The sequence below is a fragment of the Bactrocera tryoni genome, chromosome 2, assembly GCF_016617805.1.
Source record: "Bactrocera tryoni isolate S06 chromosome 2, CSIRO_BtryS06_freeze2, whole genome shotgun sequence".
Classification (NCBI taxonomy): domain Eukaryota; kingdom Metazoa; phylum Arthropoda; class Insecta; order Diptera; family Tephritidae; genus Bactrocera; species Bactrocera tryoni.
This window is the reverse complement of record NC_052500.1, coordinates 59,398,428-59,499,938: the sequence shown is the minus strand read 5'-3', so window position 1 is coordinate 59,499,938 and position 101,511 is coordinate 59,398,428. Positions and strand designations below refer to the sequence as shown.

The 101,511-nt window shown below is 34.2% G+C and overlaps 8 protein-coding genes across 23 annotated transcripts; 3 read left to right on the top strand and 5 right to left on the bottom strand.

The window, feature by feature from the left end:
• Nucleotides 1-553: 553 nt before the first annotated feature.
• On the bottom strand, nt 554-18,002 carry LOC120767220 (trafficking kinesin-binding protein milt). 5 transcript variants are annotated; one of them, XM_040093036.1, is made up of 6 exons: nt 17,531-18,002; nt 15,274-15,445; nt 14,830-15,039; nt 4,264-4,542; nt 2,359-4,077; nt 554-2,220 (listed from the first exon to the last, which is right to left on the bottom strand). In XM_040093036.1, exons 1-6 carry the CDS (start codon nt 17,531-17,533, stop codon nt 1,301-1,303), a joined length of 3,303 nt encoding a protein of 1,100 aa, XP_039948970.1. In that variant the 5' UTR covers nt 17,534-18,002; the 3' UTR covers nt 554-1,300. The 5 variants fall into 5 exon arrangements, with proteins under 5 accessions (XP_039948970.1, XP_039948969.1, XP_039948972.1 ...); XM_040093035.1 differs by lacking the exons at nt 14,830-15,039; nt 15,274-15,445; nt 17,531-18,002 and adding exons at nt 8,272-9,238; nt 10,285-10,460; XM_040093038.1 differs by lacking the exons at nt 14,830-15,039; nt 15,274-15,445; nt 17,531-18,002 and adding an exon at nt 6,143-6,436.
• A 1,405-nt stretch (nt 18,003-19,407) lies between these two features.
• On the bottom strand, nt 19,408-24,982 carry LOC120767962 (RNA-binding protein 39). 2 transcript variants are annotated; one of them, XM_040094355.1, is made up of 6 exons: nt 24,890-24,982; nt 24,706-24,825; nt 21,639-21,772; nt 21,133-21,573; nt 20,499-21,048; nt 19,408-20,408 (listed from the first exon to the last, which is right to left on the bottom strand). In XM_040094355.1, exons 2-6 carry the CDS (start codon nt 24,757-24,759, stop codon nt 19,773-19,775), a joined length of 1,815 nt encoding a protein of 604 aa, XP_039950289.1. In that variant the 5' UTR covers nt 24,760-24,825; nt 24,890-24,982; the 3' UTR covers nt 19,408-19,772. The 2 variants fall into 2 exon arrangements, with proteins under 2 accessions (XP_039950289.1, XP_039950287.1); XM_040094353.1 differs by having other exon boundaries at nt 24,706-24,978.
• Nucleotides 24,983-25,469: 487 nt separating this feature from the next.
• Nucleotides 25,470-30,660, top strand: LOC120767777 (ras-related protein Rab-30). Of its 3 annotated transcripts, XM_040094018.1 has the most exons (4): nt 25,470-25,561; nt 25,848-25,965; nt 27,974-28,161; nt 28,227-30,660. In XM_040094018.1, exons 3-4 carry the CDS (start codon nt 27,991-27,993, stop codon nt 28,725-28,727), a joined length of 672 nt encoding a protein of 223 aa, XP_039949952.1. In that variant the 5' UTR covers nt 25,470-25,561; nt 25,848-25,965; nt 27,974-27,990; the 3' UTR covers nt 28,728-30,660. The 3 variants fall into 3 exon arrangements, with proteins under 3 accessions (XP_039949952.1, XP_039949955.1, XP_039949954.1); XM_040094021.1 differs by lacking the exon at nt 25,848-25,965 and having other exon boundaries at nt 25,472-25,561; XM_040094020.1 differs by lacking the exon at nt 25,470-25,561 and having other exon boundaries at nt 25,570-25,965.
• A 2,957-nt stretch (nt 30,661-33,617) lies between these two features.
• On the bottom strand, nt 33,618-37,329 carry LOC120767776 (guanine nucleotide-binding protein subunit alpha homolog). 2 transcript variants are annotated; one of them, XM_040094017.1, is made up of 7 exons: nt 37,282-37,329; nt 36,630-37,218; nt 36,348-36,486; nt 36,068-36,273; nt 35,872-36,003; nt 34,243-34,382; nt 33,618-34,180 (listed from the first exon to the last, which is right to left on the bottom strand). In XM_040094017.1, the coding sequence occupies exons 2-7, from the start codon at nt 36,915-36,917 to the stop codon at nt 33,823-33,825; spliced, it is 1,263 nt and encodes a 420-aa protein (XP_039949951.1). In that variant the 5' UTR covers nt 36,918-37,218; nt 37,282-37,329; the 3' UTR covers nt 33,618-33,822. The 2 variants fall into 2 exon arrangements, with proteins under 2 accessions (XP_039949951.1, XP_039949950.1); XM_040094016.1 differs by having other exon boundaries at nt 36,630-37,328.
• A 464-nt stretch (nt 37,330-37,793) lies between these two features.
• Nucleotides 37,794-48,368, top strand: LOC120769701. Of its 2 annotated transcripts, XM_040096829.1 has the most exons (4): nt 37,795-37,975; nt 39,718-40,212; nt 40,390-40,621; nt 47,586-48,368. In XM_040096829.1, exons 1-4 carry the CDS (start codon nt 37,882-37,884, stop codon nt 47,794-47,796), a joined length of 1,032 nt encoding a protein of 343 aa, XP_039952763.1. In that variant the 5' UTR covers nt 37,795-37,881; the 3' UTR covers nt 47,797-48,368. The 2 variants fall into 2 exon arrangements, with proteins under 2 accessions (XP_039952764.1, XP_039952763.1); XM_040096830.1 differs by lacking the exon at nt 40,390-40,621 and having other exon boundaries at nt 37,794-37,975; nt 47,586-47,673.
• Nucleotides 48,369-50,807: 2,439 nt separating this feature from the next.
• LOC120769700 (monocarboxylate transporter 13) lies at nt 50,808-57,945 on the bottom strand. Of its 2 annotated transcripts, none has more exons than XM_040096828.1 (6): nt 53,650-53,672; nt 53,440-53,542; nt 52,921-53,154; nt 52,705-52,831; nt 52,467-52,646; nt 50,808-52,236 (listed from the first exon to the last, which is right to left on the bottom strand). In XM_040096828.1, the coding sequence occupies exons 2-6, from the start codon at nt 53,537-53,539 to the stop codon at nt 50,886-50,888; spliced, it is 1,992 nt and encodes a 663-aa protein (XP_039952762.1). In that variant the 5' UTR covers nt 53,540-53,542; nt 53,650-53,672; the 3' UTR covers nt 50,808-50,885. The 2 variants fall into 2 exon arrangements, with proteins under 2 accessions (XP_039952762.1, XP_039952761.1); XM_040096827.1 differs by lacking the exon at nt 53,650-53,672 and adding an exon at nt 57,729-57,945 and having other exon boundaries at nt 50,809-52,236.
• A 1,174-nt stretch (nt 57,946-59,119) lies between these two features.
• LOC120767799 (protein lev-9) lies at nt 59,120-72,694 on the bottom strand. 6 transcript variants are annotated; one of them, XR_005704718.1, is made up of 19 exons: nt 72,377-72,694; nt 71,668-71,943; nt 71,313-71,492; nt 69,901-70,092; nt 69,657-69,833; nt 66,884-67,066; nt 65,293-66,023; nt 64,936-65,224; nt 63,648-64,481; nt 63,421-63,593; nt 63,241-63,348; nt 62,857-63,182; nt 62,047-62,192; nt 61,799-61,913; nt 61,537-61,655; nt 60,464-60,623; nt 59,660-60,369; nt 59,277-59,593; nt 59,120-59,211 (listed from the first exon to the last, which is right to left on the bottom strand). XR_005704718.1 is itself a non-coding variant. In XM_040094065.1 (18 exons), the coding sequence occupies exons 1-18, from the start codon at nt 72,426-72,428 to the stop codon at nt 59,394-59,396; spliced, it is 4,971 nt and encodes a 1,656-aa protein (XP_039949999.1). In that variant the 5' UTR covers nt 72,429-72,694; the 3' UTR covers nt 59,235-59,393. The 6 variants fall into 6 exon arrangements, 5 of the variants coding, with proteins under 5 accessions (XP_039949999.1, XP_039950001.1, XP_039950000.1 ...); XM_040094065.1 differs by lacking the exon at nt 59,120-59,211 and having other exon boundaries at nt 59,235-59,593; XM_040094067.1 differs by lacking the exon at nt 59,120-59,211 and having other exon boundaries at nt 59,235-59,593; nt 63,663-64,481.
• Nucleotides 72,695-77,086: 4,392 nt separating this feature from the next.
• LOC120768095 lies at nt 77,087-99,121 on the top strand. The gene is made up of 11 exons (XM_040094635.1): nt 77,087-77,215; nt 78,312-78,464; nt 87,731-87,933; nt 89,236-90,352; nt 90,417-90,545; nt 91,389-91,494; nt 91,564-92,360; nt 92,437-93,115; nt 94,864-95,054; nt 95,129-95,601; nt 98,868-99,121. Exons 2-11 carry the CDS (start codon nt 78,400-78,402, stop codon nt 99,068-99,070), a joined length of 3,963 nt encoding a protein of 1,320 aa, XP_039950569.1. The 5' UTR covers nt 77,087-77,215; nt 78,312-78,399; the 3' UTR covers nt 99,071-99,121.
• Nucleotides 99,122-101,511: the final 2,390 nt, after the last annotated feature.

The window sequence follows — 101,511 nt, the reverse complement described above, 5'->3', positions numbered from 1 at the left end:
GCAGCACAAGGCTATATTGGCCATGCATGTAGCTACTAAAAATTTATTGAATGTTACTGTTGAAAACACACACAATAAAGAACACTTATGTTGTGTATGTGTGTGTGTATTAAGTATGCATATTCATTGCCATTTTTTAAAAATAATTTTTTTGCAAAGTATGACAAATTATTAATACATTAGCAGGCATTAAATAAATTGTTGTTTACACTAGTTTCAAAACTGTTGCCACAAAATGCGTATTTCAAAGTAAGCGTATATAGTTTGTGGATATAAAGTGAACTCATCGTGGCAGTATTAAATATTTATTTGTGTATTTATTTCTCCGCCATGTGAAAGTAAGTGTACATATGTATATGCTTGAAAACTCAATATTCGATTTCAATAAATTAATATATAAACAATAATAAATCAATATAACATAAAAACAAATTTCTTAGGTTATGTGATAAAAATAAGATAAATGATAAATATGTATGCGTGCGGTACAAATCACAAATAGTTTGCAAATGCTTGAAATTATTTAAATAGGACTTGTACAAGTTTTTTCCAGTCCTCATTTGGTTACACAGTTGTGTTAGCTACGCCTTGTGAAGGGATAAACAACGAATAGCATACAAATTAGACATATTGTTTTTTGGAATACTTAATAGGAGGATTCTTATGCTCTTGCATGATTGCATGCAATCCTACACCAAATATCCAAGCGCACGCAGCTCATTGCAGAAACAGACATATCAGCGAAACATATCTGTGAATATGTAACATTTTAGCTGGCACAGCTACGCCTAATTGCACGTAAATTAAGATGGGTAGTATATTTATTTTGCGTGTTTCGTTGATATTGCCGTGGTTATAATGCAAGAGTTTTGAAAGAGAATCCCCTAATTGTGCTACATAACTAAGTGCACCAAAAAAAACAAAAAAAATGTTATTAGCCTACTCATAGGCATGTTTACAGCTGCACTGTCGTTGCAATCAATGGTTATTTATATCTTATTTACATCTTTGCAGCCTGCTTACAACACTACAAGCAATTTGGCTTCGATGTTTGCGTATTAATGCCATTTAAGTTTGCTAATAAAAAATAACACTGTCTTCATTGCAAATTTTCTTCGTTAGTTGTTCAACTTTTTTTCAACTATGCTCCGTCATCGTTTAGAACTCACTATTCGTTATCCGTTTATAACAATTGATCTTCGCTTCAAACACTATCAAACTAAATTATGTAGTAAATATTATTATATATTATTATCATACTTAAATAAGCACATTTAGTAAAATAAGTAGTATAAGTGCTCTACAGCCAACCACCTTTACGTCCGAAGAGTAATGAACTCACAGTTCCGACAACTGTTTGTAAAACACCTTCTTGTTGTTCTCGCGGTTCGCGTTCTTTATTGTGCGCACCCTTCTTCGTCTTTGGCATATCTGTAGGGGCATTTGTCATATTGCTCTTGGCTGCCGCAGACGTTGAGGGTCCAGAAGACACTTTTCCTAGATCGGGACGTACACGTCCACTACCACCACCAGTAGCACTACCATTAATCGTACCTAAATCTGGTCGTTGACCAGCAATGCCATTTTTCAGATTGCGACGCGACTTTTGTCGTTGTAATTGCTTTATACGGGACTCGGTTGTGCTTGTACCATTTGTAGGTGCCGCTGTTGTGGCCGTTGCCGCAATCACATTTTGTGTGCTATTTATTACTGTATGCTGTTGTACATTTTTAACAGTTCTTTCGGTACTTATTACGCTTGATATCGATTCTGTTTCCACGCTTTCATCATCACTTCTTATGCTTGAGCTGGCTGTGGTGGGCGTGGTCAGTCCCTTATGTAACACGGTTTTTATTTGATCACGATCGAAGTGTATATCGTCCACTACGTTATTGGCGCAAGTGTGCAGATTCTTAAGACTAATTAATTGTGCCATTGGACTAGAGCTGCGACTCGCTATACCGCTAGCCAACTGGGACATAGTATTCGGTTGTGCAACTATAATATTTTCTAAACCAATACTTTCCACCTTCTCGACCAGTTTTAGCGAACGTAATGCACGTCTTTCCAAGCGTGATAGCATGATTTTTTGTTGTTTTTGAGCTTGATTACGATTCGGCCTCTCAATATCGCCAATTAGTTTGCGTCGAATCAAATCGGCACCAGTCGACAGTATGCCGAACAATGGTTCGGGCGATGCTGAGCGTGGCGGTGAACCCTCTGCAAGATGGAAATGAAATAATGAAATTAAAGTACGAGGTAAAATACATTCATACAACATGTCACGTGAATAGTTCTTTTTTGTAATATATCTTGTAGCGCAGACTTCTACAAATAATACGTTGTATTCTAACTTACCAGGACTATTGCAGGGCGTAACAGTTGGTGTGAAGTTCGGTCCAGCAGGTGTATTCAGCGCACTTGGCGTCACAGCCTTGATACCACGTTCGTTTAACATTGAAGCCAATCCGAGATTTACCGAAAACGTAGAGCAGGAATTTTTGCGCGAGAGTCCACCGTGTGGTGTGGGCGGGCAACTTGGTTGACGCGATGTCGATGCGGAGGCCATACGTGATGACAATTGTGATTGAGACAAGAATGACAAATCATTTAAACCGTCATCAGGATGCATTACCATACTCGTTGTATACGTAAATGTACATCCGGACGCTTCGAATTGCTTACCCGGTAAGTCATCGCTTACGTCTTCCTCCACATCGGACAAAGTATACACTTGCATGCCCAAATCGTCAAGGCCACGTCCACCGCGTATGGTGACACCGGGCCGTTCCTCAAGCAAGCCACTTAATGTAGGCGTTGCTAATCTGGACCAATGATGCAGTGTTTGTGAACCTTCTATAGGTTTCACAATTTGCAATTTTTCCGGTAGCCGCCATTGTTGCATTGATGCCGACATATTCGACGATGAAATACCTGACGAACCTGTCGACATAATACTATCTGGCGTGCGTACACCTAGTGGAAGTGTATTTGTGGTGGTTGGCTGCTCATCATATGAATATGTACCAACTGGAGCATAGGAGAGCATAGCACGTCGTGCCAATACTTCAGCTGGTGTGAGGCGTTTTAAAGCGGCTTCTAAGTCTTTAGCGCCTGGTGCACCAGGAACACCACTTGGTGCCGCTGGATAGCCGTCGTCCGATTGTGATGCCAGACTTTCGCATGACAAAGTCTTCAGACCCATTGTATTGTCATCGAAGGCGGCACCACGATACGGCATCGCCGACATCCGCGGTCCCACACTACTGCTCATTGCCATTGCGCCCAGTTGGGTCATCGACGAATTACCACTATCCATATAATTGCCAGTTTTGCTGGCACATCGCACCGTTTCGAACACCCGCTTATATGGTGGTATTGCACCAACGCCTCCAAATCCATATGCGGACCCTGCGGCACCAGCACCACCACCATATATACCGGGCATTTGCGACATTAAACGGCCCATACGATCTGCACGTTGCGTATCACCCGAAATACCGGAATCAAGACTATTTTCAGAGTACATTGATGACTCCATTAATTCGCTTTGCAACGATTCGGGCTGCAGCAAACCAGAATTCGATATAAAAGAGCTACGCGCATGCGGCATTGTTTTCTTTCTCTGATTTCGCAATTGCTCCTGGGCCTCCTGCAGTAGAGCGAGTACTTCTTGATATCGTTGCTTGAATTCAAGTAATTCCACTGCTAATGAATTTTGGTTCTCCTTGGTTATATTTAAAAGTGTAATGTGTTCGTCATTGTCGTGCGTTAATTGATGCAACCTCATTTCAGCTTCCGATAATCTCGCCGTTAAACTGATTATCTGTTCATGCTGCAAACGATTCTCCTCTCGGAGGCGCTCCAACTCCAGATTCATGCTGTCGTAGCGTCCGTTCGCTTCGTTCAATTGCGACGTTATGTCTTCCATAAGTTGACGTTCCTGCGCCTCAACATCATCGGTTTCTGAGGCAAGCTGTAAGGCTTCAAGTTTTAAACTTTTATTTTCATCCTGCAAAGTAGCAATTTTCTTTTGTAGCAAATCCAAAGTAATGGATTTGGAAAAGGTGGGAGTATCTAAAAGATAGAAGCGAATAATATTGCATTTTGATAATGAAGAGTACAAAATAAAGACATAGAAACGTGAGTGTATAGCTGGATAATACCGTTACCACACAACCAAGGACTATCAAAACGGCAGAATTCTGCCGCTTCAACATCAACAACCACGGACATACTTATATCAACATTGCATTTGCTTACCATTTTCACTCCCTTCGTCAGAGTCATTCGTCAAAACAGCGATAAGTTCGTTTTTCTTGTGTAGTTCATGCACTAGTTGAGCGCGATCTTCATTCGAGGATTTCAAATCTGCTTCGAGCTCAGTTATCCTGCTTTCAAGTGCATTGTTTTGCGTTAAAAGTTCTTTGCCAATTTGTACTGTTAATTCTAAGTCCTTTTCTTTCTCTTCCAGCAAGCGGGTCACAGCTTCTATATCATCATATGCACGCGTCATTTGGCTTACACGGTTTCCACATAGAACTGAAACAAAAATAAATAATGATATTAGCAAAATTTTATGATCAATTCTAGTACTAAAGATTGATTTGTATTAAAAAAATATTAGTTCTGTACAAAATTGTGTATCTCAAATCCGTACAGATTAACAAATGTGTTTCATAATCCGGAAAAAAAAATTTTCATAGCTATTAGATATTCCTTTTTACTTTGTTAATGGTTTTCAAAATGGTTTCCGTCGAGAATCTTAGCAATAATTACATGAATTGTAATTTCTCCTTTTTTCTATACGATTTTATTTTCTGCAATCGAAAACAAATTGGTAGAAGTCACAACAATAGATTACATCTTTTTTACACGCCGACTAATTCACTTTTCTATTAAAACCAAATAACAAATGTTAATACCGAGTGACACATGTTCCTATGTATGTACATACATACATACAATTATTCATTAAGCTTAGAACAAAACCGGTATATTTTTCACAATAAATATTTTTTATTGTACTTTCGGCATTCAACCTTCACGAAATAAAAATCTAATCATTATGAAAATTTCACATATTAGAAAACCATAAAACCTAAAGCTTATTTGTATATAAAGTACACATTTTACTACCTTCGTAAAGTAATTGTTCGTTCTCAAGTAAAGATTGGTTATTAGATTGTATTTGAGAAAAGTTAAGATCAGCTAAAGTAGCATTTTCGACTGTATTAAATACTGCATTTGTAAAAGAGGATGAAGTACACAATATTTCATCCTCATACTCCAATTGCGCAGCATCCACGAAGTCTTCATTACAATTTTCAAACCATTGCAAATTCGTTTCACTGTCAATACTGGGGTTTGCGGCAACAGCATCAATATTTCTATTCACTATCACTACATTTTCTACTTCGCTCTCCAAAGTATTATATCGATTTTCCGGAGACCACGACGCGTTGCGTCGATGCAGACGGTCAATACGTTCAACGTAACCACTGGAAGCGGCATTCTCCATTGTTTTGCATGCCAAAGCAAATTGGAAATAAACTTAAATTTGCACGTATTCAAAAAAATTATTTATATTTCAAATAGGCATACACACACATCAATTTTAATTAATTTTATGTTTTTATTCGAGGGCAAGAAATTGCTAATTATATAACAGCTCAGCGATTGCTAATTTTCTTATGTTGGCATATAGTACGTATGGAAAATTTTAAATCAAGTAAATAATATTGAAAATCAAACAGTTGAAATGTCTGTTTTGCTTCAATACATTAACTTCAATCACAGAAATTTATCGCGACGTTCTTTTCTTATTTCACATAACTTTTGAAAACGAATTTAAACATTTCACATTCTGACGCATCATATTTTCCTAAACACAACACTTGACTAGATATTGGATTCGGTTGAGGGGTGTGCAAAATTACTGGAAAATACATGATTTTTGACAAAGTGGAGAGAATTTTAATTGTTTTCCACGCCTGCGCTATCTTGCAAAACCAAGGGATGTTAATTTTTTTTTGTCTTAATATACAACATTTAAAATTCATTAGTACACAAGTAAACACATCATAAAACAAAAAACCCGTTTACCGAAAGTTATATCATATTAAACCTTTGTGATACTCACTTTATAACAAAACGAACGTCAAATGTTTCTATACATATATGTGCATGTATTCTGATATTTCTTAAATGCTAATCGCCTTTCTGAACTATGCTAATGCAAGTCGACAAAAAAAAACCTGGCATCGGTCTCGTGACGCACTTTTCTTAAAGATACAGCTTCAGCAAATACAATCCGTTTACTCCGTTTAAAAAATATATTTTTCTATCGCATACGAAATTTTCGCTTTTCTTTTCACAAAATTACTATACAGATGAGTTAATAAATTTATAATTCTAAGCTGAAATTGAGCTCACTATTATTTTACCAAACACAACTTCCTATTCGCAAATATTCATCGCTTTATTAATAGAGAATGAATATTGGAACAAATGTCAAAAATCAATTGGCAACAGTGTTGTAGAATGCCAAATACATGAAAATTAAACTGTAAACATTGAATACAATACACAAACCAAATATTGACACAATTCATTTGCAGTACAACCCAACAAGTCACGACTACCGAACTACAATACATTAAAAGAATTTGCGTGAACCCTTAATGCTTTGCGTAAGAAAGGGATGAATGATCACAGCTATATAAGAGATTCGGTTAGATTTATCAGTTTGGCCTTAACAAACTGAACAAAAATGTCTGGCCTGCTCATAAAGTGTACTATACATTCAACTTCAGTAATTATTTACCAAAGTTATTATTATACTATATTGTATACGTTAATCGAATATTTATAAAAAAAAAATTATCAAACAAATAAATAGCTTCAAAATAAAAACTTATGTAAGTGTATTATATTTGATAATTTCTTCCTCCAATGTTTCCAATATTTTAGACATGCCTGGTTTTCTCAAGTTAATCAAACTTTTCGTTATCAATTTTTAATATTAATATATGAGAAAATTTACCGGTATAATTTCAAAGAATATTTTCACACTTTTCAACACTGCAGAACACTTTAAGAAATACGTTCCAAATGGAATGGTTACCAGATGTACATAATGAAAAGTAAAATATTTGTAAATATTTGCAGCTTTAATTGTAAACCATATTCGAACGAATTTTCTATAGTATAAGTTGAGTGATTTGAAATTTCAATGTTTAAACAAATTTTTAAATTATCTCTGATATTACTAAGTTTTAATTTGATTGCAATGTGCATGTAAGGCTACATGCAATTTTTATAGCCAGAACAGGGTATAAATTTATTCCTAAATGATTAGCACGATGAGCTGAATCGATTGACCCATGCCCGTCTGTCAGTGTATACACAAACTAGTCTCTCAGTTTTTGAGATATCAAATTTGTCGGAATCGAAGATATCGGACTACTACGGCATATAACTGTTATACAGAACTTAACGACCAAATACATGTTGTATGGAAATTTTTTTATTTGACGAAATATCTTCACGAGCTGCAAACTGATCTATCAAAATCCAGTCTTTGCATGGACAACTTTTTTATTTGACGAGATATCTTCACGAGACGTTCGGCATAGACTATTGTCAAAGGTAAAAGTACAATCGTAGAAATTGTTTACATTCGGCCACTATAGTATATTATATGTATTTAAGTTAATACATACTGACCTATAAAAATTAAAAATTAGGAAAAAGATATTTTGGTTGGGATTTATAAAAGCATCCCCTGGTTTCGTTTTAAAACTTGTGATAAACCTACGCATATCGTATGTATATATCGTCAATATTTTTATTATCAGTGGAATGATCGGCTCTAAAGCTTACTTCTTAAAGCTTTATATCACCTTTCACCGCGTAAAGTAATATGAAAACACATACAACTGCAATTCCTACTGTTTTATTTTCAATTGACACTTATAAATGTCTATTTGAAAAAAATATATATTTATAAATAAATGGCTACGTGTGCATTTGCACGACCACTCGATAAAGTGTGCCTTTTATTGAAAAATACTTATCTTTGATTTTACCTATAAAGATTAGTTGCAGTAGAGTTTACAAATAACCATCGACAAATTTAGAACGGAAACCGCTATAATACTTTAAATGACAAATACGCAGTAAACTTGACTTCCCTTAAATAAATAAAACTTATATTTTTTGCAACATGATTCGGGACTATACAAATTGTAAATTCGTTATGATGCATACCTTGTTCTGAGCATAACGTCCTTATAACTCTTAGACAGTTCTTTCCGTCACAATTCTTAGCAGCATGATATCTTAAATCCTCTTCACCACCTTTTGAACAATTTCCCCGATAATCTTTCTCATCTTCTTTATGTTGACCTTTAGACACAAAATCGCATAAAAGGGCTACAAATCGCGGGGAAATATTGTAACTTGTCTTGTTTGTAACTAGCGTACGTACACGTCGCATTGCTTCTAATTCAAGCTCTAAATGTGTAGGTGGTTCTTCGGATTCACTGATTGAAGGTAATGAACAGCTGCCGCTGTTTAAAAAGGACGTATCCACATTAAAGGACTGCATAACGCTAACAGCCTTTTTTGCATTGCACTCTAATTGGGTTTGTAGCAATTTAAAGGTGTTTTCAAAACATTTACTTGTTTGTGATGGCTTTGTTGTTATCAATAGCGATTTTTCCGATTTTTGTTCAGATATTGATGAAATGGGTGATGACTGTGCTGATGATGTCGATGTAGTGGAATTAAGAAGACCTCCTTTAAAATCTGAGCTCACATCAATGGAGGAAAAATCCAAAGGAGAAATTTTTGGTGGTGTACATTCAGTAAATGCAATACTCCCATTGTCCTCGGTACCATCAGCATTGCACTTTCGGCGTTTCGAACAAATATCAGAGTCACCATATTTGAAGTCGGTTGGAGCAATTATATTGCTTTGTGGCACACTTATATTTTCATTAGACATATTTTTTTAAATATATGTGTTCATAATAGTTGGAAGTACGATTTTAACACTACCGGGCGTTCTTATTACAACAGATTTAATTTCTTCTTTTTTTTTGGCACAATCAGATTTTTTTTAATTTCATCGTGAATACCTAGTCTTATCTTATAACGATGGCCATATAACTTTAACCACAATTATCGACGCAAAAAAAATTAAGTTATAAAATTATGGATACATCAACGATACCTGTTAAATATAACGCAAGCAATTATACATATAGTATACTTCTGAGTAGAGTAAAATCTCTATTAAACTGACATCTTCATTAACTGTGTACATTTTGATGCTTATTAAAGACAGTGTAATAAGCGGACATCTCTATTAAACGGACAGAAAAACTGGCCCGCCAGTGTCCGCTTATGGGAGATTTCACGGTATTATAGCGAGTTTGTCATATGCCATAATTAACAAATTCAAAAATAAATACGGCATGATTTGAAAAACGTACACAATATTAAATCCGCTAACTAGACCGTCATTTGCAGATTGTCACTTTATTTTTTATTTATTATTTATGTTTTTTATCCCTAGCGTAGTATTTTATGAATAACGCATAGGGTGTTTGTCATACGGTAACTTTTTCTTTGCATCCATACATCTGACAGTCATATGGTATAGTTTATTTACTTATCATGACGTAATGATTATCTTTGCACTGACTTTTTCTTGGCATATGACAGCAACGGAAATTTGCTTTACAGTTTTATGGCTAAATGGAACAATATACGAAAGCACTTATGTATGTACTATATTTGTACATACATAGTTCTACAAGTTCAATGAAAATGTGCGAAGAAATTCTTCAACTGTGCGAAACGGCCAAATTAATTGGAATACAAAAATCTTATCACAACAATTAGTTTAAAACCCCTTCAATTATCTATCCAATTTAGATAAAAAAAAATATAAATAGCTATATATCAGGTTTAGTTTCTTATCATATGCAAAAAGAAAAAAAAACGAGTACATCAATGTCACTCATATACCACATACAAATACAATTATGAATAATGCTACGTTGGAATGGTTTTATGTAACTTAAAAGAATACATATAAAAAAATGCGTGCATTAATAATTATGTTCCAATTTCTTTTTAAACGCGAAAATCTAGCAAATATGCATATTAATCAGTGATGTATTGAGTAAAGTCGCTTGACCAATAACCAAACTGTATTGCATTTATTGGTTAAGTTTTACATGGCGAAAATGTTTGCTTTTTCTGGAGTTCCACCTTGTCTTTGAACTAGCCCTGCCAATAAGCACCATATATAACAATTAGTAATTGGTCAGTGTTAGGTTTTGTCATATGTTGAAGGTTATTTTCACGTGCTACACATCAATATTGTTATTTAACACATTTATAACATTTTTCATTGGAATCTTTTACACTTAAGCCAGTTGGCATTTATTTTTCATAATTTCGTTTACTTTAAGAACAACCGTAAGACATTCCAACGCACTAAACACACGGTGATAGTAATTGTCTACGCTCACAAATGAACACTGAGTGGACAGTGGAATGAAACAAATTGCCGCAACGAAATTTCTTCAACACATTCCAATTTCAAACAAAACTAAACCAACTCAGCAGAAAACACGGCGAGTAAGTAGCGTACAGGGCTGTATTTTAATTGTTATTAACCGGCGTTCATTGTATAATTTTTTAAAAAGCGTATGGTATTAAAATTTCATTTGCAAAAGCCAATAACAAATGGTGATAAAAAATCCAATTAATAACAATAGTTGACACTTATCTTGTCGAACATACAATCCACTAGACGTATGCATGCACTGCTATATCAACATTTACAGTGAGGGTAACAAATAAAAAGAAGGTATATATTTTATTAGAATAAGGAGTGACGGTTAAACCTCTTATGTGCAACTTCACTTGCTAGCAACGGTTTTGTTGAAGAAAATATTAGTCACATAAATTTTAGTTACTATTGAAAATTTACTTTTTATTTGCCTAAGTAATACGATAGTTTTTATAACTCTTTTAATCTCTTGCAATATTGCTATGTTCAAAAAAAATGTTAAATTAGTGCAACATTTTAAAATCTTACAGTTGCACGAACATGTTTCAAATATTTAATTTTTAAATTGCAACTGAAATTGTTTCTTTCTCGTAAAAAAATATTAATGGAAGGTTTAACAGCGATGCTTGATTTTTACACATTGAAATTGGTGGCATCATAAACCTCCCAGTTTCAGGATTGATTTTCTTTAGAATATCGTAATGTTTTGCAAAACATCTTAGTTTATATTCTGAAAATCCAGCCCCAGGCAACCACTACTGTACTGTTACGTTACCTCATGCACGTTCTTTGAAATTTTTTGATATTTTCTTTTTAGATAAACGCATATCGTTACATAAACAAATAGGCATAAATGAATTAGAAAAGCTTCGAAAATTTAAGTATCAGTCATTCATATTTAAAAATAAGTATCACGTACACCTACATTTAAATATACTATATATGTATGAGTTTATATGTATTTAGATAAATAAATTAGGATGTGAATATTTATTTGGCAAGCAGTATGCCAACTATTACGATTGAAATATGAATTTCGAACAAGTAAAAACTTTTTAGAAAAGAAATAACCTGAAATTGATTTTTTTTTTTGGAAATAAGGTACTTGTTTTATGTATCTTAAATCTTATATAATATAATACAAAAGTATATGATTAAACTTTTGAGCATCGACCCGATCTACTACTTTTGCAATACATTATATTAATGGTATTTTTATTGCTTATTCATTGTTATTGCGTATTGAGCCACTAATGGAAAATCGCCAAGATGTTAATATAAGTTTTTACAAAAATAATAAATAATTATAGAAGACGTAAATCACTTACTATTTCTACAATAAAAGTCGACTTGGAATAAAATATTATATGCAAGTTACGAATAATACGTGCGCTGTGTAACACATAAATCGGACTGTACGGAATATTAACCAAAAATCGTTGAAAATTCTCGGAATTATTTATAGTTATTGTTTAAATAAAAAAATATTCAAATTATTTGCAGGTGTAATCCGAAACCCAAAGGCATGTCATGTTTTGCAAATTGCTCTCAAATGAACTGCGAAACGAAAAGCGCGTTATATTTATAATTTTTTATTTAATTATTTTTCTTCTTTACTCCATATATGCAATACTCCAAAAGAGCTAAAAATTCGGGTCAATGGCCAGTTGAGTAAAATACTGCTACAAAAACGAGTTTGATTCTTACGGAAGTTGTAACGGAGCGTAAATGAAGTACAAGTATTTATTAATATGATGAAAAAAACGGGAAACTGAAAAAATATCTGAAGTTGTGCGAAATGTTATTTTATACAAATTTACATTTTTTAGGCAGCAGGGAATACGGTACATTCTTAACATTAGAGTATATAAAAAATATATTGCTAACGCGCCGTCAACTTATATGTATATGTAAGTATGATATTAAAAATTTTAGGTGTTCCTTAATTTATCTTATAAATAAAAATGAATCGGAATTTGTGTGTCGACATGTGTCAAAGGCGTTAATCAGACAAAATTGGGTTAACACCACAATCACCACCACGAGGATGATCATGGCTCTGATATCTATTTGATATACATATGTATGTATGTACATATTATATTTTCATTTTTAAATAAATATGTGAAAATTTTTTTAGTATCTGAAGGTAAAGTTATTATAATTGGGCATATGTATGTACATATATACATACATATGTACATATTTTGAAATCATAACAAAATGGTTAATATTGATTGACTGTTTTTGTTTGTGTTTCAATATTTACAAAGATTATTTGAAGGATCAGTACATTGCTTGCGGAAAATTTGTTATTAAGAAAACATTTTAAAAATACAACATTTAACGTATCTATCTATCAGTAAACAAAGCTATAGCAATATCAACTAATTTAAACCTATATAATGACCGAGCCTGTAGTTGCATTATAATCGATAATGCAGTTTATTAATATTTCAATGAGAATTTAATAATTGTTTTTTTTTTATTGTATACAAACGAATCTAATGAATAAGTTAACTAAGATAAGATAGGAAATAAAATGATAGCACTATATACATAGTATAAGCAATTATGGGAATCAATGCGTTAAAAAAAATTATATGAGTTCAATTCTATTTGGGCAACACTAAAAAGAAATGAGAAATATGTATAAGGGTATAGCCTGCGGACAATGGAAAATATTTTAAACTATTCTCTGAATCTCACATTTCAAAAATAAATAATATAAGTAAATTTAATTATAATTTTAACAGGAAAATTTTGCAAATTGTTATAGATTTTATCAGTGAAAAATATTAGATATTAGTACATTTTTGGTACCTAACATTTTATAATTTAACTTCATTTGTCATATCTAACGAAATTTTGTCAAAGGGTTTGTGAAATATTCAAACTATTTAATTATGTGTATGTATGTACATGTTTTCGTGCTATTGCTTCTAAATTGAAGACAATTACAATTATAACGAGAGAAATCCGGTCCACCCCACTGGGCCTTGCGAGAACAACAACCTGGCCGAATGCTACGTACACCCGTAAATGCAGTAAATCACAATTAAAGAATTCTTGCTTCTTTAAAAAATTAATAAAAATTAGTATTTTTGTAAGTTTTTAATAGATATGAAGAAATTAATATGATTGAAAATAATTGTAGTGATTATACAAATCAGAGCGATGTTGCATGAAACACATGAAACACTGCAACAAGTGAAAGGCAGCATCTGACAAAAAGTAACTGTTCTTATGGGAACAGTTATTTAGACGACAGCACGACTTCACGGAAGCAGGCTTGCAGTGGTCGCTGTCGCTAAATTAAAACTATTTCTAATTTTGCTCCAAATATGTAAACTAAAAGTCTAAGGCCCCCCCTTAGGGCGCCCGTAGAGTGGACACTCAAAGCCGAGCTGAGCGAATTTTCCCGTTTACGCAACACGCGAACTTACGCCGGGCTTGGCTTTAAGCCACTCTGTCTAACGTTGTTTTACAGAAGCATAAAATAGCATTTACTTATTTTTTCAGAAAAATTCACTTTGAACAAAATATTGAAATTTCATTTAAGTGAACACTTTTAGTACGGCAACAATGAAGTTGTGTACATCAGCTGTTTGATATGTCAAAATGTTCAAGAAGCTGGCTTTAAGATGCCATTTGGAGACAGTAAAATTTCGCTGTCGTGCAGTTGTGTTCGGGGTTAAAATAAGAATTTTGACTTTAAAAATGTGGTAATAACTTATTGATCAGCCTAAAAATATGCAGCATTATCAAAAAATGTTTTTCAAATGCATATAACAAGTTGGCATCTTTTAGGCGCTTTTTAATTTCAAGCTATTGTTTAGTTCTCTTTTCAGTGGTGACTCAAAATATCGAGCGCAAGAATGGATGGAAAAGAGAGAATCATCAGGTAATTCCAATAAAATATAAATAATATATTAAATAAGTTTACAGTTTCAGTAAAGCTAGATTTGATAAGCCATATCTACACTTTTTGCCAAAATATGGAAATTACTTTTGTTAAAGAATTTTTTGAAACCAGAGGTGCATTGGACAAATCTTTGCTTTTTCATATGTTTTTGTTAGAGTTTGATATTTAAACGATATTCAATTTTATATACATATTTTGATTGAAAAAGTTAACCGTAGAAAAAAATATTAAAACCAAAACATATGAATATATGTATACCAATACATACATACTTATATACATAAATACATAATTAATTATAAAATATACTTACGAAAATAGTTTAGCGTCTCACGTGTTTGCTCTTTGGTTAAACCTAAACCTTCGGTAGGTATTTCTAATGCCGGTGCAGGGACAAACCAATCCTGATTGGAATACCCAGAAAAGTCGGTTAAGAAATCCGACCTCACTTTATATTTAGGAATTTGTTCCTCCAAGAGGGAAAATATCTCGACCTCTGGTATATTTTCGCTACTACATAGATCTGAAATAAATAATGTTATTTTTATATTTTGATATACTAACATTCATATGCATATAATGTATGTATGCATACATTTAAAAAGTTTTAAAGGACCAAAATGGTAATTAACTATTGGTAACTTAGTGGTATCTTGGGGAAGCAGTGAAAATATTTTACTTCCTTTATAAAATATTGCTGCATACATCCATTGTGAATATACATATGTACATACACGTGAAATTTTGTGTTTTATACCTGTACAGCAGCCAGCATCGACCATTTGCACTGCAGCTTTGACATTCTGTTGTTGTTGTGTAAGGCGCTTCGTTGCTAGTTTGGGTAAATGTTTATTAAGAGTAGCTTGTGCGGATGGACTTAGCGGAGCGGAGGACCTCATAGGCGTTGAAAGCATAAAAATGCTTGATTCCTAGAAAAGTAAACACATATTTTTATTATATGTACATATATCATTTTTAACGAAAGAAATAGTTTTGGTTAACAGATGGCTGCTAACCAGACATTTAGAAAATGGCATTTAAAAATTTAAACATTTCCAAATAAAAAAAAAAACAAATTGATTATTTTTTTGAATCAAATAAATAAAATTCTTAAACGAGCCCATTTTGTTTTTCGTCAACCCATTCTACTTTGTAATTTTTCCTTATTTACATATTTCAATCAACATAAACAAAATACATAGTATGTCTTGCAATAAAGTACTTATTACACAAACATACATATGTACATACATATGTATGTATATCTCTACCATAGTATTGTTTATATTTGCTAAAGTGTATAGGATGCTATGTTATCATATCTTGTAGCTTAGTTAGCCGCCTATACTCCTAAAATGTCATTATGCATATAAAAAATTAATTCTTGAATTAAATGCTTATATTGATTATCTACACCTTTCAATAAACAAATTGATTAGATTAATAAAGTCTATAGATTCAATGATATAAAAGTATAAAAGCTATTGTCTATACTTAAGCACATGCATACATACATATGTATATGCACCAACACATTTGCATAAACATGTTTATATAAAAAACCCCCAAACGGTAAAATTATATATGTACTACATACTAAGTGCCTGAAGTTAAGGCAGTGGAAAAAGGTGCTAATCACAAAATAAATTTTTCATTAACTCCTTACTCGTCTTGTCACTCTGAGAAGTGTGTTTTCGGTGGCACAACAAAAGACATATGACAAATTTTACTGGCTTAGCTACTAATATATTTGCCATTATTAAGTTCAAAATCACACTTTGCTGCTAGGTAATTCTTCGTTGGAAAAGAGAGATAAGTAAGTTGCCTACGTGCAAATTTGGTGATACCCCAGCTGCTCCATCAAACAATGACGTTTGCGCGTACCTATTGATCATGAACTGACTACGTTTGTTTGTAGCTGTACTCATACCTATACATTCATAATTTAATGTTTTACTGCAACAAACTCGCACAAAATAACCAAAAATTGTGAAAATGAAGTTTACCTTACTAAGTACAGATATGTATATTAAAATAGCAGCGTAAGTATGGACCTTAGTAATATTTCACACAAATGATGTATATTCGAAATATTTTAGGATTACAAATTGTTGCCGCGCAATATTTGTATACATATAAGGTAAGCGGATCTATAGACGCCGTATATTCATAATTTTTATCGTTCTGTAATTTTAGAAGCATTCACAAAATAATCTGGGAAATATTTGCTTTGCTCCAAACCCCTCAATATTTATATCTACCAGAAATATTTAGTTTAGTATGAAAACCAATTATTTCACCTATGTCATTTAGAATTACTATTTTTGATAAGTAACAACGCAGAGCTTAAGTAAATAAGATAGAAAGGCTATATAATATATTACTCATATGTTATCATGCTTTCGATACGTTTATCGTTTCAATTCATTTCATTGTATTATATTTTAAGTGATTGGTGGCTTGTGACTATAAAGCCAGGCCATTGAGGATCTAAATTGCATAATAGGACTGAGCATTTGTTTAAATATAATAACTAGTTTCTACATTTATACCTACAGAATGCACGTGTGAATACAAACGTTTCATTAAAATCATAACATTTTCAAACAAATGCAAAACGTTTACTTTTTTAAATTTATTTCTACGACGATCATGCAGTCATCTATAAACTGTCACTTGCAATTTTTTTCAACAAATTAAAACTTTTAAAAGTTTTTAACCAAATTTTTGTGCCAAACTAATGTTTGTGACGTTCTGAAGTATTTAATGAAAACACCAATATAGAATTCAAAGCAGAGCAAAAAAAGGATCCACAGTTCTTATATAAGATAATACGTATGAAAACAACCATCACTATATTATTTAAAACTTTGGACAAGCACAAAACAATATTTGCGTGAAAATCACACTTGTGTGTAGGCGTTTGTGTCACCGAACGATTACAAAATCATTTCCTCACACCCAAAAATACGACAAAATAATTTTCTTACTCAATTTAAATGCAAATTTATTACCATTGTTTTTCTATAATCCAAAGAAAAATGTCTAGTGAAACTTCTTATCCTTGTTTAGATTGCCAAATTGTAAAAACTATTTTTTGGAATATTAAGTTAGAGGTTCATTAGAAAAATCGAATTTTCCGCTTTTCATTACGAATGACCGTCTTTTATTATTGTTGCAATTGCTTTATTCGTTTCTACTTGTACGAGGTTCGCGTTTTTCACTAAGCACACTGGATTCGATTACGCACACATTATTTTCATTTCTATTTCTCCATTTTCACTTCGTCTTGCCGACACAAAACTTATTGCATAAAAGTGTAAACTTTTTAAAATAAAAATATGTTTTCTTAATTGTAATCTGCTTGCACTAAGAAAAACTATGTCAAATATTTTCGTTTAAAGATTGATGATTTAATTGTGCGAAACTAAAAAAAAGAATGCCCGCAAATGACACTGGACAACGAAAAATTACTGAGCTATGTTTAATTGCCACTGAAATAAGTTCTGTTCAGTGAGCTCTACTTCTAAGATGTGTTCGGACGGAATATAAATTGTGTTTGACAGTGACAATAGTAGTTTGACAAAAACTTGTTTTCTTTCGGAGAAAATGCATTTGAAGAAGGGTTACCAACTCTTTTATAAAACAATATGTGAGATAAAAGGGCAGCTTTCTTTAATAAAAATATTTTAAAACCAAATTTTATATAGGACACCCATTTGCAAATATTAGAGCTTAGCGAACTGATTCCCAAGACACATATCGATTGTACGTATGTTCATTCCAAAGTAACATAAAATAGCTGCGATTTTTTGGCGGTTCATTTGAATTTAATATTAAAAGAATCATTCATTTGTTAAAAGAGGTGGATCTGAGGCTTCATGTAAACGGGTTTTGTCAGATGAGTTAATTTGATGTTGTTGTTGTTGCAGCGCCAGAAGTTAATCCTGAAATATTTTCGAAGAGTGGTATCTGTGTTAGGCCCGACTATCGTGGGACGGAGTTAATTTGATCATTGTTAGTAGTAGTTATAAACTTACAGTGTTTGATAATGACCATCAGCGCTAATGGCAAAGCTGATGAAAAATATTGATAATTAAAAATTTTATAACTTGTTTAGGAAAATATGGTAGTCAAGGCACACGCATATTTATATTAACATATACCCCTATTAGGGTTGCTCGGTTGAATTGAAATTGAAGCAATTCAACTTCAGATAAACCCAACTCTTTTCAACTATTTTGAGTCACAGTTTGATTGGTGATGCCAACATAAAAATAAAGATTTGGCAGCTGAAAATTTTTAAACGAAAAATCAAAACAACTTAATTTACTTATTGCTCACAAAAAGGTGAATAATTATTAATGACTGAAAAACAGAAAAACGCTTCAAAAATTCAAGTTTACTCAAAAAGTATATTACTGGGAATATTAGATTGTTTTAATGTGTCAAAATTCTACCTTCGCGCGCCTGATTTTTATTTTTTTATGTATTTGTATATAATAAATAATGAATTTAGTTTGAAATTATAAAAAAATAGTTTTTACCTATTTTCCATTTTCTATTAATATTTTTCCTAAATGTTAGCAGTTAATATTTTTTGATACTTTAGTCAACCGCACAAACAGAATTGAAGAACGTAATATCAAAAAAAGTTGAAGTTTGACAAAATGTCAACAAAAAGTTTTTTTTGACGGTTTGTGTTCAAAATCATAAAACCGAATTTCAAAACTTCGACCAAAATGAAGTTGGGTTGAAACCCGTAAAGGGGCTATCATTTCGTTAAGTCTTAATTATTAAAATTTTACGAGTTTACTGCATATACAAATCTATAAATTTTGTATCTCACCTTTTAAAGTTTTATAAAAATAAGTGATAACTCTTCATTCAATTAAAATAAATTTAATTAAACATCTTGTTTATTTATTGTAGTGTTCAAATATATGGTTATGTGTATTTTTACAGTATATTAAATTTCAAAGTTCTACTAAAATAGAAATTAGAAGAAAAATCAGAACGATTAGATTATTACTAGGCAGATGTTTAATAAAACCCCATGCAATTAATCTGCAAAGAACGTTGCTTCTATAAAAACGATGCAATCTGATAGTGGACCGAATATCTCTTCTAGCACTAGGAGAGCAGGAATGCATGGTATACATAATGTGAACATGCTCAAACGTCCGACCGAAATATAAGATTTGAAAGCCAATCAGCGTTACATGTACTTATGACTAAACATTTTTCGTTTTAACTTTATTCACCGGACTTTCGTTTCGAGGCTAACAAATTAACTGCTGTTATCGCATCTGGAAATAGAGAGTGGTAATTCAGCAATGGTACGTAGGCTGCGGTAATGACGCGACCAGCGAACCAACGTCCATGTAAAGCATTTACTGCCAGAACAGCGGTGGTTATGCTTGGACATTTTACATAGACATTTCCCGTTGGTGATGCTTTGTCAACAAAAATGTGTAGTACACCGCCATGCTTGGAACATTCATCAATGACATCGTCACGTATTTCACTATCCCATGCCGGATTCGTTTCTGTGCGGGGATCAAACATGTTGGATAGCATGAAGCATTGTGTAGCTATGGCCGGAGTTTGAGTCTGAGTCTGAATTGGTGCTGGTTGTGGCGCAGTGGCTAATAATGCGTTGGCTGCTGCTTGAGGTACTGCTAAACCAGCACCCTCTGCTAATTTAAACATCAATTGCAATCTACCAGTGGCACCCAGGTCTATGCCGCTTCGATCCATTTCATCAGTATCCAAAGAAGACGTGTTCATATCTAAACGTTCAGTCACATTTCCCACCTTCATTGGTCGCCCTGCCAATTCGAAGCCGTTTAGCTGTTCTAAAGCTTTTTTGGCATCATCCGCATTATGATACTGCAATAGTTAAAACAAACGGTTAGTTATAAATTTAAAATGTTTTTTTACAAAATTACATTTACAATTGTAGTATAATATATAAATTACCGTAATAAATCCGTATCCTTTGGAACGACCAGTCTCAGTATCCATAATTAATTGTATGGAGTCAATTTTCCCAAAAGGTTCAAAGATACCTTTAAGCATATCTTCAGTAATGTTAAAATGCAGCGATCCTACATATAATCGCATAGGTCCAGTGTGATTTTTAGGTGTGAACGTGGGTACAGCATTTGCAATACGATTTTTTTCAGCCTGTGTATGTTGTACAGAAATTGGAATGCCCAGTAGTCTTTGACCCGACAGCCCCAGTGCTAATGCAACTGATTCTGGGTCTTTGAATTCAATATATGCTATACCTTTGAATCGTTTCGTTTTGTTGCATGTTATTAAGCGAACATCTCGCACTTTTCCGACACTTGAGAAAAACTCTTCCAAGTCGCGGGCACGTATGCGTTGTGAAAGTTGCATACAAAATACAGTGCGCGCATCACGTTCCTCAGGACTGAGATCGGCACGCGGAGATCGATCACCCAGACCGTTGGGTGGCGTTCTGCCGCGACGGAACGGTCGTGGAGAGTTACTTCGCCGTTTGGTGCTGAAAATGTCAGAATTATTATTATAATTCTTAACAGTTGTATAGAACATATTAAATTTTATGTGTATGTACATAGAGTTGTACCTTCTTTCTCTCGAGTTTGAACCAAATCCTGGACGACCACCTTTATATTCACGAATCGGGCTTAGCTTTTTTTCTCTTGAGCGACGATCTCGTGTTGGGGAACGACTACGTCGTCGTTCGGAGCGTGGTCTACTACCACGTCTTTCTCTTGAACGACGATCACGTTCTCGTGATCGACTACTTCGACGTCTGTCCTTGGAACGACTACGTCGTTTCTCAGCATCACGGTCACGGTCACGTTCCCGGTCGCGATCACGATCTTGTGATCCATAACGGCGCTCACGTTCTCCATTTCGTTCACGATCACGTACGCGATCTTTGTCACGGGCGCGATCCCTATCCTTGGAATAACTACTTTCATCTCTATCACGTTGACGATCGCGATCATTTGATTTGTGCGCTTTTCGATCATCTGTAGTACGTGGTGAACCCGAACGACTTCTAAAAAGTTTAATAAAACATATTAGAATATTGAAATACAACAATTTATTCCTACTAGTACTAACCTTGAATAATGTTTACGTCCATTCAAGTGTGATGACGATTTGCTTCCACCCTTGCTACTGCTACTCTCCTGATGCGCTCTGTATGGTGACTTTCTGCTGCTGGCATCGTGATCTCCTCCCCGACTGGGTACATTCTATTTTACATATATTTATAGGAGAAGGAAGTGTGGTAGGACGCAATTGACGTGCAAGTTGCGGTTTGCCGTCAATCGAATTTGGTTCGTTAAAAATTTGATGTTGAGCGAATGAGAGAAAGCAAATCAAAGGAATTAGTTAGATCTTTTTTTCTGTGAAAACATACAATTATTTTTTGTTTAATTTGCAGCAATGGGCTTAATTTGATGGCTAATTTCCCACCACTGAATCGTCCATTGCTTCAGTCATTTACATTTTGGTTTTTATGTATTATGATTTTTTATTTTCATTTATTATAAATATGTTTTTTTTTTTATTATTTAATCATTTGATGTAGCATCTTTCTATTGCAATATACACTCTTGTTTATTGGCTTGCTTCAGAATATTCAGTGGAACCTTCGCTCGGCAGCGAAATATCTCACAAACATATTCTCATGCAATTTGCTCAAGCATTCGATTTCGATTCGAAAAGTTGAAGTGGTATTTTATTGTCATATTTTTGGGGTGAAGTAGGTAGGTGGTAGATAATGTGAATTGGTTTTGCCCTTCAAAATCCTGTTTGTTTAAGACAAGTGCTGCCACACAGACGCAAATATGTACGAGATTATCTGAAATTTAGTTCACGTTCAGTTCATTTTATATTTTAAAACGTTTCAAATGTTTTGTTTTTAAGATATAATTATGTATGTATTTTAAGATTTAGCACAAAAAGAAAACTTAGTTTTTGCTTGACATACAAAATGCATCGATACAAAGTTTCTTAGTACAATATTATACTTTTTTAAGACGAAATATTTTTTTCTGGCGCATTCAAACTTACCAAATGGTCTCCGGCTTTAATCGTTAGAATGACCAAAACAATCACTAGCAACAAATTGAGCTTTTACGATTTCTGTAAAGACATTTCACCCTTGAGAATTATTTCATATTTTTTCGAGTTATGAATGTGTCTTTTTTATTTTTGTATCTTTTCAAATAGGATTATCCTGAGTGGTTGATGAGGAAACATATAGATGCGAGCAACCACATCATTTATTAATGTGCCAGCAAGAAAATTAAAAATTCAAAAAAAAAAATACATACATACATATAGGTAGCACATATAACCCGCCCAAAATTTGTATGACTATCTGTGTAAATCTTCCTTTGATCAATATATAAATGCAAATTTACATTTAAAAAATTATGAAAATTATAATTAAATTAATATTTGATTTTGAAATCATCAAATATTTTCTCATTAAATGTTGTACACCACATAACGTGATTTTAAAACCTCAACATCTATAATTCATATGCATAACAATTCAATAAAATGTTACCTATATGAAGGTTAAGTTGTTTAATAAAAACGACTTTCAGCATGAATTAAGTTATGCGAATAAACGATTAAATATTAAAATACATAAGCTAAAATGATATATGGTAAAATTTCTTAACAAGAATATCTATGGGTCTACCAGGTTGCTTCTTTAAGACCCAGCTGAGATGCAGAATTTTTAACAAACGAGACTTAACTTAAAAAAACTGAACGTAATATATGTGTGATTGGCAATAAAATTTTAGTGTTTTTGCGAAACGGAAATAAAATAGGGATTCTGTAAAAACAAATAAAAAAATTGTTATATGTTATTTTAAACGCAAATCTTCGACTATGTAGAAAGATAGTCGCTTTTTATCTAAATATATGAAATGTCCTCATACCTAAGATTTATTTACTTGTTTTAAAGAAAAATTTATTGGAAATTACGCAAGTTACTATATGATATACGTTGTCAAGCCCACTTGATTTTTTACACCAAATAATAATTTATTTGTTTAATTTATCTAAAAATGGTAAACATAATTATGTTTAAACAGACTATTTACTTCTAGAAATATCCCTAATTTTTATATTATCAATTTTGTACCCAATTAATTCGCGATATCCAACTGCGAAAACCAAAATTAGACAAAAATTCAACTTGGTCAATGACTTCAAAATCCACTGTCTGAACTAAATGCTATACTCTCCCTTTCAAATCCACTTTTAATTGTTTAATACAATATAATTTATTTCATGCAGGGTCTTTGCATGCTTGACACTATAAACACGTTAAATATTTTTAATTAATCCTTATGGATATTTCTATATATATTTACAAATCGAATACCTTTAAGAACTAGTTTATCACAAATACTTGTAGTTGTGGCTTTTCACTTAATTTTTTTTTACAAGAAATTGATACACAACACCACGACTTCTTAAGTTTCTATGACCCAATGAGCGAAATATAAGCAATACGATGAAATTATAAGCATATTTTAAAATTTGTTAGAACGTAATTTCTTGGTTATTTGTAGGGTGTAAAGTCAGAATGCTGCTTCTTACTTTTTTCATCGTTCAAAATATAGAATAATTTTTACGAGAAAGTAAGTCTTTTAGTAATTTTCATACTATTTTTTGGAGCAGCATTGATACAAGAAGTGATAATTAGTCGGCTAGCGGTGCATGCACGACACATAATGATTATAAAAAATGTTGCCGTGATATATTCGGAAATTTAACATCAAATGTGCTATGATCAGAAAAAAGTTTCAGAAACATTTCTCATAGTTGACATTTTTAGTCAAAGCATATTCGTTTGACTATAGAAAAATACCTAAATCGGTATTCAAGCGTAACAAGTTTTAATATACAAGTGCTTGTTTTATTTTGCTTTCGTTTCAAGGCTGGCCGAGTGTTAATTCATGTGTACGCTTATATACTTCGAGAACACACAATGTTTTCTATAAATGCACAGCAAGGCAATTACCTTCATAGGGTGTTAGATAAAATGTTAGTGAACCTTTTTGATATTTTAGTAACCACTTTTTACCTTTCCGTTACTAATCATATTTTGTCAATTAAACGTAATAAAGTATGGACAACTAACGTCTTTTAAACTTACATTTTTAACGTATGGTGCTTCCAGCATAGCTTCGACATCAAAATCTTCGGCCATGTTGTCTGGTTAGATGTTTGACCCTTTCCTTCTATTGAAACCACGGATATTTCTTTATCTAAATTCCTATTTAGTAAGAAAGGGATTTTATACTTTGATAGTTTGCGCCTTTTTAAATAACACAGTATACTTGTTTGACGTTTTAAAACGTAAATAATTTTATACTTCACGCGAAGAAATGAAAAAGCATGGAAACTTCTATTTTTCTTATCGAAGTACGAAGGTATACGAAGAATACACGATGCGAAACGATTCGAGACTCGATTGCTATCGAGTAATTCATAAAATTCGTTAGCAAATATTGTAATGAAATGAATCTGAACATCAGAGGCACACGACAATTTTTTTAAAGATTTATGTAAATATAATAAATTATAAATTATAATTATTACAATTTATTACAATATTGCATACGAGTATGATAACAACACTTAAGTGAATCTACTGATAGAAGTTTTTTTTTTTATTATGTACAAGAGTTTTTAAAATATTTGTTTTAAGATGTACAAATGGGTTCAAGCATATAAATATTTTGATTTATTATAATAAAAAGGTAAATCATCGATAGATAGGTAACATGCTAATTTTGGTTTTTTAATTTATTGACGTAAAATATCTAAAAACATAAAACGATCTCTTTGAGCGACACTTCAACATTGTCTACTAAGCAATGAACACAACCCTTACAGTAAATTCACGAGGGTTGGCCAGCAATCGAGACTTCATACATGAGTGTAAATACTTATATATGAAATAACATCACACACAGGAGTGTTCAGCATAACATTTATTAAAATTGAAGGTGGGCCTCGAAAACTTCTAAAGTCAAAATAGGAATAAGATTTTCCGTATTTTTTTAGCTAATACAGGAGCTATAAAATCATACATTTAATTGAAACCATAAATTGAGAAAATGTTCAATCGTTGAAATCTAATATAGTATAAATAGCGATCAGCATCGTTGTGTTTGTTTACATCCCAAAATTTGCAAACTTTTGATAATAATTTCGAATAGCTTGTAATAAAATAAAACCAATATTATGCACTCGAGTTTAAGTATATTTCATATGAATATATTATTTATATAGGAAAAACATAAAATACTGGTTAATTGCCCAACCAAAAGTTTCAACATAAAAATTTGGCAGTGAAGAAATAAAAAATAAAATAGTTGAGTCACCACTTTTAACGCTTACGCAGGGATAGGTGAGTATTGCAAAAACAATATTGCCTAAATTTTTGTAATTGAGAGATATTTAAACATCATTATATGGGTGGTACGCAATATTGACCATCCAATATACCATTATTGTAAATGTTGTTAGTGTGCGTTAAGGAAAAATCTATCAGTCATGATGTCATATTAGAAAGTGCTACGTATTTTGGAGGATGAAAATTAAATACACCTTTAAAGCTATGAATTTATTGTAAAGCACTAAAAGAGCAGTTCCAAAAAATTTAAATATATACAAGAACCCATATTACTGTTAATGAATGAATTACACTTGAAAATTAATGTGAAGCGTTTAACGTAAGCGTAAGCGTTTTGCATTAAACTCTAGATATAACACTAAGATCAGCAAAAAAGAGTTGTTAACAAAGTCAAGTATTTCTAAAAAACAATGTTATTACAGTTCATGACCGTACAAATAATACGTAAACTAAAGTTTATCATTTCAGTATGTAAAGCGCATTTTGTTATTTCATACATATACTTTATAAAACATGTGACTTCTGTTAGCATTTTGCAAAAAAATTATAAAATAAAAGTTTGATTTTTAAAAATTGCCCTCCATAAATAGATGAATAGAATAGTGACAATATTGAATATTGCAAATATTTATTTCTGTTACTAAATGCTAAGCCTGAAATTACAATTTCGTCTTTTCATATTGAAATTTTTTCATTTAATTTTATGTTTTCATTTTGGAATGACTTAATTGACTAACTACACATAAATGAATATGTTATTCAATTAGTTATATCACACATACGACAAAATAATGGCCAGTTCCAATTACAATTTAAAGGCAAATTCTACATGTTGCATTACATCAAACTATTGAATTGATTTATGCAAATATTGTATAAGAATATTGTTAGTGCTTTTGTTTTCGAAATAGTTATTTGAAAATAATTTTTATTTTTAAATGTAAGATCCGTAGAGAGAAAATCGTATCGCTAGGATGATTGTAATGAATTGTTAGATAAAACAAGGAAAAACGTTAACTTCGGTTGCACCGAAGCTAAATACCCTTCACAGGTGCAATTCTGTTAGTAACTATGCGTTCAGTTTGTATGGAAGCTATATGCTATAGTAATCTGATCTGAACCATTTTTTCGGAGATTATATTGTTACCTTAAGCGGTAATCCATGCCAAATTTCGTGAAGATCGTGCGATCGTTTCCCATACAAGCTCTTGATTCCGAGATAGTGAGCCGATCTGAACAATTTCGTCTGATATTACATTATTTCTATAAACTATAATTCATACCAAATTTCGTGAAGATATATAGTCAAATGAGGAAGCTTCCCATACAAGAACTTAATTCCGATCATTCAGTTTGTATGACAGCTATATGCTATAGTTAACCGATCTGAACATTTTCCTCGGAAATTACATTGTTGCCTTAGAAAATAACATGTGCCAACTTTTGTGAAAATACATTGTGAAATGTGAAAGTTTTCCATACAAGAACTTGATTCCGATCGTTCAGTTTGTATGGCAGCTATATGTTATAGTGGTCCGATATCGACTGTTCCGACAAATGAGCAGCTTCTTGTAGAAAAAATGACGTATGCAAAATTTCAAAACGATATCTTAAAAACTGAGGGACTAGTTCGTATATATACAGACAGACGAACAGACAGACGAACGGACATGGCTAAATGGACTCAGCTCAACATACTGATCATTTATATACATATATATGTCCTTAATAGGGTCTCCGACGCTTCCTTCTGGGTGTTACAAACTTCGTGACAAACTTAATATACCCTGTTCAGGGTATAAAAATATGCAAAATATTGTTGCAAAGCACCAGGCTCCCGTGAGAACTCCGGGAGAAAATGTCTCTGTTCTCCCTTCTCTTGTAGTTGTTGTAGTGCCAGAATTCTGCCGAGTTGACAGTCCTTCCACGACTGCCGTGGGATTGGATCTTCTTCACTGTATACTATAATGATTACACTAAAACTCTTTTCTTTTATTTACAGCTAAAAAATAGGTAACAATGGAGGACTACAAATTTCTTTTCAAAATTGTACTTGTTGGCAATGCGGGTGTGGGAAAAACTTGTTTGGTGCGCAGGTTCACACAAGGTCTATTTCCACCTGGCCAAGGAGCCACCATCGGCGTTGATTTTATGATCAAAACTGTGGAAGTTGAAGGCGAAAAAATAAAGGTACGAAAATAAAACTTTTAAAATAATATAAAAACTAAATTTTCATATTTACTCTAAACGTATAGCTGCAAATATGGGATACTGCAGGTCAGGAACGTTTTCGATCAATAACACAAAGTTATTATCGGTCAGCACATGCACTGATTCTTGTTTATGACATAAGCTGTCAACCAACATTCGACTGTTTACCTGATTGGTTGCGTGAAATACAGGAATATGCGAATTCGAAAGTTTTAAAAATACTCGTTGGCAATAAAACAGATCGCGATGATCGGGAAATACCAACACAAATTGGTGAAGAATTTGCTAAACAACATGATATGTATTTTCTGGAAACATCAGCCAAAGAAGCCGAAAATGTTGAACGCCTATTTTATGAGATTGCAGCTGAGCTAATTGATCAGGCGCGCAGTAAAGACGGCACAAATGTGAATAAAACTACCGCAGATGCAATTGGACTTGGTAATTTTGGCACAAAAGCAACTCAAAATAGTTGTTGTAGCGGTTTTAGCAGCAATACTAGTCAAACAAATTGTGAAAATGGTAACAGTAGAAGCAACACTTAGGTAAAAGTAATTACCAAGATTTACATATAAATATTTGACGAACATAGCTTTTAGAAATATATAAAATTAAGGCTTAAAATGTACATGGATGGATACGTAGTCATACAAGTATATCGGACAGTAGTTTATTGGTTTTAGGAAACATAATTTTAAGTTGATCCACGAAAAAGGTATACTCGTACTATTATCGTTTATACTGCCTCTACCCTTAGTTATTGTAATTAATCTATAATTTTTAAGTTTATTATTTACTGTATGTTCTCTATTACAAAACGTTTATAAACTATATTTTATGTTTTAGACCGAATCCATTTATACAAAGACAAAAGTATTATATTTACTGTTTTTGACCGACTCCCTTAAGTTATCAACAAGTACTGGAACTTGAAGCTCTACATAACATAGAAAATTGCGTTTGAGCTGTTTTGGTTTCTAATACATTACAATTAAGGTGAACTAACAAAATGAGCCAAATGGAAGCGAATGTAGAAATAAAAGAAAAATTAAGTATACATACTATGTATTTATGTGATTACAAAACACATGAAATACATATTTATGTTCAAAAATCTTGAATTAGGTACCTTTGCAGAGTTAGACATTTAATTTAGCGATACATTGAGGACAGTGACACATTGATGGCAACTTTCAATTAACACTTTAAGTGTATTACTTTCATCCGTCCTGGTAATACTATTTTCAGTTATTGGTTAGAGTATTTTAGTATATATGGTATTATTTTTTGCCAAGAAATTATTAGAACTTAAAAACCCTAGGGCAGTATTTTCATAAAAATTTTTTTTAAACATATTTTAGTTATTTTTTTAATATATTTAGCTTCCAATAGTGTAAGAACTTATGGAATCGTTATGTGAAACAATTGTTTTCATAAAAAAATGCAATAATTTTTAAAGAATTAATTTGTCTTTAAATATATATTTTGATTTATAAAACAAAGCATCTTAATAGTGCCTGTTGACTACGAAAAATCAAAACTAAAGGTTACTTTTGCTTTCATTCCGATTGTGTCGCCTATCCGATTTGCTTAAAAATGTACACAGAAAAAATAATTATTTTATTGTGACACAAAATTTCTTTAAACTGGTAAAAAGATGATTATATTTGTCTCGTTTTGATGTAAATTAAAAAAAAAAAGTTGGATATATTTATTGTATTTAATGAACGGAAACAATAATATCATCGGGACATACTGATGCCGTATCGGCCAGGGTTGAAGAATGAAAATAATATATTTTTAAATATTTTAATATTTTTTGGAAAACAAAATTTTGAAAAAAATTAAAAAAACATCGTCAAAAAAGACACCTGGGAAATTGTTCTTTTAACAAATGATTAATATAAGTATATCAAGGTGCGACCTAATCGGAGGAATAGCCGAAATTTTCTTTTTTAATAATTTAAACAGCAATTTAAAACAATTTAATATTTTTGTGTTTATGATTATATTTTTTTTATTGAATACGCATTGTGTTCACAAGTCTTAAAATTATTCAACTCAAATACCACATTACATGAATGCAGATCGAAATAACTTACAGGACTGCAGTATGGTATAGGACTGACTACTGCTTCCAAGTTCCTGAAAATTATAAGTCCAACTTGTCCAACTTTTTACGAACAGTTAAAACTATATTTACTATGGTGACCAAAGCCGTCTATTTTAAAAAGGTGCAAAGAATACTAAATAATATTCGATCTAATAAAGAATTTATTAAAATAAATCATTACACATTTTATATATTTTAGCCAGTTTCAAAAACCCATATAGGAATGCAATGTTCAGTGATTCCTTTCAAAAGTTATGTTTCTTGCATATTGAGATGTCTCCAAATAGGTTTAATAATTTTATTTATAATTGCCAAGGTGCTAGTAAATTTTAAGTATATACATATTTAGTATTTTCTTAAATTATTATTATGACACAAAAAAATTAAAAAATAATGACGCGCACAAAATAAAAAAGATTAAATATAAATAATATTAATTCTGAAGAAGATGAAATGAAAAGTATGTTTTTGGATATTCATTAAATTTCACAAATCTATGAATACACTAAAATTTTAACAAACTTAGGTTAAAAGATTTACACAAAAATTTATCAATGCAAACCAAAATGGCAGTATACGAATTTTGTAACTACCATTTGAGTACGAAAAACTTCGGAATAGCAGAACATTGAGAGATGGTAATTAATGTTCTTTCTTTGAACTAAATTGTTTGATTTTGACGTATCAAAAGGCAAAAAAATATTGTTTATTATTTTTTATTATGTTAAACTATCTGTTTTATTAAAAATATAATAATAGAATTACTACAACATACATTGCAATATCATCAACAATTTATTTTAAGTAAATTGAAGGCAATCTTTAACAACTAATCAAACTTGCAAATGTTATTTTGAAGTATTAAAAGAACATTAAAATTCTGTGGATATTTAAATTCGTTTTAAATCTATTTTGCCTTATAATATAATATTATTAGCTATATCACCAATAAAATTTAAAGCTTCTGTGAAAACCTAATAATGTTAAGCAAAAAACAAAAAAAAAAGAATATGTTACAGCCAAAAATATGAGTTAACCAACTATTTTAATTTAGTATATAATTTTAGCTTATAATAAATAATGTTACAAAAATTTGTGAATTGCACATTAATGCACGAAAACTAGTAAATATAATTTTATACACATCACCACTTTACACACTACTATTTTTTTGTAGTAAAAGAAAAAATTAACACGAAAATGTGTTTATAATGCGTAAATGTTTTAGTATAACAAACATTTAAATTGTGTGCAATTATTAAAGAATAATTCATGTATTCACTAATGGATCTCTTTTTGCAAAACTGTAAACTCAAAAAAAAAAAAAATATATATATATAATAAATAAAGAAAACAAAAATGACAATTTATGAGAAGAATAATAATGTGTGTTAAAAAGAATAATTAATTAGAAACTCATTTGTGGTTTGGTGATGTATTATTTCTATATCAGTTCGTATTAGTTTCATGAATTCCAATACCTTCGTCTGTGGGTTATTGTTGCAAAAGGTCTTCAACTGCTATTAATTCACGTCGTTGTGCTGTTATAAAATTGTTGTAGCAGCATAAATTACTCCTACAGTGATTAGAGTACTTGGTCAATTATAAATACATTCAAGTTACGGACCTAGCTCCAACTGCACTTTATTGCTGGGAACTCTCGTCGTAAATAATATATATGTACATATTCTGTAAATAAACAAGCATAGCAGACTTTATAAAGGTTTTAGTTACAAACTTTGCATTCTTTTAAGTATTCCTCAGCTAACTTCATTTGCAATAGAAAACTAGAAAAAACGTTAACTTCTTTTCATCGAAGCTGCAATATCCTTCTCAGACACAAAAGATTCCATAAAAGATATTGATTTTCATCGTTCAGTTTGTGAGGCAGCTATATGCTATAGTCGTTCTTTTCTGAACCATTTCGCCGAAGATTGTACCGTTGCCTTGAACTATATTACGTACTAAATATGTTGTCGACTAAAAATGTTTTCATACATGAACTTGATTTTCATCGTTGAGTGTGTAAAGATACATGCTATTGTGGTCCTTTTCGTGAAGTTATCTTATCAAATAAAAAATCTACTCAGCTCGTTATGCTGATCATTTATATGTATATAGTTTTTTTATCCTCTCGTGACATTTTCTGTTGGGTGATCCTAACTTTAAGCATTTTAATATACTCTGTTCGTAGTATAAATATCAGTTTGTAATTGAGTTAATTGAAAATCAGTTATTTGATGAAAATTGATAAAAATTACTGAATTTTTATCCGCCCAAGGGTAATCAACTCGGCTCCATTTCTCGAAATTGCTCCAGGAATGTTTTCTACCGCTACAACAACAACAAGAACGTTCAAGCAAACCGTTCTCATCACATTTGGGTCTACGTAACCGGAACGTAAACGGATTTTAATCCGTCAATTCTGCAGCATTCTGACAAATGGCTTCAGGGATGTTTCTTACGGCTGCAACAACGACAAAAACAGTAAAATACTCAACATGGTAGCTCTTAGATATCATATAGATTTTCTTCGTTATCTTAATTACGATTGCGTAAATGTATGTGAATCATTTTGCCACAAATATAACAATATTCCCATACAAGTGCAATTTATATGTATACCTACTTTTGAGACACTGTAAATAAATAATTACGATACTATTTTTTTTAAATCTTCTTGATCTCTTCTCTTCTCACATAAAAAAAGATGCACGCATACATTTCGATGCCTTAGTTTTATATATATTTTATATTTAAATATTAAAGGGACAATTTATTTGATCGATTTATAAAGCGATAAAATACATGGATCACAATAAACCTTGGTTGAATAGTTAATTTGTTAAAGAGGCGTGGATAATATTACTTTTCTGTTGTATGAATATTTATATAAAAATATATGTTTTATATGCGTAAATGTTAGTAGAAAATTTGTAAAATCTGTTACGTCAAAACTATTATATATTTATATGTATATCATATATAACTTTGTGTATGTATGTTTATATAAATTGCGATAGTTAGTCCGCATTTATTGCTTATGCTTTATATTGATATTTTGTGCTATTCTTCAATAATATCGTCCACTTCAATGTTAACAAATATGATATTCTTTATACATTATGCAAAAATATAATTAGATTATAAATATAGTATATAAATACAGCATATTTATAAAGTTTATGAATACATTTGATTCTTATATACGGTAAGTATAAACGTATAAATATTCAAAACAATTTTTATATATGTACATTAAATTTTTTACACACTGATATATGCATATGTATTAGCCCTTTTTAGTGGCACTTTTTGAAAAATGCACTTTAAATGGATTTTGGAGTTATTTTTTTCTTTTACACCAATGTAACAAATAAATATATATATGCAAATTATAAGCATACATGCATTTCGAGTTTGTTGTATTTCCGTGGCATATGTTATTTAAATAATCCTCGACTGTGGTGATGCAAATATGCCGACAACATGAGGGTTATTAGGACACTCAACTAGCTGCTCCATTTTCATTGTAACATCAAAGCATTCAAATTTCGCTGTAATATTGTATCTTTGACTGAATTAAATACAACTTTCATATTTCTTGTGTCTATGGCAGTGGTGAAGTGGTGATAGATGCGGCTTTGCGGACTTTTGTGCACACTCATAAACATTTGCAATGTAAAGTTTTGCACATCGAGCAGTGAATGTGGGTTCCCGCTGAATTGGGGATAATACCAGCGGATATCAGTCTCTGGATTGCGTACTTTTTGCTCAAGCAAATCAGTTTTGTTTAGAAATAGTATTATTGATATTCCCTTAAACGTATTATTATTCACGATCGTGTCGAATATGTTTTTCGATTCCTCCAATCGGTTGGTTTTTCTGTTTATAAAAAAAAAGTTAAAAAAGTAGCTATACATTTTTTTTTTGGATTTATACATTACCTATCTTCAGCGAGGACTTGATCAAACTCTGAACTGGAGACTAAGAAAATTATCGATGTTACAGATGAATCAAAACATTTTGTCCACTTTTGTCGTTGAGTACGCTGGCCACCAACATCAACAAACACAAATGGAATGTTCTGAAAGAAAATATAAGATATGTTAATATAGGGTTGCAAATAATGCAGTAAACAGGCAGTTGAACTAACACTTTGTATTCCCAAAAATCTTAATTAAATATAATTTTTAATAAGTACCAAGTATCGGATTGAAAAATAAAAATAAGTTTTTAAAAGCTACTATTAATCGACTTAAAAATAAAGAATGAAAATTTTAATCTTAAATACCGAATTAAAAAATATAAAAAAAATTATCCTGAGTCAATAATTTAAAATTAATTTTTCGGATTGAAAAATAAAAATAAGTTTTTAATAGATACTGTTAATCGACTTAAAAATAAAGAATGAAAATTTTAATCGTAAATACCGAATTAAAAAATATAAAAAAAAATTATCCTGAGTCAATAATTTAAAATTAATTTTTCGGATTGAAAAAAAACTAGATGACAGACAAAAATGTGAATAGAAAGTTAATAATAAGAAAAATCTGAATTTTAAATCAATTCACGCTAGCGTACTTCGTGTTCTATTGCTTATTTTTAATTAAATATTAACATAGTTTAGAAATATGTAAATATTTCCTTTTTATTCTACTTCTTCCTGCTTTTGATATACAAAAAAATTTATTTCTTTTGTTAAAAGTATTTTTAGTTTAAAAATTTTGATATTAAAAAATTAAATTTCCATTATTAAATCCGATTTAGGGATTAAAATTTTAATATTAACTTTTTAATACAAAAATTTTTAGTTGAAAAATACGCAATCCTGTCAAAATATAAATATAGTATAAATTCATTAAGCCGAGTTTTGAAAATAATTATATAATACTTTTTCTTCGATAAATTGACGAATGGTATACATATATAAAATTTTGAATCTATCAAAAAGTATTTAACGACTAATAAAAAAAGAAATATATGTACATATGTATATATGTACAACATAATGCAAATTTTTATTTGAGATGTACATATGTATTAAGATTTTAAATGTGTAAAAGCTAGTATTCAACACATAGCGCTGAACCTGTCATTGATACAACATACACATACTAAATATATATGTACATATAAATTAATTAATGAAACTGAGCTGTGGGCGCAATTATGCATTGTTATGTACTTATAACGCTACAATTGATGCAAAGGCATTGTGAATGTGATTTGGGCAATGAAATTTTGCAAAGGAAGTCAAATTCAATTAAAGCATTGATAATATAAATGATACGTACATATACGCTATAGTGGCCGATCAACATTTTTTAGAGTGTCCCACTGTATTGGACAATAATTTAATATCTCAAAAGCTGAGTAACTAGTTGGCGTATATATAGACCGACGGACATAGCTAAAGCAACGCATATAGTGATTCTGATCATTTATATAAATAGTTTATTCCATCTGGATATTACAAACTTCGTGGAAAATTTAATATACTCCACTCAGGGTAGTGGTAGGTAATGAAGAGTTCCGTAGCACAATAGTTCAAAATAAAATAAATGTTTACTTACTTGTATTTTTACACAAAATTCATAAACCCCTTTGGTTGCTTTCCGACAATGCAAAATATCTTTGTGGGTTGGCACATAATCATATGTAGCAAGGCGGTCAATATCATTTAGAAAGTAACTGACAGAATCACTCTGAAATGCATATTTAAAAGTATAACTTTTTTTAACTATTGCTTTTTAGTAGATGCAAACTTACAATTTGAAATTCTCTTCTCCTTTCATAAGCACGCCTTATACCACGATCTTGCCATAGTCTCCGAATGTACGGAGACCACTGTATAAAATTGTCGATTTCTACGTTACTACATTCAATTAATTTGGCGTAATTTGCGTCGTTTTCTCTTTCGTTGTTTTCCCAAGGGATTTCCAATTTTTGACGTGCGTCAATCAATACTTGCATTCCTGTAAATGTATGAACATATACATATATCATAATTTCATACTCCAAATTAATAAAAATATTACGGTACGCATACCTCGAAGTACGTTTTGATATATCACATATTGGTATTCGCGGATTAGTTCGGGTTCAAAATTAATACCGTGTATTATACGCATTTGTTTGAGGAAAGTCGATTTTCCTGATTCACCTGCCCCCAAAAGCAGAAGCTTCACCTAAAATATATGTAACATTTATGTGTGTTTAATACAATATTTATGTTAATGTCTATACAATTGTTCAATTAACATGCATACGTGTATCTGTATAGGTTTAGATACATATATGTAAATACACTGTGTATAGATGCATTATTTACCTGACGGCGAAATGTGTGCTTTTCTTTTTCTAAAAATTTGTCGATCTCTCGAGATTTATACCGTTGTTCCAATTCTTCAGGTGTGTTGCGTAAACGTACCAGATATGAAATGAATTTTCCACAGCAACGAAGGCAAGCAAACCTTGACGCCGCAAGTCCATTACCCTGTCTACTTGTACTGTACGGCTCAGAGTCACGTTGTCCTTCCATCAAGTGTGCCATTGTACCCATTTCATTGTGCGTTGATGTTAACGTAGCGCTGCGACGAATCGCTGCGTCACCACCCATCTTGTGTATATAGGGCGGGGCAAGGCCGTTCCCGAATCGCCTCTTCTTAATTAAACAACCTTATATTTGTTCTCCAAAGTTTCGGGGTCAAACCCTCACACTTAATTATTTTGCTTATTAATTGCCAACATTTCAACACAATGATATCGCCTCGCATCCAAACAGCCTCCTTTTGCATTAACTAATCACAATCCCGCTAAGCTGCTGCTGCGTTTTGCTGCAGCAGCCCTTATTCCGGAGCAATGGAGTATTGGTAAATGTTTACGATTTTGTAAACTGATTCGAAACGAATTGCACTTTCCTAAAAATCATACACAAGTGAATAAATAAAATTTGATGGAGGCAGTTTATTGTTTTTTCGTACATCAAAACAATTTTCGTAGTTGCACTAAATTTCACTTTTATCCCTGTCTCGACCCTACTAACGAAAACAGAGACATCTGACGATGTGTCATCTTAGGCGACATCTCGTGGTGATCTTTAGCAAAAGAAATACGGATAAATAATGTGAAAAATTTAGTTGATGAGATATAAAATGGAATTCGTTAATAAAACAAAAATTTTTTATATGATAAAAAATGTTTAAATTTTAAGAAAATTTCAAAACTGCGTTGGAAGTTTTTAATTACTTTTGTCGTATTATTGTATTGTAGGTGAATGCTTTAGATGTTATGAATTATATTATTTGAAAATGTAAACTCTGAGATGAATAATTTAAAATTTGGCACACTAAATTCAGGAGAATAGAACTATAAATTTATAAAATAGATATGGCGTTACGATATCTTCTTGTATAAAAGTAGTTTATAAATATGGCAACATATGCATTAGAATGCACATACAGAGAACGTACGTTCTCTGGCACATATGTCAAAATGTCAAATATTTTCATTGGTTTAAGGAATTTGTACTCAGTTTAATAATAAATTCTCATCTTTAATAATATAAGGGAGAAAAGTTAACAATGTTTAATAATACAAAGAACGTTCTTATTCCTGCAAGTCGGATTGGCACAATTAATCCTTTGTGTTATAGAAGAGATATTAATGACGTTTTAAGTAAGTAAAATGAACAATTAGCCGGTCTAATTGGTTTACATATTTTAAAGACGTTTTAATCAAAATGTAAATACTTTACCCTGTCCGCTCGGCTATATAAGATTTTGAATATTATGGAGTGAATATGTGAACATTTAAATGTGCTGAGAAAATATAGTCGGAATATAAGTGTTTAGTTTCCAATTAAAGTTTTAAATTTGTATTCTATCAATAATATGAACATATATATTTTACAACAAAATACCTCCTAACTGTTTTATCAAGTCAATTGAAAACTTTAGATACATATATTAATATATGTAAATAGATTCTTACTTCACTTTCAGGAACATGTTAGAAAGCATATAGTTATGAATTTTTACCGACAAGACCCCATCAACAAATATTATTCGGAAAAATTTTAAGTAAATTATTGAACAAATAATATACATATATTCATAGCGAACAAAGCGTAAAAATAAACAATAATACTCGCAGGCAATGAACTAATGAAATTTAAGGGTATGCAAATGGGAAATTGCGTCTTAAATAATATATAGATTGTACACATACCTATGTATTTATGTATTTAGCAAAACTATTTTCCTGCAGACGAAATCTACTGTAAAAGTAGGTGTATAAAGACATCAAACTTAATATTTTTCATAATTTCAAGGGCATTACAATGTTCATACATACACAGTACCATTTTTATACCCTGAACAGGTTATATTAAGTTTGCCACGAAGTTTGTAACACCCAGAAGGAAGCGTCGGAGACCCTATAAATTATATGTATAAATGATGAGTATATTGAGCTGAGTCGATTTAGTCATGTCTGTCTGTCCGTCTGTCTGTATATATATGTACGTACTAGTCCCTCAGCTTTTAAGATATCGTTTTGAAATTTTGCAAACGTCATTTTCTCTTCAAGAAGGTTTTTTCATTTGTCAGAACTGCCGATATCGGATCACTATAATATATAGCTGCCATACAAACTGAATGATCGGAATCAAGTTCTTGTACGGAAAACTTTCACATTTGACAATGTATCTTCACAAAAGTTGGCACAGATTATTTTCTAAGGCAGCAATGTAATCTCCGAAGAAATTGTTCAGATCGGCTTACTATAGCATATAGCTGCTATACAAACTGAACGATCGGAATCTAGTGCTGGTATGGAAAACTTTTGCATTTGACAAGATATCTTCACGAAATTTGGTTTAGATTATTTTCTAAGGCAACAATGTAATCTCCGAAGAAATTGTTCAGATCAGCTCACTATATCATATAGCTGCCATACAAACCGAGCGCTCGGAATCAAGGGCTTGTATGGAAAACTTTCGCATTTGACGTGGTATCTTCATGAAATTTGACATGGATTACTGCTTAAGGTAATAATATAATCTATGAAAATTACAAACTGAACACATAGTTATTGAAAGAAATGCACCAGTGAAGGGTATATTAGCTTCGGTGAAGCCGAAGGTAATGTTTTTTCTTGTTTTTAAATACATGCGTACATGTACATACATACATATGTACATATAAATGAACAAAAGACACAATACAATGGAAAGCATTTAAAAAAGTCTTTATTTCTTAAGATACTTTGTAGTTGTGTGTTTCAATATAGTGTATTCTCTTAATATCTTATTTTAACGAATATTGTGGCTTTACAAGTATTCAAATAATATTGAATTTATTTTTTAAATTAATATCATTTGAAAAAAACGAAAACTTACAAAACAAATCAAATTTCAGGTCTTTCTGCGATAAAACCGTTGCATACAACTGCTGCACGTCAGAATAAGACTCGAGTTGCTGTGTTACCCTTGCCTAATAACATCGATCCAGCTGAGACTACACGCTTCTCACCAAATCGTACAAGAGATATAACTGGTCCTGTGATACTATCACAACAAGCCCAATCTGTTTTGTCCAATATAGACATAACTGCTGATAACACAAATACAGCAACAACCGCTCCAAATACTGGCTTTGGCGTACAAGATCCTCATGTTCAATCGTATGATTGCTTTGGGGCAGTTAGCCTTAATGCAGTGATGCAAAGCAACGTGCCAAATCCCTATGGTGGAATGCATAAATTCTCGCATTTAAATATGCCCGGCGGTCAGTGGTCACAAGAGGGTAAATTCATGTCGAACAACTTACACAATTCCCATTACACTAACTTGCGTAAGAATGTGCGTTCAGACTGGATGACTTATGATCAGGATTTTGACATCAATAAAAAAGGTATGACATTTCGATTAAATGTTTAAATTTATTGCATGTGTGTGAACGTATGTTGTATGTGTATAAGATTATATAGTATGTATATTTGAAATAATTGAGCATGCTTCGCGCTGAACTCATTCCGTTAACTTGATATAGTCTAATAGCAAATGCATCATTGCACGTTAATTCCAACAGCAACAGCAACAGCTAACTTGCCAACGAACAAACTTTCAATTCTTAAATTCACGCCAAGCCAGACAGACAAACGTTATTATAGTACAACAACTGATGGAGATAAACCACCGGTAGTGCTGAGTAAAAAGGAACAACTTAAAAAGGCATTTAAAGACTATGGATCCACTGTTATAGTATTTCATGTTGCTATATCATTGGCATCGCTTGGCTGCTGTTATTTACTAGTCTCTGGGTAAGCAATAAAAACAATCCTTTAAATGCTTGTTGCGGCTAGTTTCTTAATTATCATCTATCATTTGCTTATGGTTATGAGTGGTGTTTGTTTTTATTTGTGACTGTAAATGCATGCCATTACTGTTTTGTAATATTAACACGATTATATGATTGGTCAGTAATATAATTTCCTAAATCCAGTTAGATTGTGTTAATGTTTTTGTTTACAGCAGCAGAAAATTTCCTCGCATAACAACCCGACATGTCGTATAAACCAATATACATTGTTTTAGACCTAACTATGAAAACAAATTGCCTTTGTATGTGATATAATAGTATGAAACTCTATTCATACAGTGGTGGTCAAAACATTTGCAATCATATTGACTATTTTATTTAAAAACATTTCTTTAACTTTTTATAAAGTATTCCTTTATCTATATATACTTTTTTATTGGAGGTCTTGTTTATAAAAATAATCATAAAAACTGAAACATTAATTCATTTGCTTATAGTGGTAAAAAGGCATTAAATAAACCAAAGTCAAAATTCGTGTGTTCGAAACATTTGCAACTTTTAGGTATTCTTAAAATATTCTAAAATTTTATTAATATTTAGTTGCATACACAAATGGTTTTTTCGTACATCTGTAATTACGCAGACCACTCTCCAAGGCCCGTCTTTTGATAGTGGAGAGACTCACTTTTAGTTGAACTTCGGTTATAGCTTCTCTTGGAACTGCTTTGGGGTATTTTGTAAAGAATTGTTTTATTTGCCGGTTGTTGTTGTTTTAACGGAGATTCAATCCCCGTTGGGATGGTAAATATCATTTGAGTTGTCGTCGAGGTCATCTAACGGTAGGCCCAAGAAACGTGCTGTTTCGACGGGTCGGACCAAAGGGAGGAGGGTGTTAGATGGGTAGGGTTTGTGGGGCATGCAAAGAGGTGGTCAGTGTCATGCGGAGACTCGTTGCATGCAGGACATACATCGAGTATGTCAGGGTCTATTCTGGATAAGTAGGAGTTTAACCTGCTACAGTATCCAGAACGAAGTTGCGCAAGGGTCACACGCGTTTCTCGCGGCAGCTGGAGCTCTTCGTCTGCGATGGGTGGTGGTTTAACTCCAAGAACGCCATTCACGGGAAGAGAGTCGGTGAAGGTGTTGATGGCTCCACTGTGAATGGCGGTCAGTACCTGTCGAAAGTTAGTTGCGTCCGAAGTCCGGTCGGCGTACTGTACGACGTCGTCGACGTAATGCAGGAATGACCTCTTGATGCTCCTAGGAGGCGGTTCCGCTCCAAGCAGATGGCTGCAGGGGTGATTTCTGCGAAAGCATCCCAGCAGGAACTGCCTGGAGAGGAGTTCGTTATGCTCCTTAACCGGGAGCATGCGCGTCTCACTATGGAGGTGTTCAATCGGAGACATCAAGAGACATCCTGTAGTGGTCCGGAGTGCAGTATTTTGGCAGGTCTGAAGTTTCCTCATCTGCGTGCCACTGCATCCAGGCGACCATATGGGCGCTGCGTAATTGAGGACCGGCCGGCCGATTGCCTTGTATGTTGCCAACAACGTTTCTTTGTCTTTTCCCCATGTGCTGCCGGCTAGCGACTTGAGGATTTTGTTGCGGCTCTGTACTTTGGCGATAATCGCGGTCGAATGCGGAGAGAAGGAGCATAGACTGTCGAAAGTTACACCTACAATCTTAGGATTATTGACAGTCGGAATTTTGACGCCGTCGACTGCAATGTTAAGCTCAAGTCTATACTCCTTCGTCCAGTTGGTGAAAATGGTCGCTGTGGATTTGGTGGGGGAGAGTGTTAGATTTCGTGCAGTGAGGAAACGAGAAAGATCGGAGAGGTAGCTGTTTACCTTCGAACACATGCCATCGATTCCATTGCCCGACGCCAATATCGTGCAGTCATCAGCGTACGAGGTTATGGAAACTCCCTCTGGTGGCTGTGGGAGTTTCGAGATGTAGAAATTAAACAGTAGTGGGGAGAGGACACCACCCTGCGGAACCCCCTGTTTAATTCTTCTCAGTTTAGATGTTTTACCTCGAAATAGTACGGATGACTGGCGACCGCTCAGGTAGTTCATGGTCCACCTCTTTAACCCTGGAGGGAGCGTAGTTGTTTCAATGTCCTGCAGTAGCGTTGTGTGATTGACCGTGTCAAAGGCTTTTGACAGGTCCAACGCTACGAGGATCGTTCTTTCGCAGGGTGGTTTCTGGTTGAGGCCACGAACTATCTGGGCGTTTATGACGCTAAGTGCTGTGGTGGTGCTATGCACTTTTCGGAATCCATGCTGGTGGCTGGCTAGGCTCAGGTGGTGAGTGAAGGTCGGGAGTAGCAAGGCCTCAAGTGTCTTCACTACTGGGGAGAGGAGAGTTATCGGGCGATAAGATTCCCCTTTGTTGGCGGGTTTCCCAGGTTTCAGTAGTGGGACCACTCTTCCGACTTTCCACACATCGGGTATTTGAAGAGTGGTCAGCGACAGATTAAGTACCTTGGTGAGATATTCTACTCCCGTCGAGCCTAGATGCTTTAGCATTAGCATGTTGATTCCATCAGGGCCAATGGATTTGGAGGATTTTGCTTTTTTGATGACACCCTGAACCTCCTCACCGGTGAAAGTAAGTGGCGCGCCGTCGTTTGGCATTTTGCGCAGCCGTCGGTTAACACATCGTTTAGCTTTGTCTACCGAAGGGTGCAGTGTGAACTGCCGGCTAAAATAGCTCGCGCACTTCTTCGGGTCCGAAGAGGCATGACCATTGAATTGAACTTCAACTCGGTCGTCATGTCTCTTCGGGTTAGACAGAGCTTTGACAGTAGCCCAAAGCTTACTCACTCCGGTGGAGAGGTTGCAGGACTTCAGGTGTTCTAACCATTTCGTCCGCTTATGTTGATTTACCATACGCCGAATCTCCAAATTGAGATCCCGTATTCGGGGATCCCCGGGATCGGCATGGCGTAAGGTGTCGCGCTCATTAGCTAAAACGGCTGCTTCGGCTGGGAAATTTGGGCGGATTTCCGCTATTCTTCCAGCCGGTATGAAGCGAGCGGTAGCTGCTGCGATCACCTTGCGGAATTGACGTTCGCCAACGCATACGTCCGTAGGAATGGGTAGAGCGTTGAAGGTGCTCTCAGTAAATTCTGTGAAGCCGACCCAATTAGCTTTGTTAAAGTTAAAGTAGGTGCGGTTGTCCACAGAAACAAAATCAGGAGGCTTCTCGATCGAAATAATTATGGGCAGATGGTCTGATGCGAGAGTTAGCATAGGTCGCCAGGTTATGCTGTTTATCAGACCACCGCTAGCAATGGTAATGTCCGGCGAGCTATTACAAGTGCCCATAACTCTGGTGGGGGCTTCGTCATTCATTGTGCAGAATGTCGAATCGTCAATCTGTTCCGCCAGCTCCATCCCCCTACGATCATTTGACAGGCAGGAATGCCAAAGATCGTGGTGCGCGTTAAAGTCGCCTAGTACCAAACGGTTTTCACCACGAAGTAGCGCACTTATATTCGGGTGATATCCTGTTGGGCAACATGTAACTGGAGGGATGTATATATTAAATATTTCGAGCTCGACATCGCCTGACCGGATAGCTATACCCTGACATTCTAGGGTAGTATCCCTGGGGTCGATTACTACATCGATTAGACGATACTGCACGGTGTTGTGCAATATGAAAGCTATAACGTTGAAACCTGCACAACTCAGAAGATCTGAGCGGCTGTTTAACTTGGTTTCTTGGACCGCAGCTATCGATAGGCGTTCCCGATTCATTAGTGCAACTATCTCCTCGATCTTGCTCTGGAGTCCGTTGCAGTTGAATTGAAGTAGCCGGGTTTGTCGCGGGTGTCCGTGGGTGATCCTGGGGGTGAGGGAGTGACGTGTGGGTGGAATTTGTTGCAGCTGTAGTACCCGCAGGGGCGGTTGTCGCGCTGGGGTGTTGGTTGGCGACGCCACTGTTGTGAGTTGCGGGGGCAGACTCCTGCAGCATGGGGCAACGTATGAGTCACTCCACTCACGTGTGGTGCGCAGGCCGGAACACGTCGAAAAATGACACCAGCCAGTACAAGAATTGCACTTGACGGATGTCACATTCCGGCGTATGACGGCCTGACACACGGAACAGACTGTGCGAGGGACCAAGAGCTGCTGGTTGGTTCTCGCACGAGGATTGGAGCGGGATGAAGGTTGGGGGGGGGACAAGTCAGAAGGGGAGTTATGTTGCCTGATTGAGCTCCTAGGGACCGTGGAGGTCCTTTGTTGGCCACTTGGGTTGGGTGGCGGCGCGGCGCGCGAACTGTGTGCGGATTGCACAGCCGTAGAGGCTTGTGTCGCAATATTGCGCAGGCAACATGGGGCCACGTAACGCGTGGTCCACTCCCTATGGGTCTTAAGGCCTGAGCAGGTCTTAAGATGGCTCCATCCATTGCATGTGTTACACCTGACCGAGGTGGAGTTTGGATGGAGCCGTTTTGCGCATACGCAGCAGAAAAATTCCTCCGGGCCCGGGTTGGACTCAATGCCAGCGCGAGTCAGGAGGATACGGAGCAACCCTGCTGCAAGGCATTGCTCTAATGACGACAAACACAAATTAATACTCACCGATCCAAACGGGGTTAGATCGCCGAAAAAACAGCCCTTGGTCGGATGAAATCAGAGTCAATTCCGGTGCGTAGAACCGGCTGTCGTGGGAATTGTTTATTTGCCGGTCTTCTCTTACGGTTGTAGCACGAGGCCTAAGTCCTCTGTGAACTGTGTGGATGTACTTAGTCCAAATAATACGGCAAATCGTTGATTTATGTATGGAATATTTTAACGATATTTCTTTTTGCGAAAGTTCATTTCTAAAGTCTTCTTTTATTTTTGCGTTAAGGTCCGAACTGTATTTATTGGCTCCCAATTTCAACTGAAAATATTACAAAAGTCACAAAATATGGAAAAATATGTTATTTCTCGAAACGCGAAAAACTAAATGTCAACTCTTCGTAAAATAAAAACGCATGAGGTTCCATTAATTATGTGGAATGCGACTACCGTTATAACTTGGTTTTCGTTAAGTAGTAAAATAAAAAAAATACAACAAATATCAGTTGCAAATGTTTTGAATACATACTTGCATTTCATATTCTTCAGTGGAATATCGCTTTTTTGTTGTAGGTTAAAATAACAGTAACAGTACATATTGGGGTACTCACAACGGGTCATAAAGCATCGTAAAATCATAAAATCATAAATTTTTATACTAGTTCAAAAAATTTGTTGTTGGATTGCATACTAAAATAAGTTTACGCAAATACAACTCTGAACGCTATGTTTTCGGATCGTTATAACTTATGAGATTATGTGAAAACCCCTTATGTTTTGACCTCCACTGTATATCTCTGTAATAATTTGTACTCACGCAATGTTAGTTCTTAAGTGGCACATCTACTGTGACAGCCTAAAATCTAAAATCCCTCTAGTCACTCAAGCAAAAATGATTAGAATGACAAGAAAAGTTAAAATCCGGGTGACTGTCTGTCTCTTCGTCCGTCCGTTCAAACTGTAACTTGAGTAAAAATCTTGATGAAACTTGGTATGCGGGTTCTCTAGTACAAAAAAAAAAAAAAATACAAATTCGTAGATGTGCGTAATCGGACAACTGCCATGACCACAAAACTCCATTAATTTGGCGCAGGCGATCGTAGTAGCAATGAACAACTGTGGCCAAATAAAAGATATTTGAAAAAGTGGGTGATATATGACGACATTGACATAGTTCAGTGAATTAAAAGACAGCGGCTATGCTGGCTAGGTCATGTTGTCGGAATGGACGAAAACACTCCAGCTCTGAAAGTATTCGACGCCGTACCCGCCGGAGGAAGCAGAGGAAGAGGAGACCTCCACTCCGTTTGAAGGACCAGGTGAGGAAGGACCTGGCTACGCTTGGAATATTACTGTTGTTAACTCGGCTATAATCGCGTAAGCTGTGTCTACGCCAATTAAGAAGAAGATATATCTTCTAAACCAATAAAGCCACAACAACCAAATTTACTCAGCGCAAATAAATGTGAAAATGGACGATGGGCGTGGTACCGCCCACTTTTTGGTGAATTCGCATATCTCTGGACCGGACCGACCGATTCCGTCTAATTTGTTACATATCATTTTTTGCATATCCCTATGTCACATTACGGACTATAACCACGCCTACTTCTCATATAACACAATTTTAAATTCCACTTGATTCTTTCACTTTTCAGTACACAAATTAAGAAGTACTAAATATAACGGGATACAATTTCGCACTAATAATTCCTTTAAAGTATGCCACCCCATTAGAATCTAATCTAATCTAATGCCACCCCATGACTAAAATTTGTCCAAATCCAACCAAAGCTGTTCAAGCCCCTGGTAACCGAATATGTGGACCCCAGTACTTGTAGTTGACTTTTCACCGAAAATATCGGTCAATGTGTGAGATATACATTAGAAATTCAGACAGAATCATTTCCTTACTATAGTAATTCTATGGTGTGTGTTTGGCTTAATAATAAACGTGTGTAAAATTTCTGATCGATTTCTAGGTTATACACTTTTCCGTCTGGGTGTTAAAAGCTTTGTTGCAAACATTATATATGTATGTATGTTTGTACCTCGTCCAGGGTATAAATATATTACGATTGCATGCTTTATATGTATGTATGTATGTATGTATATACATATATGTAACAGCTGTAAAATTGCTTAATTTCTTTCGAGCGAAACGCGTAGTTTCCACAATTAAGAATATCATTTAATTTACGTTTACAACTGATAAAATTTAAGAGCCTATATATGTACAAGTGTATGTACATGATTTACTATATTGTAAACAGTCAATTAATGTTGCGATGGGAAATTTAATCTTATGACAATGTGTGGGCATACATACATACATACGTATATGTACATGGATCAAATTAATTATATTTTTTTTCTGTTTTCTTGCAGAGGAATAGATGTTGTGCCAATACTGGAGCGGGTGGGGTTTGCATCGTCAGCGCTAACGAATAAAATAACTACAGGTGCAAGCACTTTTGTTATTGCGTATGCAATACACAAAGTATTCGCTCCCGTGCGCATAAGCATTACATTGGGTGCCACTCCATTTATTGTACGATTCATGCGTTCAAAGGGTTATATGAAGCCACCAAAAATTTAAAATACAAACAAAAATATTTTGATTTTAGTACCAACACACTAACATCCATACATATGATAACTAGTATAATATTATGCTCAAAGCAAAAAATTTATATTGATATACATACATACATATGTATGTACATATTTAATACATTTATACTTTTTATTCGTTTTATTGACAACATTATACGCAAGCATATCATTTTAAATATATCAAATTGAGGAATAAAAAAATTGCCTTATTTTTATAAATTATTAAACGCATAATAAATTGTGTTGCTTTTAAAAGTTAAATAAAAACGGAAAGAAATATCTGCAAGTATGTTAATAAAAAATAATATAAAACCTTGAGCTAAAATCCTTAACTTTTATACGTTTTTGAAGTACGTGGAAGTTGTTCACCTCAACCTAAAAATTTGTCAAATAAAAAAGTTTTCCATACGAGGATCTTTAAATATACGAATTTTTGTACGTTCGGAGATTGTAGCATTGTTTTGAAGAATAAGCCATGACAAATTTCGTTAAGATATCTTGTTAAATAAAAAAAAAAAATTCCGTGCGTGGATTTGATTTTTATCGATTCCTTTATATGACATCTATATGTATATGTACGTGGTGGTCCGATATCGACAGTTCCTACAAATAAGCAGCTTATTGGGGAGAAAAAAAACGTGTAGGAAATTTCAGATCGATATTTCAGTTTCAGTTTGGATATCATACATATGTATGTATATGTATGTATGTATGTATGTACATATATAAAAATGAAACACTATTTCTTTATGTATTCGCAGAACGACCGAATCAGATCACGAAAAGATGTGAAAAACGTCCCCTCTATTCGTTATTCCTGCAGAAGTTCTCAATAGAGGCCCTTTTTGCAAAATCTCCGTCCATTTTGCAATTATATTCGATGAAATAAATCTAAATTCAAGAAATCGAATTTCAATTTCAAAATTGAAAAGTTTTTTCGGCAGATTGGATTGTTTTCAAAAAATTTGGAAATCTAACAAAACAAAAATGCGCCAAAGCCGTAAATCAGGCAAAATTTAGTTTAACACAATGATTCAATTATAGAAGGTTGTGTCGATATGAACCATGCTTGCTCTTACGAAAGAAGTGTTTGTGTTATTTACAATCTATTTGGATTTAGTTATCACTCAAAAACGCATTTTAAAAAATAGAATAGTTGATGCTGACATTACGGATACAATTACTTTTGACAAGTTATTGTTTTTGGGCTATCAATACAACCTTATATAATTGAATCATGGTTAACACCAACACCAGGAAGATGATCGCGTTTCAATGCACGCTAAACTGCAGAAAAAGCTAGTAGGCATACATACAGCTATGGGCAGAGGTTTAGCGCACTTGCATTCATAATTAGAAATATTACCGTTACTTTTAAGAGAGCGATATTTTCATGAATTTGTTATTAGTTGGACAATGATTTAGTGCACTTAAAGTTTTCGGTCATTAGTTGTGTTTGGTCCAACAAAGAATTAATATCAGTTGTGATCTTGTATGCAATAGTTTTAGTAATATTACAAATTTTAATAAAATGGCTAAAGGGAAATACTGTTCGATTGAAAAAAGAAAAATTATTTGGGACCTTTACAAAAACGGTACAAAACAAGTAAAAATTGCTCAAATAGTAAAATGTTCAAGAAAATTGGTGTACAATGCCATCAAAAATGTTAAGAGTGATCCAAATTTGTTAAAACAAAACAAAGTTCGTAAGGCTCCCCCTCGCAAAACAACCCCCCGCGCGGATAAAATAATTCTTAGAAAGTGTAAAGCTGATCCTTTCAAATCCTCACGTCCGATTATGGTCGAAGTCAATGCAGAATTGGACTTAAACGTGTCAAGTAGACTAGTACGAAGACGTTAAAATGAAAATAATTTGTATGGACGTGTGAGCAGAAAAAAACCGCTATTGTCGAAAAAAATATTAAAGCGCGTTTGTCATTCGCTCATAGCCATAAATCAAAAGATTTAAATTTTTGGAAATGGATACTTTTTACGGACGAAACTAAAATAAACCGGATTGGTGCTGATGGTAAAACATTTGTACATCGTGAAAAAAACCAAGAAGTCAATCCGAGGTACATCAAAAAGACCGTAAAGCATGGGGAAGGAAATTTAAAAGTATGGGGGTCGTTTTCATGGCGTGGAGTTGGACCTCTAGTAAACATAGAAGGGAATATGGATAAATTTGCATACCTTAATATACTGAGGAATACAATGGAGCCATATTCCTATGATATTATGCCTGTAAGCTGGATCCTTAAAAAAGAAAATTTAAAAATTGCGACGAGCTTTGGGCAGGAGTACAGGAAGCGTGGAACTCTATTCTTTGGACAGATGCCAAAGGTTAATAGAGAGCTTGCCACGCAGATGTGAAGCGGTGATAACGAATAACAGTTATTCCACTAAGTATTTACCATGTTAGATATAATATCAGAGAAATTTCACGCCACGTGTTAATAATATTTATTTTTCCTTACTGATCTTTTAAATTGCGCTAAATACTTGTCCAAGCCAGTTTTGACTTAATAATGTAAACTAAACAAAACGTTGCATTTTTATTATAGAAAACTGAGAAATTTTGGACTACTTTAGTTTTTAGTGAGGTAATAAATAGTTTTTTTTTACATTATAACGATTCCACTTTCTTTAAATGTAACATTATTAAGTATCATATTTCACATTAAGTAAGTGCGCTAAGTCTCTGTCTATAGCTGTATAAACCGTATTAAAAAGTGATATCTAAAATAAGATAACTTATTCAATTTAGAAATTTGTTGTTGAGTACATGGTAATCACTCGGAGAGTTGTGGACTCGAATCTGCACTATAATGCTACTTCATTTTTGTCTGCTATTTGTAGGTGACCACATTAGTTTTGAACTTACTGTGTATACCAAAAGGATATACAAATATAATATACAAACTATGCCAGCCGCACAACTAAAAAAACTAAGAATTTCTTGTATACAAAATATTTACTTTATTAACTATTCGCGAATATTACTTTTAAATTTAAGTAAATAAGAATGCATTTAGTAGAAAAAAAACGCAGTTCTGTATATGAAAAATACATTTAATGCGCCTCGTTGTCGCATTGTGCTTGTCTCAATTTTTCTTCTTTGGCTTTTTGTCTATTAATAAATGGCATGAAACTCCAAAGGCTGGCGCCACACAATAACGTTAGTCCCAATGTATGAAATAGTGGACTATAGTCCATCACCGCTTCATACCAAATGCCACATAGTGGTGGTCCAATCAATTGCAATATTCCATTTACAAATAAGCTAATGCCATAGGATGATGTTAAACGCTCTTCACCCAACATATCAGCCATTATAACAGCAGTGATGCCGACATATATACCAGACGCGAGACCAAAAACGGCACACCAAAAACTCAGCATACCATAAGTGGTGGCGAATGGTAGAAGCGCTAGCGATAAACCGGATATTGCAAGGCCTCCAATGAAGTACCATGTCTTTGGTATTAGACCGAGATCCGAAAGAGCCGATCCACCAATACGTCCAATAAGATCCGTCGCCGAAACAATTGAAATCAGGTATGCTGATAGCGATTTACTAAAACCTAATGCTACACCGTAAGCTGGCAGCAATATAATAAAATTGGTGTAACCAATGGCATTTGTTGAATTCGATATTAATATAACCAGATAAGTAGGATCCTTTAATAAGCTAAGGTCGAAGAATTTTGAGCGTGAAGACGTTTTCGGCTCGCCCTTATCGCCCGCAACGTCACCCATTAAACTTTCACTAGCTGCTGCGCCAGTGCTACTACCCATCGAACGCAACGATAGGTGTGATGAAAACTCTTTCGGTTGAAAGGACAATGTGCTGCCGTGGTATGGTGTACTTATATACTGAAAGCTACTCGTGGAAGGCGAACGTCGTGAAAGACGATTTTTAGAATTGTTGCGTAGAGCGTGGAGACGGTCAAGTTTATGGCTGGAGCGACCGCCCTCTGGCACAGCATATAATGATGATTGTGAATTCAATTGACCGGGCGTAAATGTTTGATTGCGTTGTGGCAAGCGAACAGGTGTGCTAATTTTTCGTGTGCGTGAGGTTGGTGTATATTCATCTTGGTGCTTACTGCAATTTTGTACTACCGCAGCCGATGCGCTGCGTACGAATTGATTGTCCTCCAAGAGTGCTGGTGGACTATATGAAGGAAATGGTTTTGTACCCACTTCGCTACAACCATCATGTGATTGTACATCATTATTTATAGAACCCGCTTCGTCTACAGTTTCAAATTTCAATACGATGCCGATATCTTCCTCTTCGATATCTTCAAGGGCATTCTTGTTTTTAGGTACTCGAATCATATGTTGTTCCACGGGCTCATAAAATATGGCGGCAACAAATACATTTAACGTTATACCACCCATTATAAGAACGGCACCTCTGCAATATGAAAGAATAAATAAAAAGTATAAGAATATGTTTTATTTTGGCAAAGGTAAATGATATAATAACAAGAAAAAAGTTCGGTTCGGCTGCTATATGTATATGTATGTATGCGTACATATATATTTTATAGGCTCTCCAACTTTTCCTTGGGGGTCTTACAAACTACGTGGCAAACTTAATAAACCCTTTTGAGAGTATAAATATTATTAAATATCATTGTTTACCTATATCCATAATTTTCGAGTAGCCAACGCAATACTGGTGGTAATATAATCGATCCAAGCGCACTGCCCGATATGCATAGTCCATTAGCTAGTCCACGTAATCTAACAAAGTATGATGTCACTATATACACAGTTGGCGGAAACGATAGACCGGCACCAATCCCCACGAGAACTCCATAACTATGGGGTGTTTGTTTTAACTCTAATTAACGCATCCATGAAAATCTCGTTCATTTACCTTAAGTACAAATATGCTACAGATGAGGCCCAAAATGACGCGATCATACCAAATGCCGCTGAAGCACCACCCATTATCGTTACTGTTCGATATGAATACTTAACAGATAATATACTGGAGACGGGACCTGCAATTTGTTAGCTCAAAATGAAATATCAAACTTTTAGATATTAAAAATATGCATATATATGAAAAAAAAATAAACACTGTTCTAACCTAACGAACTATATAGGAAATAACAAAGAGCGGGTATCCATGCTCCTGTCGCCGGGGATGCTTCGAATGCTTCCAAAAATTCAACAAATAATACACCAAAACTTTTAATGGTACCCGGTATGAGTATATTGACCATCATCGATCCAAGTAATACCAGCCAACCCCAACCTCCATCCGGTGGCACCAAGTCATATTCACTACTGTCTACATTTGGTTTGGTATCCAATAAACTAACTGCAAATAAAATTAAATAAATGTCAATGAAATATTAACATTAGGTGCTTTTGTGTAATTTAAAAACAAAATATTTCATTTTTATATGTACATACAAACATATATTATATGAAATAGTGCAGCTTGCAAAATAAAAAAATAATTCAATTTGTTTTGAAAAGCATTTGTTTGTTTGTTATAAAAATTGATATTCAACAAACATTAATTGAGTCGCTATAAACTTGCTGCTTTTATTCACAGATATACATACCTGTGTATCTACATATAAATTTGAAGTAAAATTACCTGCTTTATCACATGATTCCGTAGCTCCGTTAACTTTCAATTTATTGCAATCTGCGTTAGAATTCTGCTTTTTAGTCACAGATACGTCTTCTCTTGCCATTATCTAAAAAATTGTATTAAAGTACATTTAAATTAAAAACAAATATGATTAACAACTAAGCCTTTTTAAAAAACGTTAGTTCCGAGTCGTATAAATTTATGTAAGCTCACATTTTTATTTCTCAACGCGATATTTAACTTGATAAAAAATGAAAACAAAATATTTAATTTTTATTTCAATTGAATGTATTGGTAGTTGAAAATAAAAATATGTCAATAATAGTCAGAAATTAAATTGATCAAGGTTAATGAGAAATGGACTTCTATAAGTGCTTGAAACTTTGTAAATATTCCTTAATTACTAGTTATGACAATGTATGTACGAACATAAGTTCATACTAATGTACATATGTATGTATGCGGCACTGAAATTTGTTTGTTGTAAAAAGTAACGAGTTTCCCCCTCTGTGTGGACATACATACATACATCCAAATATACATGCGGATAACTGCATTAGTGGGGAGCGACAGTGTTTATATTCAGTTCCGATTTCACCGATCCCTTTGTTTTTCAAATTTGGAAGTATATACAAATATAGATTCTGATCACGCTTACAAATGTAAATATACTCATACATAGGTATATCGGACAAAACATTTGCAACTAGAGCGAAGTTTTAGATTTTTTTGTCTTACAATGCCATTTTTCCTTCGAATTCCTTTTTGTTTCTTGTTTTTAAATGTACAGTTTTGTAGTTACATATTTTGCAATATTTATCGCGATCTTTTTTTATTTTGCAACTCTGTATTGTTCATTTCTTTTCTCCTTTGTTCCTTTCTTTTTCTAACGGTATTGAGTTTGAATTAATTAGAACATTTACATACTTTCTGCTCTAAATTTTTGCGAAAACACGTTTTTATTTTAAGTTTTTTATTACAAAAATAGTATTGGCTCTAAATAACTTCGGTGAAGCACTCCGAGCACGTGTTATTGGTGACTATAATAAGGGAACTTCTCAAAAAGAAATTTTCAGAATTCACAAGGCATCAATCTCACGAATAATTTCGAACTTTATTAGGAACAAAACTGTCGAAGTAGTGCATCGTGGACACCGACCAAGAAAAACTGATGAAAAAGCTGACAGCTCAATTGGAAGAGAGGTAAAAAAATATCCATTTTAAAGCGCTCCGCACTTGGTAAAGGAGCTTGGGTTACCAATCTACTCAAGAACGGTCGCTCATCGCCTAAATAACGCTGATTTACACAGTTACCGACCAGCGAAGAAACCGCTTATTAGCAAACGAAACCAACTAAAACGACTGTGTTCGCTAAAAATCATCTAAAATGGCCAAAAAGCAAGTGGAAAACTGTTCTTTTTAGTGATGAGTCCAAATTTAATTTGGTAGGAAGTGATAGCGTGAGTTTCGTTCGACGCCTACGAAACAAGCGTCTTAAAAATGTCTATTGTCTAAAAACAGTCAAACATAGTTGCTATGTTATGGTCTGGGGATGCATTTCTGCTTCTGGTTTGGGGCCGCTTCATCGTATCAATGTTAGCATGGTTCGGTATGTTTTCAGAGACATTATGGATCCGTAATTTTACTACATGCTGAATTAGAAATGCCACTTAAGTGGGTCTTCCACCAGGACAACAACCCAAAGCATTTGGCATAGGTCCTAAAATCATGGTTAAAGAGGAATAAAGTGGATGTAATGGTGTGGCCTCCATAGTCCCCGGGCCTTAATTCCATAGAAAATATATGAGAAATTGTAAAAAAAAAAAGAATTGATCGCAGTAATGTGCCAAATACTGATCAGTTTTTTCAAAGGGCCCTGGAGGCATGGAGAAATATAGCCCAAACCATAGTGGATAACCTTATAGCTTCAATACCGCTGAGTTTGCTACAAAATACTAAGTTTTTCTTTTATTTTATTAAAATTAGTGAACCGTTTTCCTTTGAGTTGCAATTGTTTTGTCTTATTGAATATAGATGTTATATCGCTTTTTATATACAATATGCAAATAAACTGAAAAATATTATTAAATTTGCTTTGTTTACCTTAATTAACATCTAATATTTAAAATAAAATTAAAACAGTAGGTCTCCGGCAATTATTTTCTGTGTAATCGACATTATTTTCATTATCATACATATGTCAGTTGCAAATGTTTTGTCGGATACTGTAGGTATATGAGTAAGTCGAAATCTCCCGCCCTTCTCTAATAGAAACTTATTGTATCTAAACAAACATTTGGATGAACGGCCCATTATCGCTTTGCTATAATTACTGCTCGATTGTAAAACTGATTTGCAATCAACGTCAAAGAAACCAAGATAAGTACAGACAAATATTGCACTACAAGGTTAAGTTAAAAAAAGTGTTCGAAATAATATTAACCGGCTTCATATGTCATTTTTGTTAAGTCCTTCAGTTTTTGAGATGTCGATCTGGAATTTTTAATACGTTCGGGCGTGCCGCCGAAAAAACAGAAATAACAAAATCATGTCCATTTACTTGTTTTTTATTTGATGAGATATATTCACGAAATTTGGAAAGGTTTATTGTCGAAGGCAAAGATATAGCTTCCCAAGACATTATTTAGAACAGAAATTATAGCATATACATAGTTGCCAGACTAACTAAACCATCAAAATCCAGCCCTTTTATGGAAATTAAACAATATATAGTCGCTCTGTATGTATTCTTATCTGAAATTGTTGATATATTTTTTTAGAAAACACCCACTAACAATCAGCAGTTAAATAATACATACATATGTACATAAAAATAGAGAATTTCATTTTCAAATTAAATACAATTTTACTAATACTGTAACACTTTAGAATAGGTATATCTACATTAGAGGAAAAATTGATTTGTGTTTTATCTTGTTACTATCGTATCATCCGGCTATATACGAATCCAAAAACATATGCACATGAATGTGTGTATGTACGTATATAAAATTGCAATGATTGAGTGCTTGTTGTTGGGATCAATTTGAATGCTGATAACGTCAACGCGCTAGTCTTATCATTTGGAAACTATGTACAATTACATCATTGAGTCCACTAAAAAATTAATTGATAAACTACTTTGCAAGGCATCAATTATGAAAAATAATTGATTTGTTTTTGCTGAAAAAAAATTAAAAATTAATAAATGTGTACATATCATTCACATTCAATGATATAGAATACATATGTACACATATGTATGTACATGAAAAATACTTCTTTAAGATCAGCCAATACTCCAAACAAGACAAAACTTTAAAAATTATTTTCCTAATTGATAGTGTCAATGTGACCCTGTGTTATAACTTAAGGGTACGTAATAATAACGCTATAAAAACTGCGTGCTTTACTTTTTTCCTTGCAATCAATTCCTCTAAATTGATAATCGAAACATTTTACTGTTTTTATGTGGTTAGTTTTTGTATTCCACTTGTTTAAGTCATATACGCACATTTATCTACAACACAAACAAGACATCACTTATTAACATTGCGGTTTAAAGCGGTTGGCACCGGGTTCGGCATGGAAACTCATCTGCTTCGGCGCTCAAAGAAAATGCTACTGACCCCATTACGTCGACAGCGCATGTCCCCACTGTTTGCGGTGAAGATACGAAAGGGAAAAATCCAAACAAACACTCAAGTCGCAAAAGAAAGAAAAGCCAATTTCTGTCATTTGATTCAGCTGTTTCTGCGCCAATCAGTTTATATAGCCGTTACCATTAATATTATATGCTTTTTGAAAATGATTCATTAAGAAAAGAAAACGTACACATATATGCTTATGCGTTATTTTTATACGCATATACACATTCATAAATAAGATTTATTAAGTAAACAAGAAATGAACAATACAAGGCGTATGTACGTACGCCTTATGTATTCCAGGGTCATCAAAACACAAAACGCGGTGTGCACTCCCCTTCTCCATTTCCGCTTTACGAGAGAACAACAAAAATACCATATTCAAGTACCCGTACTTGTTACAATGTCATTTCGTATTCGTATGTTTTGTTTAATTTTTGTCTGCTCTTGATTTAATGCAAAACTGGATTATTAAGGTATGACCAATTCGACCCTGACCCCGTCTGCTCACATGTTCATATTTACTGAACAAATTACACGTTCTCGAAATCCTCCTGATAGCACGTACAAGCAACTTAACTCATATGATTACATTGCAAATCACTAAAAATGTTCAACGCACCCTATTACTTCATAACAACTTACCTCATTTACGAACTTTAAATTCGTCTTGTCACAGTTATTATTATGTATTTAAATATTATTTTTCTGCATTAATTGCATGAAAAAATTGTCCGTCACTTCACCAAAAACATCACTACACTATGCGAAAATAAAGTATTACAAAAATAATAAAGTAACAATGTAATAATGAAAGAAAAATCACAATCACTGTGCTCCTCGGCTTCCACGCATCTTCGCTGCTGCTGTTTGTCCAATATTGCCGTACTCAAATATTATCCCCCAAAAATATCGAAACCCGATATATGTTGCGGGGCCAGTCAGCTTATGATAACACAAAAGATTTGTTTAAATATTAATATGCAGTGATATTTTGTATTTAAATGTGTATATAATAATGCAGGTAAATGCCTGAGTATAAAGTAAATTATACAAAATCGAAACAATAATAAAAGGCTCGACAACACTGCCATATTGATTCACAATAGACATTGCAAAAGGTGCTTAAAAGTAAATAAAACTTATATAATGGTGACATAATTAAGCGAAATGAGCTTAAATAATGCTACATATGTTAATTGGTAATCAAACAGCGAAAGTAAACAATAAATTATAACTCAAGTAAATGTGCTTCTTATAACTGCAATTTTTAAAGTGAATTTAATGGCGTTATTCACAATAGCGTTTTCTGGTTTGGGCTTGCAACACTATGCATCAGCTGGATAAAGCTATCTCAAATTGTTAAATTCGTTAATTCACATAATTAAAGGCTTTCAATGCATATAATCTTTAGATTCGGTTAAATAGTTTTGTTTAAGTTAAGAAATGCAGAATGACAATGTGCAAATTATGTACTTCTATTAGGCATATGTTAGTTGTTTTTGTTACTATGAAAATCATATTTTTGCAAATCTATTTGTAAATTCAAATAATAATTTATGAACTATTTTTTTAATTCTTGTTACTACTCTGCTGTTTGAATCAAATAAACATTAAATTTATAAATATGAATAATATTGAGTAAAAGAATTGTACTAAGTAAGTTAGTTAGAAAGGCCGGAACTATATTCTATTACAATGTAGTCAATCTAACTAAATAAATGGTTTTATTCGCTCCGGATCCGCTTCCGGAAGTTGACCTCCTGAGTTGCGATTGATGAAAATGAAGTAATCATCATTTTTTAAGGAGGTAGTTGGGTTGATTTGTGTAAAACAATGCGCATTTTCATGATTTTTTTAACAATTAAAATATATTCTTAAAAATATGACATTTTAAGAATATTCTGTTCGATTTTCATGGAAAAATATTTAAAACGGCAATGTCTGCAATTACTTTGGGTGTCTTGGAAAAAATTTGAATATTAATTACAATTAAATCTTATGTGATATCACGAGTAAGCGAAAAAACTAGGAAGTTAATGGCTATCAATGCGTTTATTAAAAGTACTGAACTATTAAATATTGTCTTTTAGAACTAATTAAATTAGAATTATCGCCAACCGCAATACTGAATAAAAAAGAAATTATTAGTTTATTTTAATTAATTTACTTTTAATTATAATATATTATTACTTTTATTAAAAGCGCTATGCGTTTACAATCCAATCGACATGTTTTTAATTTCCATTCGGAAGGAATCGAAAAATTGTATATTCTCTATAGAGATATAGTAATTTCACGTTTTTCACATTAACCCATTATATTCTGATGTTTGTTCACTTGATCAGCAGTGACACATGTTGGTATAGCGTTCGACCACTTTCCATTTTTTAAACATTTAAGCACCTTAGCACCACGTAATTCAAGACCAGCGTCGCAGGTAAATGTAATACTCTCACCAATTGCATAATAAAATTTGACAGATGACATACGACCGCTGATAGCCGTGCCTGTTAAAGAAATTAAATTCGATTTACTGTTATTTACCAAATGCAAGTGTGAAAAGTATAAAATACCAGGATATGAACAAGCTTGTACACATTTCGGCAAAACGCTCGACCAGCGTCCATTATCCTGACATGCTATTATCGGTTGCCCTTGCATCATGTACTCTGGATTACAATTGAATTGAACAACATCCCCTGCACGGTATGGCGTTGAACCTTGTGCATAACCATTAAGTGGTGCGCCGGGATTATCGCATTGTACTTCAACGCATGTTGGAAAGGGTGTAGCCCATTCGCCGGTCGGCAAGCATATAGCCTCGGCGGGACCACGCAAACCATAGCCAGAACCACAAGAAAACGCTGCTCTACCGCCGACTTCACGAGATAAAACCGCAACACGCGGCGAACTGATATTATTTGGCAAAGGAATATCGCCGCATTCGACACTCTCGCAAACTGGTAGGGGAGCACTCCAATTGCCGCTGGGCAAACAAAATAGTTCTGAAGCGCCAATCAATGAATTTCCATTTGCACACGAAAGCAAAGCGCGTGTACTTAATTTGGTGTCATTCGTATTGACAATAAGACCACGCCGTTGTGGTATTTCTGGACAATTTATGGCTTTAACTACCACTTCTACAGAATGCTCGTGTCTAGCCGGTGTTTGACAGGAATAAATACCGGTATCTTCATCAATTGCATTAAATATGGTTAAGCGGTATTCTAGTGTTGCATCGCGTCCCGCATCAGCCTCGGTGACCCATCCCTCAGAGTAATTTCTGTAAAAAATCAGTATTTACGTATGTACATATGTATGTAGATTCTACATATGTACATAAAAGGTATGTTGAATCTTAGTTGCCTAACATTTACCTAAATTCATGGCTCACATTCCACTTGGGATTGCCAAATCGTCTCATCCATAGACATTCCATGTGCAATGTTGTACCCGGATAGACAATTAGCTTTCCATCATTACTCTGCGCTATCGGCCCATTTTGATGTCTAAACAATATTGTCGGCGCCTTTTCCACTTTTATGGGCGATATTTACAAAAAATAAAAAAACAACAAATATTTTTATACTCTTGCAACATGTTGCTACAGAGGATAATAGTTTTGTTCATCTAACGGTTGTACGAATCACCTAAATCTAGTCGAAATAGATCAGGTTGACGAGACGAGTTGAGCCCCTAGTGATTTTGTCTGTCCGGCCGTCCGTTCGTGTAAGCGATAACTTTAGTAAAAATTGAGATATTTTGATAAAAATTGAGATATTTTGATAAAAATTACTATACGTCCTTGGCAAAAAAGTACGAGTTCGTAGATCGGGGTAATCGGCCCGCTTCCACGTAAGGGGCATTTGAAGGCAAAAATTCTTAAAAAGAGTGGCGGCCTCGCCTCTAATAAGCTTAAAGCACATAACTCCTAAACCACCAAAGCTACTACAACAAAACTCGTTTGGCACAAATATTATAAGAACTCCTTCCGACATCAGATGAAATTAGATTATTACCCTGCTCACTCGTTATAAAACGGTACTGCTAAAAATTACTAAAAGCGCGATAAATGAATAACTAAATACGGAAGAGACATTAAATTTTATTACCGAGATGGTTTGAGAGACCACTAATGGAGCCGGGGTCAAAATTGAGCGATGGGCGCGGCACCGCCCACTTTCACCCATATAACTAATATGCCGCATATATCGGCCTACATGTGAGTTATCTTCATAAAATTGAGAGAGCGTGTTTTTCTTATAACGGTGCACATTTGTGCTAATAATGAATAAATTTGGGTGAAAACTCGCTCTAGATCCCAAATAACTAACAAGCCTTATGTACCATTTACTTCCTCGGCTTTAACCCTTGCAAGTTGCAAGAGTATGAAATATTCGGCTATACCCGAACTTACATAGTTCTTCCTAATTTGTTTTAGTGTTCTTACTTGCGTAGTCGTTTTCCTGATTTAATCCATAGCAAGCTGGCTTATTGCCTGTCCATTCGGAATGTATACAAGTTCGTTCATTGCTGCCAACCATTGAAAACTTTCCAATATCCACACATCTATAAGGAAGTGGAAATATTTTTGATAAAAGTGTTTGTGAGCTCGTTAAAATGATATAGGCGCAAAAAGTGAACAACCTTTAGATCTCTTTGGAGATCAAATTATGCAGGCACTTTTGTTTCAAAGCACAGTTTATTCTTACCGTGATATTATTGTGGCACCGGGTGGAAATTCCACAACATCTTCCCGTATTTCGAGATCATTGTAAAAACTAACCACATTTGGTTCATTGTTTTTGAACAAGCATGTTCCATTCGCTGTAAAGAGTGAAAAGAAAGTACTATGTATTTCATATGACTACAATTTTCTAAACATTTTAATATATTAATAGTGTTATATTTAAATGGTGTAGTAAATTGTTTTTGACTTTGAATGGCGGATAATACTTACCGCAATTGTATGAGCGTCCAATCCATTGGCCATTCTCGCATATAATTTTCCACGTATTCCTTTCGCCGACAGCACTCGGTATGCAATTAAAGAAAATTTCGGTGCCGCTTTCGTATACACCTTCGATATCAGACAAATCAGTATTTCTAAAATAGAAAATCAATAACACAAAGCGCACAGAAAAAAAATTGTATAGTGAAAAGATTTACGAATCAGTTATATTATATAAAATACCGGTTTGTAGTTGTGCCATTCAGCCCGAAACTACGGAATAAAGAACCATTTTAATAACAGATCATTGGAACATTTATAAAGCGCAATTTGTCGAAGCTGGGCGTCAGGTTTAAAACTACACAGGACCTGCCGCCTACCGTAATTTATTACCAATGGCATACTAATAAGTATAATGACAATGTTTTCGAAATAATTAAAAGTTTTTCGGAAGTGACATAAAATCCTTTTCTCAAAACTGTATTTTTTAAATCGGTCGACAATAATATTGATTAATGTGAAAAATCTATATTAAGCAGTAAAAGTACTACGTATCCGGTTAAGTTTTTAATTTGTTTCAGATAGCACGAATCTCTAGAATTACCATCGCCTGTTGAGACCTTTTCGAAAAAAAGTGATTTCGAAGATACTGCCATTAGTTACAAAAAAATTTAAATATACCCAAACTTGAATTTATGAATTCAATGAAGAAAAAATTCTATTTCTTTTTCCTTACTACCGGAATAAATTTCTACAGTTATGTCGTTTTTAAGGCGTTTATAGCGTGATTACTAAAATACATATAAGTCTAATAATTACTTGTATACCAAAGCACCATCGGATATGCTCGGAGGTCCACACATTTTCAATTCTTCAGTGACATTTTCTTCCGTTGCATTTGTCGCATCCTCCGATTCGGAATTATCGATCTTTAACGCTATAATATGATTCGATTTTCCATTGCTATGCCCTTCAGATGGTAGTTCCTCGCGAGATTTGCGTTGGCCTGTTTCACAGTGTATTGTTTGTGGACTCAAAATCCCTTTGTTACAGCTCATTTCAATGGGCATAGAATTTGTGGAGTGATCGCAATGAGCGCTCACCGTACTGCCGTGACCAATTGTGAGTCCGGGTCGGTAGCCACCCTATATGTATCAAGAGATGCTTTAATCACAACAAATAAAAATGATTTCAAGCGCTTACCTCATAAATTATGCCTGGTAGCGCTGGCAGTGTACAAGGTATGGATACACATTCGGAAAATGCATTCACCGACCAACTGCCATGAGCGCAACGCAACTGTGCTGAACCCTAGAAAAAAACATAAAATACTTATGTATGCTAAAAGAATTTTTTGTTATACATATATACTAGTTCAGAGACCTTTCTTACCTGTATATTAAAACCATCATCACATTCCAGCGTTATAAATTCGTTTGATTCAATTTCTTCATAGGTCGTCAGTGCTGTTAGTGTAGGCTTATCGGTAAGCGTTTTCGTATTCGCTTCTACTTTGAAGTATCTACCATTCTCGACAGCCGGTACTAGGCAAGGTGCTGCAATACATTTAGTTATTATAAAACAATTTGTATGGTATTAGTGTAAATGACTTTCCTGGACATTACCTGAGAGGCATTTAGGCGTATCAGGCTTCCAAATGCCACGTATGCAGCGCGCCGTTGCATTTTCACCTTTTATATTTAGCTTAAAGCCAGCGTTGCATTCTAAATAAAGCATAATACCGACACTGTTGCGACCAGGTGCTTTACCAGGTCGAACCACCGTTATATTCGAGAATTGATCCCAATTGATATCCTCACATGGTCCACGTAAACGCTTTCTACCCTCCTTCGACTCCAACGGATCATTTGTGTCATCATCTGGTGCAAGTGGCGACAATGTCGTTGGACTGTTAATACTGCGCTTACGTCGTCGACGCACAATTTGTGACTTAAGCTGCTCTATTAAATCGGTTTCGTTTTGAGTTTTCGGCAAGTTGCGGAAGTTGTTAAAGAAATAACTTGCCGAGTTGCTATCGTATAGTATATTCTCATTGGCATTCGGTTTGTTGGCAAGTACGCTATACCGGGAATTTTGATTGATATTAGGTAGTGGTATCTTGGCAGATGAGCGATGTGTTAGCAAATCGTGTTCGTCATTTTCCAGACTTAAGAAATCATTATTCGATGTACGTGACTTGTGTGTAGCTTTGTAACGTGTGACCAGATCGGGATTGCTATAGGTATTGTACCAACGTCCATCTTGTACTTGTATAAATTTGGTCGGATTTCGGAATTCTGTCGGGTTATGCAATCTACTGTAGCCAAGTAAATTTTTCACATAATTTTGATATTTCTGTTTGATCTTCTGATAATATTTGGAGTATGCTTGATCGATCTCAGAAGGAGTTCGTTTGATACGTGTTTTGGGGGCGTTAATTATGTCTGAAAAAAAATAAAATTGTACATAACAATGAATTACTCGAAAAATTAATATAGTTATGCAATATCGTTTTCGCTTATGGCATAAATATTTATATATTTTTGAATACAAGTCGGTTTGAGTCATACAGACATTTTGTTGTGGCGTCGAATTTTGGAAAAAAAAATTTTGCATAACCCAGTGTAATGTTTTAGTTAGCTTGTTTTTTCGAAGGTTTGAAATCGTCTGCTAACTTTGGCGACTAAAAAATTGTATTCTCTACCTTAAGTGTATATACTAAAGTGGCTGAGAGTTTATAGGATCGACTGATTTTCATGTAATCACCAATGACGCGCGTAGGAAGAATGGTAATATACATAGTCAGAGACCTATAATGACCTCTAATTTACTACTATACAGGTCGAAATTAAACTGCGGCCATTATAGAAGAAGGATCTAGCCAAGCAGTATTCTCACCCGAATCCCTCTTAAGTGCTGTTAACGATTGTTGAAAGTTGCCGTTTATTATCTCATCCAGTTTTCGTTGCAAATCTCGTTTATTACGTAATAAATATTGGGAGCGAAGATAACGCATTTGTATAGAACGTCGTTTACGATTCCAACGTAATCGGGGATGTTGCCCAAGTAAGCATTGCGGTAGTTCTAGAGGTCGCCATTTGCCACCAACACAGGTGGCACCCGGTGGTCCTATCTCCAGAACGTAACCTTTATCACAGTCATACATTATTTGTTTGTTATTAACGATCTGCAAAGAAAGTATGTTTATGGATTTATACGACAGAAAAATAATTATACCCTCTGTGATTTGCACACCTTTTTTACATATGGTCTATAATCGTAGAGTCCCATATTTCCGACAAGCAATACCTTGCCGTTTGGTATATATCCCGGAAACGAACAAAACACTTCTTGACATTGTGGTGTCTCACCGGTCCAATTACCGAATGAACATGTTAGAACATATTCATTGGGATCTGTGACATCCTTGCCTTCAGGACTAATCAGCTTGAAACCGTCTTTACACTTAAATCTAGCTTTCATGCCGTGTTCCGTTTTCGGTGCGAGTACCATGCCATGCTTAGGTGGTCTTGGCATATTTTTACAACGTGCTGGTACACATCGCGGTATAATACTCCAAGTACCGTTATTACATGTTGGTGGACTTAGAAGTGAAACAGGAAATTCGTAGTTTTCATCACACTTCACCTCCAAAGCAGTGCCATGTTTAACTTTCTCAACACCGCTACTCGAAGTGGAGGGTGATTGTGTGGTTGTGGGCGTTATAATGGTGGTGCCATTTTCATCAGTAATGATTTCAACAGGTGTTACATAACCTTGCGAAATGGATGGTACAACGCATGGTGCCAAGCATTCGGGTAATGGATTACGCCAGCGGCCATCGATTTGGCAAACGCTTGACGAATGCCCTTGTATTAACATTTCCGGTTGACAGCGGAAAATGATGCTCGCCCCAAGTCCAGTCCCAGCTTCGATGTTCTCAATCCAACCATTGTAAAGTACACCAGGGTGCCCGCAATTGATTTCTAAATCGCGTATAATAAATATAAATAATTTTAGTTTATGTGCGTGCCTATAAATACAAAATACTATATATAATATACAGTGTATTAATATGGATATAAGTATCCGTTCTGACAAATCGAATTATAAAATATATATTTACTTTGGTGATATAAAGAGATTTTACACACATTTACGACTTAACATCTGATCAAAACTGTATTTACGTATTCACGTATTTTAATACACAGCTTCATTACCGCTTTCAAAATAGGGTATTGAGCCAATACAAGTATGTAGCTCATTGATCACATTCTCCTATCCCTTTTTATAAGCCTTGGCTGGGATGGCCTTCAGCGAATTTGGCTTTTAAAGTTTCGGCTCATTTTTGGAACGCCCATCTGTAGATTGTTGGACAGTTTCCACGTCATATTTTTCAAGTTGATCCTCAGCGACGTTGTCAAGAATCTCTTCTCCGACCTCTACTCAACAAAGTTTTTGGAAAAGATTCAGTTCTTTTGGTATTACCATCGAGTATTGTTATTGGAAACACAAAATTTCGAATTCAAGCGATTTTCAACTTTTTTTCATGGTAAAAATCGCTTAACAAACGTATCGCCTCCTAAACAAACAACTGCCAAACACATAATAATAGACATATGGAGATCAAACTTCACATGAATACAAAAAATTTAGCCGATATAACCAATATAGCCATAATAGGACCAGTCCGGATCAGATTTGATCAGAAGGTATTGTTCATGCTGTTCTCACTAATCTAGTTCTGTCTCCAAATTATCATGCGTCAGAGCAGATACTTTTGGGAAAGCCCTCATGTGTACTATATGTCTGTATAATTTAAATTCTTATAAAACATGCATACCTTTACAAGTTGGCAGGGTTCCACTCCATTTCCGATCAGCACCACATCTACTACTGCTTTCTCCTACTAATGTGTAACCGTAACGGCATTCATAACTTACCACTGAGTTGTACGCCATGGTGGTGTATGTAGCCTTGCCATTTCGTGGATTTTCCGGTGTCGGACAGACAACAGATGTGACCACTTAAAAATTAGAAACGAGATACATATGCATATAAATTATTGTAAAAGCACTTGCAAGTTGAGAAAGGGTTAAAAGAAGGGATACAATCAATTGCTACAGTATTTATTATTAGAAGATAATAACTTATCGATTATTTCATATTTTTCTATATTAATTGCTCTCACTAACGGTAAAAAATATTGAAGGTTTAAAATTTTATGAACACATCTCCAATTTAGGCGCCCTAAGGCGAGTTCGGCAAATCTATTTTAATCAAGAGTTTCGGATCTGTTTACCACGGCAAAAATTAGTGAAGTATTCTCTATTACAATCCTTAAAAGGGATCTCTGATATATAAATTGTGTGGTCCGTGTCATAGGAATGTATGACCTAGTTGGTGCAAGTCTAAACGAGTTCTTTAAAGCCATGGCTAATAGAGGCGGTGTGAAACATTTTCTGATTCCGTTAGCAGGTGTTTATATACACTCACGTCTGAATCAAGTGACTTAAAAAAGCTGACATAATTTTGCGTGGTAGAGAGGGACCTCACTAGATGTGATTTTTCAAGTTGATCACTGGTTATACCCCTTTAAAATATTTGAAGTGGCGTTATCACGGTAGTAGAGTATACATAACTGGAATGATCCACAAATATTTATTTAAGTGATCTTTCAAAAGCATAGTCTAACTTTAAAATAGTAAAGAAAAAAGAAAACTATAATAGGGGCATTTCATATAGCAACTATATGTATGTGTTTATAACTAAATCTGAGATCGCAATCAGTCAAAGATATACATCCAGTGGAAAACATTTTGCTAGTACTTTCTAGCCCCTTAATTTGACGTAAACAATCATCAAGTCGAAATAAGTTTATTTAAACAATTTCTTCTGAGCTCGTAGCGTTACCTTGGTGCATAATCTTTGCTAAATTTCATGAAGATATCTTGTAAAATTAAAAAGTTTTCCATACAAATATGTACAGCCATGGCTAAATCGACTCAGTTCCTCACGTTGAGCATATATGTATACATATGTACATATGTAACGTGTAATCCAAGTAGGGCTTTTTGCAATAGCCTTTTTTGACAGATCACGCGTAAATCGTGACAACAAGCTGTCATGTTATTTTTGTTCAATATTGTTTGGCATTTAATCATGGAAAGACTTACGCTTGAACAAAGTTTGCAAGTCGTTCGACTTTATTACGAAAATTCATGTTCAGCGTATAAAATACAGCTACAATAAGAACTGAAACCGCTCGACCTCCCCAAGCGACATCTCTTCGCTTTATGGGCTCTTTAATATTTTGTTCAGCGATGAGACCAATTTCTGGCTGATTGGATCTGTAAATAAACAAAATTGCCGCATTTTTGACGAAGAGCAACCTGAAGAGATTCAGGAGTTGCCATTTCATCTTGGAAAAAAGGGTTTGGTGTGGTTTGTGAGCCGGTTGTATTATCGGCCCATATTTGTTAAAAAATAATGTCGGTGAGAACGTAATCTTCAATGGTAACCGACTATTTGATGCCTGAAATTGTAGCTCGTGATCTCGGCAGCATTTGGTTTTAACAAGATGGCGCCACTTCCCACACAGCGCTTTAATCAATACATTGAGAGAACATTTCAGTGTGCAGATAATTTCACGTTTTGGGCCAGTCGATTGGCCATCAAGAACGTGTGATATCACATCATTAGATTTTTTGCGGGCAATTCCGCTTTGATTCAGATCTTGGAGCAAAACTTCATGCGTATCATTCGCCAGTTATCAATCAAAATGCTCGAACGATTCATTGAAAATTGGACTCAACGGATGGACCATCTGAGACATATACATAAGTACGTGGCCAACATTTGAAAGACATAATCTTCAAAACATAAATTCCAAATAATGTTCTTTCGAATGATAATAAACACTTCCCATTAAATTTGAAGTTTTTGTGTTTGTTCTTTAAAAAAGTTGGGAATCTCGAAATGGAATACCTTTTACTTATATTACCATTTACTTTATAGGAGCTTCGACTTTTCATTCTGGGGGTTACAAACTTCAATGGCAAACGTAATATAATATATAATATTTAATATAATTTTTAATTTTTTTAATTTCTTGCTGATGTTGTATATGAGTATTAACAACAACAAGTTACCGCAAATTGAAAATGTATTCAGATGGAAGGTAAGTGGAACTTTTGAATGAAGTTATCTTCTAGCCAAATGTAATTATGAATAAAACAACATTTTTGTTTCTTTTAATTATATATGCGTATATATTTGCGGTAACTTTATTTGTAACATTGTTAATTGAACATTTATACCTGACAACAATTAGAGTTTGAAGATTTTCTGCAAGCAACAATTATTGGAATTTATTTTATTGAAAGAACGCACAAATTATTTAGTTTTGTTTTAATTTTTAACTGGCATTTTATAGGTATGTATTACAGTCGTGTCTTTATTGACATTTTCGGAATTTCTGTAACTGCTTTTTTATAGCGACTTGTTTGCTACGATGGTATTATTATCATTTTTAGCTAATATCAAAAAATACGAATTAAAATAATAAAATTGTATATTAAAGAAATGAAATAAACATTTTTGTTTGGTTTACTTACAGACACATGTGGGCAGTTCCTTGGGCACCCAGGAGCCATCCGATTGGCAGTAGCGTTCATGTTTACCCACCAACTCATAGGTATTACCACAGTTGTAACTAATTTTACAACCGAAAGTGTAACATTCACCAGCATGCCAGCCATAAGCTGGATCTGGCGGCTGTCCACATGATCTTGCTGCAAAGTAAATAAGTTTACTTATAATTATTAAAACACTACAATTTTATTTGAAAGTAGTCATTACGTTCGCATTGTATATCCGGTCCATACCAGCTGGCCTGACCATCAATGGCTAGACATTTGGCACGTGGAAATCCATTTGTTACATAACCAGTATGACAGTGGTATTGAACGGTAGAGTCCAGATCAAAGGTTTCCTGTTCGGGTAGCGCAGAATGACGTGCATGCTCTATTTGCGGTGGCTTGAGACAGTAAACTAGAAAGTGATGGTAGTAAGCATAACAAATTCGTAAGAACACTGAAGTTTTGAAATAATAAATAATTCCAAACATTTTATATACTTTTCGGTTATATTTAGTGGAAGAAATGTATGTAATATCCATCACAGAATAATCGAGCTGGTTTAGCAACTAAAAGCTTAAGATTATTCTCTTAAAGATATATATTTAAGCTAAGCTTTCAATCTATGTCTGTACAAAACTTAATTTTGAAAGTTTAACTTTGTAACTGAATTTTTTGACCGTTTGACTCATTAATGTGGCTGTGAGAGGGAATTCAGTAGATTTAAAAACAAATTCTATCAAGTTTTAAAGTAACACAAAATAGCTTTTTGCGGAAAAAACTCGTCAGAAACTGGCTAAAGTGTAAACTATTTTACCACAGGTTAGGTGTATGTTTTCAAAAATACCCTTTATTTCAGTAATATTCAATATCTTTATTTTTTTGAATATAGTCAAAATTTGAAAGTATTATATAATGGCTTCAAAAATTAGTCTTAGAGTTTTGAATATTTTTTAGAGCGTTATAATAGCTTTTATTAACCCAAAGGGATATAATTTCTCAATCTTGATGAAAGAAGAAAACAATGTTTTATACACTTATAAAATCCTATATAGTAATATATTTACTGTTAACGCATTGTTGGTTAAATTGTTACAAAGTCGGGCGAATGAAAACTTTTTCATTTTTTGAATGACAGTTAGTTACCAAATGTCTACAGCAGGCATTAAGCATATGAACAACGGTTCATATAAAAGCTGTCATTGGTGTAACACCATACCAAGCTTAGGTATAATTGTAAATTTAAAATACTTCAACTATTATTTCATGGTTTGACAAAATAATTTTTGTTTTACGTAATAAAAAATAAAGGAATGGTATGTCCGTCGGGCATTTTAAATTATTTTAATAAAAAAACTACAAATTTACAATTGATGTTAAGTGTTGGTAAGATTTTTGGTAACACAGAAACATGTAACATAGTTTAACATAATTTATAATAAGCGAACTTAGAGGTTCTGGTTTCAGAATTTTAATAGAAAATATTTCAGATTTTAGATATTGCTTTAACAAAAAAAAAATTAAATATCATTAGAGCATATATAACAAAGTAGTCTAATTTTTGTTGGTCTGTTCATATAAACATGGCATTATATTATTATTATGGTTAGTAAAGTTATTGTTGTTTCAACTTACTATTCTGTTTACATGCCGGTTCAGCTCCGGCCCAATTGCCATCAGCTTGACATAGGCGACTCTGTAGCCCAACAACATGATAGCCATGAGGACAAGAATATGTAGCACGTGCTCCAAAATGCCTGCCTGCGACCGTAACTTGGCCCAGTGATGGTTGCGCGAGCTCAGGACACTCTCTATCTGTAATTATTCAAATTTTAAAAGTTTCTATTTACACTGTATGTACAAATAATATAAAACATAACAATAATGTTAATAATCTAAAGATTATTTTTTCGTTTCAAATTTAGGCATTAAATTTGCTGCATCACTAAGAAACAATTATTTCAAATATTTAGACTTTGACAGCGCTTACCTGGCTTAATACAGGACATACCACAGACACCATCACATAGGCACTTCTTCTTTTTACTTTTACAGTCCTCATCCGAGGAACATTTTCTTAGACATTTCTGTCCGAGTAGCGTTGCCTGTTCCTCATCCCTTGGACATTCAGTGGATGGTGAATTTCTAGGATTCTTATAGACACGTCCATCATCGTCTACTTCAGACGAATCATCGTCTTCGTCCCAATCTTCATCTTCGTCATCTTGAGGAACCTCTGTTTGCGTTTGTGTTGGTACGGAAATAACTAGAACATGCAAAAAATAAGCGATCATGTTTTTTTATGACAAATCATATCTTAGTAGACATTTTTCTAATATTTTAATTTAATTAATTTAGATTTCACACACGCAAAAGTTTGAGTATTTATTATAATTTGAGTAAAATATCATTTTTCAGTAGTGAGGAATTTTGTGTTGTTGTCAATTTTTTGTTTTGCAAGATTGCAGTTGTAAACTTTGACCTACATACACACGCACAGATTGTCTGCGACATAGTTGAGATATTAGTGGTGAAGGGCGACCCTTTGTACACAGTATTTACTGACCTGCGCACAAACATATTATGCTTATATAATGAAAATATAATAATAATAAAACTGATTAACAATTTTAATACAATTTTTGATATTCGCTCATGAAAATGTTATAAATTAGTTATATTATTCAGTAAATATATACCTTTATATATGAGAACTGTCACCAGCAAGAAATAAATCAGCAGTTTATTCATAATTACGTTTTAAATTTTTGTTATGGATTTCTCAATGTACATTAAATGCAAAAAAAAAAATAAAAACAAAACCTTCCTTTCCAATTTACTCTAAACGTTTAATATTATTTTATAGATTAATTATATGCTTTTAGCTCTTTGAAGTTAATTTTAGTTAATGCCATCGATTAAATTGACTTGTTTTTCTGCTGATGCTGAAGCTTAAACTACACACGATGATTATAATAAGTACACATTGAGGTGAGAAGAGAATTCCTATCTGATGACAGTCTGCTCAGATGAGCTTAGCTGTCAGACAGAAGCTGTAAGATGTTTTTTGGTATCGTTAAGGATGTATCTCCTTGTTTGTTTCACAGGTGAAATAGAAATGACACTTGAACCGTACAAGGTTCACAAATATGAGAGGGTTTTCCGATGAAACGAAATATTTAGACATTTATAGAATGTAATTATGCTTGAGTTATGATACAAAAAACATAAAAAATCACTTTGTATACACAATCAGTCGCTATTACTATTTTCAAACCTGTCATATTGATGTAAAAGCTTTGCAGTTACAAACGATTAATTAAAATCTACCAAGATCAGAACTCTGATGTGTAACCCATGATCGTTATGGAATCACTGTTAGCTGATTTTGAGGACAACATTCAAATAGTTATCTCAATTAATGGCTTTTACAAGGTCTAGAAAAAGTTCAATTATTTTTTAAGAAATCTAGAAAAAGATCAATTATTTTAACAATAGATGGCCTTAGAAATCTGTGTCTTGCGTTATATGTGTAAGTACGAGCGGGTTATACATATGTATCACTCGAAAGATACAATTTCGTATCTAAAAAACTTCTCATACAGTTTTGCTGTTATGTGGCTAAGTATTGAGCACGCGATAAAGATAGACAACAGCAAAGAGAAAATATGCTGTATTTAACAGTGCTCCTTGGATACAGGCGAAAACGCAAGCCAGAGAGCTGAAAATGTGAATTCAGTATTTGGTCCTTATATCACGCATTATTTTGGTTTCGTCCTTCCGGTACTTTTAATGTCAAAGAGGCAGAACGCTCTAGAAACCCAACTGTCGAAAATATCGAGAAAACAAAGGAGATCTTTGGGAATCAAATGAACCACAACTCACAAACGTTGACCAAGCCAGAATTGACAGTCAGGAAGGTTGGGCTAATTTGCAGGCATCGATAGTGACTCGCTGAAAGCTCCGGATGGTTAATATACATCCACCTTATATTCCGGACCTGACGCCAAGTGATTACTATCTGTTCCTATATGCGGTGAACGATTTTGCTGGAACAATTAATGGATTTATTTTTGCTACATCTTATTTAACCGCTAAAAGATCAATATAGCTATATAGCTTTATAGAAGCTACTCCGTCACATTCAGTTTAAGTGATATAAACTATTATGTGGTCTTGCAACTGAAATCAAAAAATGCAATAAATCTATATATGTGCATATATTCGATTATATGCTATGAATATACTAATATTGGTTTGAAAATATACACTAATTTAGCTTCAAGTCCGAATCGATTTAAAACAATCATAAAAAAGAAACTTGGTCAGAACAAAAATTCGTCTAAAGTTCCCGGTTCACTCTGACATCTAAAAGTTTCTTTTAAAAAGCATTCGCAACTCAGAAATTTATTGCAAACCTCCTCACTTTCTGCAGTGAAGAAAAATACTTTTTATAAAATCCATTAAGCCTTCGGAATTGGCTTAAAAATTGTAAGTCCCTCCAGTTGACTGCCAACATCTAGTAAAGATATTGAGACCAATTATGTTCAAGGAGTACAAAACAAAACAATAATGCAAAGAAAGGCTGGAGAAGGCAAAAAGCGACGATAAAAATTGTTGTTATTAATTCAAGCTTGACTTTAAAGCTTTGAATGCCGTCAAATTGGAAGCGTTAAAGAACAGAAAATCGCTGGATCTGATTTAATGGTTTCGTAAACGATAGACAAGATCCCAAATTATTGGCATATGCTGGAATAGCATTCCACCCATTTATTGGAAGTTTTTTAAGACAATTGAGTCTACTATATGTAATATACGTCTAAAGATTGCGCACTTGATGACATTTCATAAAATTTATTTCGACATATTTTAAGACTCTACAATAAAAATCTCACAAACTTATGTATATATTTAAAAAATGTTAGGGGGATCGAAAAATCTTACACTCGATTCTCGGAAAAGAAGACATTCAAGATCCTATCCCTAGCAATGTCATCTGCATTATCACAGGCATTTAAGGGGGTATTCTAGTCTAGAAATTTAAAAAATCGAAATTTTTTTTATATTTTCAAAGTTTAATTATTCAAAAATATGTGTACAAGAGGATTTTTCCAAATTCAAATTATTTTCGGAGATATAGGCATTTTTCTGACCCGGCATCCAAACTGGTTCGGCCGGAACTAATCGAACAAAAGACTTTACGCGAAACTTTAAACGCGTTTTTCTCAAAACTGACTTTTTCGGAACGATACCCACGATTTCTCAGGTTCTACAGGACCGATTTACTTGAAATTTTTATAGAGTCTTCTTTATAGGCTTGTCTATGGTTGGAACTGGTCCCATCCCCAAATTTTTATTTTTATTATTTTTAAAAAATTCAAAATAGTCAGAAAAAGTGATCAAAAAAAGATTTTTTTTCAGTCAGTCGCCATTTTGTGAAAAAAAATTTTTCCCACTTTTCCGTACTTCCGACCATTGCGACATTATTCTAGATTAATAATCTTTTTTTTTTTGTTTCAGATAACTAGGAGGGTTGAAATCATGGGCATGGTCACGTGGAAATTTTTAGAGACCCCCCACTTCGTCAGCTCATAATTTTTGAAATTTTTATTTTTTTTGGTTTTTAATTTTTTTCTGTACTCATCTAAAATTAACAAATAACTAATAAAAAAATGGATGACATTTTAAAAATTACCTGAAATTCATGCTTCTAGATTAGAATACCCCCTTAATGCAAAAGACTACCAGTAAAGCGCTCTTAATCTCATCTTTCATGGTCAAACCATCCGTAAACAATTACGCATGTGTCAAATCTTGCTGATTATAGTTTGAAATATGAATTACGAATCAATAGCATAATTTAATAATGAAGTGATATACCATCTGATCAAATATAACCCGGATTAACAAAAAACTTCATTTTTATGTAACATATTTGAACACAAAAATGTATTTTTGCCTTAAAAATATGCTCCTGAGCAAATACAATCATATCAACGCTTTATAGAATTTTCGATACACTTGTTATAATCCTCGACTGGGATTGCTTACTGTGCCTTCCATGAATTTTGGATTTTTTGCTTTTGGCTCATTTTTGGAGTGACATTCGCTAGATTATTGAACAGTTTTGACGTCATATTATTCCTAAACCTACATCTCGTTACCAGTAATGAGGCGTTTGAACCTCAAGTAGTCGGGGTTTTTGCAAAAGATTCGGCCTTTAGTACGAGTCTCGTATTGGTACGCCTCATACGCAGTATATTAATCAAAATGTGTTGAGTCGATTCATAAGAGATGTTGTCTTCTTCCGATATCTCATTCATGTTAACATTACGATTTCGAAGCACTGTTTCTTTAACTTTTACGATGTAATTGTCTTAACAGAGGTTATCCACCTGGACTGGCATTAGATAGCTGTCAAACACACATTAATTGACATATAGAGATCAAACTTTACACGAACATAAAAAAGGTCATACTAAACTTGGAAAAATATTTTATCGATTCAGTTTGCGCGTAAATTGGCCCAGTTCGAGCCAATTTTAATAAGAAGGTATTGGGATATAGACAAAGTTAAGGTCTCGAAAGTGTTAAAATAAATTGTTTAAATTTTAATTAATTTTATTTTTTGTAACAATTAACGTCTATGAACATTTTTGCCGTTATATGTATATAAATATCTACACTAACAGTTTACCGCATTTAAACCTCTTGACGTCGTTGTATCACTGTGCCACTGTACAGCCGTAACAGTCACTGCTAATTTTTGAAAACTGTCGCAGCTATTATCAGTGACTTTTGATTAGCAGTAAGAATGTCATAGGCACACAAATATTTGCCAGCTCCATGACATACACTTATACACTTATGTTTATCCACATTTTTATACTTAGATATATAGTATGTACTGATATATGTACATACATTTATATTGTACATACGTTAAGTATGTATGTATGTGGATTGCTTTTGCATACCACTTATAAATAAATGGGTATAATATCATGAAATTAAGAAATATGAATTTTTCGAAGCGCCAACCGATTCGCCTACAGAAACTTTTGCATACTCACATAAACATACACACACGTACACATCTACATACATTGTTACATGTGCAGTTGTTTTCATTATTTTCAATCTTCGCTCACCGTCGTATGGCATACCTTGCTCTCTCATTTAATAAATAGCTCCTTTTCGTTGCTCTTTGGAAAGCTTCAAGCACACATTAAGCTCTAAAGCTTCGTATACAACATCTAAAAGTATAAGTAGTTTTTATTTTATTTTCTGCAATCAGTATGCAGTGCATAAAAATGTGAAAGACGTGAAATTAAAAAAAATGTTATAATTAAATAGGAAATATTCAAATGTAATAAATTTATATGCATTATTAAAAATGTTGTAAAAATTGTTATGAAAGTTGTAAAATAAATATATAGTGTTCAATAAAGAAAAGGACGAAGTGAAAAATTAAAATTTCAATGAGAGAAAATGTCAACGTTTGAGGCTCGTTTATTAAATGTACCACACAGCGATATGTATGTAGTAGCGCGTTGATTGTCGCACGGTTCCCAGCGCTCCCCTAGTGCCAAATCTTGTTGATGCTATTAATTGATTTATTAATACGTCAATAAAATTTAGTTTAATAAAAATATATTAATTTTAGAAAAAGTGAAAATTTACTGTGCTTATGTGCATATACATACATACACAGATGCAGACAGACATATGCAAATGTATTTATGTATCGGATGAAATTTTAGTGTGTATTTCTAAATGCTTATACTTACCTATCTAAATATGTACGTATGTATATATATAAATGTACAAGCATAGATATGTATCAAAAAATCGTCTATTGTGTTATTAATAGAATTATTTGTGTTTTAATTTGTGATAGTGCTTAACCTGAACGAATTCAAGCGTATAAATTCAATAAATTTAATTGAAAGTGTAATAGATACATATATAATGTTTAGTATATAATTTTCTCTGAAATGAAAGTTGCAATCAGGAAAATCCAAAGTAGAAAATATCATAATGTGTATACAAAATTGGATACTGTTTGAAAAAGCAGAAAAAACAACAACAATATATACATAAGTGCGGTGTTGAAGGTAGTGCGGAAACGCCTCTCCTCCCACAACCCACTTATATCTTTGAGTACATCTGTATATACTGAGCATTATTCACTAACTCTGATATGTAATATGTATGTAAGGGGGTGCGGTGCGGGCGCTCAAACACGTGTGTGTGTGTCATATCAGAGCATGCGTTTCGCCAGCGGTCTTCCCTGAACATTTGTTGACCTGTTGTACGTGTATTATTATTTTATTTTACTTGTTTTCATCCTTCTGTTGCTAATAGGGGTGGCGATACTAAGTAATTGCTATATAAAAGATAGCATGGCAAGGTGAAAAGCAACAAAACCAGCAAATCTATTATGAAGCTACATGTGTACAGATATACATACACATGTACATATATCTATGTTATATTATGTCAATTAATATTGCATCTGTGAGATTGCGGCTAGACCACAACAATGCGTCTTGCTTGTGAAGTGCAACGACATTAAACTCTTGCAATTGCAATTGCAATGACAATCAAATACTACTTCCTATTTATTTGCAGTTTAACCAATCGTCGCTAAAATAGCATAAACGACATAATTGAATAAGAAAAAATATATATAAATATACATATATAAAATTGAGAAAAAATGGGTAACGTTTGCAGTTCTGGGGACAAGAGAAAAAACGACAGCATATCAGAGAAATCAGATGAGTAAGTAAATATATCTAGCCTATACGCATCTGTTTGTTTATATTTTAAGAAATATTTATTTTACTTGTCGCTGGCCGATTGGAAGTTAGAGTCAGCTTGATTACGCCATATGGTTCTTGAAGTCACTCAAATTCTTGTAGACGAGATATTTTATGAAAAAGTGAACAATTTAAACAAAATTGAATCGAAAGTATATACTACTTGTAGACATATGAAAATATACTTGTATGTATGTATATATTTTTATAAAAATTTATCTGTATGTTATAGGTAACTAAATATCAAATAATCACGTCACTATCGTCGAGCCTGTCGAAGCAACTTATCTCCTAATTAGCTAATATTCGCTTTGTCGAGTTTATCTTTTTCGGAGATGTTATAAAAATATATATTTGTATGTACATACATATATAATTGATCGGCTTAATGAGCTGACACGATTTAGCCATGTATGTATGTCTCTCTGTATACATATACGCGATTTAGTTTTTTATCGATCTCAAATTTTGCACACGTCCTTTTCTCTCCAAGATGCTGCTACGTAGGGTGTCTTTCATATTTCGGGATGAGAGATCAAACATAAATTTTTATCATAGAAAATAGATCTATTGTTTTAAAAAATATTCTTAATTAATACAGTGGCGGATTCAGTGGGGCGGAAATAGGCGATCGCAGTACCTCGCAAGGGCATCAGTGTGTAAAAAATATGTTTAATGTATGTACATATATATCTTCCAAACCCCTAAAGCTTGCTGGAATATTATAAGAACTCCCACCGACAGTGTGAAATGGTTCATCGGAAGATAATTTCACTTCTCATATAACGGTACAGTGGAAATCTATTAAAATCGCGATAAAACAATAACTAAATACGCCAGATACATTAAATTCTATCCGCGAGATTTTATGGGAGGGTTTCAATGGAGCCGAGGTCTAAATTGGACGATGGCAATCACATATCTCGAAACTCGCCCGACCAATTTCAACCAAATTTGGTACGTGACAGTTTACAAGATTAATTCGAGATTCTAAATGTAGCTATGTCCTTCGCCACCTGGTCTTTCCAACGGATTGGAGCTCTTTCTCTCTCAGAGCCGGAGTGTTTTCATCCATTCGAATTAGACGACCTAGCCTATCTTTTAGTTCGCTGAACTACGAGGTGTGTTCAAAAAGTATCGCGAATTTTGTGTTTTTTCAAAAATTATTTATTTATTCATGAATATCTATTTTGTCTCCTTCAAAGTAATCCCCATGAGATATTATACACTTGTGCCAACGATTTTTCCAATCTTCGAAGCACTTCAAAAAATCATTTTTTTTATTTTCTTCAGCTCCTCTTTCGATGCCGTCTTTATCTCGTCAAGAGAAGCGTAACGTCGTCCTTTCATGGGCCTCTTCAGTTTAGGGAACAAGAAAAAGTCACAGGGGGCCAGATCTGGGGAATACGGTGGCTGCGGCATCATTAGTGTGTTGTTTTTGGCCAAAAAGTCGCGCACAAGCAACGATGTGTGAGCAGGGGCGTTATCGTGGTGCAAAAGCCAATTTTTGTTCTTCCACAAATCCGCGCGTTTCTGGCGGATTGCTTCCTTATTCCTTATTGACCGTTCTTCCCTGTGGCAAGAACTCATGATGCACCACTCCCCTGCAATCGAAGAAAACTGTCAGCAAACTGTCGCGATACTTTTTGAACACACCTCGTATGTCAACGTCGTATATCTCGTACAGCTCATCGTTCTGTTGATAGCGGTATTCGCCGCGGCCAAGCGCAAAGGACCATAAATCTTCAGCAAAAGCTTCCTCTCGAAAACTCGTAACGTCGACTCATCAGATGTTGCCATCGCCCATGCCTCTGCACCATTTAGCAGGACGGGAATAATGAGTGACTTATAGAGTTTAGTTCTTGTTCGTCGAGAACTTTACTTCTCAATTGCCTACTCAGTCTGAAGTAGCACCTGTTGGCAAGAGTTATTCTTCGTAGGACTTCGAGGTTGACGTTGTTGTTGGTGTTAATGCTGGTCCCTAGATTGATGAAATTATAAACAACTTCGAAGTTATGACTGTCAACAGTGACGTGAGAGCCAAGTCGCGAATGCGACGACTGTTTGATGGCAGGAGATATTTCGTCTTACCCTCGTTCACTACCAGACCCATATGTTTCACTTCTTTATCCAGTCTGGAGAAAGCAGAACTAACGGCGCAGTTATTGAGGGCAAAGATATCAATATCATCGGCGTACGCCAGCAGTTGTACACTTTTTTAGAATTGCACCTTCTCTATTCTGATCTGCAGCTCGAATTATTTTCTGCAGCAGTAGATTGAAGAAGTCCCACGATAGGCATTGTGGGGTCTCACCATTTGTGGATTGGGCAAAGCAAACTGAAATTCCAATCGTCGGGCATGCATCTTCGACGCCGTAATTGAATAGCCGGCAAACCATCGGCTCCCACCGCTTTGTTGTTCTGCAGACGGGAACTTGTTATTGGGAATCGGGTTCACCATCTGCAGGTGTAATGCTTTCACTGCCATTCAATTCGTTTGTAAAAACTTTCTGAGTATGTAAAACATCAAAAATCTCAAATTTTACGATAAAGTTGTCATTTGCGATATTGCAACACTGGAGTTGTCAAATTCCGAAATATAAAAGACAACCTACGTAGTTAGTCGGATCCGCTGATATCGAATCTGAATTTGGATGTTCAATATCGCGTCCATGAACGAAAAACCTTTTAATTTGACAGTTCAGCTTTACAAAATTCGTAATGGATTATTGAGTTCAAATCAAGGTAAAGATCTTTACTGAATAATTTGTGTCACTCAAATTCTTGTGTTAGTAATAGAGTAGACTCTCCAAAACACTTCTGCAATATTTTTAATGATTACATCCATTGGAAACACCCATTTAAGCACACTCGTAGGATATAGCCATATGATACTAATATACATATGTATGTACATATGCACATCAAACTTCACACGAGCATTTAAAAAGGTTGTACCAAAAAAATTTTTTTAACGAAATGATTTCCGAACGCAGTTTGAATGGACCAGTCCGAGTTATTTTTGATCAGACGATATTTTCATTAAAAAAATTCGGTATTTGGCATTCCTCTGATATATTTATACAACAGTGCGAAAATGGGCGAAGTCGGACCGCAATAACGCCTACTTCCCTCATAACACAATTTTCAATTTAATTTGATTCTTTCTACAAGGTCTGTCGCAAAAGAAACAGAACTTTTTGAATATAACTGTTTCTGGTGGCGCCACCTGTTGGTGAGTATATGAAATAAAAAGTTTGATCTCTTGTTGACATTTCGTAAAAATTTTAAGACAATTGGATAACTACAATCGATGTTATCGATCAAAAAGTGACAGCAGCTTTTGGTCATCGGTCGTAAAATGCATTTTGAACAAAGAGCAAATATTAAATTTTGTTTTAAACTTGGGAAAACGTTTACTGAAACATTTCAAGTGACGAAAAAAGTTTATGGTGATCAGTGCCTATCCCGTAGTAATGTGCATGAGTGGTTTAAGCGATTCCAAGAAGGTCGTGAGGACTTCTGTGACGATCAGAAGTCGGTCGTCTTCGGAAGTTAAAAATAAAGACAATGCTGATTTGTTTTTACGATTCCGAGGGTATTGTACACCGAGAGTTCGTCCCACCTGGCCAAACGATTAAAGCTGTGTTTTACCTTGGTGTTATGAAGCGTCTTTTGTCACGCATTCGTCGTGCTCGACCACAATACCGTGAGGCAAGCTCCTGGCGCCTGTTGCACGATAATGCGCCGTGTCATCGGTCGACACGGTCGACTCTTGTCACTGATTTTTTGACAAAAAACTCCATATTAACCATTAATCACTCACCCTACTCACCTGATCTGGCACCCTGTGATTTTTACCTATTTGGAAAACTTCATTTGCCCATGAAAGGACACTTGTTTCAGGACATTTCAGCTATCCAAAAGGCGACGACCGATATTCTCAAGAGCATTCCGCAAAATGACCTTAAACACTCATTTGAAATGCTAATTGACCAGGCGAAACGCTGTATCGAAGCACAAGGAAACTACTTTGAATAAAAAAATATAACTTTTGAAAAATATTAATTTTTTGTTGTTTTTTTTAACAGTCCTGCTTCTTTTGCGACAGACCTTGCATTTCCAGTGTACAAATTAAGAAGCAATTAATATTTCGACATACAACTTTTTGCGAATACGGCCTTTGAAATATGCTACTTTATTACCGAAAATTGCCCAAATCGAACGAAAACTATTCAAGTCGCTAAGTACCGAATTCCAGTACCTATGTTGACTTTTCACCGAAAATATCGCTCAATGTGAGATATACAATTGTAATTCAGAGATATACAATTGTAATGTCTGTATGTCAAAAATTGGTTGCATCGTGTCAGACCCCATATATCAAATATAAAGACTTTCGAACTTCCGTGCCCAATACTCGTATGTGAGATATCTTAATGAAAACGAAAGAGGGTGTTTTGCTAATAACAATGTAGTTTTTTTTTTTCTTAAATGTATAAAATCGGGTGAAAACCGATATAACTAAATCACGATTTTCAAGCATCCGGTAGATTTCACACAATATAGCCAAAAATAGGTAAAATCAGCTAGACTACAAGTACATCCCTTAGACGTTATATACCTAATATACAATTTGAAACTACCGATTATCCTCTCTCTCAGATTCTACGAGTACATATAATGATTTTCGTTTTTTTAACAAGTCTTATGACGAATGTGTTGGTAAGTGTGCAAGCTATACTTACAAAAGTTAATTTACAAAATCACCTGCCTTGATCCTTGCAAGTTGCAACAGTATAAAATATTCGGGAGCATTCAAGTATTTTTATGACAATGCACTTTTATGGCGTTTGGATCCAGTGTGGCCGACATCGTAACATTAACAGTTTTTATGCAATATTCTGCATTAAATTTGGTTTTAGACTGAGTTTTTACATATTGACGAGAACTTCTTTAAAACAAAAGTATATATATATAGGATATATGTATGTATGTATAAGGATTCTTCTGACAACAAGATGCTGCGCCATTTTTCTGATGATCACTACATTTATCGGATTGTGTTATGTATCAAAATGATTTTTCTCGGGCAGTGTGCTGTTAAATTATTATCTGTAAATTGTCGGCGAATAGTTTAGATAGATTGGTACAAGCTCATCTCATCCTTAATTTTTTTAAAACTTGAAAAGTATGTTGCGTCATGTATGTGAGTAGTTAATTTATTTGATATAACTTGTTCGCGTCCGGGTGTTTCGACATTTGATGCCTATTTAACACCATTTGGTATCAGTTTAATATAAATATATACAAATTTAGCCCGTTTGGTCCACTTATAGTATACTCTATATATTTTATTTGATATCTCTGACAATAAGCAAGGTATAGTTACTTACTAAGTAACCTATGGTATAAGTTAATTAAGATCCATTCACTGTTTCGTGAATGAATTTCGAACTTATTTGAAATATTTGTATGAAGTAAATTAATATAAAGTTTTATCAACACCTGATATTACAAAAAAAACAGTTTTCTTATTTTGAATGGTTATACATTTAAAAATAATATACTAAATCGGTATCTAAAATATTTTTTGAGGTATAGCCTTTTAAAGTGTTGATGCTCAGCTTTATCACTTTATATATAATCTCGTTTCTCTCGAAATAACATTTTTCAACTTTGCTTGTATGATTACTTTAGGGGTCATCCAGTGTGACGGCCGTGTTTTAAAGGTTTTTCGGAATTTTGTATAGTGAACTAAAAACAAGAAAAAACGTTAACTTCGGTTGCACCGAAGCTAAATACCCTTCACAGATGCATTTCTGTTAGTAACTATGTGTTCAGTTTGTATGGAAGCTATATGCTATAGTAATCTGATCTGAACCATTTTTTCGGAGATTATATTGTTACCTTAAGCGGTAATCCATGCCAAATTTCGTGAAGATATATCGTTAAATGAGGAAGTTTCCCATGCAAGCATTTGATTCCGATCATTCAGTTTGTATGGCAGCTATATGTTATAGTGGTCCGATATCGGCAGTTCCGACAAATGAGCAGCTTCTTGCAGAGAAAATGACGTTTGCAAAATTTCAAAAGGATATCTTAAAAACTGAGGGACTAGTTCGTATATATACAGACAGACGGACGGACGGATAGGCGGACATGGCTAAATCGACTCAGCTCAACATACTGATGATTTATGTATATATATACTTTATTCCTTCTGGGTGTTACAAACTTCGTGACAAACTTAATATTCCAAATATTTACTATATATTACTATATGTATATTAATTATATATAACCTATTTCGTTAATTGCGAGATTTATCGTTCCATTGGCATCCATTAAGAAAAAAGGTAAACAAACGGCGTCCATGATTCCAGCAGACTGGCTAACCTAAAATCAAAAAAACAAATTGCATGTTAATCTGTAAATAGATGGCTATCACCGGAACTACGATCTTTCACAAATCTTGAAAATTAAATTTTATGAATGCCTTTAAGCTTTAAACTCAAAATTTCATAATTTTTGTCGACTGCGTTTTTATAAAAAAACAGTTCAGTATTTTTCAAAAATCCTAGATCGGGCGATAGCCACATGTGTAGTGAATCTACCATTCCAGTTTTAAAACAACCGATGAAACAGTTTTTGAGAAATCGTCGACAACAGTTTTAAAAATGTAGTTTCAAGAAAATCACGTTTGAAATTAGTGTGTAGGCAACCCGCTCTAATCCTCACTTCCGTAACTTTCCAGCTACATTCAATTTCGGAAATTATTTCACCAGCACACTCCTTGATTCCTCTAGATTGGACTGATACAAAAAATCGATTTTTTGAAACCGCCACACGGTATGACCCCCTTTAGAGACATATGATTTGATAACCATGTACTAACATAGTTCTTCATACAATGATCTACCTGTTTTTTGATCTGATCAAAAGTATAATTTTGTCAGGCCTAAAACGACGAAATTTTTGAATAGAATTTAAGTTTTTTTAAATGACGTCATTTTGTCAATTTTTGATTTTTTTCCGTAGAGATTATTTAGATTTCGTCTACGAAGAAGGCCTTTCTTTAAGCGCCGTCGACGATTGCGTATAACAAGAAAAAAGATATAACATCCAGTCAGAAACATCGGACACGCTACAAAGTATATAAATAAACAATCTACATGACGAGCCGAGTCTATTTAGCAAAATCCATTTGTTTGTATACATATGTATATGCGAACAAGTCTATACAGACTTAACTATCAAAATCAAGTCCTTGTATAGAAAACTTTTTTACTTGTAAATATTATTATAGATTCCGTGCAACCGAAGTTTATATTTCTATACTCTTGCAACCAGTTGCTACAGAGCATTTTAGTTTTGTTCAACTAACGTTTGTACATATCACCTGAAACTAATCGAGATGTATATATAAATGATCAGAGTGACGAGAAAAGTTGAAATCCGGTTGACTATCTGTCTGTCCGTCCGTCCGTCCGTCCGTGCAGGCTGTAACTTGAGTAAAAATTGAGATATCGTTATGAAACTTGGTATGTGGTTCCTTAGTATAAAAAAAATTTCGAGTTCGTACATAAGTGTAATCGGACCACAGACAAGCCCACAACTCGCCATTAACCGAAAACCTATAAATTGTCATAACTAAGCACTAAATTAAGATATAAAACTGTAATTTGACACAAGGGATCGCAGTAGCTAGAGCACCTATAAACAAAACATTTTTAAAAAGTGGCCTTGGCCACCGCCCTCTAATAAGTTTAAAGTACTTGTATATATCTCCTAAATCACTAAAGCTACAACAATAAAATTCGCCCAACAAAAACTCCGATCGATAGTGAGAAAATGGATGAAATCGGATAAAAATGCTCTGAAAGCGCGATAGATCAATAACTAAATGAAGCTTTAAAATTTGCCACAGTGATGGTATGATAAGGCTTTATAGGGGCCGGGGTAAAAATCGGATGATGGACGTGGCATCGCCCGCTTTTTGGTGAAATCTCATATCTCGGAACCTGACTAACCGATTTCCACAAAATTTGGTAGATGGCATTCTTTTCCTATGTCACATTGAGAAAATGGACGAAATCGGACAATAACCACGCCTACTTCCCATATAGCACAACTTTAAATTCCACTTGATTTGTTCATTTTCCAGTACAGAAGAAAGAGCAATTGACGGAATGGGATAAAACTTTGCTCGAATGCCTTTAGTGTATGCCACCTTAGGACCAAATATTGTTCAAAGCCAAAAAAAACCTCTTCAAGCTCCTAGGTACCAAATATTTCGACCTCAGTACCTAAAGTTGTTTTTTGTTCCAAAATATCGGTCAATGTCTGAGATATATAATGGAAATTCAGGGATAGTACTTCTCTGGCAATGATATGTACATAAGTCAAAAATGGGTTGAATCGAGCCAATACTTCCCTCAGCCCCACAGACCTAATATAAAGAATTTCGATCTTCCGTGTGACTTTGTACCGCATATATCGGTCCATGTGTGAGTTATCTCAATAAAATATACCGAATGTGTTTCACTCATAACAGTGTATCTTTGTGCCTAAAATAGATAAAATTGACCGAAAACTTGACCTAACCCCCATATAACTAATATCAAGATTTTCGAACATCCGACTGACTTTACTTTAAATGATTGGAAATATAGATAAATTCATGTCTTTACTACCCCAACTCCTACTATACATATATACTACATATGTGACCTGGTCTACGAAAGGGGGGCTTAGTTGTCAAAAAAAAGGAGAACAATTAATGAGATAACGAGAAACTGACGATTATTTTTAACAGCTTTTCCCAGAAAACTAGTTTTCGCACGTTAGCCCCGTTTTCGTAGACCAGGTCACATATATTGATTTTCGTTTTTCTTACAAACCATGTGTCGAATATGTCGGACAGTGTATGAGTTATATATTGTATAATATATGTATATAAAATTGTTTAGAGATCGATCTTCAGATCTGGCTTTGATTCTTGTAAGTTGCTAGAGTATAAAATGTTCGGTTGCACCCGAACTTACATCTTCTTTACATGTTTTATTATAAAATGTTAATTTAGGACATCCTTAATACATAATTTTACATTCCATAGACACACACTTCATTGCATGAATATGCACTCGCATAACATGCATGAGTGAATAAAGTGAATTTATGAAGAAGAAAAAATAACATTACTTTCAATTTCAAATCATTTTGCAGTTCCTCACCGTACCAAGAAACCAATAAAAAGGAAATTCAATTAGCATCAGTTGGGAATAATAGTGAAAAACTTGCGCCTTTGGCCGATCCAGAGCCAGTGCCACCAGACGTGTCCTTTGCAGCAGCCGCACAAAATGAAGCACAACAAACGCCCAACGAAGCCAATAAAGATGTTATTAAAGGCAATCAGTGCTTGGAGAAGGGTATGTTATTAGTTATTATGATGAATGCGTACAAATAATATACGAACTTATGGTATGACATGCATAAACCGTGATTTAAAATAGTTCGAATATTAAACAAAGCTTCGTGAACTCTGAAACTGGCATTGATTTTGTTTATTTTATATTTCACTATAGAATTGTGCAGATATCTTGTTATATACATATATAGTATATATTTAATGCATTTTAAATACCGTGACCTTCTAGTCTTAATTCCAATAAATTTACATAAAAACCATTTCTTTAGGCCCGAAATATCTATCTAAATTTGCTTTCGACCTAACTTCTGAAGACCTCCATACTTCGATATAAACTAATTAGCTGGCTTCAAATAAATGGTAGTGATACCAATTTGAAAGGATGTTCCAAAATTTTTTTGTATTTTTATAAAAGAGCAGAGCTTAAATTTAGCGAGTAATGAAACGAAGATGCATCTCCGAAGAGAATATGTCTCTTCTTCTTAATTGGCGTAGACACCGCTTACGCGATTATAGCCGAGTTAACAACAGCGCGCCAATCGTTTCTTCTTTTCGCTACGTGGCGCCAATTGGATATTCCAACCGTAGCCAGAGAATATGTCTAAGTTTATCAAATAGACTCGATTCGACGAGATGAGTAACTCAATAAGATCTTGCGATAAAAATCGTTTCTAACATACTATACAGATCTAGTCAGATTGTAAAATATTTAAATTTCACCAACAGAAGACCCTTGTTCTTACATACATAGTTTACTCTTCGATGAGTAAAATACTAAAATATGTTGTTAAAGAAAAATTAATAACTTTTGTTGAAGACAATGGAATTCTTCCAACCCAACAATTTGGCCTTAGAAATGAACATAACACTGTTCACCCTCTAGCAATTTTACAAGGACTTAATCAAATGGACATTAAAGCTGATGTGGCATGATTATCTCGTTTATAAAATGAATCAATGTAACTTTCCGATTGAATTAATTAAAATTTTTGAAAACTTTTAAAAAATAGTTTCTCAGTTCATATTGGTAGTAGCTAGGCCCCATATCTCGAAATCCCAGCTTGTTGTCCTTAAATGATACTGAATCTCCCCTGGCACCACGCCATTGTGAATTTGCACCTTTTCGGACAGACTTCATAGTTTCAGTTTATCATCATAATTGAACTTGTTTCATGACAATAGGTAGCTTTATATGGTATATACATATATATTATGACTAAACTCTTATTTTAATTATTAGTCGACACCACCTTTGTATACTTTAAATAGTCAATAAACAAATAAATATTCATTTCTTCCATAGACTCTGAAACTACTACACCACAAGCTCTGAATGCACCTTGCGATATTTCAAATCAGAAAACTGCACCCAACAATTTAGCTATACTTCAAGGAAAACCTCCGCCTGGACGTAAAATCGAAAGAGATAAAAAAATTGTGATTTATATTTTAGCCAATAATAGTTCCGAGTACAAAAAACACAAACGTGTTATACATAGTCTCTTCAAGCAGTTTGTCACAAAATGCCAAAGCAAAGGTTTTGATTTCTTAATCTCGGATGTGCATGAGAACGATGTCGGGGCTAAGAAAGACTTCGGTAAATTACTTGAAGTTAAGCGCTGGACGCAAAGCCCACAAGAAGCACAAGGAGGACATGAAGAGGCAGCAAATTGCTTATCGGAAATTTCCCGACACAATTCCACCGCATATATTATACCAGTACTATTTCTGGGCTCATCACTCGGCACACCTATGTTGCCATTGACTATTGAAAGTCAAGATTTTACTTCGGTGTTAAGTGTGGCCAGTGAGGAGGAGAAAATACTTTTGGAAAAATGGTACACAATAGACAATTCATATCAGCCCATGTGTCATCGCTTGTATACCCAACAAATTGATACATATTCCACCGAAGTTAACGATGAATTGAATCATTTGTTGGAAGTACTACTTCGCCTGTTTTCCGATGATTTAAAAGACTCATATTTAACAACCGTAGTTGAACAAGAGATTAATAATACGGTACTTATAAGTCAAGAGCACGCCAAGCGTTGCATATGGATACAGACTGGTGCACAATATACAAAACTACCCGAAAATGCCTCGCAATTAGATGCAGAAGTTTTAAGACGAATCACCAAAGTATATACTGAGTTGAAAATGCATCTCTCTGAGAAAAATCTCATTCGAATTTTACCCACTATGAATATTTTGGATGAAGAACTGACAGCCGTTATTGAAAATTTACTGGATAAATCGATAACGTCAATTTTTGAAGAACATCAAAACAAAAACAGTATACCTTATAACACTAATGGCGTGGATAAGGTCCTCTTAGAGGAAGTACACCTCATTGCACACTACTCCAAGATATTGGCTCAAAATTCAGCCAATTTTGATATTATGAATGATGTGAAAAGGTAAAGTGGAGTTTCCTACTTCTTTTTTTCCCATACTATTTAATATTCGTACTTCTTTCGACAGATACCTTAAAGACAACACACAATGGCCCTTAATAATATCAGGAGCCAGTGGTTGTGGGAAGAGTGTGTTAGCTTCTAAGATAATGGAAAATGTTCAAAGATGGAAACCAGATGCCCATTTGATATTGAGGTAAGAATCGTATAATATACACACTAAGTATATAGTTTTACCGAAATGAACCGAAAATAAAAAAAGGTTGTAAATGTGGTTTGACTTCAGATCGGAATTGAGGTGTTAGGAAAATGGGATTAAAACAAAAAAATGCTAGTTGTTCAAAGGCTGAAAATCATTAAATAATTATTCACATGAAGAGAAATACTTCTAAAAGTTTTGAGACCTACGACTATGAACCCTAAAACCATATAAGGTTTCTTTCACAAGACTATATACATACGAACGCTTCAGTTCTCTTGAGTTAATACCTATGTACGAATCCATCATACGGAAATGATTAGTTGTATGAAACATTTATATGATGATACTTAAATAGGTCAGCGAATTAAATCCCACCGGCAACGCTTCAAGTCGCAAGATTTTGAATGTGGTATCTAAGGATTACTTGAACGGTATCTCTTCAACCTTAGAACACCGATGAGACCCTTTTAAGACATGTTTCGAAAGCAACATATTTTTTGGAGCATATAAAAACGATTGATATGATTGAGCGGAATAATTTTTGTAATTTAGGCAGTTTTCGAGGAAGAGTTTTAAAAGGCTTCGGTCATATTCTACCTAGCAATATGTATTTTTTATTCTGTAAACGCCAATATTAAAGATCCGAAAATGACAGTTATAATTTATATATGTATGTATCAGTAACTTGGTAAACACCCGTTATCACATGGATTAGGGGCTCACAGAAGTTTATTTGGATATCCTTGCTTATCTCTTGGGAATGTAAAAGCTATCCCTTTCTTTACTTATTAATAATTGTCTACTTTTTCAACAAGCTTTACGTATATACTTTTTCAGATTTGCGAACTTAACAGTCCGATCATCCGATCTAACATCCTTATTGGGCTCCATAGCAGATCAACTGTCGGTTTTGGTTAACGGCGCGCAATGTAATTGTGATCACGTAAGTTTTCGACAAACCTTTAAGTAAGACAAGAAGTATAGTACAATATTTTACAAATTTTTATTTCAGTCCATAGAAGGTTATTCAACTGTATTGAAAGAGCTGCTGGAAAACAAGGACTTTTTCGTAATCATTATAATCGATTCGTTGGATGATATAACGCAAGATGAAACTTTAAATTGGTTGCCATTACATTTGAACAGCACTTCGAAAGTGATACTGACCATAACCGAAGCAGATAATAAAGAGGAAACGCCAATGTTGACAAACTTGTGTGAGCTCGGCATACCCAACAAGTGTTTCATAAAGATGAAGCAATTTACCGAACGACAATGGAATGATATCCTCAGTTCCGGTGGTAGTGAATTTTACGCGTCCAATGGTGCACTCAAGTTACCCGATGAATGGAAACTATTGCGTGGCAAAACACCGTTACACGCCAAATCACTATGGTGGTTAGCTTGGCTGTCACACATGTCCATTAGTATAACCGATATATCGGATGTGTTAGATAAAATGTTGCAGATTTTGGAGAGCAAATTTCAAACGGAACACGTCGAGTTAATGCTGTTGATTGTGGCCGTATCCGAGTGGGGTATACGCGAAAGCGATTGTTTGGGTATTTTTCAAAAGCAAACACAATTAGAAGCGCAGGTCGCTTTTAAGATTTGGTCGAAATTTTGCTGGTTAATGGGTCCAATGCTGTTATTTTTAAAAAATATTCGTATAGCTGATAAAACGTTTAGAAATGCTGTTTTCAAGAGGTATACACACAAAAGGTGGCTGGTACACAAAACAATACGTGACTACTTCGATCGTCAACAGAGCATACTGCCAAATTCAACAGGAAATGGCCATTTAACAAAGTGAGCGAAAATTTTACGCTCTTTAAATACTTTTTTTCTAATTCTGATACTAACTTTTTAATTTCTACATTTACAGTTACAATTATCAAAAGTACTTAAAACTGCCTTATCATCATTTTTGTGCCATAGTTGAAGATAATGCAACAACCGAAAAAATTGAAATGCTCTTCAACTGTTTCTACTTTACCGATCTTCAGTGGATTGCCGACAAAGTTCACTCTAACGGTCCAGCGTATTTAATGCATGATATATTAGTTTCGGAGAAACTCGCTAAATCTACCGAACAATCGTGGATTCATATAACATTTTTAAAAGATTTTTTAAAAACTTACATGCGCGAACTAAATTATGATGGCCATCAATTTTTCACCTTAATTAAATATTATCTGAAAGTGCGTGTACGCGATGATGTAACGTTGAAAGATGATGAGAAGATTCGTTCGTGGTTAGAGTTCACCAATGAAATAGAAATACCATTTATGGAGATATTGAATAGTACTTTAGGTTCGGACGAGGACGCCTCGACTAGCAGTTACGATGTGTTGGTCAATTTGCCACAAAAGGGTTACTATGTGGCCTCAATATGTACCGAACGTGAGGAAATATGTATATGGGACGTGCAGAGTTGTTCGCGTGTACGACAATTGTTGGGTATATCGCAGCCCACTTCTATGTGTCCTGTCGGTAGTTATGAAGCGGCTGTGTTATGTCGGCGAGAAATTAAAGTAATCAATCTGGATGAGGGAAAATATAAGGTAAATTACAATTTAATGAATATTGAATAAATTTCTATGCTATAAAGGTGACTCATAGCAAGGTATGGTAAATAGGCTCATTATCAGTATATGTAAACCTTGTGGAGCTGCAGAACTAAACCGAGAAGGTACAATCTCCTATAAGAGTGCACAGCTATATATATGATATCATTGGCCTTAACAACCGCGCCGTTAGTTCTGCTTTCTCCAGAATGGAAGCAAATGGGTCTGGTGGTGAACGAGGGCAAGACGAAATATCTGCTGTCATCAAACAAACGGTCGTCGCACTCGCGACTAGGCACTCAAGTCACTGTTGACAGTCATAACTTTGAAGTTGTAGATAATTTCGTCTATTTAGGAAACAGCATCAATACCAACAACAACGTCAGCCTCGAAATCCAACGCAGAATATCTCTTGCCAACAGGTGCTACTTCGGACTAAGTAGGCAATTGAGAAGTAAAGTCCTCTCTCGACGAACAAAAACAAAACTCTATAAGTCACTCATTATTCCCGTCCTGCTATATGGTGCAGAGGCATGGACGATGACAACAACTGATGAGTCGACGTTGCGAGTTTTCGAGAGAAAAGTTTTTCGCAAGATTTATGGCCCTTTGCGTGTTGGCGAATTAAAAGACAGCGGCTACGCTGGCTAGGTCACTCCAGCTCTAAAAGTATTCGACGCAGTACCCGCCGGGGGAAGCAGAGGAAGAGGAAGACCTCCACTCCACTCCACCTCCATAAGACGCTTCACAAATATAAATTCCTTAAAACGATGTGTGCAAAATTCAGGTCGACACCTCAGTTCACGTATATACAGACAGACGGACAGACAGATGGACATCAATTACATCAATTAACCTTGTCTTGCTGATCATTTATATATAAATTTTATTGGGTCTCCGATATTTCCTTTTGGGTGTGCAAAAATTAATATACTCTCTTCAGGGTATAACCAAAAGACCAATTAGATCTTTAAAAATATGTTGTCTACTTTTAGGAAAGAGAGAATTGAGTAATATGGTAAAGATTATTGTAGAGAAGTCTATGAGGTCTTATCTTCGGATGATGCATTAACTTTGAGAAAGGCCAGCCTTCAACAGGTTGTGACGGAATATTTCCACGACTCCTAATTTTCAATCTAAAATTCGGCAGGTAGAGTGGGAAAAACAACACAATTTTATCGAATCCACCGAGATGTGGAATGGTGCTTAGTTAGCGCGTTTTTACCAAATATAGATCATTTTTAAGAAGATCCATCGAGAACACAATACATACATATGTGTTAGTTTAGCCTGGCTAAGGTTAAAGCAAAATTGCTTTTTCCTACAGGTAATTATAAATGCGATCATTAACAAGAATCGTACTTCGTCTGGTCGAATATTGAGGGTTCTGGTAAGATTAAGTAAGACGTTTCATGATGTTGTAAATGCAGTCTCTCTAATTCGAAGTTTTTTTGTGGATTATGGTGATTCGAGTTGGGACAACCAATTATTTTCATTTAAATGATAAGTAATGAAGAGTAAATATAATAGTTATGAGTATGTCGAGAGTTCCAAACTCTGTGCAAAGGCTGAAAAGGCGACGTCTTGCTATAATCTCTTGCAAATAAAACAAAACTTTGAAACGATTTCACTGGGACTCGACTAGATACCTCGAATAAAGGAATCAATTCATTGTCCAAAATAAGAACTTCGATTTATTTAATATATTTTGGTGCTAATATTCACACATATTCTCATATTTTTAGATAACTTTGAAGGGTGTTATGAATCAAAAAATGCCATATTTTGGTTTACATGATCAAAACCACGTTGTTTGCTTATCACGCAATCGCATGTATGTGCATCTTATGAATTTAGAGTCTGGAGACTGTGTTATGACTTTTAAAGCTGGCGAAGATCGATTTCTTAATTCGCTTTTAGTCTCCGGTGATGGACGGTAAGATAAAACAAATTATGTTCTATATGTAGAAACAGTTCAGAAACTATACATATGCTTATTTTTTTCTCTAGTATACTCGTTTGCGGCGATGAAACACAAAAACCATTTCCGCTTTTGGTTTGGCACCTGTCACAGAAGAAGCTTCTCTACGATTTGCGCATTCCACATCATGATTTCATTACCTCGCTATCGGCTATTACATATGAGGGTTCATATGTTTGCGTTGTGGCCAAAGAGTTAAATGAACCGACTCCGAATTTTATTGTCGTATATGATTTACAAAGCGGTACTTTGTTTAAAAAATGGAAACCAGCCTGTAATACAGTCTCTTTGGCGATATCACAATCGAATGCATGCGTCATAGCTGGTTTAGAAGATGCGAAAATATTAATTTGGGATTTGATAACGGGCAATTGTCGTTCAACATTGGTTGGTCATAATGCACCGGTGACATTCTTAAAATTAGATCCATTGGGAAAGGTATTGCTGTCACGTGATAAGGATGGACGTGATAACTCCATACGCGTATGGGAGCTGAATACAGGTAATGCAAAAAAGTAATCTCATATTTTTAATGCATATATCCATATTAGAGTGACCTTACTTTAGTACAATTTTATTGAATACATATAATGGTAGAACATTGATAATTAGGGTGTTGTCTAGTCACCCTATCGTCGAAATTGTTTGGAAAATGAGTAGATAGAAAAATCTCAGCGCTTCCATCTTAATTGTCCCACTTTTTCGAGACTAAGGATAAAGCTCTTTTTTCCGCGGCCTACATCAATTGTTTGGCATTAAAAGGTCAAATAAGCCTTAGCTGATTCTGGTTGTGGTTGTTTCGTTCATATAAAGAGAACTTTAATTTTAGATATAAAGGTAAAAAACGTGATTAAAAATGCCACACAACCGAACAGAACCATAAATTGTAATATCTTTCCAATAATACTTCTAACATCACTAAAAATCATAACTGATTTAACGCATAGAATTATAAAACAATAAACTGGTGTCACAGCAATACAAACGAATATTCCTCAGACGAGTAAAAAATCAAAACACACTATTACCAGAAATGAGTGTTTCCAAAAGGTAAACCATTACACGAGTACAACCTTCATGATTTCATAATTATACTGTAAATCTAACCGTTTTAAGATACTTGAAGAGGAAATTTTAAATAACTGATGAATGTTGAAAGATAGAGAGGAATAATTTGACGCAGCGTTCTTATCAAACAATTTTTCTTGCTGCTTGGCGATATAGTCACCTAAGCGATTTCGGTCCACAATTTCATTCTTTTACCTGCTCCAAGGATGTAGAGATACTTTGACGTTTACATAAAATTTATGCAGTTCATCGATCAATCGAGATGATACCTATTATGAAAAGGTATACCCATATACCTTTTGTAGAATCCAAGAGCCATCTAAACAGCTGTGGTCATCATCTATGCTTCTACACCATTCATAATATCCAACATGCCAAAAAATTTGGATTGAACTGCTCATTAATCTTTCAATAATTATGATAAATTTAAATTTCATACTAATTTTAAACAAAACCGTACCCCCGGCCGTTTATGTTGTCACAACCTAATGTATTTTTTGTCTACAAAAAATAAACATTAGGAAACTATTGCAATCTCTTTCTCCTTCTCGATTCTTGATTTTCGGAATTAATGTTTATTTTTAAAAGTTTTGACGATCAGAAATGACTTTTAAACCGAGACAAAATTATGATATGAAGGATTCAGAAAATATTTTTAGCTAGCCTCTCTCACTATCAGACGTACATAATTTTAGCGTTTATTTGTTGCCTATGTGAAGTTTTACATTTTCCCATAATCAATTTTTTTGAATTTGTGGATTCCATCCCAAAAGCAATGTACCCGCTTCGCGGCCAGGAATAAATCAAGTATATTTTTTATACCCTGTTCTCATGCGAACTGTATTCAAAATTCAGAAGGGGCAAGGTCTGGACTGCAAGACGGGTGATTTAAAACTTCCCAGTCGCTGTTTTCCAAATAGTTTGTAACCGTCTTGCTGGAAAATTATTGCCTCGTACACCGTCGTAAATTCCGCGCAATCCCTCATTTTAATTTGATGTGTTGTTGTCGGTAGCCATTAATTTTTTCACCCGATTTCAGAAGCTCATAATACAGGACGCCCTCATGATCCCATCAAATACAAAGAAAATACTCATCCCTTGGCGTCATGGATATTCGCTTTTGTCGTTGATTTGGTTGGTTAGCCAGGTTCCACATATGATATTTGGGTTTATGGTTGTCGATGTTGGATCGATTACATTTTTCAAGACCAGTCACAATCCGATGTAGAAAGGATTTCTTTTGTAGCGTTAAGCAGCATTTATGATATGCAGAATCACTTTTTAACGCCTCTTGGTTTCAATTCATTCAAACCTGATTTCCATACTTTTAAACGTTTTGAAATGGCTGCTTGAGTGGCTCCCAAAGATTCTGCGAGCTCTTTTTATGTTTGGCAACAATCTTTACCGAGTAATGACCCCAGTTCCTCATCTTTCAAGTTATTTGGCCGCCCAGATCTTTCTGCGGTGTTCCAAGCCAAAATCCCCCTTTGTGAAACGTAAAAAAAACCTTTTGGCATGTTCACTAAGCTAGAGCATGTTCACCATCAACATCTATCAAAATACGATAAATTTCGGCAGAGGTTTTCTTCATATTAAAAAAAAAATGAAAAAGAAGTCCCCGCAAAAACATCTCTTCAGGCAGAAAGTTCGACTTATTTTGATAAAAAAAATTATTGAAAAGACCTTGGCCAGCATTCTTACAAGATACAATTGACGCAAGAACTGAAATCTCTTGACAACAACTTGAAAATAATCCGGATTTTCATCGAAAAATCATCTTCAGCGATGGGGCTCATTTCTGGCTGAATTGCTTCGTCAATAAGTAAAATTTGCTTTATTGATCAGGCAGCAATTCACACGTACTCCATGAGTCACCATTGCCTCCCGTAAAGTTACGGTTTGGTGCGGTTTATGGGCCGGCGGCGTCATTGGGGCGTTCATCTTCCGTGATGATCAAGACCGACACGTTACTGTGAAGAGGAAGGGGATGTGGTTCCAAAAGGACGTCGCCACAAGACACAGCGAATGACACAATCGATTTATTGAATACCAAGTTTATTGAACGTGTTATCTTACGAAATGGTCTAGTCAATTGCTCGCCTCGGTTGTGCAATTTTACGCCGTTAGACTAATTGCTGTGGGGCTACGTCAAATCTATGGTCTATGCCAACAAGCCAGCGACCAATGACGAACTTCGTACGAATAACGAAACGTGAAATTGCAGCAGTATCGGCGGATTAATGCTTGGAAACCGTCGAAAAGTAGGTACAGAATCTGTGTTTCTGCAAGCATGCCCGTGGTGGCCATGCAAAAGAAATCGAATTACATACATAATTGCATCAAAAGTACTTTTGCAGGAATAAAGAATTTCATTAAAAAAAAACTTAGCGCTCTTATTGAAAATTCCGTTACAAAAAAGACGAACAAAGACTGTACATTCGAATGCATGTTCGCAATATTGGAACAAAGGAATAACAATCAAGGAAAAATTATGAATAACGTGTAAGATTTAGAATAATGGATTTCTGTAGGGCATTATCATTAGTAAGATTACATTTGAAAATTACAGTTCCAGTAAAATTTTTTCAAAATTTAATTAATTTACACTGAAGGCGAATTTTCCTACTTTTATTATTATTACCATTAATTATTCACGTTTAGTTATTAATATTTCAAATTGTTACGTATGTATATTTCCAGGTAAATCTCTAGCCGTTTACAAGCCACCCGGCCAAATAACAGCATGTGAGATACTTCCAAATGGTGCATTTGTAGTCGTAGCATTGAAGAACAGAACTGAACTATTGACTTTGGCTTTAAAAAATTATGGAGAAGCTCCAGACGATAATTGTTACTTGTATGGCAATCAGGATAACCAAAATAAAACTTTTAATCTTAATTAATTATTTATAATAAATATTTCAAAGTTAATAAGTTAAGTAATATTTTATTTTTTTTTTAATTTTATTATGTGTCTTCATAGGTATTATTTAAAAGTAAAAGAAAAACAGAAGCTAAAACAAAAACTAAGAAACTTTAGTACGCACTTAAGCTTGTACAAAATATTGTTACATTCTTACACTAAGGAAAACAAATGAAAACAAGACATCTGCATAAATATTTGAGCATTATGTATTTTCGAATTGTAAAAACAAAAAAGACGTTTGAAGAGTCAAATTGAAATTCAATTTACAGCATCACGTTATTTTACTTGGAATAACTTTGAATACTAAAGAGCACTTAACTAAATAAAGCAAAATCAGACTCTTCAGCAACTAGAAATTAAATTCTTGCAAGACAATTTAGATTTTATTGTGTTTAAGTAAAACTTCAATTTACCTTTAAGCGCAAAGATAACAATTTTGCATATTTGCAAAGAAATTTTCTATGTGGTCCATTATTTATTAATTATTAAGTTAGTGACATTTGCCTGTAATGAATGTATGTATGTATGTGTACGTAATAGCAATTCTATAAAATGTCACTCCTAGTCATGTAAATCTTAAGCAAAATGTTACAAAAACTAAAACGGAAAATGCATACATATGTATGCATACATACATATATGTATGTAGGTTCATTGACTGTGTTCATATCTGGCCCGAAGTTTTGAAGTCTGGAATTTCATTATAGTTTGGATTTGTTTTTAGGCAATGACAAATTAAAAACAAAAATATAAGAAATTAAACAAATTTATAGTTATAAAGACCTAGTGGTAAAAAAGTCCAAATTAAAAACACCGATTGAATAAACCGTTTATTTTTTATGTTTTAATATACATATGTATGTATATTTGTGTGTATGTGTAATAATTTTTATAGTTCTTTAAGTCTTAAGAACCATTGTCATTTAAGTTCTTAAACGTAGTTTTAATTAAAAAAATACTATTAATGAATTATTAAGACCAATAACTGAATAAAATCACTCGAAGCTATTCTCAAAATAAAAATATAAAAAACTGGATTTTTCTCGAAACCAAAAATATACATATGTACTTATATCAATTTTCCATATAAACTGCGCTCGCAAATTGAAACCATAAAAAAATTTTCTTAGATTAGTTTTATGTTCGTATGAAGTTTGATCTCAATTGTCAATTAATGTTTATTTTGCAGCTGTTTTGGGACGCTGAGTTTGTCTTGCTATTTTTACCATGGAACAAATTTTAATAACGATTTTGCTTAAAATTGGAATTAAGGTTACGGAAGAAGAGTCTATTTTATTACGAACACAAATATTTGAGTAGCACAAAGCTCTCAGTGAAAGTCGTAGAGTGATTGAAAACTTACCTCATGCGAGTAGTCAATCCCCCACGGATTGACTCAAGACATTTTGGTTAATTTTTTGGGTATGTAGCGCGTCAATACGAAACCTGAATCTTTTGCAAAAACGACTTCGAGAAGAGTTTGCAAAAGTATGCTTGACAACGAAGCGGAGACCTGGTAACGAGATGTTGGTTTATTAATATTACGTCGAAAATGTCTAACAATATAGCGAATGGCGTTCCAAAAATTAGCTTAAACCGAAAAAAACCAATATATGCTGAAGGCACAGAAGGCCTTGCCAGCAAAGGCTTGTAACAATTATACATAAATGAAAAAATAAAAATATATATACACCGCCTTTCTTGTGAACAGCTACCTAACAAATGCTGGGATCCCAACGCTTCCGCAGTCGCCCTACAGCCCCACTGCCTTTTTTTGTTTCCTTGCCTGAAAAGACCGATGAAAGGCAAGCATTTTGAGACGACAGAGGGGATCCAAACAGCATGCACAGAGCCGAGGCTATTCCGGAGAATGTCTTCCGTGACGCCTTCAATGCTTGGAAATCGCGCTGGCAGCGTTGCATCGACGCAGAAGAAGCCTATTTTGAAGTTATTATTTGAGTTTTTAAAGACTTGTAAAGATTGGTTCAATAAATTCTTTTAAATCGACTCAATCCTATCACTTTTCGGACAAACTCTGTAGTCCAGCGTATTATGAGATAGCGGCTGCGCTGGTTAGGTCATATCGTACGTATGGACGAAAACACTCCAGCTCTGAAAGTATTCGATGCAGTACCCGCCGGGGGATGCAGAGAAAAGGAAGACCTCCATTCCGTTAGAAATACCAGGTGAGAAGGACCTAGCTTCGCTTGGAATCTCCAATTGGCGTCACATTGCGAAGAGAAGAAACGACTGCCGCGCTGTTGTTAACTCGGCTATAATCGCGTAAGCGGTGTATAAAAATATAAGAATTGGAGTCCAAATATTCTGTACCAAGGAGCTTGAACAGTTATTAATGCAAAGTTTTATATCGTTATATTAACTGGGGCTTGATTAATACGAGTATACTAGAAAGTCAAG

What these genes read in the sequence shown, in the direction of transcription:
- LOC120767777 (XM_040094018.1), top strand. Translation starts at nt 27,991, where the DNA reads ATGGAGGACTACAAATTTCTTTTCAAAATTGTACTTGTTGGCAATGCG. An exon ending in TTGAAGGCGAAAAAATAAAG is followed by an intron (nt 28,162 to 28,226) that starts GTACGAAAATAA and finishes CTAAACGTATAG; the next exon opens with CTGCAAATATGGGATACTGC.
- LOC120767220 (XM_040093035.1), bottom strand. Translation starts at nt 9,010, where the DNA reads ATGTCTAATGAAAATATAAGTGTGCCACAAAGCAATATAATTGCTCCA. An exon ending in GACGTTATGCTCAGAACAAG is followed by an intron (nt 4,543 to 8,271) that starts GTATGCATCATA and finishes TTTTTGTTTCAG; the next exon opens with TTCTATGTGGAAACCGTGTA. An exon ending in TACGCCCTGCAATAGTCCTG is followed by an intron (nt 2,221 to 2,358) that starts GTAAGTTAGAAT and finishes TCCATCTTGCAG; the next exon opens with AGGGTTCACCGCCACGCTCA.
- LOC120767776 (XM_040094017.1), bottom strand. Translation starts at nt 36,917, where the DNA reads ATGGGTGGTGACGCAGCGATTCGTCGCAGCGCTACGTTAACATCAACG. An exon ending in ATATCAAAACGTACTTCGAG is followed by an intron (nt 36,274 to 36,347) that starts GTATGCGTACCG and finishes ATACATTTACAG; the next exon opens with GAATGCAAGTATTGATTGAC. An exon ending in AATTTTGTGTAAAAATACAA is followed by an intron (nt 34,383 to 35,871) that starts GTAAGTAAACAT and finishes ATTTTCTTTCAG; the next exon opens with AACATTCCATTTGTGTTTGT.
- LOC120768095 (XM_040094635.1), top strand. Translation starts at nt 78,400, where the DNA reads ATGGGTAACGTTTGCAGTTCTGGGGACAAGAGAAAAAACGACAGCATA. An exon ending in ATTATGAATGATGTGAAAAG is followed by an intron (nt 90,353 to 90,416) that starts GTAAAGTGGAGT and finishes TTCTTTCGACAG; the next exon opens with ATACCTTAAAGACAACACAC. An exon ending in GATGCCCATTTGATATTGAG is followed by an intron (nt 90,546 to 91,388) that starts GTAAGAATCGTA and finishes ATACTTTTTCAG; the next exon opens with ATTTGCGAACTTAACAGTCC.
- LOC120767962 (XM_040094355.1), bottom strand. Translation starts at nt 24,759, where the DNA reads ATGGCCGAAGATTTTGATGTCGAAGCTATGCTGGAAGCACCATACGTT. An exon ending in GGACGTAAACATTATTCAAG is followed by an intron (nt 21,574 to 21,638) that starts GTTAGTACTAGT and finishes TAAACTTTTTAG; the next exon opens with AAGTCGTTCGGGTTCACCAC. An exon ending in TCAAACTCGAGAGAAAGAAG is followed by an intron (nt 21,049 to 21,132) that starts GTACAACTCTAT and finishes TGACATTTTCAG; the next exon opens with CACCAAACGGCGAAGTAACT.
- LOC120769700 (XM_040096827.1), bottom strand. Translation starts at nt 53,539, where the DNA reads ATGGCAAGAGAAGACGTATCTGTGACTAAAAAGCAGAATTCTAACGCA. An exon ending in TTTCCTATATAGTTCGTTAG is followed by an intron (nt 52,832 to 52,920) that starts GTTAGAACAGTG and finishes AACAAATTGCAG; the next exon opens with GTCCCGTCTCCAGTATATTA. An exon ending in GTAGCATATTTGTACTTAAG is followed by an intron (nt 52,647 to 52,704) that starts GTAAATGAACGA and finishes AACACCCCATAG; the next exon opens with TTATGGAGTTCTCGTGGGGA.
- LOC120769701 (XM_040096829.1), top strand. Translation starts at nt 37,882, where the DNA reads ATGTTTAATAATACAAAGAACGTTCTTATTCCTGCAAGTCGGATTGGC. An exon ending in TTTTGACATCAATAAAAAAG is followed by an intron (nt 40,213 to 40,389) that starts GTATGACATTTC and finishes TAATTCCAACAG; the next exon opens with CAACAGCAACAGCTAACTTG. An exon ending in TGTTATTTACTAGTCTCTGG is followed by an intron (nt 40,622 to 47,585) that starts GTAAGCAATAAA and finishes GTTTTCTTGCAG; the next exon opens with AGGAATAGATGTTGTGCCAA.
- LOC120767799 (XM_040094065.1), bottom strand. Translation starts at nt 72,428, where the DNA reads ATGAATAAACTGCTGATTTATTTCTTGCTGGTGACAGTTCTCATATAT. An exon ending in ACCGGATATACAATGCGAAC is followed by an intron (nt 69,834 to 69,900) that starts GTAATGACTACT and finishes TTTACTTTGCAG; the next exon opens with CAAGATCATGTGGACAGCCG. An exon ending in TTAATATACAGGTAAGAAAG is followed by an intron (nt 63,349 to 63,420) that starts GTCTCTGAACTA and finishes GTTTTTTTCTAG; the next exon opens with GGTTCAGCACAGTTGCGTTG.